The following is a 144,179-nucleotide window of genomic DNA, read 5'->3' on the forward strand; positions in this document are numbered from 1 at the left end:
AATACATCCAAATGCGAAATAGTCTCCCGCAACCCAGACATCACTGGCCAAATAAAAATGTTCTTCCATTCTCGTTGTCGAGCCACGTGACTGCACCCTCCTGGGTGCCCCCATTGGCCCGCAAGCAATCAAGGAGGTCCTGGATGCAAAAATCACTGATCTAAGGAGAATGCTGGACAGGATTGACAAGATCGATGCCTATGATGCTCTCTTCCTCCTCACAAGATGCCTATCTCTCCCTAAGTTGACCTACTTTCTGAGATGTTCTCCATCCTACAACAGCCCTAAATTAAATGTGTATGACACCCTTCTGAGGTCCATGCTGGTGAAAGTCCTGAACCTGCCTTTGGACCACTTTCAGTGGGAGCAAGCAATCCTCCCTGTAAGACTCGGCGGCCTTGGTGTCCACACAGCCTCCCAGATTGCTCAACCAGCCTTCATTTCTTCCCATGCATCGCACGACCTCGTAAGAGATATCCTACCTGAACCCTTGAGTGATTCAGCAGGAATACACATCCTGCTTTCACTGAATGTTAAAATCAGTGGGAAGCTCTTGCAGCCCCAGCACCCATCACAGAACCAACAAAAAAACATAAACAGTCCAGCTGGGACCACCCACTAATAGAAAAAAATAGCTGATGCCATGCTCAACGCCGCAACATCAGACAAAGTGAAAGCCCGCCTCAGAGTAATGAAGCCCCCCATGCAGGAGACTTCCTCCTGGCAGTACCCATGTCAGCAATGGGCACGCGCCTAGATCCAGAATCCCTTCGTGCAGCAGTGGCCCTCCGCCTTGGTGCCCCAGTTCACACTGAATACAAGTGTATTTGCAACAGGGTGGAAGCAGACCAATACGGACTGCATGGGTTGCATTGCGGAAGCACAAAGGGCTGGCATGCAAGACACAACGAGGTCAATGACATCATCAAGAGGAGCCTCGTCTCAGCTCAGTGCCCAGCGGAGAGAGACCCTTGCATCCTAGGGGTCCAAAACCCGGATTACTGCGCTTCACCCTGATGGCATCACCATATACTCCTGGAAAAGGGGCAAACAGTTAGTTTGGGACTACACATGTGTATCCACTTTGGCTGACACCTGTGTACACTTCGGTACTGATCAAGCAGGTTGATACCTGGTTGATACCTGGTTGATACCTGGTTGATGGGGTTCTGGGAGTTCCTCTACTCCCCAAGCCCGGCCCCAGGCCAGGCTTGACTTGTGAGAGTTTGGTCCACCAGGCTGTTGCTTGGAGCGGCCCGCAGGCCCACATACCCACCACAGCCCGGTTGGTCCGGCACTCCTTGGAGTAATAAATCTAGTTACCTCTTGAAGATGTCCACGGTTGTTCCGACAATATTTCTTATGCTTGCTGGGAGGACGTTGAACAACCGCTGACCTCTGATGTTTATACAGTGTTCTCTGATTGTGCCTATGGCACCTCTGCTCTTCACTGGTGGGGCGGCCAACCACAGAGAAACAGCAAATTCAGTCAAATACAGGCAATTGGAAGGTCAATACATTTTTGTTCCCATAGTGTCTGAGACACATGGCCCCTGGAGTAAGAATACCTTGGGATTTCTCAAGGAATTGGGCTCCAAGCTCATTGACGTCACCAGAGACCCAAGAGCTGCCAGTTTTTTGTTTCAGCGCCTCAGTGTGGCGGTCCAGAGGGGAAACGCCTGTTGCATCCTCGGTTCCTGTCAGGAAGCGGAGGAGCTTCAAGATATCCATAACCTTTAAGCACTCTTTGTAACAACAAATGTACATCTTGTAACCTTCAAATATATAATAAAGCAAAAAAAATACAAAAGGAAGAGGGGTGGTAGGAGAAAAGCACACAGAAACTGTATTGGAGGGGACCTAAACATTCCCTGTAATGCGTCATGTGTGGTTTCCTCCGAGGCTGTCTATAATCTAAGAGTAGTATATATAATCTAAGGGTAGTATATATTCATTTGTTAAAGAAATGTCAATCAACGATCATCAGGAAGACATGTCATAACGTTGATGCTGCATCTCAACAAGAGAAGTGATGCTGCATCTCAACAAGAGAAGTGATGCTGCATCTCAACAAGAGAAGTGATGCTGCGTCTGAACAAGAGAAGTGATGCTGCATCTCAACACAAGTGATGCTGCATCTCAAAAAGAGAAGTGATGCTGCGTCTGAACAAGAGAAGTGATGCTGCGTCTGAACAAGAGAAGTGATGCTGCATCTCAACAAGAGAAGTGATGCTGCATCTCAACAAGAGAAGTGATGCTGCATCTCAACAAGAGAAGTGATGCTGCGTCTGAACAAGAGAAGTGATGCTGCATCTCAACAAGAGAAGTAATGCTGCATCTCAACAAGAGAAGTGATGCTGCATCTCAACAAGAGAAGTGATGCTGCATCTCAACAAGAGAAGTGATGCTGCATCTCAACAAGAGAAGTGATGCTGCATCTCAACAAGAGAAGTGATGCTGCATCTCAACAAGAGAAGTGATGCTGCATCTCAACAAGAGAAGTGATGCTGCATCTCAACAAGAGAAGTGATGCTGCATCTCAACAAGAGAAGTGATGCTGCATCTCAACAAGAGAAGTGATGCTGCATCTCAACAAGAGAAGTGATGCTGCATCTCAACAAGAGAAGTGATGCTGCATCTCAACAAGAGAAGTGATGCTGCATCTCAACAAGAGAAGTGATGCTGCATCTCAACAAGAGAAGTGATGCTGCGTCTGAACAAGAGAAGTGATGCTGCATCTCAACAAGAGAAGTGATGCTGCATCTCAACAAGAGAAGTGATGCTGCATCTCAACAAGAGAAGTGATGCTGCATCTCAACAAGAGAAGTGATGCTGCATCTCAACAAGAGAAGTGATGCTGCGTCTGAACAAGAGAAGGTAGACACAGCTCAACTGGACGTTCCCTGTGTTAGAAATGGCCCAAGATTCTGCAGGTTAGTTTGTTAACAGCTGAGGCAGCTGACTGTTGCTGCTCGCAAATGATTGTCATTTTGTTCTTAAGTGCTATAAAATAGTGATGAATACTCAGGTATCGGGTGTATTAAAATAGGGGGCCTGACGGCTAGGTGGAAAGCGCTCGGGTTTCGTAGTTCCGGGTTCGATCCCTGTTGGAGACGGAAACAAATTGGGCAGTTTTATTCACCGTGATGCGCCTGTTCACCTAGCAGTAAATAGGTACCTGGGAGTTAGACAGCTACTACAGGCTGCTTCCTGTAGGTAAGAAAAAGGAGGCCTGGTCGAGGACCGGGCCGCGGGGACGCTAAGCCCCGAAATCATCTCAAGATAACCTGGGAGGCGAGAGTTTACGTGTACCATCACGGCTGCCACCTCCACACTGCTGACATCAGAAGTGACATATATAAATATATACATTTGAAGTAGGCTGCATATCTTTGTTATGAGACCAAGACGGCATCATTAATGTAATGTCTGGAGGTAACTAATGCAAAGTTTTCTTGCAAAATTCTGACTCAGATTCTGACCATTAATGACTTGGAGGGTGATTAAGCGAGCTTAGTGTGTTTAATCTTGCGTAAATGTTAATGTGTATCACCGGTTTGTTGCAAGTCTGGGTTTATTCAATAATGCATCATTGATTAGGTGAATAGCGAGGTTTGTGTTATTAACAGTCACTATATTGTGTATCTTACTTATGTTAATACCAGATGGGACCTCGGTGATGCCCAGGTCTCGCCTCTCTCTCTCTCTCTCTCTCTCTCTCTCTCTCTCTCTCTCTCTCTCTCTCTCTCTCTCTCTCTCTCTCTCTCTCTATCTCTCTCTCTCTCTCTCTCTCTCTCTCTCTCTCTCGCACACACACACACACACACACAATTTTCCCCTCTTCGCCACACTTACCCCACTCCCGTGTCTTCCACTATCTGTCCCTCTTCCCTCCTCTCCTCATGCCCTGCCTCTCACTCTCCCCCTCCCTCTCTGTCTCTTTTGCAGAAAATGTAATACTGTAACCCATGTAAATTATTTTTTTTATTAATACATGAGGTACATCTGCATTAGTGCAGCTACCCTAGACTATATGAAGTGGAGTACAGTGTGTCAAAAAAGCTAATTAGGTGATGCTAAAAAATTCCTATCACACAGGATGGTTAGTCATACAGAGGCATGTGATAGGCAGTCTACACTGGCAGACTCCGGATGCATTTTGAGGATATCAACAACACAAGATTGAATAAGGTAGCAGTGGTAATACAAGTCCCCATCTCGCAGGATGGTTAGTCATCTAAATTAAATTTTTTTTTATTAACATATTAGGTACATCTGCATTAGTGCAGCTACCCTAGATTATATGAAGTGGAGTACAGTGTGTCAAAAAAGCTAACTAGGTGATGCTAAAAAATCCCCATCACACAGGATGGTTAGTCATACAGAGGCATGTGATAAGCGGTCTGCACTGGCAGACTCCGGATGCATTTTGAGGATATCAACAACACAAGATTGAATAAGGTAGCAGTGGTAATACAAGTCCCCATCTCGCAGGATGGTTAGTCATACAGAGCCATGTGTTTAATAGCCTGCACTGGCAAATTTTGGGTATACTGTGAGGATATCTTCAAGAATACGAGAGTGAATAAAGTAATTGCAAAGCTCCAGGTACCTCATGCCAACTGGTCTGAAAGGTCTAATAACTGGGCATTCAGTGATGTAGTGCGGGAAATCATGCCGTAGTTCCTGCTCACAGAGTTTGCAACTGGAGTGCTCAGGATTGGGAGACCCGTCACCTGCAGCCACCTGCCACAGGTAACGGTAACCCAACCTGATCCTTGCAACCACTGTGTCGAACAGTCTAGTGGACGTTTTGTGCTGTCCATAGATGTAGGTTTCAGATCTGAACAAATCATAGCTTTTTATACTAGTACTTTCAGGTCGTTGGGAGTCAGTAAGTTCTTTCCTATCAGATCTGAATGTTTGGACCAATACAGTTTTGACAGCAGAGATGGGGATACCTAGATCTAATTCAACTTCAAACTTGTTACACGCTAATTTGGCTGCAATGTCTGTCTCATTATGATGGGTTATATTTATGTGTGAAGGTATCCATACAAAGGAGATTCGAGACCCTTTACTCTGTGCATCAATTAGGTCATTTATAATTGGGAGTATGAGGTTCTTGCTGTCGATCTTCCAAGAGAAGTTTTCGATTGCTTGAAGAGCAGACTTTGAATCGCAGAATATTATTCCTCCTCCAATATTTTTTAATGTGCTGGTTGCTAAATGTAATGCTGCTAGTTCTGCTTGTGTGGAGGTCAGCCAGTTGTTTAACCTGACACTGACAGTCTTTGTGCAAATATTATTTCTATAAAACCTACATGCCGCTGCAGCCCGTCCAGTAGAAGACTGGACTGAGCCGTCGGTGTAGACACAGTGCTCGTGAGATCTTAGACTCTCGATGGAGGAGGCAATTGTTTCAAGAGTGACAGCTTTGAGTAGAGCAAGATTCTCATTATAATTCTTGGTGACAGGTGTGTATGATACTTGTATGGTGGGGTACAGATAAAGAGGAATATCAGAGACAGGTAGATTGCACTTAAAAGGAATGTTAAGTTTAATGAGATTGTAAGCATTGTTTCTCAGCCAATTATCATAAAAAGAGTGAGTTGGTATGTCGGCACCAGTCAAAAGGGTGTTAACAGCACTAAATAATTTGTCTCTGAGCAATGCAGGAGATGTAGGATCTCTCATGACTTTAAGGCAAAAGGTAGTGTTAACTAGCATTATTCTCTCTAGTATAGATGGAAGCTTCAGTTCTTCCCTCATGTTGATGATTCTTGTGCATCTTGGGGCACCAAGAATTATCCTCATGGCCTCATTCTGTACTACTTCAAGTTTGTCCAACACAGAGGAGGGGAAATTAATTAAGTGCAGAGCATTATAATCAACGAGAGATCTAACAAACATCATATAGAATAGTCTAGCATATTTAATATTGATACCAATATTCTTACCAGTAAGTGTTCTCAATGGTTTTAGTCTTTCTTTTAACCTACGGTGTAGATCATTTACAATGTCACTGTTAATACCAACTCCAAGGTATTTGTGCTGCCCACACGTTTCAATGTTCTGGCTGTTGACCTTGAAAGCTATAGGGACATATAGGGAGTTTTCTCTTGGGGATGGAGAACTCTGGAGTTAGTTATAGAGATAACAAGACCACATTCAATGGTTTTAGCAGCGAATGAATCAAGTAGAGCTTGCAGTCTAGTTTGGGAATTTGCAACAATGCATATATCATCGGCATAACAAATGACGGCTTCGTCAGGTAGTGTAGGAATATCAATTGTTAATTTGTGCATCAGAACATTGAACAGTGTGGGACTTAGCACTCCACCCTGGGGTGTACCCAACTCAAAGGGTGCACAGAGTTTACTTTTGACCCCCTTGAAAAGGACTGAGGCGGTTCTGTTACTCAGGTACCCCCTGAGCCATGTCAACGGTCTTCCCTTAACTCCAAAAAGAGGCTAGCTGTTCTAGGATTATTTCTTTGTTTGCTGTATCAAAAGCAGTTTGGAGATCAATAAATGCCGCCTGAGAGTTTGGTCCCCCTCTGATAAAATACTCAGCAAAGCAAGTTTGTGTGCTTCTTCCAGGAAGGAAGCCATACAGGTTAGGGGCAAGGTGGGGCTTGATTTGAAACATTAGTCTGTCGAGAATAATTCTCTCAAGAACTTTGCACATGCACGACGTCAGAGAAATGGGTCTAAATTTTTGTGAATTAGGCTTGGGTATGGGTATTATGAGTCCCTGTGTCCAGCGGTCAGGTAAAACACCCTGCCTTAGACTTTGATTAAACAATTCTAGCAAAGGGCTATTTGGCAGCTCAGCAAGTACTCTCATGGTGTTGTATGTGATGCCATCCTCTCCAGGAGAGGTAGCCTTACCTTTCTTAAGTGCATTTTTAATTTCAAAGGGGGTTATGCCATAGTTATCATCAGGCCCTATTTCACTACAGACAATTTCAATATTGAAGTTACAATTTATTTTAGTACTAGCCAGATAGTTTTGCACATCTAGGGGCAGGCTGCTTATACTGGCAGTGCTTGCATATTGCTGAAGCAGCATGTCGGCATAGTCTACAGGTGAATGGTGATCAAGTTGACGACTGCTAGGACGAGAAATCTTTTTAATTTTATTCCACATTTGGGATGAGGATGTTGCATGATCGGTGGTAATTAGCATCAAAACTCTACGGAAGCTAAACTCCACGATTTTATTTCAGACTGAAAATCGCATGGAAAAGATGACAGTAATTCCTATATTTATTAAACGGTAGCACTTAAGCCGACCCCGGCTGGGCTACACACTCACACACCTCCGTATCTCATGTAGACAAGTTGAGTGAGGCTGCATGAGGGCCCAAGTGAGTGAGCAAGTGAATGAGAAGGTACAAGAACTTCCTTCCTTGAACAGACAGACGTTCATGTCTATTGCTGTACTCCAACACGATTCAACAGTGGAGATCCTTAAGAAGGACCTTTATGGTTATAGTCAAATGAATAAAACACCTCCAAAGGATATCTGAAGGTCAAGAAGCGAACAGCAGCGCCGTCTAACAGCCTGGTTGATCAGACCCAACACAAGGGGACAGGTGACACAGGGCCACGGGAAGAGAGAGAGAGAGAGAGAGAGAGAGAGAGAGAGAGAGAGAGAGAGAGAGAGAGAGAGAGAGAGAGAGAGAGAGAGAGAGAGAGAGAGAGAGAGAGAGAGAGACATTCCCGGAATCACCTCAGTGTAAAGTTGTGGTGACCACTATATATATATGAAGCGGCCAAACTATATATATATATATATATATATATATATATATATATATATATATATATATATATATATATATATATATATATATATATATATATATATAAAATATTTATGATCGATGTTCCCTTCGGGAATCTTAATTTTAAGATGAATAGGAAAACCAGGGATATACTGAACATCTTGTATCAGAATCTTTACTTTAAAAAACATAACGTTTCGAATACTTCTCGTATTCATCATCAGATCTAAAAGAAAAAACAGAAATCACAGTCAAATAGCTGGTAAACAAAGAACTCATACTGAATATAATTGCCTATCAAAGAAAGGAAAAAGCTTAAAAAACAAAACACTTAAGCGCACTTAAAGTGATCAATACAAATAAAACTTATTAACTGTCACATATATTAAAACTAATTTAAAATCCATTAAACTACAAGATGAAATTTATAACTACTAAAACAAACCATTCTATTAAACCTACGTGAAGCGATCAGAAGTGAAACTTGATACCTAGCACATAGATACTAAACACTATAACAAATATTTATATAATAACTACAAATCTACAAAAAATGTATATAAAATACAAACAGAATAAACGACAATTATATAGTACTAACCAAAATCTTATAAAAAGCTCAAATATTAAATTTGATGTTTTTTTTTTAGGTATGTTTTTTAAAGTAAAGATTCTGATACAAGATGTTCAGTATATCCCTGGTTTTCCTATTCATCTTAAATATATATATATATATATATATATATATATATATATATATATATATATATATATATTTATATATATATATATATATATATATATATATATATATATATATATATATATATATATATATATTCTGTCAGTTGAAATGTAACCAATCACAGGCAAGTAGGCCTCTGACGTCATGCCAGACAGAGGAGCATCAGCCATGCTCCCAGCAGCCGCAGTTATCCTCACAGACTCAGAGTAGAAGGACCTCGGCTAGGCAGATATATACCTTGCTATCTCAGTCAATAAATATATACAGAAGCGACTACTGTGTCTACCTTCTACCCGAACAAGGCAAACGAATATATATATATATATATATATATATATATATATATATATATATATATATATATATATATATATATATATATATATATATATATATATATACACACACACCAGCCGCTAAAGATGACCACAAATCACCTGTTTCAATTAGAATGTTTTATCCCCAGAATCCGGATTTAGAACCTGATCCAAATTGAGTGCTATTCTGAGAGCCTGGAACCCTATCTAAGACCAAACACACTGCAACATTCCTAAATGGGCTACCCGGTGGTGCCCAGGTCTCTCTCTCTCTCTCTCTCTCTCTCTCTCTCTCTCTCTCTCTCTCTCTCTCTGTGGGCAAAATATGTTCGAGTAACAGTCAATCAACGTTATTGACTTTGAGTCTAGTAACACAGGTTCGAATCCTGTTCATCACGTACCCAGCTGGGTAATGAGGTTGTAGAATGCAGGTACACACCCGCTGCTCTTACACACCTGCTGAGAAGACAGGTACACACCCGCTGCTCTTACACACCTGCTGAGAAGACAGGTACACACCCGCTGCTCTTACACACCTGCTGAGAAGGCTGGTACACACCCGCTGCTCTTACACACCTGCTGAGAAGGCTGGTACACACCCGCTGCTCTTACACACCTGCTGAGAAGGTAGGTACACACCCGCAGCTCTTACACACCTGCTGAGAAGGCAGGTACACACCCGCTGCTCTTACACACCTGCTGAGAAGGCTGGTACACACCCGCTGCTCTTACACACCTGCTGAGAAGGCAGGTACACACCCGCAGCTCTTACACACCTGCTGAGAAGGCAGGTACACACCCGCAGCTCTTACACACCTGCTGAGAAGGCAGGTACACACCCGCAGCTCTTACACACCTGCTGAGAAGGCAGGTACACACCCGCAGCTCTTACACACCTGCTGAGAAGGCAGGTACACACCCGCTGCTCTTACACACCTGCTGAGAAGCCTCACATTAACATTTATACATTTACATATAGATTATAGGCAGCGAGGCACAGGGGTATTAATTCGTGGCCTTACACGCAATAACACTCACACAGTAATACGAGAAGCCAGTCTTAAAGAAATTGAAATAATTATGTATTAGGTTAATTTGCATTTAATAACCAATAGACAATATGATTTATGTCAGAATATTGTGGCACGTAAATAATGCAATAATTAATTCTCCACTTAGTTTGGGGTCAAGACCCCACTATACAACTGGTGCTCTGGAAGAAACAGTTAGTGACACATAGAATATCATTAATATGGCGTCATATTAATAGCATATGAGTCACAAGTTTCCTTGTTATATAGAGACCGGTTGCTCGAGTCTACCTTCTTGAAGTAGACTCAATCCTTCCTCTGTAGAGCTGAACACAATATTTTATTTCATGAAGCTGAGAACATGTGGGGTCCTGGCCTGGGGGTCAGTGACTTCTGATACCGTGAGTTTATGTCTATATTAATGTTAAGACATCAGAGCTTCTTATGTAGGTTTAAATATTCCGTGAACAACACTTACTGATTGTTTGACCAAAAACATTGTACCTGGTTGATGGGGTTCTGGGAGTTCTTCTACTCCCCAAGCCCGGCCCGAGGACAGGCTTGACTAGTGAGAGCTTGGAGCGGCCCGCAGGCCCACAGTGGAGGTCAAATTACTGATACGAGTTGGCCACTGGCAGGAGCAGGAGTCATCTGTTGGGTCATCTCCCGCCGACACAACACCTGCACTTCCACCTGCACCGTCGAACTGATGCACGGAGTCATGAGTGTACACAATTTGGCAGAGGGATTGTATATTAACTATGAATATATATTTTCTTATAATAAAGTGAGAGAGATGTAACCTTGTGTAAATAAGGAAACTTGTCTTGTGACATTGACATATTGCAGAAAAAAATAACATACATGTTTTAGAGACATGACTTGTTAGTGACCTCCTCTAGTAAATCTTGAGATGATTTCGGGGCTTTGCGTCCCCGCGGCCCGGTCCTCGACCAGGCCTCCTTTTTGTACACATCCCCAAGAAGCAGCCCGTAGCAGCTGTCTAACTCCCAGGTACCTATTTACTGCTAGATGAACAAGGCCATCAGCGTGAAAGAAACTCTGCCCATTTGTTTCCGCCTCCACCAGGGATAGAACCCGGAACCTAAGGACTACGAATCCCGCGCGCTGTCCACTCAGCCGTCAGGCCCCGGGCATAGTAGAGATGTTAAAAAATAGCATTCTCCTAAAGAATTCTGGAATATTGAAGAGCCAATACTAATTGTGTGGTTTTGATTTGGACAGGCAAGCTGTGGGTAGTTAAGTTACACTGAACAAGGTAGTTACGGACGGTAGTTACCACGGAACCATAATAACTGTTGAAAAAGTTAACACTTTTGGTCAGAGTAGAATTATAATATTGGGTTTGGTACTAGTCATTAGCGTGTCAAAGTTGAAGTAGCTTGTTATATAACAGAGCTTTTCCTAGACTTATCTAGTAAATCCTCATGAATGTTATAAAGTATTGATGTCAGTGCTAGATATTCAGTGTAGTATAGTTATAAAGTATTGATGTCAGTGCTAGATATTCAGTGTAGTATAGTTATAAAGAATTGATGTCAGTGCTAGATATTCAGTGTAGTATAGTTATAAAGAATTGATGTCAGTGCTAGATATTCAGTGTAGTATAGTTATAAAGAATTGATGTCAGTGCTAGATATTCAGTGTAGTATTGCTATAAAGTATTGATGTCAGTGCTAGATATTCAGTGTAGTATAGTTATAAAGTATTGATGTCAGTGCTAGATATTCAGTGCAGTATAGTTATAAAGTATTGATGTCAGTGCTAGATATTCAGTGTAGTATTGTTATAAAGTATTGATGTCAGTGCTAGATATTCAGTGTAGTATTGCTATAAAGTATTGATGTCAGTGCTAGATATTCAGTGTAGTATTGCTATAAAGTATTGATGTCAGTGCTAGATATTCAGTGTAGTATTGTTATAAAGTATTGATGTCAGTGCTAGATATTCAGTGTAGTATTGCTATAAAGTATTGATGTCAGTGATGTCATATTCCCTCCGCATTCCAATTAATACTTTTCTCTGCCCAAAAGATAACTGTAAAAATATACATTTGGTATGAACGAACATTTATCATTGACTAAATAATGATCCGTGACGTAAAGTCTGTATACAGTGTACTTGTTTATGTCTAGTGTCACTGTTCTCCTCATCCGGCCACTGTTCTCCTCCTTATCCGGCCACTGTTCTTCTCCGGCCACTGTTCTTCTCATCCGGCCACTGTTCTTCTCCTCCGGCCACTGTTCTTCTCCTCCGGCCACTGTTCTTCTCCTCCGGCCACTGTTCTTCTCCTCCGGCCACTGTTCTTCTCATCCGGCCACTGTTCTTCTCCTCCGGCCACTGTTCTTCTCCTCCGGCCACTGTTCTTCTCATCCGGCCACTGTTCTTCTCCGGCCACTGTTCTTCTCCTCCGGCCACTGTTCTTCTCCTCCGGCCACTGTTCTTCTCCTCCGGCCACTGTTCTTCTCATCCGGCCACTGTTCTTCTCCGGCCACTGTTCTTCTCCTCCAGCCACTGTTCTTCTCCTCCGGCCACTGTTCTTCTCCTCCGGCCACTGTTCTTCTCATCCGGCCACTGTTCTTCTCCGGCCTCTGTTCTTCTCCTCCGGCCACTGTTCTTCTCATCCGGCCACTGTTCTTCTCCGGCCACTGTTCTTCTCCTCCGGCCACTGTTCTTCTCATCCGGCCACTGTTCTTCTCCTCCGGTCACTGTTCTTCTCCTTATCCGGCCACTGTTCTCATCCGGCCACTGTTCTTCTCCGGCCACTGTTCTTCTCCTCCGGCCACTGTTCTTCTCATCCGGCCACTGTTCTTCTCATCCGGCCACTGTTCTTCTCATCCGGCCACTGTTCTTCTCCTCCGGTCACTGTTCTTCTCATCCGGCCACTGTTCTTCTCATCCGGCCACTGTTCTTCTCCTCCGGCCACTGTTCTTCTCATCCGGCCACTGTTCTTCTCCTCCGGCCACTGTTCTTCTCATCCGGCCACTGTTCTTCTCATCCGGCCACTGTTCTTCTCATCCGGCCACTGTTCTACTCATCCGGCCACTGTTCTTCTCCTCCGGCCACTGTTCTTCTCCTCCGGCCACTGTTCTTCTCCTCCGGTCACTGTTCTTCTCCTCCGGCCACTGTTCTTCTCCTCCGGCCACTGTTCTTCTCATCCGGCCACTGTTCTTCTCATCCGGCCACTGTTCTTCTCCTCCGGCCACTGTTCTTCTCATCCGGTCACGGGACTCGCTTTGTGTTACAGCAGGTGTTCTTCCCAGCTCTGTGTTACAACAGGTGTTCTTCCCAGCTCTGTGTTACAGCGGTGTTCTTCCCAGCTCTGTGTTACAGCGGTGTTCTTCCCAGCTCTGTGTTACAGCGGGTGTTCTTCCCAGCTCTGTGTTACAACAGGTGTTCTTCCCAGCTCTGTGTTACAACGGGTGTTCTTCCCAGCTCTGTGTTACAACAGGTGTTCTTCCCAGCTCTGTGTTACAGCGGGTGTTCTTCACAGTTCTATGTTACAACAGGTGTTCTTCCCAGCTCTGTGTTACAGCGGGTGTTCTTCACAGCTCTGTGTTACAACAGCTGTTCTTCCCAGCTCTGTGTTACAGCGGGTGTTCTTCCCAGCTCTGTGTTACAACAGGTGTTCTTCACAGCTCTGTGTTACAACAGGTGTTCTTCCCAGCTCTGTGTTACAACAGGTGTTCTTCCCAGCTCTGTGTTACAGCGGGTGTTCTTCACAGCTCTGTGTTACAACAGGTGTTCTTCACAGCTCTGTGTTACAGCGGGTGTTCTTCACAGCTCTGTGTTACAACAGGTGTTCTTCCCAGCTCTGTGTTACAGCGGGTGTTCTTCCCAGCTCTGTGTTACAACAGGTGTTCTTCCCAGCTCTGTGTTACAGCGGGTGTTCTTCCCAGCTCTGTGTTACAACAGGTGTTCTTCCCAGCTCTGTGTTACAGCGGGTGTTCTTCCCAGCTCTGTGTTACAGCGGGTGTTCTTCCCAGCTCTGTGTTACAGCGGGTGTTCTTCCCAGCTCTGTGTTACAGCGGGTGTTCTTCCCAGCTCTGTGTTACAGCGGGTGTTCTTCCCAGCTCTGTGTTACAGCGGGTGTTCTTCACAGCTCTGTGTTACAACAGGTGTTCTTCCCAGCTCTGTGTTACAACAGGTGTTCTTCCCAGCTCTGTGTTACAGCGGGTGTTCTTCCCAGCTCTGTGTTACAGCGGGTGTTCTTCCCAGCTCTGTGTTACAACAGGTGTTCTTCACAGCTCTGTGTTACAACAGGTGTTCTTCCCAGCTCTGTGTTACAACAGGTGTTCTTCCCAGCTCTGTGTTACAGCGGGTGTTCTTCCCAGCTCTGTGTTACAGCAGGTGTTCTTCCCAGCTCTGTGTTACAACAGGTGTTCTTCCCAGCTCTGTGTTACAGCGGGTGTTCTTCCCAGCTCTGTGTTACAACAGGTGTTCTTCCCAGCTCTGTGTTACAGCGGGTGTTCTTCCCAGCTCTGTGTTACAACAGGTGTTCTTCCCAGCTCTGTGTTACAGCGGGTGTTCTTCCCAGCTCTGTGTTACAGCGGGTGTTCTTCCCAGCTCTGTGTTACAACAGGTGTTCTTCCCAGCTCTGTGTTACAGCGGGTGTTCTTCCCAGCTCTGTGTTACAACAGGTGTTCTTCCCAGCTCTGTGTTACAGCGGGTGTTCTTCCCAGCTCTGTGTTACAGCGGGTGTTCTTCCCAGCTCTGTGTTACAGTGGGTGTTCTTCCCAGCTCTGTGTTACAACAGGTGTTCTTCCCAGCTCTGTGTTACAGCGGGTGTTCTTCCCAGCTCTGTGTTACAGCGGGTGTTCTTCCCAGCTCTGTGTTACATCAGGTGTTCTTCCCAGCTCTGTGTTACAGCAGGTGTTCTTCACAGCTCTGTGTTACAGCAGGTGTTCTTCCCAGCTCTGTGTTACAGCAGGTGTTCTTCCCAGCTCTGTGTTACAGCGGGTGTTCTTCCCAGCTCTGTGTTACAGCGGGTGTTCTTCCCAGCTCTGTGTTACAGCGGGTGTTCTTCCCAGCTCTGTGTTACAGCGGGTGTTCTTCCCAGCTCTGTGTTACAACAGGTGTTCTTCCCAGCTCTGTGTTACAGCAGGTGTTCTTACCAGCTCTGTGTTACAACAGGTGTTCTTCCCAGCTCTGTGTTACAGCGGGTGTTCTTCTCAGCTCTGTGTTACAGCGGTGTTCTTCCCAGCTCTGTGTTACAGCGGTGTTCTTCCCAGCTCTGTGTTACAGCGGGTGTTCTTCCCAGCTCTGTGTTACAGCGGTGTTCTTCCCAGCTCTGTGTTACAGCGGTGTTCTTCCCAGCTCTGTGTTACAGCGGGTGTTCTTCCCAGCTCTGTGTTACAGCGGGTGTTCTTCCCAGCTCTGTGTTACAGCGGGTGTTCTTCCCAGCTCTGTGTTACAGCGGGTGTTCTTCCCAGCTCTGTGTTACAGCGGGTGTTCTTCCCAGCTCTGTGTTACAGCGGGTGTTCTTCCCAGCTCTGTGTTACAGCGGGTGTTCTTCCCAGCTCTGTGTTACAACAGGTGTTCTTCCCAGCTCTGTGTTACAGCAGGTGTTCTTACCAGCTCTGTGTTACAACAGGTGTTCTTCCCAGCTCTGTGTTACAGCGGGTGTTCTTCCCAGCTCTGTGTTACAGCGGTGTTCTTCCCAGCTCTGTGTTACAGCGGTGTTCTTCCCAGCTCTGTGTTACAGAGGGTGTTCTTCCCAGCTCTGTGTTACAGCGGTGTTCTTCCCAGCTCTGTGTTACAGCGGTGTTCTTCCCAGCTCTGTGTTACAGCGGGTGTTCTTCCCAGCTCTGTGTTACAGCGGGTGTTCTTCCCAGCTCTGTGTTACAGCGGGTGTTCTTCCCAGCTCTGTGTTACAGCGGGTGTTCTTCCCAGCTCTGTGTTACAGCGGGTGTTCTTCCCAGCTCTGTGTTACAGCGGTGTTCTTCCCAGCTCTGTGTTACAGCGGTGTTCTTCCCAGCTCTGTGTTACAGAGGGTGTTCTTCCCAGCTCTGTGTTACAGCGGTGTTCTTCCCAGCTCTGTGTTACAGCGGTGTTCTTCCCAGCTCTGTGTTACAGCGGGTGTTCTTCCCAGCTCTGTGTTACAGCGGGTGTTCTTCCCAGCTCTGTGTTACAGCGGGTGTTCTTCCCAGCTCTGTGTTACAGCGGGTGTTCTTCCCAGCTTATTTGTGATTTTGTTATTTAAGGTTGTGATTTACTGGTTACCTGTTAACTCGGCTTTTATCATTCACTTTACATAATTCTCCCTCATAAAGGAATGAGGCGGACTGTGCATGTTGACTGTGCATGTTGACTGTGCATGTTGACTGTGCATGTTGACTGTACATGTTGACTGTGCATGTTGACTGTGCATGTTGACTGTGCATGTTGACTGTGCATGTTGACTGTGCATGTTGACTGTGCATGTTGACTGTGCATGTTGACTGTACATGTTGACTGTGCATGTTGACTGTGCATGTTGACTGTGCATGTTGACTGTGCATGTTGACTGTGCATGTTGACTGTGCATGTTGACTGTGCATGTTGACTGTGCATGTTGACTGTGCATGTTGACTGTACATGTTGACTGTGCATGTTGACTGTGCATGTTGACTGTGCATGTTGACTGTGCATGTTGACTGTGCATGTTGACTGTGCATGTTGACTGTGCATGTTGACTGTGCATGTTGACTGTGCATGTTGACTGTGCATGTTGACTGTGCATGTTGACTGTGCATGTTGACTGTGCATGTTGACTGTGCATGTTAACTGTGCATGTTGACTGTGCATGTTGACTGTGCATATTGACTGTGCATGTTGACTGTGCATGTTGACTGTGCATGTTGACTGTGCATGTTGACTGTGCATGTTGACTGTGCATGTTGACTGTACATGTTGACTGTGCATGTTGACTGTGCATGTTGACTGTGCATGTTGACTGTACATGTTGACTGTGCATGTTGACTGTGCATGTTGACTGTGCATGTTGACTGTGCATGTTGACTGTGCATGTTAACTGTGCATGTTGACTGTGCATGTTGACTGTGCATGTTGACTGTGCATGTTGACTGTGCATGTTGACTGTGCATGACTGAAGCGTCAATTATCATGTGGTGTAAGTAAGATTAAGATCATTGTTTATTTGCCTCGTGTTTGATCATTGATTGAGAAAATAAGATCCATGTTTTCTAATCTGATTGGCTGTTCTGTTTATAGTGAGATCTGTCAGGGAGTGTTAGGAACTCATTCTAGTGTGATATATGACAAGAACTGCCAGCGTACTCTATCAGTTTTGACATGAGCTGAGCAAAGTATTTTATGACATGAGTTGCTTAATGGAGTCTATGACATGTGCTAGCCCAACCACTTTGCCACATCTTCACACACATATGCACACTAAGCATACACACACACACACACACACACACACACACACACACACACACACACACACACACACACACACACACACATATATATATATATATATATATATATATATATATATATATATATATATATATATATATATATTAGTAAATAAGCGACTGGTAGTCATGCTTCAAACCTCACACTCTAGTATTGGCATGGCTGCAAACTCCGAATGCACACATGATCCATCAGACTGTTGGCGTAAGCTTTTGTTCTGACAATTGTTTACTGCTGGTGGGAAAGATGGCGAGGAGATAGACATCAGCACACAAACTCACACAGGCTGTGTTTGTCAGTTAATTACCAAGCTCCCTGCCGTCTTGACCAGGGTAGGTGAGACTTAGTGTCACTTGTCAAGTCACCTGTCAGTTACCTGTCAGCCACTTGTCAGTCTAGTGTCAGTCGAACAACGGATTAATCTCTGGTGTTTCAGGATGACTTGAAAATTAAGTATCAACAAACGTTATTTACAAAATGCATATATGCTTTCATATATGTATTAGGAACGTTGACGTGTGTCTTCAGAGGAGGTAAATGTGAAGTGGTATCTACAACAGCAATAACAGCGGAAATAGCAGCAGCAGCAGCCACGCTAACAGTCACAGACGCAGCTGCAGCAACAGAAGCGGCAGGAACAATAACATCAACAGGACAAACAGAGGCATCGAGAGCAGCAACAGGAGAAGCAGCAGCAGCAGTGTTCATAACCATTTCTTCAGCAGCAACAGTAAAGTAAGTCAGACGTGTTCATCCTCACCCCAGCAACACCTTCCTTACCCCAGCAACACCTTCCTTACCCCAGCAACACCTTCCTTACCCCAGCAACACCTGCCTCACCCCAGCAACACCTTCCTCACCCCAGCAACACCTGCCTCACCCCAGCAACACCTGCCTCACCCAAGCAACATCTGCCTCACCCCAGCAACACCTGCCTCACCCAAGCAACACCTGCCTCACCCCAGCAACACCTGCCTCACCCCAGCAACACCTGCCTCACCCCAGCAACACCTGCCTCACCCAAGCAACACCTGCCTCACCCCAGCAACACCTGCCTCACCCCAGCAACACCTTCCTCACCCCAACAACACCTTCCTCACCCCAGCAACACCTTCCTCACCCCAGCAACACCTGCCTCACCCCAGCAACACCTTCCTCACCCCAGCAACACCTTCCTCACCCCAGCAACACCTGCCTCACCCCAGCAACACCTGCCTCACCCCAGCAACACCTGCCTCACCCCAGCAACACCTTCCTCACCCCAGCAACACCTGCCTCACCCCAGCAACACCTGCCTCACCCCAGCAACACCTTCCTCACCCCAGCAACACCTTCCTCACCCCAGCAACACCTTCCTCACCCCAGCAACACCTGCCTCACCCCAGCAACACCTGCCTCACCCTAGCAACACCTTCCTCACCCCAGCAACACACCTTCCTCACCCCAGCAACACCTTCCTCACCCCAGCAACACCTTCCTCACCCCAGCAACACCTTCCTCACCCCAGCAACACCTGCCTCACCCCAGCAACACCTTCCTCACCCCAGCAACACCTTCCTCACCCCAGCAACACCTGCCTCACCCCAGCAACACCTGCCTGACCCCAGCAACACCTTCCTCACCCCAGCAACACCTGCCTCACCCTAGCAACACCTTCCTCCCCCCAGCAACACCTTCCTCACCCCAGCAACACCTGCCTCACCCCAGCAACACCTGCCTCACCCCAGCAACACCTGCCTCACCCCCAGCAACACCTGCCTCACCCCAGCAACACCTTCCTCACCCCCAGCAACACCATCACCCCAGCAACACCTTCCTCACCCCAGCAACACTTTCTTTACCCCAGCAACACCTTCCTCACCCCAGCAACACCTGCTTCACCCCAGCAACACTTTCCTCACCCCAGCAACACCTTCCTCACCCCAGCAACACCTGCCTCACCCCAGCAACACCTTCATCACCCCAGCAACACCTGCCTCACCCCAGCAACACCTGCCTCACCCCAGCAACACCTTCCTCACCCCCAGCAACACCTTCATCACCCCAGCAACACCTGCCTCACCCCAGCAACACCTTCATCACCCCAGCAACACCTGCCTCACCCCAGCAACACCTTCAACACCCCAGCAACACCTGCCTCACCCCAGCAACACCTGCCTCACCCCAGCTTGGCTCAGGACCAAGACCTACAGTGATAAGTTCGTCACTCTAATCATAGCGCAAAGTAAGATTAAGCAAGACATGACCGTTCTTGCCAGATACACTCTTGACTCTTGCGTCACTCTGAGTGACTCTTGCGTCACTCTGAGTGACTCTTGCGTCACTGCTGATTCACATCTTTCCATGGCAGGTTTATTACGGAACAAAGTAAACTGGAAATAACAATGAGCCAAGAGAAACAAACGTAAATGAGCAACGCAGTAAAGACAACTAATTATAGACCGATTACATAAACAGACAGAAATAATTAGAAAATATCAACAGAGCTAAACACAGACACGTCCCGACGGGTTCCATACTGACCACGAGGACACCAACTGTAATATATATATATATATATATATATATATATATATATATATATATATATATATATATATATATATATATATATATATATATATATGCGGAAAATCAACAGAGAAATATGAAATGAGGTGAACGTTTCGGCTTGTTAAAGCCTTTGTCAACACCAGACTGACTTGTTCAGTCAGTCTGGTGTTGACATAGGCTTTAACAAGCCGAAACGTTCACCTCATTTCATATTTCTCTGAGGATTTTCCGCATAAAATGATCAGTGTTTTGTGATCGTCACAATTGCATATATATATATATATATATATATATATATATATATATATATATATATATATATATATATGTCGTACCTAATAGCCAGAACGCACTTCTCAGCCTACTATTCAATGCCCGATTTGCCTAATAAGCCAAGTTTTCATGAATTAATGTTTTTTCGTCTACCTAATCTAACCTAACCTAGCTTTTTTTGGCTACCTAACCTAACCTTACCTATAAATATAGGTTAGGTTAGGTTAGGTAGGGTTGGTTAGGTTCGGTCATATATCTACGTTAATTTTAACTCCAATAAAACAAATTGACCTCATACATAGAGAAAAGGGTTGCTTTATCATTTCATAAGAAAAAAATTATAGTAAATATAATAATTCAGGAAAACTTGGCTTATTAGGCAAATCGGGCCTTGAATAGTAGGCTGAGAAGTGAGTTCTGGCTACTAGGTACGACATATATATATATATATATATATATATATATATATATATATATATATATATATATATATATATATATATATATATACATAAAATTCCGACAATAAAACGATACAAAACATTATATGAAAATTTATCATGATGTCATCATAATGTTTTAATAAATTAAAACATTTATCATAAAATTTATTTATACTTTTCCATATAACTGTATGGAAAAATTTATCATGGTGTATTGTAGGGAAGAAAATTTCCCATTACACAACAAGTCAAACAGGAAAATTTAAAAAAACGGGAACGCGAAAAGGTATTAAGTATAAATTATAAATCATGTGTGTGTCATGTCCAGAAAGTGTGCATACCTAGAGCATACCTGAAGAGGGTTTCGCGAGTTGTTCTACTTCCCGAGCTCGGCCCGAGGCCAGGCTCGAATTGTGATAGCTTGGTCCAACAGGCTGTTGCTTGGAGCGGCCCGCAATCCAATACAGCTTGGTTGGTCCGGCACTTCTTGCAAATCTAAACCTTTCCAACTAGATGTGGTTATCTTGAGATGATTTCGGGGCTTAGCGTCCCCGCGGCCCGGTCCATGACCAGGCCTCCTTTTTTTTTCCCATCCCCAGGAAGCAGCCCGTAGCAGCTGTCTAACACCCAGGTACCTATTTACTGCTAGGTGACAGGGGCAGCAGGGCGAAAGAAACATTTTGCCCATTTGTCTCCGCCTCCACCGGGGATCGAACCCGGAACCTCAGGACTACGAATCCGAAACGCTGTCCACTCAGTTATCAGGCACATGCGTGATAGATCACTCGATCAGAAACAAAGTTTCTGATCGAGTGATCTAATATATATATATATATATATATATATATATATATATATATATATATATATATATATATATATATATATATATATATATATGTCGTACCTAGTAGCCAGAACGCACTTCTCAGCCTACTATGCAAGGCCCGATTTGCCTAATAAGCAAAGTTTTCATGAATTAATATATTTTCTCTAATTTTTTTCTTATGAAATGATAACGCTACCCATTTCATTATGTATGATGTCAATTTTTTTTTATTGGAGTTAAAATTAACGTAGATATATGACCGAACCTAACCAACCCTACCTAACCTAACCTAACCTATCTCTATAGGTTAGGTTCGGTTAGGTAGCCGAAAAAGTTAGGTTAGGTTAGGTAGGTTAGGTAGTCGAAAAAACATTAATTCATGAAAACTTTGCTTATTAGGCAAATCGGGCCTTGCATAGTAGGCTGAGAAGTGCGTTCTGGCTACTAGGTACGACATATATATATATATATATATATATATATATATATATATATATATATATATATATATATATATATATATATATATATATATATGCAGAATAACCACATGTGAAAAATAGAGAATGCTTAACGCGTTTTCGGCTAATTCGCCTTCATCAGAGCAAAGTAGAATGAAGATCCATTTGTGGTTATTCTGCACACTTGGATCAGTGTTTTTGTGATCATTACTATTTTGTGATATATATATATGTGTATTTTGTGATATATATATATATATATATATGTATATATATATATATATGTATATATATATATATATATATATATATATATATATATATATATATATATATATATATATATCACAAAATACACATATAAATATATCACAAAATACACATATATATATATCACAAAATACACATATATATATATAACAAAATACACATATATATATATCACAAAATACACATATATATATATCACAAAATACATATATATATATATATATATATATATATATATATATATATATATATATATATATATATATATATATATATATATATATATATATATATATCACAAAATAGTAATGATCACAAAAACACTGATCCAAGTGTGCAGAATAACCACAAATGGATCTTCATTCTACTTTGCTCTGATGAAGGCGAATTAGCCGAAAACGCGTTAAGCATTCTCTATTTTTCACATGTGGTTATTCTGCATGTATATATATATATATATATATATATATATATATATATATATATATATATATATATATATATATATATATATATTGGTGTATACTGGCAGCAGGTTTTCTTTCAAACATGTTTCATTGAATATGACCGCATATTCTGTATTTATTATTTTCTGGTTTAGGGCTTCTATCCCTCTAACTATTTTCTTAGCATCAGGGCTTAATTGGAATAGGAGTTCTCCAAAACTCATTTTCGTACTTTTAAGGTGAAGAAAAGAAGTGATTTACTATAGAGTGTATTACACTTATTTGTATAATTTGCACGACGTTTCGAACCTCCATGGTTCATTCTCAAGTGAACAGATCTTACAATACTAGTTGATTTTATACCCGCATTAGGTCAGGTGATAATACAATGAAGGTGAAAAACATGGGGGGATACATAAGGGATAAACATAGGGGCTGCAGAAGGCTTATTGGCCCATACGAGGCATCTCCTATCTAAACACAAAGATTAATCCAGTGTAATTGGCCTGTTATGTTGGACATTGTCTTCTGTGTTGGCATCGATATGTTCTTGTCTTGTCCTTACTCTCATGGTGGGTAGAGTAAATAGTTCCGTGATTTGGGTGTTCATTTTAGGTCGCTCTATTCTTATGTGAATTGCCTCAAGAATTTGTAATCTTCTTGAATCTTGGGTTTTGTCTATTATGCAAGTATTCTTGTTCAACATTTCTCTTGTTAGAGTAATGTCATGGGCTTGTCTCATGTGATTCCTAGGGGCACCAGATTGAAGATGGCATGTCAAACGCCTCGTCAGCTTGGTCGACGTCATACCTATGTACTTACATTGAAGGTTACATCCTTCGTGGGGGCAAGTGTACATGTATACAACGCTTGACTGCTGTAGAGGGTTCTCCGTCGGCTTCGGGCTGTTTTTGATAAGGAGTTCGGAAGTCTTCTTGGTTTTGTAGAATATTATCAGGTTTATGTTTTGGTTAGGAGTAGTGCTTTTTACTCCTTTACGGATTATTTCTTTCATTATTCTTTCCTCTTTTATATGTTCACTGTGCATGGTTGATTTGTAATATAATTTTATTGGGGGTGTTGTGGTTTCTGTTCTAGGTTCTGAATTATACCAACGGTCCAAGTGTCTTCTTATAGCAGCGTTTATATATATATATATATATATATATATATATATATATATATATATATATATATATATATATATATATATATATATATATAACTGAATAGAACTTACGCATCTCCGTTTTTATATCTTCATTTGAGAGAGGTGGATGGGGTGAGGTGGCATTAATAGGGTATTAATTTCATCAACACAAGACAGAACAAGAGGTGGTATTAATAGGGTATTAATTTCATCAACACAAGACAAAACACGAAACAATGGGTATTGAATAGAAGTGATTGTAGAAAGCCTATTGGTCCATATTTCTTGATGCTTCTATATTGGAGCGGAGTCTTGAGGTGGGTAGAATATAGTTGTGCATTAATTGGCTGTTAATTGCTGGTGTTGACTTCTTGATGTGTAGTGCCTCGCAAACGTCAAGCCGCCTGCTATCGCTGTATCTATCGATGATTTCTGTGTTGTTTACTAGGATTTCTCTGGCGATGGTTTGGTTGTGGGAAGAGATTATATGTTCCTTAATGGAGCCCTGTTGTTGGAGCCCATCGCCAGAGAAATCCTAGTAAACAACACAGAAATCATCGATAGATACAGCGATAGCAGGCGGCTTGACGTTTGCGAGGCACTACACATCAAGAAGTCAACACCAGCAATTAACAGCCAATTAATGCACAACTATATTCTACCCACCTCAAGACTCCACTCCAATATAGAAGCATCAAGAAATATGGACCAATAGGCTTTCTACAATCACTTCTATTCAATACCCATTGTTTCGTGTTCTGTCTTGTGTTGATGAAATTAATACCCTATTAATACCACCTCTTGTTCTGTCTTGTGTTGATGAAATTAATACCCTATTAATGCCACCTCACCCCATCCACCTCTCTCAAATGTAGATATATATATATATATATATATATATATATATATATATATATATATATATATATATATATATATTTATATATATAAAGTATATTTACATGAGGAGTTTGGCATTGGGCTTAATGCCTTGCCTGTCAACCTCTGGAGGGTTATTAAGGAACCACAAATCCTTACCGACCAGCTAACAAGTGTACTTATCCCGGACTATCCTAAACGTAGTCCGGGACCAAAGTAAACTCTCAATACGTATACACCATGGTATACCTCTCTGTGAATATCCTTGTATAGAAGCTGCATCGTATGGGATAAGTAAACATTGAAATTAGATTTTGATATTAGCCAGCTATACATTCTGCCACATCTGATATTATTTCGAGCTCGTGTCCATATTTAACTGTTAAACGAGTCCTTTGTGTGAATTTTAGTGATGGCTTCAGATGCTACACATGTCTCATTGAGGTGACCAATTTAAGAGAGAACGTGGCTTACTCTGCTGGTTTTGAAACCATATATGTTTGAAAATAAAAAGTTACCATATTTGTAATAGTTTCTTTCCCCCTTGGTGTTAATATCTTTGGCACTGGTGGAGTGCCTCTGGTGGAGTGCCTCTGGTGGAGTGCCTCTGGCGGAGGGCCTCTGTGTTGGTGATCTGTCAAGCATTTGACCAAGTTGGGGATAGGACCTTCAAACTCCAATCCACACATTTCTTCCTCTTTCTAAACAAAAAATGGTTTGACAGGATGTTGCTGTTTACATAATGGTTTTGATGGCATTCATTTTGTTCAAATTCGGCTTATTCCTCTGAATTGAAATGCTGTGCAGCTTTCCCATGACCACAGCTTAATGTTTGTTAATCGTTGTTGTTGTTGTTTTAGACTCAGCTACTGGAACAACATTTCCAGGTAGCCCGGGCTATGTTGAGCCCGGGCTATGTTGAGCCCGGGCTATGTTGAGCCCGTAAATATATTTGTTAATCTTTCCCAATAATCAAAATTTACATCCCCTCCCCCTTATATAATCTGGGTAAGTTCTGGATGTGTTGTTTGTTTGTTCTTCTTTCCCATTCTCTGCTGCACTAACCACTTGGGCAGGACGGTAGAGCCACGTCTCGCTTCATGCAGGTCGGCGTTGAATCCTCGACCGTCCAAGTGGTTGGGCACCATTCCCTTCCCCCGTCTCATCACAAATCCTTATCCTGACCCCTTCCAAGTGCTGTATAGTTGTAGTTCCTCTTCACTTTCCTTTGCCATTCTCTGTTTTGGCTCTGCACGGGTAACCTGGCTGGAAGTTTCAAATGATTTCTTTGGCTATTAAGATTTCTTGTTTTTGTTGTAATTGTGTCTGGACTTGTGTTAATACATTGTTCATCTTGACCCACTACTAGTACACGTGTCCTTGACTGTTCACGTGCGTGCTGGAGCATCTAGTGGCCAGTTACGTCTGGTCTGCAGCTGTCTGAAACTTATGAGCCAGCACTACTAGTACACGTGTCCCTGACTGTTCAAGTGCGTGCTGGAGCATCTAGTGGCCAGTTACGTCTGGTCTGCAGCTGTCTGAAACTTATGAGCCAGCAATCACGAGAGCTTTTCCACCATCAGCAAGCAAATATCTTTTACGGAAATTCTATTGTCTTCGGGAAGGTGAATTTGCCTTTGTTGCAAATCCAGTGAAGAAAGTGCTCGAATATTGCATGTTTTACTGCATTATCAAGAACACTGAGACAACGAGGGTGCATTGTTACAGATCATAACTGCAAGTTAGTGATGATCGGGTTTTCAACATTGCAGAATCTTACTACAATACCATAGTGCTTGAATGAAGATAAAGGAACGACCAGGCCATAATGTGTACACAATGGCCTGCCGTATGTGTACACAACGCCCTGCCATATGTGTACACAACGCCCAGCCATATGTGTACACAACGCCCTGCCATATGTGTACACAACGCCCTGCCATATGTGTACACAACGCCCAGCCATATGTGTACACAACGCCCAGCCATATGTGTACACAACGCCCTGGCATATGTGTACACAACGCCCTGCCATATGTGTACACAACGCCCTGCCATATGTGTACACAACGCCCAGCCATATGTGTACACAACGCCCAGCCATATGTGTACACAACGCCCTGGCATATGTGTACACAACGGCCTGGCATATGTGTACACAACGCCCTGCCATATGTGTAAACAACGCCCTGGCATATGTGTACACAACGCCCTGCCATATGTGTACACAACGCCCTACCATATGTGTAATTGTATTAAAAAACAAAATTTTCAGAAGTACATTTTCTTTACCCAGCCTTTCTAAGAGAGCTGAATGCTCTGAACAAGATTCAAGATTTGTGTTTATAAATCTGGCAGAGCGTCTCATTTGGCGTCCATCATCAGATGATGATATTATTATGCTCGTCAGGGACGTTAAAGTTTCAGAAAAATGCTCAATTATCATGATTTCTGGGAACTGTGTGGCAGGGTTCAGTGGAATCATTAACCCTACTCTGGACATTATAAAGGTTGTGCTTTTGTGAACAACTCCAAGAACCCCATTCAGGTACATCCAGGTACAAACATAATGTCCTGCCATAACCACAATGGCCTGCCATAACCATAAGACCTGCCATAACCATAAAGACCTGCCATAACCACAATGGCCTGCCATAACCATAAGACCTGCCATAACCATAAAGAACTGCCATAACCACAATGGCCTGCCATAACCACAATGGCCTGCCATAATCACAAAGGCCTGCCATAACCACAATGGCCTGCCATAATCACAATGGCCTGCCATAATCACAATGGCCTGCCATAATCACAATGGCCTGCCATAACCACAATGGCCTGCCATAACCACAATGGCCTGCCATAACCACAATGGCCTGCCATAACCACAATGGCCTGCCATAACCATAAAGAACTGCCACTACCACAATGGCCTGCCATAACCACAATGGCCTGCCATAACCACAATGGCCTGCCATAATCACAATGGCCTGCCATAATCACAATGGCCTGCCATAACCACAATGGCCTGCCATAACCACAATGGCCTGCCATAACCACAATGGCCTGCCATAACCATAAAGAACTGCCACTACCACAATGGCCTGCCATAACCACAATGGCCTGCCATAACCACAATGGCCTGCCATAATTACAATGGCCTGCCATAACCACAATGGCCTGCCATAATCACAATGGCCTGCCATAACCACAATGGCCTGCCATAACCACAATGGCCTGCCATAACCACAATGACCTGCCATAATCACAATGGCCTGCCATAATCACAATGGCCTGCCATAACCACAATGGCCTGCCATAATCACAATGGCCTGCCATAACCACAATGGCCGCCATAATCACAATGGCCTGCCATAACCACAATGGCCTGCCATAACCACACTGGCCAGCCATAATCACAATGGCCTGCCATAATCACAATGGCCTGCCATAACCACAATGGCCTGCCATAACCACAATGGCCTGCCATAACCATAAAGATCTACCATAATCACAATGGCCTGCCATAACCACAATGGCCTGCCATAATCACAATGGCCTGCCATAACCACAATGGCCTGCCATAACCACAATGACCTACCATAACCACAATGGCCTGCCATAACCACAATGGCCTGCCATAACCACAATGGCCTGCCATAACCATAAAGATCTACCATAATCACAATGGCCTGTCATAACCACAATGGCCAGCCATAATCACAATGGCCTGCCATAATCACAATGGCCTGCCATAATCACAATGGCCTGCCATAAGCACAATGGTTAGCCATAACCATAAAGAACTGCCACAACCACAATGGCCTGCCATAACCATAAAGACCTGCCATAACCACAATGGCCTGCCATAATCACAATGGCCTGCCATAACCACAATGGCCTGCCATAATCACAATGGCCTGCCATAACCACAATGGCCTGCCATAACCATAAAGAACTGCCACAACCACAATGGCCTGCCATAACCATAAAGCCCTGCCATAACCACAATGGCCTGCCATAATCACAATGGCCTGCCATAACCACAATGGCCTGCCCTAATCACAATGGCCTGCCATAACCACAATGGCCTGCCATAACCATAAAGACCTGCCATAACCACAATGGCCTGCCATAATCACAATGGCCAGCCATAACCACAATGGCCTGCCATAACCACAATGGCCTGCCATAACCACAATGGCCTGTCATAACCACACTGGCCTGCCATAATCACAATGGCCTGCCATAACCACAATGGCCTGCCATAACCACACTGGCCTGCCATAACCACAATGGCCTGCCACAAAATCCACTAGGAATCACAATGAAGTTTGCCACACAACAGCGGCTGCCTGTTGCCAAACATCGTCCTCGGGTCCATTGTCCAGCGCGGAAATGAAAGGCTTAACTGATATGTATAGAAATCCAATGACAAAAAAATACCAGTACCTAATTGCTATATATATATATATTAATACTGAAAATAGTTCATAAAATCACAAAATCAATAGTCAATTATCAACGTCAAACTCCCTGCTGGGACATAATAATGCATTCCCTATTTCATATAATGTATTTCAATATCAGGATAACAAAATATTATATATTTGTATTTTTCGAAGCCACAGAGGCAGCATGTTGGAAGGGTATACTCTCTGTTATAAAATACAGGGAGGAGTGTTCCAATATTGTGTGGGGATGTGTTTGTGGCGCGGCTTGTGCATGCTGACTGAGATAGAGGCATCACTAGGTGTGTTGAGGTGCTGTTATTTGTCCTGGGTTTACCTGTTGTGCTCGAGGTACCTGGAGGGGTTGGTGGGTGTTCCACTCCCCAACCCCGGCCCGAGAGCTTGGTCCAACAGACTGTTGCCTGGAGCGCCCGCGATTCGTAGTCCTAAGGTTCAGGGTTCGATCCTCGGTGGAGGGGGAAACAAATAAGCAGTTTCTTTCACCGTGGTGCGCCTGTTTACCTAGCATTAACTACTTACCTGGAAGTTAGACAGCTGCTACGGGCTGCTTCCTGGGGGTATATGCCAGCAGAAGTGCAGGTATATGCCAGCAGAATTGCAGGTGTATGCCAGCAGAAGTGCAGGTATATGACAGCAGAAGTGCAGGTATATGACAGCAGAAGTGCAGGTATATGCCAGCAGAAGTGCTGGTATATGACAGCAGAAGTGCTGGTATATGACAGCAGAAGTGCTGGTATATGACAGCAGAAGTGCTGGTATATACCAGCAGAAGTGCTGGTATATGCCAGCAGAAGTGCTGGTATATGACAGCAGAAGTGCTGGTATATGACAGCAGAGGTGCAGGTATATGCCAGCAGAAGTGCAGGTATGTGACAGCAGAAGTGCTGGTATATGACAGCAGAAGTGCTGGTATATGCCTGCAGAAGTGCAGGTATATGACAGCAGAAGTGCTGGTATATGCCAGCAGAAGTGCTGGTATATGCCAGCAGAAGTGCAGGTATATGACAGCAGAAGTGCAGGTATATGACAGCAGAAGTGCTGGTATATGACAGCAGAAGTGCTGGTATATGACAGCAGAAGTGCAGGTATATGACAGCAGAAGTGCTGGTATATGCCAGCAGAAGTGCAGGTATATGACAGCAGAAGTGCAGGTATATGACAGCAGAAGTGCTGGTATATGACAGCAGAAGTGCAGGTATATGACAGCAGAAGTGCAGGTATATGACAGCAGAAGTGCTGGTATATGACAGCAGAAGTGCTGGTATATGACAGCAGAAGTGCTGGTATATGACAGCAGAAGTGCAGGTATATGACAGCAGAAGTGCTGGTATATGACAGCAGAAGTGCAGGTATATGACAGCAGAATTGCAGGTATATGCCAGCAGAAGTGCAGGTATATGACAGCAGAATTGCTGGTATATGACAGCAGAAGTGCTGGTATATGACAGCAGAAGTGCTGGTATATGCCAGCAGAAGTGCAGGTATATGACAGCAGAAGTGCTGGTATATGACAGCAGAAGTGCTGGTATATGACAGCAGAAGTGCTGGTATATGCCAGCAGAAGTGCAGGTATATGACAGCAGAAGTGCAGGTATATGCCAGCAGAAGTGCAGGTATATGACAGAAGAAGTGCAGGTATATGACAGCAGAAGTGCTGGTATATGCCAGCAGAAGTGCTGGTATATGCCAGCAGAAGTGCAGGTATATGACAGCAGAAGTGCAGGTATATGACAGCAGAAGTGCTGGTATATGCCAGCAGAAGTGCTGGTATATGCCAGCAGAAGTGCAGGTATATGACAGAAGAAGTGCAGGTATATGACAGCAGAAGTGCAGGTATATGCCAGCAGAAGTGCTGGTATATGACAGCAGAAGTGCAGGTATATGCCAGCAGAAGTGCAGGTATATGACAGAAGAAGTGCAGGTATATGACAGCAGAAGTGCTGGTATATGCCAGCAGAAGTGCAGGTATATGACAGCAGAAGTGCAGGTATATGACAGCAGAAGTGCTGGTATATGCCAGCAGAAGTGCAGGTATATGACAGCAGAAGTGCAGGTATATGACAGCAGAAGTGCTGGGATATGACAGCAGAAGTGCTGGTATATGCCAGCAGAAGTGCTGGTATATGACAGGAGAAGTGCTGGTATATGACAGGAGAAGTGCTGGTATATAAATGCAGAAGTGCTGGTATATGACAGGAGAAGTGCAGGTATATGACAGCAGAAGTGCTGGTATATGACAGCAGAAGTGCAGGTATATGACAGCAGAAGTGCAGGTATATGACAGCAGAATTGCAGGTATATGCCAGCAGAAGTGCAGGTATATGACAGCAGAAGTGCAGGTATATGACAGCAGAATTGCTGGTATATGCCAGCAGAAATGCAGGTATATGACAGCAGAAGTGCTGGTATATGACAGCAGAAGTGCTGGTATATGACAGCAGAAGTGCAGGTATATGACAGCAGAAGTGCTCGTATATGCCAGCAGAAGTGCTGGTATATGACAGCAGAAGTGCTGGTATATGACAGCAGAAGTGCTGGTATATGACAGCAGAAGTGCAGGTATATGACAGCAGAAGTGCAGGTATATGACAGCAGAAGTGCTGGTATATGACAGCAGAAGTGCTGGTATATGACAGCAGAATTGCTGGTATATGCCAGCAGAAGTGCAGGTATATGACAGCAGAAGTGCTGGTATATGACAGCAGAAGTGCAGGTATATGACAGCAGAAGTGCTGGCATATGACAGCAGAAGTGCAGGTATATGACAGCAGAAGTGCAGGTATATGACAGCAGAAGTGCAGGTATATGACAGCAGAAGTGCTGGTATATACCAGCAGAAGTGCTGGTATATGACAGGAGAAGTGCTGGTATATGACAGGAGAAGTGCTGGTATATGACAGCAGAAGTGCAGGTATATGACAGCAGAATTGCAGGTATATGCCAGCAGACGTGCAGGTATATGACAGCAGAAGTGCAGGTATATGCCAGCAGAATTGCAGGTATATGCCAGCAGAAGTGCAGGTATATGACAGCAGAAGTGCAGGTATATGACAGCAGAAGTGCTGGTATATGACAGCAGAAGTGCTCGTATATGCCAGCAGAAGTGCAGGTATATGACAGCAGAAGTGCAGGTATATGACAGCAGAAGTGCTGGTATATGACAGCAGAAGTGCAGGTATATGACAGCAGAAGTGCTGGTATATGACAGCAGAAGTGCTGGTATATGACAGCAGAAGTGCTGGTATATGACAGCAGAAGTGCTGGTATATGCCAGCAGAAGTGCAGGTATATGACAGCAGAAGTGCAGGTATATGCCAGCAGAAGTGCTGGTATATGACAGCAGAAGTGCTGGTATATGACAGCAGAAGTGCTGGTATATGACAGCAGAAGTGCAGGTATATGCCAGCAGAAGTGCAGGTATATGACAGCAGAAGTGCAGGTATATGACAGCAGAAGTGCAGGTATATGACAGCAGAAGTGCTGGTATATGACAGCAGAAGTGCTGGTATATGACAGCAGAAGTGCAGGTATATGACAGCAGAAGTGCAGGTATATGACAGCAGAAGTGCTGGTATATGACAGCAGAAGAGCTGGTATATGACAGCAGAAGTGCTGGTATATGCCAGCAGAAGTGCTGGTATATGACAGCAGAAGTGCTGGTATATGACAGCAGAAGTGCTGGTATATGACCTACCTTGAGGTTACCTTGAGGTGCTTTCGGGGCTTAGTGTCCCTGCGGCCCGGTCGTCGACCAGGCCTCCTGGTTGCTGGACTGATCAACCAGGCTGTTAGACGCGGCTGCTCGCAGCCTGACGTATGAGTCACAGCCTGGTTGATCATTTATCCTTTGGAGGTGCTTATCCAGTTCTCTCTTGAACACTGTGAGGGGTCGGCCAGTTATGCCCCTTATGTGTAGCGGAAGCGTGTAGAACAGTCTCGGACCTCTGATGTTGATAGAGTTCTCTCTCAGAGTACCTGTTGCACCTCTGCTTTTCAACGGGGGTATTCTGCACATCCTGCCATGCCTCCTGGTCTCATATGATGTTATTTCTGTGTGCAGGTTTGGGACCAGCCCCTCAATTATTTTCCACGTGTAAATTATTATGTATCTCTCCCGCCTGCGCTCAAGGGAGTACAGGTTTAGGCTCTTTAGTCGGTCCCAGTAATTTAGATGTTTTACTGAGTGGATTCTAGCAGTAAAGGATCTCTGCACGCTCTCCAGGTCAGCAATTTCTCCAGCTTTGAAAGGGGCTGTCATTGTGCAGCAGTACTCCACTCTAGATAGCACAAGCGTTTTGAAAAGTATCATCATCGGTATAGCATTTCTAGTGTGAAAAGTTCTTGTTATCCAACCTGTCATTTTTCTTGCAGTTGTGACGGCTACTTTATTGTGTTCTTTAAAGGTAAGGTCTTCCGACATGAGTACACCCAGATCCTTTACATTGCCTTTTCGTTCTATGTTATGATTTGCCTGAGTTTTGTACGTGGTTTCTGTTTTTATATTTTCAATTTTTCCGTAGCGCATGAGCTGGAACTTATCCTCGTTAAACACCATATTATTTTCTGTAGCCCATAGAAAGGCCTGATCTACATCTGATTGGAGGTTTGCCGTGTCCTCTATGTTGCCAACTCTCATGAAAATCCTAGTGTCATCTGCAAAGGATGATACAGTGCTATAGGTTGTGTTCTGGTCTATGTCCGATATGAGGATGAGAAAAATTACTGGAGTAAGCACAGTGCCCTGGGGGACTGAGCTCATCACGGTTGATGGGCTGGATTTTATTTTGTTGACTATAACACATTGGGTTCTGTTAGTCAGGAAATTGTAGATCCATCTGCCTATTTTCCCGGTAATTCCTTTTGAACGCATTTTATGTGCAATAACACCATGGTCACATTTATCAAAGGCTTTTGCGAAATCTGTGTAAATTACATCAGCATTTTGTTTGTCTTCCATAGCATCTAATGCCATATCATAGTGGTCCAGCAACTGCGACAGGCAAGAGCGCCCTGTTCTGAAACCATGTTGTCCGGGGTTATGGAGATGCTGTGATTCCATGTATTTTGTGATCTTACTTCTTAGCACTCTCTCAAAAAATTTTATGATGTGCGATGTTAGTGCTATCGGTCTGTAATTTTTTGCCTCTGCCTTATTTCCTCCTTTATGGAGTGGTGCTATCTCTGCTGTTTTTAGTATGTCAGGGAGAACGCCAGTATCTAGGCTTTGTCTCCACAGAATGTGCAGAGCCTGCGATAGTGGTTTTTTACAGTTCTTGATGAATATGGAGTTCCAAGAATCCGGGCCTGGTGCAGAGTGCATAGGCATACTGTTTATGGCTTCTTCAAAATCTAGTGGGGATAGGGCGACGTCTGATATATGATTTGATGTTGGTATCATATCCATGAAAAATTCATTTGGGTTATCAATCTTTAGTGCATTTAATGGCTCGCTGAAAACAGAGTCGTACTGCTTCCTCAGTAACTCGCTCATTTCTTTGTTGTCATCGGTGAAAGTTCCATCTCCCTTTCGCAGGGGCTCGATACTAGATGTGGTTTTTGATCTTGATTTTGCATAGGAGAAAAAATATTTCGGATTTCTCTCTATTTCACTGATGGCCTTTTGCTCTCTTTGCCTCTCCTGGGTTTTGTATGATTCTTGTAGCTTGAGTTCAATTGTTTCTATTTCTCTACCTAACCTTCTTCGCCGTTCTTGAGATAGGGTGCGACTCTCAAGTTGTTCCGCGATTCGTTTTCTTCGCAGCAGAAGTGCTGGTATATGACAGCAGAAGTGCTGGTATATGCCAGCAAAAGCTTCCAGACTATTCAAAAGCCAATGGCGAAACTATATTAGCATGGTGTCTGCTAAGTGGTCTGGTTTCTGACAAGATTGCCTTACCAGGTGGGTACTAGCTGCCTCTCCTCTTCCGTTCCAACTCCCTCTTGGAGATCCGGGACTGTTGGTAACTCCGCGAGCAAGTGTAGGTAAGGTGTTGGAACATATGCCAGACACACAGAGATTATCACACGCTTTAGTTATTAGTTTACTGTGAGTGACAGTGGTTGTAAATCTCTTGCTGTGAGTAACAGTGGTTGTATATCTCTTGCTGTGAGTAACAGTGCTTGTAAATCACTTGCAGTGAGTGACAGTGGTTGTAAATCTCTTGCTGTGAGTGACTGTGGTTGTTAGTCTCTTGCTGTGAGTGACAGTGGTTGTAAATCTCTTGCTGTGAGTGACAGTGGTTGTTAGTCTCTTGCTGTGAGTGACAGTGGTTGTATATCTCTTGCTGTGAGTAACAATGCTTGTAAATCACTTGCTGTGAGTGACAGTGGTTGTAAATCTCTTGCTGTGAGTGACTGTGGTTGTTAGTCTCTTGCTGTGAGTGACAGTGGTTGTAAATCTCTTGCTGTGAGTGACAGTGGTTGTTAGTCTCTTGCTGTGAGTGACAGTGGTTGTAAATCTCTTGCTGTGAGTGACAGTGGTTGTAAATCTCTTGCTGTGAGTGACAGTGGTTGTTAGTCTCTTGCTGTGAGTGACAGTGGTTGTATATCTCTTGCTGTGAGTAACAGTGCTTGTAAATCTCTTGCTGTGAGTGACAGTGGTTGTATATCTCTGGCTGTGAGTGACAGTGGTTGTATATCTCTTGCTGTGAGTGACAGTGGTTGTATATCTCTTGCTGTGAGTGACAGTGGTTGTAAGCCTCTTGCTGTGAGTGACAGTGGTTGTATATCTCTTGCTGTGAGTGACAGTGGTTGTAAGCCTCTTGCTGTGAGTGACTGGTTGTATATCTCTTGCTGTGAGTAACAGTGGTTGTATATCTCTTGCTGTGAGTGACAATGGTTGTTAGTCTCTTGCTGTGAGTGACAGTGGTTGTATATCTCTTGCTGTGAGTGACAGTGGTTGTATATCTCTTGCTGTGAGTGACAGTGGTTGTATATCTCTTGCTGTGAGTGACAGTGGTTGTATATCTCTTGCTGTGAGTGACAGTGGTTGTATATCTCTTGCTGTGAGTGACAGTGGTTGTATATCTCTTGCTGTGAGTGACAGTGGTTGTATATCTCTTGCTGTGAGTGACAGTGGTTGTATATCTCTTGCTGTGAGTGACAGTGGTTGTATATCTCTTGCAGTGAGTGACAGTGGTTGTATATCTCTTGCTGTGAGTGACAGTGGTTGTTTGTCTCTTGCTGTGAGTGACAGTGGTTGTAAGCCTCTTGCTGTGAGTGACAGTGGTTGTAAGCCTCTTGCTGTGAGTGACAGTGGTTGTAGGTCTCTTGCTGTGAGTGACAGTGGTTGTATATCTCTTGCTGTGAGTGACTGGTTGTATATCTCTTGCTGTGAGTGACAGTGGTTGTATATCTCTTGCTGTGAGTGACAGTGGTTGTTAGTCTCTTGCTGTGAGTGACAGTGGTTGTAAATCTCTTGCTGTGAGTGACAGTGGTTGTAAATCTCTTGCTGTGAGTGACAGTGGTTGTAAATCTCTTGCTGTGAGTGACAGTGAATGTGAGTGTCGCGGAAGTAGCTAAATCTATATAAGAAATCATTGATATACATAATTTCTAAATTCAGATGTCGAGAATTCTTAATTTTATTGATGTAAATTAGACACATCTCCATTGTCATTGGAAGTGTGAGTCTGCTGTCCTTGTCTCCTACAGCTGCTGAAGCTGGAACACTGCAAGTCTGCTGTCCTTGTCTCCTACAGCTGCTGAAGCTGGAACACTGCAAGTCTGCTGGCCTTGTCTCCTACAGCTGCTGAAGCTGGAACACTGCAAGTCAGCTGTCCTTGTCTCCTACAGCTGCTGAAGCTGGAACACTGCAAGTCTGCTGGCCTTGTCTCCTACAGCTGCTGAAGCTGGAACACTGCAAGTCTGCTGGCCTTGTCTCCTACAGCTGCTGAAGCTGGAACACTGCAAGTCTGCTGTCCTTGACTCCTACAACTGCTGAAGCTGGAACACTGCAAGTCTGCTGTCCTTGTCTCCTACAGCTGCTGAAGCTGGAACACTGCAAGTCTGCTGTCCTTGTCTCCTACAGCTGCTGAAGCTGGAACACTGCAAGTCTGCTGTCCTTGTTTCCTACAGCTGCTGAAGCTGGAACACTGCAAGTCTGCTGTCCTTGTCTCTTACAGCTGCTGAAGCTGGAACACTGCAAGTCTGCTGTCCTTGTTTCCTACAGCTGCTGAAGCTGGAACACTGCAAGTCTGCTGTCCTTGTTTCCTACAGCTGCTGAAGCTGGAACACTGCAAGTCTGCTGTCCTTGTCTCCTACAGCTGCTGAAGCTGGAACACTGCAAGTCTGCTGGCCTTGTCTCCTACAGCTGCTGAAGCTGGAACACTGCAAGTCAGCTGTCCTTGTCTCCTACAGCTGCTGAAGCTGGAACACTGCAAGTCTGCTGTCCTTGTTTCCTACAGCTGCTGAAGCTGGAACACTGCAAGTCTGCTGTCCTTGTCTCCTACAGCTGCTGAAGCTGGAACACTGCAAGTCTGCTGGCCTTGTCTCCTACAGCTGCTGAAGCTGGAACACTGCAAGTCAGCTGTCCTTGTCTCCTACAGCTGCTGAAGCTGGAACACTGCAAGTCTGCTGTCCTTGTTTCCTACAGCTGCTGAAGCTGGAACACTGCAAGTCTGCTGTCCTTGTCTCCTACAGCTGCTGAAGCTGGAACACTGCAAGTCTGCTGGCCTTGTCTCCTACAGCTGCTGAAGCTGGAACACTGCAAGTCTGCTGTCCTTGTTTCCTACAGCTGCTGAAGCTGGAACACTGCAAGTCTGCTGTCCTTGTCTCCTACAGCTGCTGAAGCTGGAACACTGCAAGTCTGCTGGCCTTGTCTCCTACAGCTGCTGAAGCTGGAACACTGCAAGTCAGCTGTCCTTGTCTCCTACAGCTGCTGAAGCTGGAACACTGCAAGTCTGCTGGCCTTGTCTCCTACAGCTGCTGAAGCTGGAACACTGCAAGTCTGCTGGCCTTGTCTCCTACAGCTGCTGAAGCTGGAACACTGCAAGTCTGCTGTCCTTGACTCCTACAACTGCTGAAGCTGGAACACTGCAAGTCTGCTGTCCTTGTCTCCTACAGCTGCTGAAGCTGGAACACTGCAAGTCTGCTGGCCTTGTCTCCTACAGCTGCTGAAGCTGGAACACTGCAAGTCTGCTGTCCTTGTCTCCTACAGCTGCTGAAGCTGGAACACTGCAAGTCTGCTGTCCTTGTCTCCTACAGCTGCTGAAGCTGGAACACTGCAAGTCTGCTGTCCTTGTCTCGTACAGCCGCTGAAGCTGGAACACTGAAAGTCAGCTGTCCTTGTCTCCTACAGCCGCTGAAGCTGGAACACTGCAAGTCTGCTGTCCTTGTCTCCTACAGCTGCTGAAGCTGGAACACTGCAAGTCTGCTGTCCTTGTCTCGTACAGCCGCTGAAGCTGGAACACTGAAAGTCAGCTGTCCTTGTCTCCTACAGCCGCTGAAGCTGGAACACTGCAAGTCTGCTGTACTTGTTTCTTACAGCTGCTGAAGCTGGAACACTGCAAGTCTGCTGGCCTTGTCTCCTACAGCTGCTGAAGCTGGAACACTGCAAGTCTGCTGGCCTTGTCTCCTACAGCTGCTGAAGCTGGAACACTGAAAGTCTGCTGGCCTTGCCTCCTGCAGCTGCTGAAGCTGGAACACTGAAAGTCTGACGTAGAATTCCCCAAGAGATCCCAAGCTGCCAGCCGTCAGTAATGTGAAAGTATTGAGTGTACCGATTCCCTGCTGAGAGCGACGCGGTTCAATATATGAATGGAAGCTCAAACTGATCGCTGATAACTCTATCGCTCCCTGGAATGCGGCCAATGTGTCTGTCAGTCTAATGACGACAACGTAACTCCCAGGAACACTTTATTATTTCTAAAGCATTAATATCACGTTTTAGCGGATTTTGTGACTTTTCATAGGAATGGTTGAAGTCTCTTTGATCTGTAAAGAAAACGGGAGAACTCACATCACAAAGGGATCCCAACCGACTTCCTGATTCTTGTGAGACGATGGAAAATATTTCTTGGAAGGTAAAATGGATTTTTTTTTAAACTTTCAAGAATGAAATATTTGTTAATTTTTATTAATTTAAATTTCGAATACATATGCTTCGGCAACTGTTTTAATTGAGACTATATGGAGTAGCTGAAGGTGCACGGGGTCTATCTCCCTTCCTCTCTCTCTCTCTCTCTCTCTCTCTGTCCCGATCTCTTTGTAACACCATAAAGGTGTTTTGTATTTAATATATTAATATATACATAGTACATGAGTCTGTCAGACAGGATTGAGAGGCGTGAGGGTGCCTGAGCCATACTCACACCTCTAGAGTGTTAATGACGACAAACTGACCAGTGGTCAGGTCGTGTGACTTCACCTTCCTTCTGCTAAGCTAATAATTGCAGCCAGGTAGCCAAGTGTGTATTTCAGACAAGCCGCTGGTTAAGGTGTGGTTGGTAGAGAGCCTAAGGCTATGTTACTTGTGGGCGGGGTTTAGCTCCCAGATTCGCAATAAATACCTAAGGAACTGTACATTCGAGTGGACAGCATCAGCAGAGAACAGAACAGAGAGGCTGGACGATTGAACAGCAGCCGGTCCAGGCTGTCAGACTGGGTGGGGATTCTGCCTATGAACCACTTTCACTCTCTCTCTATTCAACTTAAGCTCGGTCCTTGGTGAGTGAACGTTAAGGTGACTTATGTCGTGTTTCCCAAACTTGAGGTGTTGTGTGATTATCAGGGGCAGACAGCAGTAGTGTCTTCAAGGTCTTGTGTAATGGCTTATATTGTATAGTAATCCTGACATAGTGAATATTAAGTTAAAATGCTTGAATTATGATACTTATCATGTTAAATATACTTGATTAACTTACTGTTTAATCTGACTTTAATTGTGTTCCCTAGATCTTGGATTTTCTGATATATTGCAAACTAGAGTGAGTAGCACTCCTGAGTTCACCGACTTGAAGAATATGAGTACATGCTTACAACAGATAATAAATGATACATGTTAACATTTGATAACAGTTTAGAGTACAGACAAGTTCCATTTCTTGTATTGTATGTAATGAACTAGAATGGATGGTGGCAGCATACCTCTACCTTCTACTTCTACCCTCTACTTCTACTTCCTACTCTCTGTCCTCTCCCTCCGCCTCTTTTCAAACGTTCCCTTTCACCTGACTACACTTCTCGTCGCTACTCCCAGACTCCACACCTGACCCCTCCCACCTCCCTTCTACCTCTCTCACTCCAAACCCTCACCCATTACTTCATTTTCTCTCCATTTCGTCCCTTTTCTCACTTTCCCACTTTTTGGGGAGCCGGTCGGCCGAGCGGACAGCATGCTGGACTTGTGATCCTGTGGTCCTGGATTCGATCCCAGGCGCCGGCGAGAAACAATGGGCAGAGTTTCTTTCACCCTATGCCCCTGTTACCTAGCAGTAAAATAGGTACCTGGGTGTTAGTCATCTGTCACGGGCTGCTTCCTGGTGGTGGAGGCCTGGTCGAGGACCGGGCCGCGGGGACACTAAAGCCCCGAAATAATCCCAAAATAACCTCAAGATAACTTCCCTTACGTTACATCTCTCTCCTCCCTCTCTCCCTCCCTCCCTTCCATTATCCTTCCCTCCCACCCTTTTATTCTCTCTTCCTCCCCCTCGTCCCTCTTGTTCTTTTCCTCCCGTTCTCTTTCCCTTCTCTTTCTCGCTCCCTCCCTCCCTCCTTCCCTCTCTTTGTCTTTCTCTCCCGTTCTCTCTACCATTATCTCTCTTTCTCAACATGCAATATACGTACCAACAAATATACAACCTAACCACAACATTATCTTTCACAAATCACCATGGAAAGTTAGGTGAGACCAACAGGAGTCCGGCTGGCCTCCAACCTCGGACACACACACACATTCTCCCTCATAGAGATCCTTGTCTTTCTTTATATTTAGCACAACGACACAAACACTGTTTACCACTACCTCATGCTCGGGCCTCAGTGCTGCTTCCTCTTGGTCAAGACATTTATTATGTATATATATTACCTTTCGGTATGTACTCACCTAATTGTGCTTGCGGGGGTTGAGCTTTGGCTCTTTGGTCCCGCCTCTCAACTGTCATTCAACTGGTTTACAGATTCCTGAGCCTACTGGGCTCTATCATATCTACATTTGAAACTGTGTATGGAGTCAGCCTCCACATCACTGCCTAGTGCATTCCATTTATTAACTACTCTGACACTGAAAAAATTCTTTCTAACGTCTCTGTGACTCATCTGGGTACTAAGTTTCCACCTGTGTCCCCTTGTTTGTGTTCCACCCGTGCTGAAGAGTTTGTCTTTGTCCACCCTGTCAATTTCCCTGAAAATTTTGTAGGTGTTATCATGTCTCCCCTTACTCTTCTGTTTTCCAGGGACGTGAGGCTCCTTTAGCCTTTCCTCGTAGCTCATTCCTTTCAGTTCCGGGACGAGCCTGGTGGCATACCGCTGAATCTTCTATTTGTCTTGTGTTTAACTAGGTATGGACTCCAGGCTGGAGCTGCATACTCCAGGAGTGGTCTTACATAAGTGGTATACAGGGTCCTGAACGATTCCTTACATAAGTTTCTAAAGGCAGTTCTTATGTTGGCCAGTCTAGCATATGCCGCTGATGATATTCTTTTGATGTGGGCCTCTGGGGACAGGTTCGGTGTGATATCAACCCCCAGATCTTTCTCTCTATTTAACTCTTGCAGGATTTCACCTCCCAGATGATACCTGGTGTTCAGCCTCCTGCTCCCTTCACCTAATTTCATTACCTTACACTTTCCTGAGTTGAACTTGAGCAGCCATTTTCTAGACCATTCCTCCAGTTTGTCCAGGTCATCCTGTAGTCTCTGTATCTTCGTCCGTCTTGATTCTTCTCATAATTTTTGCATCATCAGCAAACATTGTCTATACCCTCCGAAAGATTGTTTACATATATTAGAAACAGGATGGGTCCAAGTACTGAGCCCTGTGGGACTCCGCTGGTGACATCTCGCCACTCTGATGCCCCCCCCCCTCACCGTTACTCGGCTGTTTCCTGTTGCTTAAGTACTCCCTTATCCACTGGAGCACCTTCCCTTTTACGCCTGCCTGTTGCTCCAACTTTTTTAACAGCTTTTTATGGGGTACTGTGTCAAAGGCTTTCTGGCAGTCCAGGAAAATGCAGTCGGCCCACCCTTCTCTTTCCTGCCTAATTTTTGTTGCCTGGTCATAGAATTCTATTAAACCTGTGAGCCACGATTTACCATCCCTGAACCCATGTTGGTGGTGCGTTACAAAGTTATTTCCCTCAAAAGCTCTACGAGCCTTTTCCTCACGATCTTCTCCATCACCTTGCATAGTATACAAGTTAGGGAAACTGGCTTGTAGTTCAGTGCCTCTTGCCTGTCACCCTTCTTGTATATTGGGACTACGTTAGCTGTCTTCCAACTTTCTGGTAAGTCTCCTGTTTCCAGTGACCTGTTATACACCATAGAGAGTGGCACACTTAGTGCTTCTGCACCTTCCTTTAGTATCCATGGTGAGATTCTGTCAGGCCCAACAGCCTTTGTCACATCCAGCTCCAGCAGACACCTTTTGACCTCATCACTGTTGAGGTCAAATTCCCCCAAGGTTGCTTGGTTTGCCGCCTCCTCATTTAGTGCAGGGGCTACTCCTTGGTCTATTGTGAAGACCTGGAATCTCTTGTTGAGTTCTTCACACACCTCATAGTCATTCTCTGTGTATCTGATCTCCCCTTTTCGCAGTTTCATCACTTGTTCCTTTGCTGCTGTTTTCCTCCTGATGTGGCTGTAGAGCAGCTTTGGTTGGGTCTTGGCTTTACTCCCTTAGTCATTTTCAAACTGTCTCTCTGCTTCCCTCCACACTCTGAGGTACTCATTTCTGGCCCTCTGGTATCTCTACCAGCTCTCCGGTGTTCTGTTATTTCTGTAGTTTCTCCATGTTATTTTACTCAGTTGCTTCGCTACCTTGCATTTCTGGTTGAACCATGGGTTTTTCTGTTGTTTTTCGTTTTTCTCCTTTTGGACAGGGATAAACCTGTCTGCAGCTTCCTGGCACTTCTGGGTGACAAAATCCATCATGTCCTGCACATTCATGTCTCTAAGTTCTGTTTCCCATGGTATTCCCCTGAGGAAGTTCCTCATCTCTTCATATTTTCCTCTTCGGTAATTTAGTCTTTTTCCCTCCAATCCCATCCTTGGATTGGTTATCCCTACCTCCACCAAGTACTCAAAAGTCAGTACACTGTGGTCACTTATTCCTATGGGGGCTTCAACTTTGACTTCCCTTATTTCTGACTCATTTGGGGTGAATATCAAGTCGAGTCTAGCTGGTTCATCATTGCCTCTCACTCTTGTGGGTTCCTTGACATGCTGGCTCAGAAAGTTCCTTGTTGCCACTTCCAAGAGTTTACCTCTCCACGTATCTGCACCTCCATGTGGGTCCCCATTCTCCCCGTCTATTTTTCCATGGTTGAAATCGCCCATAATTAAGAGTCTTGAACCATTCCTGCAGGCAACGGAAGCTGCTCTCTCTTTTTTTTTTTTTGAGATATATACAAGAGTTGTTACATTCTTGTACAGCCACTAGTACGTGTAGCGTTTCGGGCAGGTCCCTGGAATACGATCCCCGCCGCGAAGAATCGTTGTTACAACCAAGTACACATTTTACTGTTGCGTTAAACAGAGGCTACCGTTAAGGATTTGCGCCCAGTAAATCCTCCACGGCCAGGATACGAACCCATGACAAAGCGCTCGCGGAACGCCAGGCGAGTGTCTAACCACTACACCACGGAGACTGTGACTCTATTATATTAATGGTTGCCATGTTATTCCTATCAAACTCCTGTCTAGGTCTTCTGTCATTTAGGGGAGGGTTGTAAATGACTGCCACTATTATCTTAGGTCCACCCATTGTTATAGTTCCTGTTATGTAATCTCTGAACCCTTCACAGTACAGAATTTCCTTCTCATCAAAACTCCAGTCCTTCCTTATCAGCAGGGCCACTCTTCCACTTCCTCTCCCTTCCCTCTCTTTCCTTACTACATAGTAGTCCTTTGGAAACACAGCATCTGTTATGACTCCTGACAATTTTGTTTCCGTGAGTCCTATTACATCAGGGTTTTCTTCTTGCTCCCTTTCTGCCAGTTCACTTGCTTTATTGGTAATCCCATCAATGTTTGAGTACATTACCTTGAAGCTCACTTTCTTATATCCAATTTCACCCTCACTCCCCACAAGTGTAGGAAGTTGTTCGATGGTCATTACTAATTGGGTAGGCTCATCCTCCTGTGAGGTAGTTGCCAGGGGTTCAGGGGGAGGTGGAGTGGGGGGATGGAGGGCTTAGGTCTTGCTCAGACCTGCCTGGGGCAGGAAGAAGCCCTGGGGGTGAGGGGGCAGGGATTGCTTGGGGAGAGGGCACGCCCTCCTGCGGTGTAGTTGACAGGAGTCTGGGGGGAGGTGGAGTGGGGTATGGAGGGCTTAGGTCTCGCCTGGGCCTGCTTGGGGCAGGAAGAAGACCAGGGGCTGGGAAAGCAGGGAATACTTGGGGTAAGGGGAGAGGGAGGATTTGGGTTTTATGATGTGCATTGTGCAGGGGCAAGGAAGGGTTTGTGCTGGGGCATAGGGAGGGGGGGCCGTATTGAGTGGTGGGCTGGGGTGTTGCTTTCCCCCCTGGGGTTCCTGGGTTGCTGGATTGAGGTTCCCCAATCCCCTCTGGGATTGCTGGGATGGAGGCTGAGGTTCCCTGGCTCCCTTCCCTCTCCTTGCGCCTTTTCCCTTGCATCTGCTGCCCTTACTATCTCGTCTCTGGTCATGGTCATCTGAACATATATCTTTTTGTAATTCCTTGCATACCTCAGTTTGCTCTTCTTTCGGCTGTGGGTATCAGCCGAATTGAAAGCAAAGGTTAACAGAGTGATCGAAACTGTGAACGCCAAGAAATTCAGACTCCACCTGCCAAAGATTATTGGAGAATACAAACCTGGGTATGCGTATGGAAATGTCAAGACACACAAGCCTGGAAACCCACTGCAGCCAATCACCAGCCAGATACCCACACCCACGTACAGACTGGTGAAGCGACTCAACGGCTTGCTGACTCCTTATTCCCTTGCGCCTTCAGCCTGAAGTCTCCAAAGGAATTTGTTGACTTACTGCGGGGAACACGGGCCACAGGGATAAGAGCCTCGTTGGACGTAGAACCACTGTTTACCAACGTACCTGTGGATGAAACAATCGGAATGATAGCCGACAGAGTGTATTGTGATCCGGCCTGTACTCCTCTTGACATACCAGAAAGCATTCTAAGGAAACTACTCCAAGCTTGTACTAAAGATGCACCCTTCTTGAGCCCGAATGGGCACATGTATAAGCAAGTAGATGGGGTCGCCATGGCTTCTCCCCTAGGTGTCCTGTTTGCGAACTTTTACACGGGTACCATTGAACAGAAGGTCTTAGTCGACATGAACTTGAAACCGGCCATATACTGCAGGTATGTTGACGACATTTTTATACAGGTACCTGATGTCAGACATCTGCAGGAGCTGAAGGAGGCATTTGAGCGGAATTCTGTGTTGCGTTTCACTTACGAGATGGAGAAGGATGGGAAGCTGCCCTTTCTAGATGTAACAGTCATGGAAAGGAGCGGAGGTTTCCACACTGCAGTCTACACTAAGGAAACATAGGAATGTGCCTCAATGCCAACAGTGACTGCCCAGACAGGTACAAGAGGAGTGTTGTTAACGCTTATGTCGACCGTGCTCTCAGTCACAGCTCAGGATGGAAGCAAGTCGATGAAGAACTCTGTAGGGTAAGGCAGGTCCTAGTCAACAACGGCTTCTCTAATGGTTTCGTTGAAGACATCATAAGAAGGAAGGTGAAACGCCATGCAACCTCTGAAGAGACAACTAACACAACACCTGTACCCCCTATTTGACTATTTTACTGGAACTTCTTTTCCACAGCTCATAAAACGGAGGAAAGGATCCCGAAAGATATTGTTAATAGAAACGTTATCCCTACAGACAAAAATCAGATGATACAATTGACGATTTACTATAAAACCCAAAAAACGGCCAACCTACTCATGAGAAACTCTCCAGACACAAAGCAGAATGCTTTAAAAGAGACCAACGTCGTCTATGCCTTCAAATGCCCACTTGGGGACTGTAAGCCCCAAAGAACTCAGAATATAGGCAAGAAAGCAACATCTCTTTCCAGGCGATTAACAATGCATAAGCAACAGGGCTCCATTAAGGAACATATAATCTCTTCCCACAACCAGACCATCACCAGAGAAGTCTTAACAAACAACACAGAAATCATCGATAGATACAGTGATAGCAGGCGGCTTGACATCTGTGAGGCACTACACATCAAGAAGTCAACACCAGCAATCAACAGCCAATTAATGCACAACTATATTCTACCCATTTCAAGACTCCGCTCCAATATAGAAGCATTAAGAAATATGGGCCAATAGGCCCTTTGCAGTTGCTTCCATTCTTCCCTTTAATTTACCCAATTTATACCCATTGCACCGTGTTCTGTCTTGTGTTGAAAGTTTTGTTCACCTCATCCAAAACTGTTGTAACATATCACCTCACCCAAATGAGGGTATATAAGATGAAAGCTGTTTAAATGATAGCATAGTAGAACTCTGTTTAGTGTTTGCAGGTTATAGTTGTGCGAGTGTAAACTAAAGTCTTTGAATATGTAATAAGTTATTACGAAATGATTTCAAGTGTCGAGTCAGACTAGAAATAAAAATTAATTTTAGAGAATTGATTTTTCAATTACCATCGACAGTGAAAAGAAACATAAGAAATATTGAGAAAATTCGTGTTAGAATTATTAATCTTACTTTTTGGTCATATTTAATAACATATGTTTATAAGAAAGACTGCTACCAAAATATACTAATTATATATATATATATATATATATATATATATATATATATATATATATATATATATATATATATATATATATATATATATGACCGAAAATGAATATGACCGAAAGGGTAAGATTAATAATTCTAACACGAATCTTCTCAATATTTCTTACGTTCTTCTTCACTGTCGAGGGTAATTGATACAGTAACTCTCCACAATTCATTCTTTTTATTCCTGGTCTGACGCCTGAACGCGTTTCGTAATTCCTATTTACATTTTTAAAGACTTAGTGTACACACAAAATTTATTCATACTTATACTCGTTTTGGATATGGCACAAAAGTTTTTGAATGAAAGACTGAATGACTCCTTCTGCAGCAGCATCGATTCTCTTGCCCCAGGGGTCATGCGTCTCAGACGCTATGGGAACAAAGGTGTATTGACCTTCCAATCGCCTGTATATAATTGATTTTGCTATTTCCCTGTGGTTGGCCGCCCCACCTGCTTGATCAGCACCGAAGTGTACATAGGTGTCAGCCAGGGTGGATACACACATGTAGTCCCACACCAACTGTTTGCCCCCTTTCCAGGAGTGTATGGTGATGCCATCCGGGCGAAGTGCGGGGAAATCTGGGTTTTGGTCTCCTAAGATGCGTGGTTCTCTCACCGCTGGGCACTGAGCTGAGGCGAGACTTCTCTTGATGATGTCATTGACCTCGTTATGGCTTGCATGCCAGCCCTTTGTGCTTCCACAATGCAACCCATGCAGTCCGTATTGGTCTGCTTCCACCCTGTTGCAAATACACTTGTATTCAGTGTGAATTGGGGCACCAAGGTGGAGGGCCACTGCTACATGAAGGGATTCTGGATCTAGATGCGTGCCCATTGCTGACATTAGTACTGCCAAGAGGAAGTCTCCGGCATGGGGGCACACACTGCTCTGAGGCTGGATTTCTCCTTGTCCGATGTTGCGGCGCTGAGCATGGCATCAGCTCTTTTTTCTACTAGTGAGTGGTCCCAGCCGGACTGTTTATTTTTTTGATGGTTCTATGATGGGTGCTGGGGCCGCAAGAGCTTCCCACTGATTTGAACATTCAGTGAAAGCAGGTTCGTGTATACCTGCTGAATTACTCAGGAGTTCAGGTAGGATATCTCTTACGAAATCGAGTGATGTATGGGAGGAGGAAAGGAAGGCTGGTAGAGCAATCTGGGAGGCTGTGCGGACACCAAGGCCACTGAGTTTTACAGGAAGGGTTGCTTGCTCCCACTGAGAGTAGTCCAATAGCAGGTTCAGGACTTTTACCAGCATGGACCTCAGAAGGGTGTCATACACATTTAATTTAGGGCTGTTGTAGGATGGGGAACTCCTCAGAAAGTAAGTCAACTTAAGGAGAGATAGGCATCTTGTGAGGAGGAAGAGAGCATTATGGGCATCGATCTTGTCAATCCTGTCCAGCATTCTCCTTAGATCAGTGATTTTTGCATCCAGAACCTCCTCAATGGGGGCACCCAGAAGGGTGCAGTCAGGTGACTCAACAACGAGAATATCTGGAAGAACATTTTTTATTTGGCCAGTGATGTCTGGGTTGCGGGAGACTATTTAGCATTTGGATGCATTGAGAATGAGGTCCAAGGCTCCAAGGTCTTGTTCCTGGATTTTCTTTATATCCTCCATAATGGTATCTGGGGGGCTTCAGCAGGAATACACGATCCTGCTTTCACTGAATGTTCAAATCAGTGGGATGCTCTTGCAGCCCCAGCACCCATCACAGAACCAACAAAAAAACACAAGCAGTCCAGCTGGGACCACCCACCAGTAAAAAAAAAATATCTGATACCATGTTCAGAGCCGCAACATCAGACAAGGAGAAAGCCCGCCTCAGAGCAATGAAGCCCCCCATGCAGAAGACATCCTCCTGGCAGTATCCATGTCGGCAATAGGCACGCGCCTAGATCCAGAATCCCTTCGTGTAGCAGTGGCCCTCCGCCTTGGTGCCCCAATTCACACTGAAAACAAGTGTATTTGCAACAGGGTGGAAGCAAACCAATATGGACTGCATGGGTTGCATTGCGGAAGCACAAAGGGCTGGCATGCAAGACACAACGAGATCAATGACATCATCAAGAGAAGCCTCGTCTCAGCTCAGTGTCCAGCGGAGAGAGAACCTCACCGAGGTCACAAGCACAACTCGTGACCTCGTATCCTAGGGGACCACAACCCGGATTTCCCCGCACTTCGCCCTGACGGCATCACCATATACTCCTGGAAGGAGGGTAGACAGTTTGTGTGGGACTACACATGTGTATCCACCCTGGTTGACGCCTATGTACACCTCTGAGCTGATCAAGCAGGTGGGGCGGCCAACCACAGGGAAATAGCAAAATCAGTCAAATACAGGCAATTGGAAGGTCGATACACCTTTGTTCCCATAGCATCTGAGACGCATGGTCCCTATGGCAAGAGTGCTTTGGGATTTCTCAAGGAATTGGGCTCCAAGCTCATTGACATCACCAGAGACCCAAGAGCTGCCAGTTTTTTGTTTCAGCGCCTCAGTGTGGCGGTCCAGAGGGGAAACGCCTGCTGCATCCTCGGTTCCTGTCAGGAAGCGGAGGAGCTTCAAGAGATCCATAACCTTTAAGCACTCTTTGTAACAACCAATGTACATCTTGTAACCTTCAAATATATATAATAAAGCAAAAAAAATACAAAAGGAAGGGGGTGGTAGGAGAAAAGTACACAGAAACTGTATTGGAGGGGACCTAAACATTCCCTCTAATGCGTTATGTGTGGTTTCCTCCGAGGCTAAGGGTCTCCCTTCTTCCAGGCAGAGGTGGTACTCCCTTCATATATATATATATATATATATATATATATATATATATATATATATATATATATATATATATATATATATATATATATATATATATATATGTCGTACCTAGTAGCCAGAACGCACTTTTCTGCCTACTATGCAAGGCCCGATTTGCATAATAAGCCAAGTTTTCATGAATTAATTGTTTTTCGACTACCTAACCTACCTAACCTAACCTAACCTACCTTTTTCGGCTATATAACCTAACCTAACCTATAAAGATAGGTTAGGTTAGGTTAGGTAGGGTTAGTTAGGTTCGGTCATATATCTACGTTAATTTTAACTCCAATAAAACAAAATTGACCTCATACATAATGAAATGGGTAGCTTTATCATTTCATAAGAAAAAAAATTGAGAAAATATATTAATTCAGGAGAACTTGGCTTATTAGGCAAATCGGGCCTTGCATAGTAGGCTGAGAAGTGTGTTCTGGCTACTAGGTACGACATATATATATATATATATATATATATATATATATATATATATATATATATATATATATATATATATATATATAATTACTTTCAATGCCTTTCATAGCCACTAGCGTGAGTGTCAGTATGTTATTACCAGAATTAGGCTGGGATATCGATACTTATGGCAGGGGGGGGGGGTGGGCTGCAGGTAGTGAATCCCCCCCAACGGTGAGCATTCGAGCAGCAAACTATGTGACCAGGAGCTGGTGCACACTCTCCAACACTTGCTCTACTATCAACGAACTCAGCCCGAGTGGGCTGAGACACTTCGAGCTCTGTGACTACCTCATACATTTACGAATATTGGGAGATATTCTTGTGCTCCTATCCTGAGTTTCCTAGTGAAGATTCAGTGGACCAGACTCGCGTTGTCCTCCTGATTCCATATATGACTAACCGTTCTGGGAGATGGAATGAGCTTACAGATAGCTCTTGATCTATAGTATGCAATCCTTCATATAGAATGGACGCAGCACATTACTGTGTGTACTTATGGTTAATAAAATATATGTAAGTGTTTGCGAGGGGAGTCCAATGTCCGTTTGTTTGAATATTTACAACTCACTCAATCTAGGTTTATATCTTTCAACAGTTTCTGTCAGTTTATAGGTCTATCACCCAGGCTCTCAGTGATACTAACAACACCTTTCATTTATTATTGTAAGTTGTGCGTATGTTCTTTGGCATAATTTGTTCCACACATATAATCTTTTTTTGTATGGTTCTGTCTTCATTGTTTTTTGTTTTTTCTCATCAGGGATTTCTTCTTAATTATCAACGCCACATCACCTGCGGCTCGTCGCTCTACTACTCTCCCGGGCTCGTTAAGCCTCCTAAAAATAACAAATTTCATGATCTGCCGAACCGCGTTGCAATCAGGGCACGTGCGTGTGTGCGCGTGTGCGCATGCGTATGCGTGTAATTACCTATGTGTAGTTACTGGATGAGAGCTACGCTACAGGTGTGTGTGTGTATACTCACCTAGTTGTGCTTGCGGGGGTTGAGCTCTGACTCTTTGGTCCCGCCTCTCAACTGATAATCAACTAGTGTACAGGTTCCTGAGCCTACTGGGCTCCATCATATCTACATTTGAAACTGTGTATGGAGTCAGCCTCCACCACATCACTGCCTAATGCATTCCACCTGTTAACTACTCTGACAGTGCAAACAAATTGTAATGTCTCTGTGACTCATTTGGGTGCTACGTTTCCACCTGTGTCCCCTTGTTCCTGTTTCGGCCGAGCCTAATAGTTTGTCTTTGTTCACCCTGTCAATTCTCCCTTTGCCTAATTTTATTACTTTACACTTACCTGAGTTAAACTTTAGTAGTCATTTTCTAGACCATTTCTCGAGTTTGTCCGGGTCGTTCTGTAGTCTGTCAATCTTCATCTGTTTTGATTATTCTTTTAATTTTTGCATCAGCAGCAAATACTGAGTGGAATGAGTCTATACCCCTATGGAAGATCGTCTACATATGTTAGTATATTGCTACTTAATCGCTATTGTTTATCGAATGATATAACGGGTAAAGAAAATAGTAAATGTGAAGAGAGAAGGACGAAGTAGGTGAGATGTGACAGAGTGACGGAGTGACGGAGCTTCCGGAGGTCCCGGCTCCAGGTGTTACGAGGATAAACACCTCTGAGACGAGTTTTAAACACGTGGTGAAAGACCCGTACGAGGAATATGATGATAGCAAAGTTAGAGAGGAAAGATGGAAGATTGGAGTAGGCGTCGCCGAGCAGGAGTTAGGGACCGGAAGACACACGGAAGATCATGTTGGAGATCTTGGCAATATTGGGTGCCTTGAGGCGGATATTTGTAGGAATATAAACGCGTGTAAACTGAAAAATAGGACGGATATTATTATTTGGGCGGAGAAAAGAAAAAATTCTTGAACATGTTATTGGAGGTTTTCCCAGATTAATAAGTGTGTAAAGATAAGTTGATGAACACAGTCAGGTGTACAGAGACAGTCAGGTGTACAGAGAATGTCAGGTGTACAGAGAATGTCAGGTGTACAGAGACAGTCAGGTGTACAGAGACAGTCAGATGTACAGAGACAGTCAGGTGTACAGAGACAGTCAGGTGTACAGAGACAGTCAGGTGTACAGAGAATGTCAGGTGTACAGAGAATGTCAGGTGTAGAGAGACAGTCAGGTGTACAGAGACAGTCAGGTGTACAGAGACAGTCAGGTGTACAGAGACAGTCAGGTGTACAGAGAATGTCAGGTGTACAGAGAATGTCAGGTGTACAGAGACAGTCAGGTGTACAGAGACAGTGAGGTGTACAGAGAGAGTCAGGTGTACAGAGAATGTCAGGTGTACAGAGAATGTCAGGTGTACAGAGACAGTCAGGTGTACAGAGACTCGCGGCTCAGCAACAAGCCTGCAGACTGACTCTCCAACATCCCGAGTGTGTTGATGTTGACTCATCACTAAAACACTCGCCATATACCTAAAAGCGCTTCAGTTAAATATTCAACAAACCCCATTCAACGTTGCAGTTCACACAAAGGTGATTAGCCTTTGAACATATGCTTTAAAACAACACACGAACTGCTTATATTTAAAGCTAATTTATGTTCCATTAACATACAAATAACTGAATACAACGCGTGGCACAGTTCCTCCTACCTGGTCTATTATAATTAGCTCCATGACATACCTGAAAAAAAAGAAAAAATATACAATTTGTAAAGAGTTTAAAATATTGTTGACGTCAGATAGACAATATTGTGATGATATTAATAACGTGTTTATTAGTCTATAATGCATCTCTTCGAGGCGGTCTCAGAATAACTATTAATAATGCATATCAAAATAGTCAGACGTAAGCCTAAATTAGCCTTTTGGGAAGGTCAAGTAAGCTGTTTGTGCTGGGAGGTGGGGCGTCTGGTGATGACTAACGCACGGCAAACACTGAGTATGATGTACAATCATTCATTAATTTGCTGAACACTCTCTCTCTCTCTCTCTCTCTCTGCCCAACCACTTGCGCTGGACGGTAGAGCGATGGTCTGGCTTCATGCAGGTCGGCGTTCAATCTCCGACCGTCCAAGTGATTGGGCACCATTCCTTCCCCCCCCCCGTCCCATCTCAAATCCTTATACATTCCAAGTGCTACATAGTCGTAAAGACTTGGTACTTTCATCTCATAGTTTCTCTCTCTCTCTCTCTCTCTCTCTCTCTCTCTCTCTCTCTCTCTCTCTCTCTCTCTCTCTCTCTCTCCCTAATGCCCTCTGTGACTGAATATTTCATATGTACTTCCCTACTTGAAGGAACGAAGGTTGAGCTTAAGCTTTGGGGCCCCGCTTCTTGCAACTGAAGCACCAGCTACCTAACCGTTGATTTCCTGCCATAAAAGGTTTTAATGTTTTCTGAACAATATTTATTAGTTCTTTACTTACCTTTACTCTCGTGACAGTGAGGAACTTTATAAAGTTAGTTTGCTTCACGCAAGTGTTTAGTTCCGCGTCACACATTCTCCTTGATGTATCATGTGTCTCCATGACTCATACTGCTTAATACATTGTTTGTCTCCATGACACATTCCCTTTGACACACTGTCACCTCCATGACATATTTAGTGACATTATTTGTTCCCTCCTGACACATTCCCCTTGACATATTATTGCGTACCTGGACCTTCTTGATGGGCTTCTGGGAGTTCTTGTACTCCCCCAAGCCCGGCCCGAGGCCAGTTTGGTTCACCAGGCTGTTGCTTGAAGCAGCACTCAGGCCCACATATCCACCACAGCCCGGTTGGTCCGGTATTTCTTGAAGAAAACTTGATTTTGTTATGTCATGCTGGACATAAAATGCTGTTGTATGTCAACCATTTGGACGGTCGGGGATTGAACGCCGACCTGCATGAAACGAGACCGTCGCTCTGCCGTCCAGCACTGCCTGTTAAACCAGGGATCAACCTAGTGTCCTGGGTGGGCTTAGACACCCGCCTCACATTCTCTCATGGATATATTTCAGTATTATTTCAGTGTGCATATCACCCCCTGTTTCTGCCTTCGTCCAGTTGCCTTGGATTCCTTTAGTCTGTTCTAGTATCTGTGCTTGCTTCTCAGCTCGTCTGGTCTAGTAGCTGTGCTTGCTTCTCAGCTCGTCTGGTCTAGTAGCTGTGCTTGCTTCTCAGCTCGTCTGGTCTAGTAGCTGTGCTTGCCTCTCAGCTCGTCTGGTCTAGTAGCTGTGCTTGCCTCTCAGCTCGTCTGGTCTAGTAGCTGTGCTTGCTTCTCAGCTCGTCTGGTCTAGTAGCTGTGCTTGCCTCTCAGCTCGTCTGGTCTAGTAGCTGTGCTTGCCTCTCAGCTCGTCTGGTCTAGTAGCTGTGCTTGCCTCTCAGCTCGTCTGGTCTAGTAGCTGTGCTTGCTTCTCAGCTCGCCTGGTCTAGTAGCTGTGCTTGCTTCTCAGCTCGTCTGGTCTAGTAGCTGTGCTTGCTTCTCAGCTCGTCTGGTCTAGTAGCTGTGCTTGCCTTTCAGCTCCACAATTAAACTGGGAGTGTACTACCACAGGACTTTCTTATAATTTTAAAACCTACACGCTGCTGCAGTCTGTCCAGTACACTATTGGACTGAGCCGTTGGTGTAGACACGGTGCTCTTGAGATCTTACATTTTCACGGCTCGGTCCAGTCGTCTACTGGACGGACTGCAACAGCATGTAGGTTTTAAAATTATATCGGAGAAAGTTCAGCGTTTTATGGAAATAATATTTGTACACAGACTGTCAGTGTTAGGTTCAACAACTGGCTGACCTCCACACAAACAGAACTAGCGGCACTACACCTTGCTACCTCTGCATTAAAAAGCACAGTAGGAAGAATAATATTTTGTGATTCAAAGTCTGCTCTTCAAGCAATTGAAAACGTCTCCTACAAGAACCTCTTACTAGAAATTATAAATGACCTTGAAGTTATCTTGAGATGATATCGGGGCTTAGCGTCCCCGCGGCCCGATCCTCGACCAGGCCTCCTTTTTGTTACACATCCCCAGGAAGCAGCCCGTAGCAGCTGTCTAACTCCCAGGTACCTATTTACTGCTAGGTGAACAGTGTTCAGGGTGGTTACCTTGAGGTTACCTTGAGGTGCTTCCGGGGCTTAGTGTCCCCGCGGCCCGGTCGTCGACCAGGCCTCCTGGTTGCTGGACTGATCAACCAGGCTGTTAGATGCGGCTGCTCGCAGCCTGACGTATGAGTCACAGCCTGATTGATCAGGTATCAGGTGAAAGAAACTCTGCCCATTTGTTTCCGCCTCCGCCGGGAATCGAACCCGGAACCTTATGACTACGAATCCCGGTCGCTTTCCACTCAGTCGTCAGGCCCCATTGACGGCTGGAGGGGCTAGCCATCAGAGGTGGAGAGTGGACCTAATCGCTGCACAGATTAAGGGGTTTCGAATCTTCTTTGTACAGATACCATCGCACATAAGTGTAACCCATCATAATGACACAGACATTGCAGCCAAATTAGCGTGTAACAACGATAAAGATGTATCCCCCATGTATCTTGTATCCCCATGTATCATTAGACCCATGTATCCCCCATCTCTGTTGACTAGACTACGTTACTACAACAACTGTGGCTCCTTCCCCACAATTCAGGGGCGTCTTCCCTACCACAGCTTAGTGGCCAGCCCTCCAACACAGCTTAGAGCTCCTACTCCCCCACAGCTCAGTGGCTCTTTCTCCCCAAAAGCTCAGTGTCTCCTTACCAACACCTCCGTGGCTCTACCCCCACCCCACCCTCCCCCCAACAACGGGGTGGTTTAATCTTACCTACAGTCCCGTGGCTCTTCCCCAAAGATCCGTGGCTTTTTCTCCCCCATATTTCCGAGATTCTTCCCCATCTAACATGAGGGGAGAGGAGGGGCTACACTCACCAGAGTGAGAGAGGGGCTACACTCACCAGAGTGAGAGAGGGGCTACACTCACCAGAGTGAGAGGGGCTACACTCACCAGAGTGAGAGGGGCTACACTCACCAGAGTGAGAGGGGCTACACTCACCAGAGTGAGAGGGGCTACACTCACCAGAGTGAGAGAGGGGCTACACTCACCAGAGTGAGAGGGGCTACACTCACCAGAGTGAGAGGGGCTACACTCACCAGAGTGAGAGAGGGGCTACACTCACCAGAGTGAGAGAGGGGCTACACTCACCAGAGTGAGAGGGGCTACACTCACCAGAGTGAGAGGGGCTACACTCACCAGAGTGAGAGGGGCTACACTCACCAGAGTGAGAGGGGCTACACTCACCAGAGTGAGAGGGGCTACACTCACCAGAGTGAGAGAGGGGCTACACTCACCAGAGTGAGAGAGGGGCTACACTCACCAGAGTGAGAGGGGCTACACTCACCAGGGAGGGGCTACACTCACCAGAGTGAGAGGGGCTACACTCACCAGAGTGAGAGGGGCTACACTCACCAGAGTGAGAGGGGCTACACTCACCAGGGAGGGGCAACACTCACCAGAGTGAGAGGGGCTACACTCACCAGAGTGAGAGGGGCTACACTCACCAGAGTGAGAGGGGCTACACTCACCAGGGAGGGGCAACACTCACCAGAGTGAGAGGGGCTACACTCACCAGAGTGAGAGAGGGGCTACACTCACCAGAGTGAGAGGGGCTACACTCACCAGAGTGAGAGAGGGGCTACACTCACCAGAGTGAGAGAGGGGGTACACTCACCAGAGTGAGAGGGGCTACACTCACCAGAGTGAGAGAGGGGCTACACTCACCAGAGTGAGAGGGGCTTCACTCACCAGAGTGAGAGGGGCTACACTCACCAGAGTGAGAGGGGGCTTCACTCACCAGAGTGAGAGGGGCTACACTTACCAGAGTGAGAGGGGCTACACTCACCAGAGTGAGAGGGGCTACACTCACCAGAGTGAGAGGGGCTACACTCACCAGAGTGAGAGGGGCTACACTCACCAGAGTGAGAGGGGCTACACTCACCAGAGTGAGAGAGGGGCTACACTCACCAGAGTGAGAGGGGCTACACTCACCAGAGTGAGAGGGGCTACACTCACCAGAGTGAGAGAGGGGCTACACTCACCAGAGTGAGAGAGGGGCTACACTCACCAGAGTGAGAGGGGCTACACTCACCAGAGTGAGAGGGGCTACACTCACCAGAGTGAGAGGGGCTACACTCACCAGAGTGAGAGGGGCTACACTCACCAGAGTGAGAGGGGCTACACTCACCAGAGTGAGAGAGGGGCTACACTCACCAGAGTGAGAGAGGGGCTACACTCACCAGAGTGAGAGGGGCTACACTCACCAGGGAGGGGCTACACTCACCAGAGTGAGAGGGGCTACACTCACCAGAGTGAGAGGGGCTACACTCACCAGAGTGAGAGGGGCTACACTCACCAGGGAGGGGCAACACTCACCAGAGTGAGAGGGGCTACACTCACCAGAGTGAGAGGGGCTACACTCACCAGAGTGAGAGGGGCTACACTCACCAGGGAGGGGCAACACTCACCAGAGTGAGAGGGGCTACACTCACCAGAGTGAGAGAGGGGCTACACTCACCAGAGTGAGAGGGGCTACACTCACCAGAGTGAGAGAGGGGCTACACTCACCAGAGTGAGAGAGGGGGTACACTCACCAGAGTGAGAGGGGCTACACTCACCAGAGTGAGAGAGGGGCTACACTCACCAGAGTGAGAGGGGCTTCACTCACCAGAGTGAGAGGGGCTACACTCACCAGAGTGAGAGGGGGCTTCACTCACCAGAGTGAGAGGGGCTACACTTACCAGAGTGAGAGGGGCTACACTCACCAGAGTGAGAGAGGGGCTACACTCACCAGAGTGAGAGAGGGGCTACACTCACCAGAGTGAGAGGGGCTTCACTCACCAGAGTGAGAGGGGCTACACTCACCAGAGTGAGAGGGGCTACACTCACCAGAGTGAGAGGGGCTACACTCACCAGAGTGAGAGAGGGGCTACACTCACCAGAGTGAGAGGGGCTACACTCACCAGAGTGAGAGAGGGGCTACACTCACCAGAGTGAGAGAGGGGCTACACTCACCAGAGTGAGAGGGGCTACACTCACCAGAGTGAGAGGGGCTACACTCACCAGAGTGAGAGGGGCTTCACTCACCAGAGTGAGAGGGGGCTTCACTCACCAGTGAGAGGGGGCTACACTCACCAGAGTGAGAGAGGGGCTACACTCACCAGAGTGAGAGGGGCTACACTCACCAGAGTGAGAGAGGGGCTACACTCACCAGAGTGAGAGGGGCTACACTCACCAGAGTGAGAGAGGGGCTACACTCACCAGAGTGAGAGGGGCTACACTCACCAGGGAGGGGCTACACTCACCAGAGTGAGAGGGGCTACACTCACCAGAGTGAGAGAGGGGCTACACTCACCAGAGTGAGAGGGGCTACACTCACCAGAGTGAGAGAGGGGCTACACTCACCAGAGTGAGAGGGGCTACACTCACCAGAGTGAGAGAGGGGCTATACTCACCAGAGTGAGAGAGGGGCTACACTCACCAGAGTGAGAGGGGCTACACTCACCAGGGAGGGGCTACACTCACCAGAGTGAGAGGGGCTACACTCACCAGAGTGAGAGAGGGGTTACACTCACCAGAGTGAGAGAGGGGGCTACACTCACCAGAGTGAGAGGGGCTACACTCACCAGGGAGGGGCTACACTCACCAGAGTGAGAGGGGCTACACTCACCAGAGTGAGAGAGGGGCTACACTCACCAGAGTGAGAGAGGGGCTACACTCACCAGAGTGAGAGGGGCTACACTCACCAGAGTGAGAGAGGGGCTACACTCACCAGAGTGAGAGGGGCTACACTCACCAGAGTGAGAGGGGCTACACTCACCAGAGTGAGAGGGGCTACACTCACCAGAGTGAGAGAGGGGCTACACTCACCAGAGTGAGAGGGGCTACACTCACCAGAGTGAGAGGGGCTACACTCACCAGAGTGAGAGGGGCTACACTCACCAGAGTGAGAGGGGCTACACTCACCAGAGTGAGAGGGGCTACACTCACCAGAGTGAGAGAGGGGCTACACTCACCAGAGTGAGAGAGGGGCTACACTCACCAGAGTGAGAGAGGGGCTACACTCACCAGAGTGAGAGGGGCTACACTCACCAGAGTGAGAGAGGGGCTACACTCACCAGAGTGAGAGGGGCTACACTCACCAGAGTGAGAGAGGGGCTACACTCACCAGAGTGAGAGGGGCTACACTCACCAGAGTGAGAGGGGGCTACACTCACCAGAGTGAGAGAGGGGCTACACTCACCAGAGTGAGAGGGGGCTACACTCACCAGAGTGAGAGGGGCTACACTCACCAGAGTGAGAGGGGGCTACACTCACCAGAGTGAGAGGGGCTACACTCACCAGAGTGAGAGGGGCTACACTCACCAGAGTGAGAGGGGCTACACTCACCAGAGTGAGAGGGGCTACACTCACCAGAGTGAGAGGGGGCTACACTCACCAGAGTGAGAGAGGGGCTACACTCACCAGAGTGAGAGAGGGGCTACACTCACCAGAGTGAGAGGGGCTACACTCACCAGAGTGAGAGGGGGCTACACTCACCAGAGTGAGAGGGGCTACACTCACCAGAGTGAGAGGGGCTACACTCACCAGAGTGAGAGGGGCTACACTCACCAGAGTGAGAGGGGGCTACACTCACCAGAGTGAGAGGGGCTACACTCACCAGAGTGAGAGAGGGCTACACTCACCAGAGTGAGAGGGGCTACACTCACCAGAGTGAGAGAGGGGCTACACTCACCAGAGTGAGAGGGGCTACACTCACCAGAGTGAGAGGGGCTACACTCACCAGAGTGAGAGAGGGGCTACACTCACCAGAGTGAGAGGGCTACACTCACCAGAGTGAGAGGGGCTACACTCACCAGAGTGAGAGGGGCTACACTCACCAGAGTGAGAGAGGGGCTACACTCACCAGAGTGAGAGAGGGGCTTACACTCACCAGAGTGAGAGGGGGCTACACTCACCAGAGTGAGAGGGGGCTACACTCACCAGAGTGAGAGGGGCTACACTCACCAGAGTGAGAGAGGGCTACACTCACCAGAGTGAGAGGGGCTACACTCACCAGAGTGAGAGGGGGCTACACTCACCAGAGTGAAGAGGGGCTACAACTCACCAGAGTGAGAGGGGCTACACTCACCAGAGTGAGAGAGGGGCTACACTCACCAGAGTGAGAGGGGCTACACTCACCAGAGTGAGAGTAGGGGCTACACTCACCAGAGTGAGAGAGGGGCTACACTCACCAGAGTGAGAGGGGCTACACTCACCAGAGTGAGAGGGGCTACACTCACCAGAGTGAGAGAGGGGCTACACTCACCAGAGTGAGAGAGGGGCTACACTCACCAGAGTGAGAGGGGCTACACTCACCAGAGTGAGAGGGGGCTACACTCACCAGAGTGAGAGGGGCTACACTCACCAGAGTGAGAGGGGGCTACACTCACCAGAGTGAGAGGGGCTACACTCACCAGAGTGAGAGGGGCTACACTCACCAGAGTGAGAGGGCTACACTCACCAGAGTGAGAGGGGGCTACACTCACCAGAGTGAGAGAGGGCTACACTCACCAGAGTGAGAGAGGGGCTACACTCACCAGAGTGAGAGGGGCTACACTCACCAGAGTGAGAGGGGGCTACACTCACCAGAGTGAGAGGGGCTACACTCACCAGAGTGAGAGGGGCTACACTCACCAGAGTGAGAGAGGGGCTACACTCACCAGAGTGAGAGGGGGGCTACACTCACCAGAGTGAGAGAGGGGCTACACTCACCAGAGTGAGAGAGGGGCTACACTCACCAGAGTGAGAGAGGGGCTACACTCACCAGAGTGAGAGAGGGGCTACACTCACCAGAGTGAGAGGGGCTACACTCACCAGAGTGAGAGGGGCTACACTCACCAGAGTGAGAGAGGGGCTACACTCACCAGAGTGAGAGGGGCTACACTCACCAGAGTGAGAGGGGCTACACTCACCAGAGTGAGAGGGGCTACACTCACCAGAGTGAGAGAGGCTACACTCACCAGAGTGAGAGGGGCTACACTCACCAGAGTGAGAGGGGCTACACTCACCAGAGTGAGAGGGGGGCTACACTCACCAGAGTGAGAGGGGCTACACTCACCAGAGTGAGAGGGGCTACACTCACCAGAGTGAGAGAGGGGCTACACTCACCAGGGAGGGGCTACACTCACCAGAGTGAGAGGGGCTACACTCACCAGAGTGAGAGGGGCTACACTCACCAGAGTGAGAGAGGGGCTACACTCACCAGAGTGAGAGGGGCTACACTCACCAGAGTGGAGAGAGGGGCTACACTCACCAGAGTGAGAGGGGCTACACTCACCAGAGTGAGAGGGGCTACACTCACCAGAGTGAGAGTGGCTTACACTCACCAGAGTGAGAGGGGCTACACTCACCAGAGTGAGAGGGGCTACACTCACCAGAGTGAGAGGGGCTACACTCACCAGAGTGAGAGAGGGCTACACTCACCAGAGTGAGAGGGGCTAACACTCACCAGAGTAGGAGAGGGGCTACACTCACCAGAGTGAGAGAGGGGCTACACTCACCAGAGTGAGAGGGGCTACACTCACCAGAGTGAGAGGGGCTACACTCACCAGAGTGAGAGAGGGGCTACACTCACCAGAGTGAGAGAGGGGCTACACTCACCAGAGTGAGAGGGGCTACACTCACCAGAGTGAGAGAGGGGCTACACTCACCAGAGTGAGAGGGGCTACACTCACCAGAGTGAGAGGGGGCTACACTCGCCAGAGTGAGAGGGGCTACACTCACCAGAGTGAGAGGGGCTACACTCACCAGAGTGAGAGGAGCTACACTCACCAGAGTGAGAGGGGGGCTACACTCACCAGAGTGAGAGAGGGGCTACACTCACCAGAGTGAGAGAGGGGCTACACTCACCAGAGTGAGAGGGGCTACACTCACCAGAGTGAGAGGGGCTACACTCACCAGAGTGAGAGGGGCTACACTCACCAGAGTGAGAGGGGCTACACTCACCAGAGTGAGAGAGGGGCTACACTCACCAGAGTGAGAGGGGCTACACTCACCAGAGTGAGAGGGGCTACACTCACCAGAGTGAGAGGGGCTACACTCACCAGAGTGAGAGGGGCTACACTCACCAGAGTGAGAGGGGCTACACTCACCAGAGTGAGAGGGGGCTACACTCACCAGAGTGAGAGGGGCTACACTCACCAGAGTGAGAGGGGCTACACTCACCAGAGTGAGAGAGGCTACACTCACCAGAGTGAGAGGGGCTACACTCACCAGAGTGAGAGAGGGGCACACTCACCAGAGTGAGAGAGGGGCACACTCACCAGAGTGAGAGGGGCTACACTCACCAGAGTGAGAGGGGCTACACTCACCAGAGTGAGAGGGGCTACACTCACCAGAGTGAGAGGGGCTACACTCACCAGAGTGAGAGAGGGGCTACACTCACCAGAGTGAGAGGGGCTACACTCACCAGAGTGAGAGGGGCTACACTCACCAGAGTGAGAGGGGCTACACTCACCAGAGTGAGAGGGGCTACACTCACCAGAGTGAGAGGGGCTACACTCACCAGAGTGAGAGGGGCTACACTCACCAGAGTGAGAGGGGCTACACTCACCAGAGTGAGAGAGGGCTACACTCACCAGAGTGAGAGGGGCTACACTCACCAGAGTGAGAGAGGGCTACACTCACCAGAGTGAGAGGGGCTACACTCACCAGAGTGAGAGGGGCTACACTCACCAGAGTGAGAGGGGCTACACTCACCAGAGTGAGAGGGGGGCTACACTCACCAGAGTGAGAGGGGCTACACTCACCAGAGTGAGAGGGGCTACACTCACCAGAGTGAGAGAGGCTACACTCACCAGAGTGAGAGGGGCTACACTCACCAGAGTGAGAGAGGGGCAACACTCACCAGAGTGAGAGAGGGGCAACACTCACCAGAGTGAGAGGGGCTACACTCACCAGAGTGAGAGAGGGCTACACTCACCAGAGTGAGAGGGGCTACACTCACCAGAGTGAGAGGGGCTACACTCACCAGAGTGAGAGAGGGGCTACACTCACCAGAGTGAGAGGGGCTACACTCACCAGAGTGAGAGGGGCTACACTCACCAGAGTGAGAGGGGCTACACTCACCAGAGTGAGAGGGGCTACACTCACCAGAGTGAGAGGGGCTACACTCACCAGAGTGAGAGGGGCTACACTCACCAGAGTGAGAGAGGGGCTACACTCACCAGAGTGAGAGGGGCTACACTCACCAGAGTGAGAGAGGGGCTACACTCACCAGAGTGAGAGGGGCTACACTCACCAGAGTGAGAGGGGCTACACTCACCAGAGTGAGAGGGGCTTCACTCACCAGAGTGAGAGGGGCTTCACTCACAAGTGAGAGGGGGGCTACACTCACCAGAGTGAGAGAGGGGCTACACTCACCAGAGTGAGAGGGGCTACACTCACCAGAGTGAGAGAGGGGCTACACTCACCAGAGTGAGAGGGGCTACACTCACCAGAGTGAGAGAGGGGCTACACTCACCAGAGTGAGAGGGGCTACACTCACCAGGGAGGGGCTACACTCACCAGAGTGAGAGGGGCTACACTCACCAGAGTGAGAGAGGGGCTACACTCACCAGAGTGAGAGGGGCTACACTCACCAGAGTGAGAGAGGGGCTACACTCACCAGAGTGAGAGGGGCTACACTCACCAGAGTGAGAGAGGGGCTACACTCACCAGAGTGAGAGAGGGGCTACACTCACCAGAGTGAGAGGGGCTACACTCACCAGGGAGGGGCTACACTCACCAGAGTGAGAGGGGCTACACTCACCAGAGTGAGAGAGGGGTTACACTCACCAGAGTGAGAGAGGGGGCTATACTCACCAGAGTGAGAGGGGCTACACTCACCAGGGAGGGGCTACACTCACCAGAGTGAGAGGGGCTACACTCACCAGAGTGAGAGAGGGGCTACACTCACCAGAGTGAGAGAGGGGCTACACTCACCAGAGTGAGAGGGGCTACACTCACCAGAGTGAGAGGGGCTACACTCACCAGAGTGAGAGGGGCTACACTCACCAGAGTGAGAGAGGGGCTACACTCACCAGAGTGAGAGGGGCTACACTCACCAGAGTGAGAGAGGGGCTACACTCACCAGAGTGAGAGGGGCTACACTCACCAGAGTGAGAGGGGCTACACTCACCAGGGAGGGGCTACACTCACCAGAGTGAGAGGGGCTACACTCACCAGAGTGAGAGGGGCTACACTCACCAGAGTGAGAGGGGCTACACTCACCAGAGTGAGAGAGGGGCTACACTCACCAGAGTGAGAGAGGGGCTACACTCACCAGAGTGAGAGGGGCTACACTCACCAGAGTGAGAGAGGGGCTACACTCACCAGAGTGAGAGGGGCTACACTCACCAGAGTGAGAGAGGGGCTACACTCACCAGAGTGAGAGGGGCTACACTCACCAGAGTGAGAGAGGGGCTACACTCACCAGAGTGAGAGGGGCTACACTCACCAGAGTGAGAGGGGCTACACTCACCAGGGAGGGGCTACACTCACCAGAGTGAGAGGGGCTACACTCACCAGAGTGAGAGGGGCTACACTCACCAGAGTGAGAGGGGCTACACTCACCAGAGTGAGAGAGGGGCTACACTCACCACAGTGAGAGGGGCTACACTCACCAGAGTGAGAGGGGCTACACTCACCAGAGTGAGAGGGGCTACACTCACCAGAGTGAGAGAGGGGCTACACTCACCAGAGTGAGAGGGGCTACACTCACCAGAGTGAGGAGGGGCTACACTCACCAGAGTGAGAGGGGCTACACTCACCAGAGTGAGAGGGGCTACACTCACCAGAGTGAGAGGGGCTACACTCACCAGAGTGAGAGGGGCTACACTCACCAGAGTGAGAGGGGCTACACTCACCAGAGTGAGAGAGGGGCTACACTCACCAGAGTGAGAGGGGCTACACTCACCAGAGTGAGAGAGGGGCTACACTCACCAGAGTGAGAGGGGCTACACTCACCAGAGTGAGAGGGGCTACAATCACCAGAGTGAGAGAGGGGCTACACTCACCAGGGAGGGGCTACACTCACCAGAGTGAGAGGGGCTACACTCACCAGAGGAGGAGAGGGCTACACTCACCAGAGTGAGAGAGGGGCTACGCTCACCAGAGTGAGAGGGGCTACACTCACCAGAGGGAGAGAGGGGCTACACTCACCAGAGTGAGAGGGGCTACACTCACCAGAGTGAGAGGGGCTACACTCACCAGAGTGAGAGAGGGGCTACACTCACCAGAGTGAGAGAGGGGCTACACTCACCAGAGTGAGAGGGGCTACACTCACCAGAGTGAGAGGGGCTACACTCACCAGAGTGAGGGGGGCTACACTCACCAGAGTGAGAGGGGCTACACTCACCAGAGTGAGAGGGGCTACACTCACCAGAGTGAGAGGGGCTACACTCACCAGAGTGAGAGGGGCTACACTCACCAGAGTGAGAGGGGCTACACTCACCAGAGTGAGAGAGGGGCTACACTCACCAGAGTGAGAGGGGCTACACTCACCAGAGTGAGAGGGGCTACACTCACCAGAGTGAGAGGGGCTACACTCACCAGAGTGAGAGGGGCTACACTCACCAGAGTGAGAGAGGGGCTACACTCACCAGAGTGAGAGGGGCTACACTCACCAGAGTGAGGGGGGCTACACTCACCAGAGTGAGAGGGGCTACACTCACCAGAGTGAGAGGGGCTACACTCACCAGAGTGAGAGGGGCTACACTCACCAGAGTGAGAGGGGCTACACTCACCAGAGTGAGAGGGGCTACACTCACCAGAGTGAGAGAGGGGCTACACTCACCAGAGTGAGAGGGGCTACACTCACCAGAGTGAGAGAGGGGCTACACTCACCAGAGTGAGAGGGGCTACACTCACCAGAGTGAGAGGGGCTACACTCACCAGAGTGAGAGGGGCTTCACTCACCAGAGTGAGAGGGGGCTTCACTCACCAGTGAGAGGGGGGCTACACTCACCAGAGTGAGAGAGGGGCTACACTCACCAGAGTGAGAGGGGCTACACTCACCAGAGTGAGAGAGGGGCTACACTCACCAGAGTGAGAGGGGCTACACTCACCAGAGTGAGAGAGGGGCTACACTCACCAGAGTGAGAGGGGCTACACTCACCAGAGTGAGGGGCTACACTCACCAGAGTGAGAGGGGCTACACTCACCAGAGTGAGAGAGGGGCTACACTCACCAGAGTGAGAGGGGCTACACTCACCAGAGTGAGAGAGGGGCTACACTCACCAGAGTGAGAGGGGCTACACTCACCAGAGTGAGAGAGGGGCTACACTCACCAGAGTGAGAGAGGGGCTACACTCACCAGAGTGAGAGGGGCTACACTCACCAGGGAGGGGCTACACTCACCAGAGTGAGAGGGGCTACACTCACCAGAGTGAGAGGGGTACACTCACCAGAGTGAGAGAGGGGCTACACTCACCAGAGTGAGAGGGGCTACACTCACCAGGGAGGGGCTACACTCACCAGAGTGAGAGGGGCTACACTCACCAGAGTGAGAGAGGGCTACACTCACCAGAGTGAGAGAGGGCTACACTCACCAGAGTGAGAGGGGCTACACTCACCAGAGTGAGAGAGGGGCTACACTCACCAGAGTGAGAGGGGCTACACTCACCAGAGTGAGAGAGGGCTACACTCACCAGAGTGAGAGGGGCTACACTCACCAGAGTGAGAGAGGGGCTACACTCACCAGAGTGAGAGGGGCTACACTCACCAGAGTGAGAGGGGCTACACTCACCAGGGAGGGGCTACACTCACCAGAGTGAGAGGGGCTACACTCACCAGAGTGAGAGGGGCTACACTCACCAGAGTGAGAGGGGCTACACTCACCAGAGTGAGAGAGGGGCTACACTCACCAGAGTGAGAGAGGGGCTACACTCACCAGAGTGAGAGGGGCTACACTCACCAGAGTGAGAGGGGCTACACTCACCAGAGTGAGAGGGGCTACACTCACCAGAGTGAGAGAGGGGCTACACTCACCAGAGTGAGAGGGGCTACACTCACCAGAGTGAAGAGGGGCTACACTCACCAGAGTGAGAGGGGCTACACTCACCAGAGTGAGAGGGGCTACACTCACCAGGGAGGGGCTACACTCACCAGAGTGAGAGGGGCTACACTCACCAGAGTGAGAGGGGCTACACTCACCAGAGTGAGAGGGGCTACACTCACCAGAGTGAGAGAGGGGCTACACTCACCAGAGTGAGAGGGGCTACACTCACCAGAGTGAGAGGGGCTACACTCACCAGAGTGAGAGGGGCTACACTCACCAGAGTGAGAGAGGGGCTACACTCACCAGAGTGAGAGGGGCTACACTCACCAGAGTGAGAGAGGGGCTACACTCACCAGAGTGAGAGGGGCTACACTCACCAGAGTGAGAGGGGCTACACTCACCAGAGTGAGAGGGGCTACACTCACCAGAGTGAGAGGGGCTACACTCACCAGAGTGAGAGAGGGGCTACACTCACCAGAGTGAGAGGGGCTACACTCACTAGAGTGAGAGAGGGGCTACACTCACCAGAGTGAGAGGGGCTACACTCACCAGAGTGAGAGGGGCTACAATCACCAGAGTGAGAGAGGGGCTACACTCACCAGGGAGGGGCTACACTCACCAGAGTGAGAGGGGCTACACTCACCAGAGTGAGAGGGGCTACACTCACCAGAGTGAGAGAGGGGCTACACTCACCAGAGTGAGAGGGGCTACACTCACCAGAGGGAGAGAGGGGCTACACTCACCAGAGTGAGAGGGGCTACACTCACCAGAGTGAGAGGGGCTACACTCACCAGAGTGAGAGGGGCTACACTCACCAGAGTGAGAGGGGCTACACTCACCAGAGTGAGAGAGGGGCTACACTCACCAGAGTGAGAGAGGGGCTACACTCACCAGAGTGAGAGGGGCTACACTCACCAGAGTGAGAGGGGCTACACTCACCAGAGTGAGAGAGGGGCTACACTCACCAGAGTGAGAGGGGCTACACTCACCAGAGTGAGAGGGGCTACACTCGCCAGAGTGAGAGGGGCTACACTCACCAGAGTGAGAGGGCTACACTCACCAGAGTGAGAGGAGCTACACTCACCAGAGTGAGAGGGGCTACACTCACCAGAGTGAGAGGGGCTACACTCACCAGAGTGAGAGGGGGGCTACACTCACCAGAGTGAGAGAGGGGCTACACTCACCAGGGAGGGGCTACACTCACCAGAGTGAGAGGGGCTACACTCACCAGAGTGAGAGGGGCTACACTCACCAGAGTGAGAGAGGGGCTACACTCACCAGAGTGAGAGGGGCTACACTCACCAGAGGGAGAGAGGGCTACACTCACCAGAGTGAGAGGGGCTACACTCACCAGAGTGAGAGGGGCTACACTCACCAGAGTGAGAGGGGCTACACTCACCAGAGTGAGAGGGGCTACACTCACCAGAGTGAGAGGGGCTACACTCACCAGAGTGAGAGGGGCTACACTCACCAGAGTGAGAGAGGGCTACACTCACCAGAGTGAGAGAGGGGCTACACTCACCAGAGTGAGAGGGGCTACACTCACCAGAGTGAGAGAGGGGCTACACACTCACCAGAGTGAGAGGGGCTACACTCACCAGAGTGAGAGGGGGCTACACTCGCCAGAGTGAGAGGGGCTACACTCACCAGAGTGAGAGGGGCTACACTCACCAGAGTGAGAGGAGCTACACTCACCAGAGTGAGAGGGGCTACACTCACCAGAGTGAGAGAGGGGCTACACTCACCAGAGTGAGAGAGGGGCTACACTCACCAGAGTGAGAGGGGCTACACTCACCAGAGTGAGAGGGGGCTACACTCACCGAGTGAGAGGGGCTACACTCACCAGAGTGAGAGGGGCTACACTCACCAGAGTGAGAGAGGGGCTACACTCACCAGAGTGAGAGGGGCTACACTCACCAGAGTGAGAGGGGCTACACTCACCAGAGTGAGAGGGGCTACACTCACCAGAGTGAGAGGGGCTACACTCACCAGAGTGAGAGGGGCTACACTCACCAGAGTGAGAGGGGGGCTACACTCACCAGAGTGAGAGGGGCTACACTCACCAGAGTGAGAGGGGCTACACTCACCAGAGTGAGAGAGGCTACACTCACCAGAGTGAGAGGGGCTACACTCACCAGAGTGAGAGAGGGGCAACACTCACCAGAGTGAGAGAGGGGCAACACTCACCAGAGTGAGAGGGGCTACACTCACCAGAGTGAGAGAGGGGCTACACTCACCAGAGTGAGAGGGGCTACACTCACCAGAGTGAGAGGGGCTACACTCACCAGAGTGAGAGAGGGGCTACACTCACCAGAGTGAGAGGGGCTACACTCACCAGAGTGAGAGGGGCTACACTCACCAGAGTGAGGGGCTACACTCACCAGAGTGAGAGGGGCTACACTCACCAGAGTGAGAGGGGCTACACTCACCAGAGTGAGAGGGGCTACACTCACCAGAGTGAGAGGGGGCTACACTCACCAGAGTGAGAGGGCTACACTCACCAGAGTGAGAGGGGCTACACTCACCAGAGTGAGAGGGGCTACACTCACCAGAGTGAGAGGGGCTACACTCACCAGAGTGAGAGAGGGCTACACTCACCAGAGTGAGAGGGGCTACACTCACCAGAGTGAGAGGGGCTACACTCACCAGAGTGAGAGGGGCTACACTCACCAGAGTGAGAGGGCTACACTCACCAGAGTGAGAGGGGCTACACTCACCAGAGTGAGAGGGGCTACACTCACCAGAGTGAGAGAGGGGCTACACTCACCAGAGTGAGAGGGGCTACACTCACCAGAGTGAGAGGGGCTACACTCACCAGAGTGAGAGGGGCTACACTCACCAGAGTGAGAGGGGCTACACTCACCAGAGTGAGAGGGGCTACACTCACCAGAGTGAGAGGGGGCTACACTCACCAGAGTGAGAGGGGGCTACACTCACCAGAGTGAGAGGGGCTACACTCACCAGAGTGAGAGGGGCTACACTCACCAGAGTGAGAGGGGCTACACTCACCAGAGTGAGAGGGGCTACACTCACCAGAGTGAGAGAGGGGCTACACTCACCAGAGTGAGAGGGGCTACACTCACCAGAGTGAGAGGGGCTACACTCACCAGAGTGAGAGGGGCTACACTCACCAGAGTGAGAGGGGCTACACTCACCAGAGTGAGAGGGGCTACACTCACCAGAGTGAGAGGGGCTACACTCACCAAGTGAGGGGGGCTACACTCACCAGAGTGAGAGAGGGGCTACACTCACCAGAGTGAGAGGGGCTACACTCACCAGAGTGAGAGAGGGGCTACACTCACCAGAGTGAGAGGGGCTACACTCACCAGAGTGAGAGAGGGCTACACTCACCAGAGTGAGAGGGGCTACACTCACCAGGGAGGGGCTACACTCACCAGAGTGAGAGGGGCTACACTCACAGAGTGAGAGAGGGGCTACACTCACCAGAGTGAGAGGGGCTACACTCACCAGAGTGAGAGAGGGGCTACACTCACCAGAGTGAGAGGGGCTACACTCACCAGAGTGAGAGAGGGGCTACACTCACCAGAGTGAGAGAGGGCTACACTCACCAGAGTGAGAGGGCTACACTCACCAGGAGAGGGGCTACACTCACCAGAGTGAGAGGGGCTACACTCACCAGAGTGAGAGAGGGGTCTACACTCACCAGAGTGAGAGAGGGGCTATACACTCACCAGAGTGAGAGGGGCTACACTCACCAGAGGAGGGGCTACACTCACCAGAGTGAGAGGGGCTACACTCACCAGAGTGAGAGAGGGGCTACACTCACCAGAGTGAGAGAGGGGCTACACTCACCAGAGTGAGAGGGGCTACACTCACCAGAGTGAGAGAGGGGCTACACTCACCAGAGTGAGAGGGGCTACACTCACCAGAGTGGAGAGGGGCTACACTCACCAGAGTGAGAGGGGCTACACTCACCAGAGTGAGAGAGGGGCTACACTCACCAGAGTGTGAGAGGGGCTACACTCACCAGAGTGAGAGGGGCTACACTCACCAGGAGAGGGGCTACACTCACCAGAGTGAGAGGGGCTACACTCACCAGAGTGAGAGGGGCTACACTCACCAGAGTGAGAGGGGCTACACTCACCAGAGTGAGAGGGGCTACACTCACCAGAGTGAGAGAGGGGCTACACTCACCAGAGTGAGAGGGCTACACTCACCAGAGTGAGAGGGGGCTACACTCACCAGAGTGAGAGGGGCTACACTCACCAGAGTGAGAGAGGGGCTACACTCACCAGAGTGAGAGGGGCTACACTCACCAGAGTGAGAGAGGGGCTACACTCACCAGAGTGAGAGGGGCTACACTCACCAGAGTGAGAGGGGCTACATCACCAGGGAGGGGCTACACTCACCAGAGTGAGAGGGGCTACACTCACCAGAGTGAGAGGGGCTACACTCACCAGAGTGAGAGGGGCTACACTCACCAGAGTGAGAGGGGCTACACTCACCAGAGTGAGAGGGGCTACACTCACCAGAGTGAGAGGGGCTACACTCACCAGAGTGAGAGGGGCTACACTCACCAGAGTGAGAGAGGGGCTACACTCACCAGAGTGAGAGGGGCTACACTCACCAGAGTGAGAGGGGCTACACTCACCAGAGTGAGAGGGGCTACACTCACCAGAGTGAGAGGGGCTACACTCACCAGAGTGAGAGGGGCTACACTCACCAGAGTGAGAGGGGCTACACTCACCAGAGTGAGAGGGGCTACACTCACCAGAGTGAGAGAGGGGCTACACTCACCAGAGTGAGAGGGGCTACACTCACCAGAGTGAGAGAGGGGCTACACTCACCAGAGTGAGAGGGGCTACACTCACCAGAGTGAGAGGGCTACACTCACCAGAGTGAGAGAGGGCTACACTCACCAGGGAGGGGCTACACTCACCAGAGTGAGAGGGGCTACACTCACCAGAGTGAGAGGGGCTACACTCACCAGAGTGAGAGAGGGGCTACCTCACCAGAGTGAGAGGGGCTACACTCACCAGAGGAGAGGGGCTACACTCACCAGAGTGAGAGGGGCTACACTCACCAGAGTGAGAGGGGCTACACTCACCAGAGTGAGAGAGGGGCTACACTCACCAGAGAGAGAGGGGCTACACTCACCAGAGTGAGAGGGGCTACACTCACCAGAGTGAGAGGGGCTACACTCACCAGAGTGAGGGGGCTACACTCACCAGAGTGAGAGGGGCTACACTCACCAGAGTGAGAGGGGCTTACACTCACCAGAGTGAGAGGGGCTACACTCACCAGAGTGAGGAGGGGCTACACTCACCAGAGTGAGAGGGGCTACACTCACCAGAGTGAGAGAGGGGCTACACTCACCAGAGTGAGAGGGGCTACACTCACCAGAGTGAGAGAGGGCTACACTCACCAGAGTGAGATAGGGGCTACACTCACCAGAGTGAGAGGGGCTACACTCACCAGAGTGAGAGGGGCTACACTCACCAGAGTGAGAGGGGCTACACTCACCAGAGTGAGAGGGGCTACACTCACCAGAGTGAGAGGGGCTACACTCACCAGAGTGAGAGGGGCTACACTCACCAGAGTGAGAGAGGGCTACACTCACCAGAGTGAGAGGGGCTACACTCACCAGAGTGAGAGGGGCTACACTCACCAGAGTGAGAGAGGGGCTACACTCACCAGAGTGAGAGGGGCTACACTCACCAGAGTGAGAGAGGGGCTACACTCACCAGAGTGAGAGGGGGCTACACTCACCAGAGTGAGAGAGGGGCTACACTCACCAGAGTGAGAGAGGGGCTACACTCACCAGAGTGAGAGGGGCTACACTCACCAGAGTGAGAGGGGGCTACACTCACCAGAGTGAGAGGGGCTACACTCACCAGAGTGAGAGGGGCTACACTCACCAGAGTGAGAGAGGGGCTACACTCACCAGAGTGAGAGGGGCTACACTCACCAGAGTGAGAGGGGGCTACACTCACCATAGTGAGAGGGGCTACACTCACCAGAGTGAGAGGGGCTACACTCACCAGAGTGAGAGGGGCTACACTCACCAGAGTGAGAGAGGGGCTACACTCACCAGAGTGAGAGGGGCTACACTCACCAGAGTGAGAGAGGGGCTACACTCACCAGAGTGAGAGGGGCTACACTCACCAGAGTGAGAGAGGGGCTACACTCACCAGAGTGAGAGAGGGGCTACACTCACCAGAGTGAGAGGGGCTACACTCACCAGAGTGAGAGGGGCTACACTCACCAGAGTGAGAGGGGCTACACTCACCAGAGTGAGAGAGGGGCTTACACTCACCAGAGTGAGAGAGGGGGCTACACTCACCAGAGTGAGAGGGGCTACACTCACCAGTGAGAGGGGCTACACTCACCAGAGTGAGAGGGGCTACACTCACCAGAGTGAGAGAGGGGCTACACTCACCAGAGTGAGAGAGGGGCTACACTCACCAGAGTGAGAGGGGCTACACTCACCAGAGTGAGAGAGGGGCTACACTCACCAGAGTGAGAGGGGCTACACTCACCAGAGTGAGAGAGGGGCTACACTCACCAGAGTGAGAGGGGCTACACTCACCAGAGTGAGAGAGGGGCTACACTCACCAGAGTGAGAGGGGCTACACTCACCAGAGTGAGAGGGGCTACACTCACCAGAGTGAGAGGGGCTACACTCACCAGAGTGAGAGGGGGCTACACTCACCAGAGTGAGAGGGGCTACACTCACCAGAGTGAGAGGGGCTACACTCACCAGAGTGAGAGAGGGGCTACACTCACCAGAGTGAGAGAGGGGCTACACTCACCAGAGTGAGAGGGGCTACACTCACCAGAGTGAGAGAGGGCTACACTCACCAGAGTGAGAGGGGCTACACTCACCAGAGTGAGAGAGGGGCTACACTCACCAGAGTGAGAGGGGCTACACTCACCAGAGTGAGAGAGGGGCTACACTCACCAGAGTGAGAGGGGCTACACTCACCAGAGTGAGAGGGGCTACACTCACCAGAGTGAGAGGGGCTACACTCACCAGAGTGAGAGGGGCTACACTCACCAGAGTGAGAGGGGCTACACTCACCAGAGTGAGAGGGGCTACACTCACCAGAGTGAGAGAGGGGCTACACTCACCAGAGTGAGAGGGGCTACACTCACCAGAGTGAGAGGGGCTACACTCACCAGAGTGAGAGGGGCTACACTCACCAGAGTGAGAGAGGGGCTACACTCACCAGAGTGAGAGGGGCTACACTCACCAGAGTGAGAGAGGGGCTACACTCACCAGAGTGAGAGGGGCTACACTCACCAGAGTGAGAGGGGCTACACTCACCAGAGTGAGAGGGGCTACACTCACCAGAGTGAGAGGGGCTACACTCACCAGAGTGAGAGAGGGCTACACTCACCAGAGTGAGAGGGGCTACACTCACCAGAGTGAGAGGGGCTACACTCACCAGAGTGAGAGGGGCTACACTCACCAGAGTAGAGAGGGGCTACACTCACCAGAGTGAGAGGGGCTACACTCACCAGAGTGAGAGGGGCTACACTCACCAGAGGAGAGGGGCTACACTCACCAGAGTGAGAGGGGCTACACTCACCAGAGTGAGAGGGGGCTACACTCACCAGAGTGAGAAGAGGGGGCTACACTCACCAGAGTGAGAGGGGCTACACTCACCAGAGTGAGAGAGGGGCTACACTCACCAGAGTGAGAGGGGCTACACTCACCAGAGTGAGAGGGGCTACACTCACCAGAGTGAGAGAGGGGCTACACTCACCAGAGTGAGAGGGGCTACACTCACCAGAGTGAAGAGGGGCTACACTCACCAGAGTGAGAGGGGCTACACTCACCAGAGTGAGAGAGGGGCTACACTCACCAGAGTGAGGAGGGGCTACACTCACCAGAGTGAGAGGGGTACACTCACAGGAGGGGCTACACTCACCAGAGTGAGAGGGGCTACACTCACCAGAGTGAGAGGGGCTACACTCACCAGAGTGAGAGGGGCTACACTCACCAGAGTGAGAGAGGGGCTACACTCACCAGAGTGAGAGAGGGGCTACACTCACCAGAGTGAGAGGGGCTACACTCACCAGAGTGAGAGGGGCTACACTCACCAGAGTGAGAGAGGGGCTACACTCACCAGAGTGAGAGGGGCTACACTCACCAGAGTGAGAGGGGCTACACTCACCAGAGTGAGAGGGGCTACACTCACCAGAGTGAGAGGAGCTACACTCACCAGAGTGAGAGGGGGGCTACACTCACCAGAGTGAGAGAGGGGCTACACTCACCAGAGTGAGAGAGGGGCTACACTCACCAGAGTGAGAGGGGCTACACTCACCAGAGTGAGAGGGGGCTACACTCACCAGAGTGAGAGGGGCTACACTCACCAGAGTGAGAGGGGCTACACTCACCAGAGTGAGAGAGGGGCTACACTCACCAGAGTGAGAGGGGCTACACTCACCAGAGTGAGAGGGGCTACACTCACCAGAGTGAGAGGGGCTACACTCACCAGAGTGAGAGAGGCTACACTCACCAGAGTGAGAGGGGCTACATTCACCAGAGTGAGAGGGGCTACACTCACCAGAGTGAGAGGGGGGCTACACTCACCAGAGTGAGAGGGGCTACACTCACCAGAGTGAGAGGGGCTACACTCACCAGAGTGAGAGAGGCTACACTCACCAGAGTGAGAGAGGGGCAACACTCACCAGAGTGAGAGGGGGGCTACACTCACCAGAGTGAGAGAGGGGCTACACTCACCAGAGTGAGAGGGGGGCTACACTCACCAGAGTGAGAGAGGGGCTACACTCACCAGAGAGGGGCTACACTCACCAGAGTGAGAGGGGCTACACTCACCAGAGAGGGGCTACACTCACCAGAGTGAGAGGGGCTACACTCACCAGAGTGAGAGGGGCTACACTCACCAGAGTGAGAGAGGGGCTACACTCACCAGAGTGAGAGAGGGGCTACACTCACCAGAGTGAGAGGGGCTACACTCACCAGAGAATATACATGTATATTTATCGTTCCCAGTGTAACTATTTTATAAACTATCAATCGCAAACCCCCCCCACCCTATATGAACCTCCCCACCCTTCCCTCTCACTCAATTCCCCCTCCTCCCTCTTCTATTTTTGCTTCTTATCTCTTTTTGTGTTTCTCCTTCCTGCCTTAGTCTACTCTCTGACAAGCGTGACGATACGAAGCCCCAGCTGTGATGGGGGGAGGGGGGGGTCGTGGGGTCGTGGGGAAGAGAAGAGGTGCCAGCTAGGAAGGGGTCGTGAGATGAGGGACGACCAGCCTCCCTCGGGCGGCTGGTCGCCACTGGAGGAATGCTCCCAGAGACAACATGTGTTCCCTATTACTGCCGCTGCTCCTGTCTCCCACCCAGAGTCCCAACCCCCAGGCCCACCCCTAGGACTCACCCCTCCCAAACCCCCACCGTAATTACAGCAACATTACAAGGGCAGAACCCACTCCCGTTGTAATTTCCGTCATTTCAGTTGTCACGAAACCAGGAAAAAAGGGGAGGGGTAAACAATACTTTAATTCCCTTTTTGTAGAGTCCAAATTGAATGCACTTGGCAAGAGCTTTTTCCGGAGTACGATATTATATGTTGAATACAAAACAGCGTAGCTATTATCTAGATAAGAGACATACATAAAAGACACTAAGACAAATTGCAAAGTCTAAAAAGTCTTAAAAAAAAAAAAAAACCGAGACGTGGTTGAGCTTCAGCCCCAAAATTACTTTAATGCAACCACTTGCATGAATGCTTAAGAAGACTCAACTAAATGCAATATAAATCCTGGAGAAGTTGCAACACATTCCCAGTAATACAATGTAATTCAGACGGCCAAATTACTGCAACCCGAACCGCTTAAATAAACGCCGCACACGCTTCTAAAGTAATGAAATACAAACCCCCAAACTAAATGTAATTTACACCTAATGAGCACAAGGCTAACCTCTTGGTGAGTATTTGTTTACATCCAAATGATACCAATACAACTCACCAAAAATACACACACGCACACACACATACACACATACATACACACACTTGTGTCCTAGTCTTTGACCACATGATGGAATTCAAACTTATGACCATGGGACAAGAGATCTGGGAAAGGAGAGCTGACTACAGGAAAGGGGACTATATGAGGATAAGGGACTATCTGGGTGAAGTGCAGTGGGAGGAAGAAATTAGGGGAAAAACAGTCCAAGATATGATGGACCTAGTCATACAGAAATGCCAGGAGGCCGAAGAGAGATTTATACCAACGGTAAAGGGAAAAAATAAGAAGGAATATAATAACCCATGGTTTAATAGACAGTGTCAGGAAGCAAAAATGGCCAGCAGGCGGGAGTGGAGGAAGTACAGAAGACAAAGAACAGAGGACAACAGAAGCAGATACAACAGAGCTAGGAACGATTACATTAACATAAGACGAACATCGGAAAGGGACTATGAGAACGATATTGCAATCAAAGCGAAAAAACAACCTAAGTTACTATACAGTCATATAAGAAGAAAAATGTCGGTGAATGACCAAGTGACAAGACTAAGGAAGACAGAGGGGGCATATACTGAAAGTGACAAGGAAATCTGCGAGGCACTGAATGCCAGTTTCCATGGAGTGTTCACTACCGAGCCTGAGCAGCTCCCATTGTTGGAAGGGGTTACCCTAGATGAAAGACTATCAGATATAGAGGTGACAGCAGAGGAGGTAATGAAACAGTTGACAACTCTAGATGCAACTAAAGCAGTTGGACCAGACAAAGTATCACCGTGGATACTAAAAGAAGCAGCACAGGCCCTCAGCGTGCCTCTGGCAATGATCTTTAATGAGTCACTTATGTCAGGAGAATTGCCCAGTTGCTGGAAGAAGGCAAATGTCGTGCCGATCTTCAAGAAAGGAGATAGGGAGGAGGCACTTAACTACAGACCTGTATCACTGACAAGCATCCCCTGTAAAATACTGGAAAGAATAATTAGGCTACGACTGGTTGCACACCTGGAGAACATTAGGTTTGTGAACAAACATCAACATGGGTTCTGGACAGGGAAATCGTGCCTAACAAACCTTCTGGAATTCTATGATAAAACAACGAGGATAAGACAGGACAGAGATGGTTGGGCAGACTGCATATTTCTGGACTGCCAAAAAGCCTTTGATACAGTACCGCACATGAGACTGCTGTTCAAGCTCGAGAGGCAGGCAGGGGTGGGGGGAAAGGTCCTAGAATGGATAAGGAACTACCTAACAGGAAGGAGCCAAAGAGTTACGGTAAGGGGCGAGAAGTCGGACTGGCGAACAGTAACAAGTGGAGTACCACAAGGATCGGTGCTGGGACCAATTCTATTTCTTGTATATCTTAACGGCATGTTTACAGGCGTAGAGTCCTACATGTCGATGTTTGCGGATGATGCAAAGTTGATGAGAAGAGTTGTGACAGATGAGGATTGCAAGATCCTCCAAGAGGACCTGAACAGATTGCAGAGATGGTCAGAGAAATGGCTACTAGAATTCAACACGAGCAAATGTAAAGTTATGGAAATGGGACTAGGAGATAGGAGACCAAAGGGACAGTACACAATGAAGGGGAACAGCCTACCTGTAACGACGCGTGAAAGAGACCTGGGGGTGGACGTAACACCTAATCTATCTCCTGAGGCACATATTAATAGGATAACGACAGCAGCGTACTCTACACTGGCAAAAGTTAGAACATCATTCAGAAACCTAAGTAAGGAGGCATTTAGGGCGCTTTACACTGCCTACTTGAGGCCAGTCTTAGAGTATGCCGCCTCATCATGGAGTCCCCATCTGAAGAAGCATATAATGAAACTGGAAAAGGTTCAGAGGTTTGCAACGAGACTCGTCCCAGAGCTACGAGGGATGGGGTATGAAGAGCGCCTGAGGGAACTGTGCCTTACGACACTAGAAAGAAGAAGGGAGAGGGGGGACATGATAGGAACGTATAAGATACTCAGAGGAATTGACAGAGTGGACATAGACGAAATGTTCACACGGAATAGTAACAGAACGAGAGGACATGGATGGAAGCTTGAAACTCAGATGAGTCACAGAGATGTTAGGAAGTTTTCTTTTAGCGTGAGAGTAGTGGGGAAATGGAATGCACTTCAGGAACAGGTTGTGGAAGCAAATACTATTCATAATTTTAAAACCAGGTATGATAGGGAAATGGGACAGGAGTCATTGCTGTAAACAACCGATGCTCGAAAGGCGGGATCCAAGAGTCAATGCTCGATCCTGCAGACACAACTAGGTGAGTACAACTAGGTGAGTACACTCAGAAGTTCTCACTCACACTCAGCCGGTGGCTGAGCAGACAGCACACTGGACGCGTGAACCCGGGTTCGATTCCGGGCGCCGGCGAGAAACAATGGGCAGAGTTTCTTTCACCCTAATGCACCTGTTACCTAGCAGTAAATAGGTACCTGGGAGTTAGTCAGCTGTCACGGGCTGCTTCCTGTGTGTGTGTGTGTTTGTGTGTGTGTGGTGTGGAAAAAAAAAGTAGTTAGTAACAGTTGATTGACAGTTGAGAGGCGGGCCGAAAGAGCAGAGCTTAACCCCCGCAAGCACAACTAGGTGAATTCAACTAGGTGAATACACAGTGTGTGTGTAAAGTTCTCAACTGTCAACCTGACAGTTGAGAGGCGGGACCAAAGAGCCAGAGCTCAACCCCTGCAAGCACAATTAGGTAAGTACACACACTCACACACACATGGAGCCCGTACCTTGTCAAGCACAAGACGAAGCTAGAAAAAGTTTAGAGGTATGCCACTAGGCTAGTCCCAGAACTAAGAGGCATGAGTTACGAGGACAGGCTGCAGGAAATACACCTTACGACACTGGAAGACAGAAGAGTAAGGAAAGACATGATCACTACCTACAAAATTCTCAGAGGAATTGACAGAGTAGACAAGGATAAACTGACTAACACGGGTGGTACGCGAACAAGGGGACACAGGTGGAAACTGAGTACTCAAATGAGCCACAGACACGTTAGAAAAACCTTTTTCAGTGTCAGAGTAGTTAACAAGTGGAGACATTAGGTAGTGATGTGGTGGAGGCTGACTCCATACACTGTTTTAAATGTAGAAATGACAGAGCCCAGTAGGCTCAGGAACCTGTACACCAGTTGATTGATTGTTGAGAGGCGGGACCAAAGAACTAGAGCTCAACCTCCGCTAGCACAACTAGGTGATTACACACACACACACACCCACACCCACACACACACACACACACCCACACACACACACACACACACACACAAAGAACTAGGAATCAAAAGGCTGGCATACCGAAAGGGGAATTATGAACAGATGAGAAGTTTCCTAAGTGAAATACCTTGGGACACAGACCTCAGAGACAAGTCTGTACAGGGTATGATGGACTATGTTACCCAAAAGTGTCAGGAGGCAGTAAACAGGTTCATCCCGGCCCAAAGGGATAAATCCGAGAAGCAACAGAAGAATCCATGGTATAATAGGGCATGTATGGAAGCGAAGAAACTGAACAAAAAGGCGTGGAGGAACTTCCGGAATAACAGAACACCAGAAAGCAGGGAGAGATACCAGAGAACCAGGAATGAGTACGTCAGGGTGAGAAGAGAAGCAGAGAAAAATTTTGAAAATGATATAGCAAACAAAGCCAAGACCGAACCAAAGCTACTCCACAGTCACATCAGAAGGAAAACAACAGTGAAAGAACAGGTATTAAAACTTAGAACAGGCGAGGACAGGTATACAGAGAATGACAGAGAGGTGTGTGAGGAACTCAACAAGAGGTTCCAGGAGGTCTTCACAATAGAACAGGGTGAGGTCACTGTGCTAGGAGAAAGGGAGGTAAACCAGGCGGCCTTGGAGGAGTTCGAAATTACGAGAGAGGAGGTCAAGAGACACCTGCTGGATCTGGATGTTAGAAAGGCGGTTGGTCCAGATGGGATCTCACCATGGGTACTGAAAGAGTGTGCAGAGGCACTTTGCTTGCCACTCTCCATAGTGTATAGTAAGTCACTAGAGACGGGAGACCTACCAGAAATATGGAAGACGGCGAATGTGGTCCCAATATACAAAAAGGGCGACAGACAAGAGGCACTGAACTACAGGCCAGTGTCCTTGACTTGTATACCATGCAAGGTGATGGAGAAGATCGTGAGAAAAAACATGGTAACACATCTGGAGAGAAGGGACTTCGTGACAAATCGCCAACATGGATTCAGGGAGGGTAAATCTTGCCTTACAGGCTTGATAGAATTCTACGATCAGGTGACACAGATTAAGCAAGAAAGAGAGGGCTGGGCGGACTGCATTTTCTTGGATTGTCGGAAAGCCTTTGACACAGTACCGCATAAGAGGCTGGTACATAAGCTGGAGAGACAGGCAGGTGTAGCTGGTAAGGTGCTCCAGTGGATAAGGGAGTATCTAAGCAATAGGAAGCAGAGAGTTACGGTGAGGGGTGAGACCTCCGATTGGCGTGAAGTCACCAGTGGAGTCCCACAGGGCTCTGTACTCGGTCCTATCTTGTTTCTGATATATGTAAATGATCTCCCGGAGTGTATCGATTCATTTCTCTCAATGTTTGCGGACGATGCTAAAATTATGAGAAGGATTAAAACAGAAGAGGACTGTTTGAGGCTTCAAGAAGACCTAGACAAGCTGAAGGAATGGTCGAACAAATGGTTGTTAGAGTTTAACCCAACCAAATGTAATGTAATGAAGATAGGTGTAGGGAGCAGGAGGCCAGATACAAGGTATCATCTGGGAGAGGAAATTCTTCAGGAGTCAGAGAAGGAAAAAGACTTGGGGGTTGATATCACGCCAGACCTGTCTCCTGCAGCACATATCAAGCGGATAACATCAGCGGCATATGCCAGGCTGGCCAACATACGAACGGCATTCAGAAACTTGTGTAAAGAATCATTCAGAACTTTGTATACCACATATGTCAGGCCAATCCTGGAGTATGCAGCCCCAGCATGGAGTCCATATCTAGTCAAGGATAAGACTAAACTGGAAAAGGTTCAAAGGTTTGCCATCAGACTAGTACCCGAGCTGAGAGGTATGAGCTACGAGGAGAGACTACGGGAATTAAACCTCACTTCGCTGGAAGACAGAAGAGTTAGGGGGGACATGATCACCACATTCAAGATTCTGAAGGGGATTGATAGGGTAGATAAAGACAGTCTATTTAACACAAGGGGAACACGCACAAGGGGACACAGGTGGAAACTGAGTGCCCAAATGAGCCACAGAGATATTAGAAAGAACTTTTTTAGTGTCAGAGTGGTTGACAAATGGAATGCATTAGGGGGTGATGTGGTGGAGGCTCACTCCATACACAGTTTCAAGTGTAGATATGACAGAGCCCGATAGGCTCAGGAATCTGTACACCTGTTGATTGACGGTTGAGAGGCGGGACCAAAGAGCCAGAGCTCAACCCCCGCAAACACAACTAGGTGAGTACAACTAGGTGAGTACACACACACACACACACACACACAGGAGTCTCGTAGGGGCCTCGTAGCCTGGTGGATAGCGCGCAGGATTCGTAATTCTGTGGCGCAGGTTCGATTCCCGCACGAGGCAGAAACAAATGGGCAAAGTTTCTTTCACCCTGAATGTCCCTGTTACCTAGCAGTAAATAGGTACCTGGGAGTTAGTCAGCTGTCACGGGCTGCTTCCTGGGGTGTGTGTGTGTGTGGTGTGGAAAAAAAAAAAAAAAAAAAAAAAAAAAAAAAAAAAAAAAAAAAATAGTTAGTAAACAGTTGATTGACAGTTGAGAGGCGGGCTGAAAGAGCAAAGCTCAACCCCCGTAAAAACACAACTAGTAAACACACACACAAAGAAAGAGAAAGATGGGCAGGCTGCCTTTTCTTGGCCTCTCAAAAAGCCTTTGACACAGTACCCCATAAAATGTTGTTACAAAAGCGGGAGCAACAGGCAGGAGTAAAGGGTAAGGTGCTCCAGTGGAGAAAGGAGTGATCTATGCAACAGGAAACAGCGAGTAACTGTGAAGGGGAAGACATCAGAGTGACTCAAAAATTTGGGACGAGGCTAGTCCCGCAGTTGCATGGGATGGGATATGAAGATCGACAGAAGAAACTGAACCTAACAACGTTCGAAAAAAAGGAGGGAGCGTGGAGATATGATAGCAGCATACAAAATACTTAGGGGGATTGATAGAGTGGAAATAGACGAAATGTTCACACGGAGTACCAACAGAACAAGGGGACATGGGTGGAAGCTGGAAACTCAGATAAGTCATATAGATGTTAGAAAGTTAAATTTTAGCGTGAGAGTTGAGAAGAGGAATGAACTAAAGGAGCAGGTTGAGGAAGCAAACACTATTCATAGCTTTAAAACTAGGAGCCGGTCGGCCGAGTGGACAGCACGCTGTACTTGTGATCCTGTGGTCCCGGGTTGGATCCCGGGCGCCGGCGAGAAACAATGGGCAGAGTTTCTTTCACCCTATGCCCCTGTTACCTAGCAGTAAAATAGGTACCTGGGTGTTAGTCAGCTGTCACGGGCTGCTTCCTGGGGGTGGAGGCCTGGTCGAGGACCGGGCCGCGGGGACACTAAAACACACACACACATAAACACACACACACACACCCACACACACACACACACACACACACACACACACACACACACACACACACACACTTTTAAACTGGAAAAGGTTCAAAGGTTTGCCACCAGACTAGTACCCGAGCTGAGAGGTATGAGCTACGAGGAGAGACTACGGGAATTAAACCTCACTTCGCTGGAAGACAGAAGAGTTAGGGGGGACATGATCACCACATTCAAGATTCTGAAGGGGATTGATAGGGTAGATAAAGACAGTCTATTTAGCACAAGGGGAACACGCACAAGGGGACACAGGTGGAAACTGAGTGCCCAAATGAGCCACAGAGATATTAGAAAGAACTTTTTTAGTGTCAGAGTGGTTGACAAATGGAATGCATTAGGGGGTGATGTGGTGGAGGCTGACTCCATACACAGTTTCAAGTGTAGATATGACAGAGCCCGATAGGCTCAGGAATCTGTACACCTGTTGATTGACGGTTGAGAGGCGGGACCAAAGAGCCAGAGCTCAACCCCCGCAAACACAACTAGGTGAGTACACACTAAACAAATGCAAGTAAAATACATGCAATAAATTCCTTTCGCAATAATCCAAACACTGAATTTTCGTACAAGCAAACTGTTGATCCTCGAGGAGCAGGTGTTTTGTTAACACTTGCTCCTCAGGACCATACCTCGGCCTGCATGGGTTTTCCCGTCCACATAAATATTACACGAACACCTGTCAGGCTGTTGCATGTGTTCTCCCAATCTCAACCCATAAATGATTGAAAGCCTTTAAAACACATGTCTGAAAAGCTCCATATGTTGTTATTTACATATAGACATAATCTTTATTTACATGACCACATAATTGTTATTTACATAGACAGGTATTTATTAGATACATTGACATTATAGATGACATATAACTATTGTTAACATGGACATATAACTGTTTTTTTAACTATTGCTAAAATGGACATATAACTACTTTTTACAAAGACACAAAACTGTTGTTTTCATGGACATATAACTGTTTTTTTTTTTTACACAGACAAATACACATAACTGCTATCCAAATCCCAACACAAAAGCTGTTTCCACAAACACATAAAAGACCATAAATCCCCTAGCTAAACCCATTAACAAGAGTACATAAGCACTGCTCAACCCTCCTCATTAATGCCACAAAAGCCACTATGTTAAAACCTTATAATCCAACAAACACAGAGTTAAATTATCCTCAAATTTATGGCGCAATATTGTAGTTGAGTGCAACAAAATCTTTTGGACTAATAAAACAGAATTACCTCCCTTGAACAGAACATCATCGCGTAGATTAATGCAATATTGTAGTTAGTTTCAATACAATAATCATAATTAATGCAATTATCAACGTCACACGCTGTGTTTGTGACTGAGAGAATGTATTATTACCCAACTGATCATTTCATCTACATTAACTAGATTGTAGGTCGAAATTAAAATGATTGTATTGAATATATGCAAATTTTAATTTCTAAAATAATATTTGTGTGATTTTTTTCGAATATATGCAAATAATTACACTTATGCAACTTACAGTGATAAGTTGATACGATTCAATAAGTGGACACGATTCAATTCACTTATCAATTCACATCAATTAAATCGTATCAACTTCGAGAACTGGTTCAATGATACGACCGTCGACTAAGTTTAATCACCATAACTGAGCCATCATCATATCACCATCAGCATATAATGTAACCACCCACGTAAACACACGCACTAAAGACATGCACGACTACACCATTAATCACCATCACACGACACAATCACTCACTGCTTTTCAGTAAACTACAATCACCCCACATAAACACAACTCAAGAAGTCACATTACAATATGTTTTCCTTTCAATTTGTCACCTGCAGAAGCCAATGATGAACTTCCTCACTACAGACCTACAGAGGCAAGACCAACAAAACATTTCTGGCTAGTTAATGTTTTTTTTCTGGCTAGTTAATGGTCTTTTTTCTGGCTAGTTAATGGTCTTTTTTTCTGGCTAGTTAATGGTCTTTTTTCGGGCTAGTTAATGGTCTTTTTTTCTGGCTAGTTAATGGTCTTTTTTCTGGCTAGTTAATGGTCTTTTTTTCTGGCTAGTTAATGGTCTTTTTTTCTGGCTAGTTAATGGTCTTTTTTCTGGCTAGTTAATGGTCTTTTTTCTGGCTAGTTAATGGTCTTTTTTCTGGCTAGTTAATGGTCTTTTTTTCTGGCTAGTTAATGGTCTTTTTTTCTGGCTAGTTAATGGTCTTTTTTCTGGCTAGTTAATGGTCTTTTTTCTGGCTAGTTAATGGTCTTTTTTTCTGGCTAGTTAATGTTTTTTTGTGGCTAGTTAATGGTCTTTTTTCTGGCTAGTTAATGGTCTTTTTTCTGGCTAGTTAATGGTCTTTTTTCTGGCTAGTTAATGGTCTTTTTTTCTGGCTAGTTAATGGTCTTTTTTCTGGCTAGTTAATGGTCTTTTTTCTGGCTAGTTAATGGTCTTTTTTCTGGCTAGTTAATGGTCTTTTTTTCTGGCTAGTTAATGTTTTTTTGTGGCTAGTTAATGGTCTTTTTTCTGGCTAGTTAATGGTCTTTTTTCTGGCTAGTTAATGGTCTTTTTTCTGGCTAGTTAATGGGTTTTTTTTCTGGCTTGTTAATGTTTTTTTCTGGCTTGTTAATGCGGTCTTTGAAAACTTACTTAATTAACTGTTGAAATTTTCATGCTATTTAAAATATATCTACCACGCATAACTATCATAAAATATTATATAACAGTAACTACAGCACGGCGTCAAGCACCCGAGGACGTCAAGCACACGAGGACGTCAAGCACCCGAGGACGTCAAGCACCCGAGGACGACAAGCACCCGAGGACGTCTAACACCCGAGGACGTCAAGCACACGAAGACGTCAAGCACCCGAGGACGTCAAGCACACGAAGACGTCAAACACCCGAGGACGTCAAGCACACGAAGACGTCAAGCACCCGAGGACGTCAAGCACCCGAGGACGTCAAACACACGAGGACGTCAAGCACCCGAGGGCGTCAAGCACCCGAGGACGTCAAGCACCCGAGGACGTCAAGCACACGAAGACGTCAAGCACCCGAGGACGTCAAGCACACGAAGACGTCAAGCACCAGAGGACGTCAAGCACACGAGGACGTCAAGCACCCGAGGACGTCAAGCACCCGAGGACGTCAAACACACGAGGACGTCAAGCACCCGAGGGCGTCAAGCACCCGAGGACGTCAAGCACCCGAGGACGTCAAGCACCCGAGGACGTCAAGCACCCGAGAACGTCAAGCACCCGAGGACGTCAAATACACGAGGACGTCAAGCACACGAAGACGTCAAGCACCCGAGGACGTCAAACACACGAGGACGTCAAGCACACGAAGACGTCAAGCACACGAGGACGTCAAGCACACGAAGACGTCAAGCACCCGAGGACGTCAAGCACCCGAGGACGTCAAGTACCCGAGGACGTCAAACACCCGAGGACGTCAAACACCCGAGGACGTCAAGCACACGAAGACGTCAAGCACCCGAGGACGTCAAGCACCCGAGGACGTCAAACACACGAGGACGTCAAGCACCCGAGGGCGTCAAGCACCCGAGGACGTCAAGTACCCGAGGACGTCAAACACCCGAGGACGTCAAGCACACGAAGACGTCAAGCACCCGAGGACGTCAAGCACCCGAGGACGTCAAGCACACGAGGACGTCAAGCACCCGAGGACGTCAAGCACACGAGGACGTCAAGCACCCGAGGACGTCAAGCACACGAGGACGTACCGCACCCGAGGACGTCAAACACCCGAGGACGTCAAACACCCGAGGACGTCAAGCACACGAGGACGTCAAGCACCCGAGGACGTCAAGCACACGAGGACGTCAAGCACACGAGGACGTCAAGCACCCGAGAACGTCAAGCACCCGGGGACGTCAAGCACCCGAGGACGCCAAGCACACGAGGACGTACCGCACCCGAGGACGTCAAGCACCCGGGAACGTCAAGCACCCGAGGACGTCAAGCACACGAGGACGTCAAGCACACGGGGACGTCAAGAACCCGAGGACGTCAAGCACCCGGGGACGTCAAGCACCCGAGGACGTCAAGCACACGAGGACGTCAAGCACACGAGGACGACAAGCACACAAGGACGACAAGCACACGAGGACGTCAAGCACACGGGGACGTCAAGCACCCGAGGACGTCAAGCACACGAGGACGTCAAGCACACGAGGACGTCAAGCACCCGAGGACGTCAAGCACCCGGGGACGTCAAGCACCCGAGGACGTCAAGCACACGAGGACGACAAGCACACGAGGACGACAAGCACACGAGGACGACAAGCACACGAGGACGACAAGCACACGTGGACGACAAGCACACGAGGACGACAAGCACACGAGGACGACAAGCACACGTGGACGACAAGCACACGAGGACGACAAGCACACGAGGACGACAAGCACACGAGGACGACAAGCACACGAGGACGTCAAGCACACGAGGACGTCAAGCACCCGAGGACGTCAAGCACCCGGGGACATCAAGCACCCGGGGACGTCAAGCACCCGAGGACGTCAAGCACACGAGGACGTCAATCACACGAGGATGACAAGCACACGAGGACGACAAGCACACGAGGACGACAAGCACACGAGGACGACAAGCACACGAGGACGACTAGCACACGTGGACGACAAGCACACGAGGACGACAAGCACACGAGGACGACAAGCACACGAGGACGACAAGCACATGAGGACGACAAGCACACGAGGACGACAAGCACACGAGGACGACAAGCACACGAGGACGACAAGCACACGAGGACGACAAGCACACGAGGACGACAAGCACACGTGGACGACAAGCACACGAGGACGACAAGCACACGAGGACGACAAGCACACGAGGACGACAAGCACACGAGGACGACAAGCACTCGAGGACGACAAGCACACGAGGACGACAAGCACACGAGTACGTCAAGCACACGAGGACGACAAGCACACGAGGACGACAAGCACACGAGGACGTCAAGCACACGAGGACGACAAGCACACGTGGACGACAAGCACACGAGGACGACAAGCACACGAGGACGTCAAGCACACGAGGACGTCAAGCACCCGAGGACGTCAAGCACCCGAGGACGTCAAGCACCCGGGGACGTCAAGCACCCGAGGACGTCAAGCACACGAGGACGTCAAGCACACGAGGACGACAAGCACACGAGGACGACAAGCACACGAGGACGACAAGCACACGTGGACGACAAGCACACGAGGACGACAAGCACACGAGGACGACAAGCACACGAGGACGACAAGCACACGAGGACGACAAGCACACGTGGACGACAAGCACACGAGGACGACAAGCACACGTGGACGACAAGCACACGAGGACGACAAGCACACGAGGACGACAAGCACACGAGGACGACAAGCACACGAGGACGACAAGCACACGAGGACGACAAGCACACGAGGACGACAAGCACACGTGGACGACAAGCACACGAGGACGACAAGCACACGAGGACGACAAGCACACGAGGACGACAAGCACACGAGGACAAGCACTCGAGGACGACAAGCACACGAGGACGACAAGCACACGAGGACGTCAAGCACACGAGGACGACAAGCACACGAGGACGACAAGCACACGAGGACGACAAGCACACGAGGACGTCAAGCACACGAGGACGACAAGCACACGTGGACGACAAGCACACGAGAACGACAAGCACACGAGGACGACAAGCACACGTGGACGACAAGCACACGAGGACGACAAGCACACGAGGACGACAAGCACACGTGGACGACAAGCACACGAGGACGACAAGCACACGAGGACGACAAGCACACGAGGACGTCAAGCACCCGAGGACGTCAAGCACCCGAGGACGTCAAGCACCCGGGGACGTCAAGCACCCGAAGACGTCAAGCACACGAGGACGTCAAGCACACGAGGACGACAAGCACGCGTGGACGACAAGCACACGTGGACGACAAGCACACGTGGACGACAAGCACACGTGGACGACAAGCACGCGAGGACGACAAGCACACGATGACGACAAGCACACGAGGACGACAAGCACACGAGCACGACAAGCACACGAGGACGACAAGCACACGTGGACGACAAGCACACGAGGACGACAAGCACACGTGGACGACAAGCACACGAGGACGACAAGCACACGAGGACGACAAGCACACGAGGACGACAAGCACACGAGGACGACAAGCACACGAGGACGACAAGCACACGAGGACGACAAGCACACGAGGACGTACGCAGGAGTGTACAATAAAGTGTTCGACAGGAGGATCAGAATATTTTTTATGCCCCCTCCCCAGAAATATAATTGGACTTTCTACAAAGCCATGTTCTACGGGTGATGGGGAACTCTGGGGAACTCTAGGGAACTCTGGGGAACTCTAGGGAACTCTGGGGGAACTCTAGGGAACTCTGGGGAACTCTAGGGAACTCTGGGGAACTCTGGGGAACTCTAGGGAACTCTGGGGAACTCTGGGGAACTCTGGGGAACTCTGGGGAACTCTAGGGAACTCTGGGGAACTCTAGGGAACTCTGGGGAACTCTAGGGAACTCTGGGGAACTCTAGGGAACTCTGGGGAACTCTGGGGAACTCTAGGGAACTCTGAGGAACACTAGGGAACTCTGAGGAACTCTAGGGAACTCTGGGGAACTCTGGGGAACTCTAGGGAACTCTGGGGAACTCTGGGGAACTCTGGGGAACTCTGGGGAACTCTGGGGAACTCTAGGGAACTCTGGGGAACTCTGGGGAACTCTGGGGAACTCTGGGGAACTCTAGGGAACTCTGAGGAACACTACGGAACTCTGAGGAACTCTAGGGAACTCTGGGGAACTCTGGGGAACTCTAGGGAACTCTGGGGAACTCTGGGGAACTCTGGGGAACTCTGGGGAACTTGCCTAGTTGTGCTTGCGGGAGTAAAGTTTCGGCACTTTGGTCACAATGTTGAGGATAAATTATCCAGGGACCATTCCATATAAGTCGATAATCGGTCTCACTTATGTGCTTGTATAGTGTTAAACATTGTTGAACATTTACAGGTTAGGTTCAGTAATACGGGGTTTAAGCTGCCAAACCACCGGTCTCACTTATGTGCTCGTATAGTGTTAAACATTGTTGAACATTTACAGGTTAGGTTCAGTAATACGGGGTTTAAGCTGCCAAACCACCGGTCTCACTTATGTGCTTGTATAGTGTTAAACATTGATGAACATTTACAGGTTAGGTTCAGTAATACGGGGTTTAAGCTGCCAAACCACCGGTCTCACTTATGTGCTTGTATAGTGTTAAACATTGTTGAACATTTACAGGTTAGGTTCAGTAATACGGGGTTTAAGCTGCCAAACCACCGGTCTCACTTATGTGCTTGTATAGTGTTAAACATTGTTGAACATTTACAGGTTATGTTCAGTAATACGGGGTTTAAGCTGCCAAACCACACACTAGAAAGTGAAGAGACGACGACGTTTCGGTCCGTTATGAACCATTCTCAAGTCGATTGTGAGAATGGTATCACAATCAACTTGAGGACTTCAAGCACACTTGAGGACTTCAAGCACACTTGAGGACTTCAAGCACACTTGAGGACTTCAAGCACACTTGAGGACTTCAAGCACACTTGAGGACTTCAAGCACACTTGAGGACTTCAAGCACAACGACGTTTCGGTCCAGATGGACCGAAACGTCGTCGTCCCTTCACTTTCTAGTTTGTAGTTTGGTCGACATATTTCAGCCACGTTATTGTGACTCCTCGTCTGCACGGAGTTTAAGGTCTCAGCCGTGCTCTGAGTGGTATAATAAAGGTAGTAAAGCTTATTGCTATCTTTACCAGGAAGCTTGGGAGACACCGTCACCCTCAGCCTTATCTTTCTTTCTTTCTGATGAACTTTGACGAATTCATTACCAACTTTATTCGCACTACTGAAAATTAATTTTGTGTTCTCAATTTTATATTCTTAGCAGTATACTGTTTGAACTGGAAGGAAGACTAGGCTGTTCTTGGAATAAAACTCCTGCTGCCTAGTAGTGATAGTCTGCTAGAAATTTACTTTGCATGTTCTTAAAGCTTCACTAAGACATCAGTTAACATAACCCACTTTGTTGAGTTGATTGTGTATCATATTAATTTCGGGGTCTAACCACTGAGGGCTACACATACACAATGCATTTATGAAAAATAGAGAGGTAGCTATACTTGTATAGCTGTGCTGCAGACAATGCAACTGAGTGAGGTTCTTTATTACTTCTAAGAATGGCAATTTATCACGTGACTTCCATTCAACTTTGATAGCTAGGAACTAGAACATTCAACCTCTCAAAGAATTAACGGAAAGGCCTCAACTATGTTTCCACGAAGTAAATATTTCATCTACGTATCTGTCCCAGTTCATGTCACAGGTTTTGATCTGGGATGTTATCTTGAGGTTATCTTGAGATGATTTCGGGGCTTTAGTGTCCCCGCGGCCCGGTCCTCGACCAGGCCTCCACCCCCAGGAAGCAGCCCGTGACAGCTGACTAACTCCCAGGTACCTATTTACTGCTAGGTAACAGGGGCATAGGGTAAAAGAAACTCTGCCCATTGTTTCTCGCCGGCGCCCGGGATCGAACCCGGGACCACAGGATCACAAGTCCAGTGTGCTGTCCGTTCGGCCGACCGGCTCTGGGAGTGGACATGTGTCTCTAAGTTCTCTATATAAAGGTTTGATAACAATCGTAATAGTGTTATCTCTCCCTTTCTCCCCCCCCCTCTCTCTCTCTCTCTCTTCTTTGTTACAGGTGACATGCATCATGTGGAGAGACGTTAGGGTTAGTCACGTGCTGGGTGGAGGCAGGTCAGGGTTAGTCACGTGCTGGGTGGAGGCAGGTTAGGGTTAGTCACGTGCTGGGTGGAGGCAGGTTAGGGTTAGCCACGTGCTGGGTGGAGGCAGGTCAGGGTTAGTCACGTGCTGGGTGGAGGCAGGTCAGGGTTAGCCACGTGCTGGGTGGAGGCAGGTTAGGGTTAGTCACGTGCTGGGTGGAGGCAGGTTAGGGTTAGCCACGTGCTGGGTGGAGGCAGGTTAGGGTTAGTCACGTGCTGGGTGGAGGCAGGTCAGGGTTAGTCACGTGCTGGGTGGAGGCAGGTCAGGGTTAGCCACATGTTGGGTGGAGGCAGGTTAGGGTTAGTCACATGCTGGGTGGAGGCAGGTTAGGGTTAGCCACATGCTGGGTGGAGGCAGGTTAGGGTTAGCCACATGCTGGGTGGAGGCAGGTCAGGGTTAGTCACGTGCTGGGTGGAGGCAGGTCAGGGTTAGCCACATGTTGGGTGGAGGCAGGTTAGGGTTAGCCACGTGCTGGGTGGAGGCAGGTTAGGGTTAGTCACGTGCAGGGAGGAGGCAGGTCAGGGTTAGTCACGTGCTGGGTGGAGGCAGGTCAGGGTTAGCCACGTGCTGGGTGGAGGCAGGTTAGGGTTAGTCACATGCTGGGTGGAGGCAGGTTAGGGTTAGTCACGTGCTGGGTGGAGGCAGGTTAGGGTTAGTCACGTGCTGGGTGGAGGCAGGTTAGGGTTAGTCAAGTGCTGGGTGGAGGCAGGTTAGGGTTAGCCACATGCTGGGTGGAGGCAGGTTAGGGTTAGTCACGTGCTGGGTGGAGGCAGGTTAGGGTTAGCCACATGCTGGGTGGAGGCAGGTTAGGGTTAGTCACGTGCTGGGTGGAGGCAGGTTAGGGTTAGCCACATGCTGGGTGGAGGCAGGTCAGGGTTAGTCACGTGCTGGGTGGAGGCAGGTTAGGGTTAGTCACGTGCTGGGTGGAGGCAGGTTAGGGTTAGTCACGTGCTGGGTGGAGGCAGGTTAGGGTTAGTCACGTGCTGGGTGGAGCCAGGTTAGGGTTAGTCACGTGCTGGGTGGAGGCAAGTCAGGGTTAGTCACGTGCTGGGTGGAGGCAGGTTAGGGTTAGTCACGTGCTGGGTGGAGGCAGGTCAGGGTTAGCCACATGCTGGGTGGAGGCAGGTTAGGGTTAGTCACGTGCTGGGTGGAGGCAGGTCAGGGTTAGTCACGTGCTGGGTGGAGGCAGGTTAGGGTTAGTCACGTGCTGGGTGGAGGCAGGTTAGGGTTAGTCATGCACTACAGTTGGAGGTGGATATAAGGTCTACACTGGCTGGTTATCCCCCCACGCCAACTTTGCTACCAAGACAGCGAACATATTTTAGTAAATTACAGGAAAAGTATATTTTTTTTCTAATATAGGAGTGTATAATATTTTAGATTATACTAAGAAAAAAACATAAAACAAAAATAATAATCCACTAGTACTAATTTTCTCAGTGCTTATGAGAAAATTCACCAAAAACGAAGTTTTTTGATAATATTTTTCTGGGATCGAGAATACCGCCAAGGTCTTGAAACTTGTTGAAATACATTTGTCTAATTATGAATATACAGTTAGAAACAGCCCTCGTAGTGATAACGGAGTAATTAAAAAAAAACTAGTAGGGATTAATTAATTCTATATAGGTCAAACATAAAAGGGTTTAAAATTTCGAGTTTTGCAGCATATTCTGTAAAAAAAAAATCCCAATGAAATGCTCAATTAATTCATTTGTCAGATAATTTAAGCTAAAATGATTGGGAGAAGTTTTCTTTAGTAACAAACTGAAAAAGCATTTTCATAAAACATTATTGAATCTGCTTTAATAATACTTACAAAGCCATACCATATGAACATTAGTAAAGGTCTATACAATTTGGATCCATTTTTAATTGATCAATTAAAAATGATTTAATATCATTAATACACAGTTACCATGTTAGGAATGTCGCTTACTGGAACTCACATGTATTGGTCATTAAGCCTTTGGCATACCTGGAGAGATGGTACTTTGTAATTTGCCTGTATCCTAGCCCCCTGTAATGTCTGTATCCTAGCCCCAGTAATGTCTGTATCCTAGCCCCCTGTAATGTCTGTATCCTAGCCCCCTGTAATGTCTGTATCCTAGCCCCTGTAATGTCTGTATCCTAGCCCCAGTAATGTCTGTATCCTAGCCCCCTGTAATGTCTGTATCCTAGCCCCCTGTAATGTCTGTATCCTAGCCCCTGTAATGTCTGTATCCTAGCCCCCTGTAATGTCTGTATCCTAGCCCCTGTAATGTCTGTATCCTAGCCCCTGTAATGTCTGTATCCTAGCCCCTGTAATGTCTGTATCCTAGCCCCTGTAATGTCTGTATCCTAGCCCCTGTAATGTCTGTATCCTAGCCCCTGTAATGGCTGTATCCTAGCCCTGTAATGTCTGTATCCTAGCCCCTGTAATGTTTGTATCCTAACCCCTTTTCAAGGAAATATATATATATATATATATAGAGAGAGAGAGAGAGAGAGAGAGAGAGAGAGAGAGAGAGAGAGAGAGAGAGAGAGAGAGAGAGAGAGAGAGAGAGAGAGAGAGAGAGAGATGCGAACAAGCCTGAATGGTCTCCAGGCATATAATGCAACTGAAAACTCACACCCTGATTACCTAAGGGCCATAACTGGCCGACCTCTCACAGTGTTCAAGAGAGAACTATCTTCATCAGAGGCCCGAGACTGTTCGCCTGTACGCCAGATGCAGAGTGCTCCTGGCAGTATGGGTTCGAGTCACTTCTGGGGTGTGAGTGTTCAGTTTTATATATATATATATATATATATATATATATATATATATATATATATATATATATATATATATATATATATATATATATATATATATATATATAAAATAAATATGACCGAAAAAATAAGATTAATAATTCTAACACGAATTTTCTTGATCTTTCTTATGTTTCTTTTCACTGTTGATGGTACTTCCATTCTTACCTTCAATACCCATTATTTCGGGTTCTGTCTTGTGTTGAAAGTGTTTTCACCTCATCCAAAACTGTTGTAACATATCACCTCACCCAAATGCAGGTATAAAAAATCGAAGATGTTTAAGCTCTATTCAGTTATAGTTCAGTTGTGTGTGTGTAAACTAAAGTCTTTGAAAATGTAATAAGTTTTACGAAACGCGCTCAAGTGTCGCGTCAGACTAGAAATAAAAATGAATTTTGGAGAATTGATTTTTCAATTACCATCAACAGTGAAAAGAAACATAAGAAAGATCGAGAAAATTCGTGTTAGAATTATTAATCTTACTTTTTTGGTCATATTTAATAATATATGTCTACAGGAAAGACTGCTACCAATATATATATATGTATATATATATATATATATATATATATATATATATATATATATATATATATATATATATATATTGTGACGATAATCTCCTTCAAGAGATTGAGCCTGCTCTTCCCTCCACAAATAAGTCGCAACAAATATATATAACTACTATGGAAGAAATGTCCAACAACGACAACAACACCAGCAAGGTTTGCCAGCGAGCAAAACGTATGCAGCCAGAGACACCTGCTCAGACTCAAACCGCCAAACTACCTGTCTTACTACCGGCTCCGCTGATTGGTCGCCAGTCTGGCTGCAACTGCACTCGCCCCCCCCATACTACTTGATGTCTGGGGTCGCCACGACCTCAGACCTCAGAATATTCAGTGCTTCCACGGTTAACACTTCTCCCGGCTAGACGTAAGCGTGTACTGAGAGAGGTGGTAGCTTAAAGCCAATATTCCAGCACCTTACCTTTATTTTTGTATTGCACTTCTTGTTATTTTGTCTTAACGTAACTTTTCATTGTGTCATTTAATTATTCTTATTATTTTGATTGATTGATTTTATTATAAGAATTTGTTTGTCCATTTTATTCATGTTTTGATTTATTTAACGTAATTAAAATTTCATTGTTAAAATTTACTTGTGTTTTGTGTGTCTTCTCCTTACCTTACCACAGACGAAGTTCCAGTTTTTCTATTTTTTTTTAATAACTATGTGACGAGGCCATACCCCTAGCCTTAAACAGCCGAACACCAACGCGTTACCGTCACAAGTTATATGGGGGCCTGTCCTAGGAGCTTCACTCAGGTACTGGTGCCAAGTGGTAATTTATGGAAAGCGTATTTAACTGTTAACGTAGTTTTACTATTTTTCATTCAATTTCATTTTTTATAAGGTGCGGTGTATTGTGCATTACGAGAGTAACATATGGTGAAGGTGAGACAACTTTGGATTACGTGGTGACTGTAGGCCGCAGTCATACTCTTAATTGGTCATCTCTCCCTCCGTGTTATTACTCGTGTTTACCATCTATGTCCCTTGAATATTTCTCATTTTGACAGATCATCATATTGGTACCCTGGTACTGTGGTCTGCCCCGGGTCAAGAGTACCCAATCTTCTGCAATCTGACTGTAGGAGGACAAAGAGGGCCATAGTTCCTCTAGCTCGAACTTTAGTTGCTGAATTGGGACCTCAGCAGCAGTTCTCGTCACCAGTTGACACCTCGCACCCCTACACGTCAGTCAGAGATGATGATACATACAACGGTAGGGAATTAGCTTACTTTTCAGAGCACAAAAGTTCGCCAATTCTGTAAGTATCATATTAAATTCAGTAGGAAAAACTTGCTTTATGTCCTATAGAGACTTGGCAAGGTATGCCTACATCCTTGGACTACCAATTTTACTTTTGAAGCATTTAACTGTTTCATTTGTTTTCGAAACTCTGTTTCATTTGTTAGTAGGATTTTCTTGCCCTTATCCTCTTACATGAGTACCGGGTACAAGATTTCCTGCGCCCTTGATTTAATTTAATCATTTAACATCTTTTACTTAACTTTAATTGTTAAAGATCTCACAGGATAGGTACCAGTTGCCACGTTGTCCTGTTTCTGACATTCACTATTGAATATTCGTGTACCTTTATTTGCTAATTTCACCATGTTTCGTCTCCAAGCTTTCCGTGCAAATCCAGCAGGTGAAATAGGGACTTTAAGTCGTGCCAAGAAGACTGAATTACAAACTCTTGCACATGAGTATCAACTAGAAGTTCCCTACCAAGCCAACAAAAATGACCTACACAACCTGTTGCTGGATTACTATTTAGAGCAAGGTAAGATAGACTCTGAAACTCATGAAACTTACTATATTGCAGAGAAAACTGACTTGGCAACGATGAAACTTAAACTAGAGCTGGCCAAGATTGAACGTGAGCAGCAAAGAGAAGCAGCTGCCATACGAAGAGACGAACAAGAACGCGAAGCTGCTTTGAGGAGAGAAGAACACGAACGTGAGGTCGCATTACTCCGTGAACGTGAACGAGTACAGCTTGAAACACTCCAGGAGCGGGAACGCGTACAGCTTGAAACCAAACAACGCGAGTTGGAGATGCAACGCGAACATGACAAGCAACAAGCGACTCTGGCTCTAGAGTGTCGTCAACGCGAAATCGCCTTGGAAACTTCACACTTCACTCAACGCCAGCAAGCTACTGCCAATCTTCCCGTCAGTTTTAATATATCACATGCAAGTAAGTTAATGCCATCCTTTGTAGAAGCAGAAGTTGATGTGTTTTTCACCACCTTTGAAACTCTTGCTAATCAACTCAGTTGGCCTGTCGACCAATGGGCCACACTTCTCAGAGTCCATCTTACAGGTAGAGCTGCAGTCACACTCAGTACTCTGGCGTCTGAGAATGACTACCACACTCTGAAACAAGCAGTGTTGGACGCCTACCTACTTTCCACCGAAAGTTATAGAAGGAAATTCCGTGACCACCTGAAGGCAAGTACCACTACCTTCCTTGAGTTTGCTAACACGAAACGGAGGTATTTCATGAAATGGCTGGAAGCAGCACATGTCTCTACTTTTGCAGAACTCGTCAACCTGATGCTTGTTGAAGAATTCTTGAGACGTGTGCCGCCTCCTGTCCGCCTCTACTTAGCAGATAAAGAAGAAACCGACTACCTGAAGTGTGCTAAGTCGGCTGACACTTACAGCCTCATCCACCGGCTGACACCCGAACCATCCTCCAGTAAGAAGTCGTGGTACAGTTACGAGAAGGTGAGCCCTGATCAAGCTGGTTCACAACTGTACTGCAAGTATTGTAGACTCTATGGACATACCATAGACAAGTGTGGTAAGTCTCAATACAAGGGAATCACTGACCAACAAAAACCCAAACCAACTCCTCCTAAGTCCGGTAAGCCTGTGATGAATGTTGGTGTTAATGTTAATGATCTTTCTCTTTTCAGTAACCACCTGTATACTGGAACTGTCTCTGCCAACGGTTCAAATCCGGAGGGACGTTTCAAATTGAAGATCTTGAGGGACACAGCGGCTCTACAATCGATCATCTTGAAGTCGGCTGTGCCCAACATCACCTACATCGGAGAAACTGTCTTCATCACTGACCTCACTGCTACCACTCCATACCCTCTCGCCAGAGTCCACCTGGATTGTCCCTACGTGAACGGGGAAGTCCAAGTCGCCGTCAGGGAAAAGCCTTTTCCCATGCCTGGAGTGCAACTTCTCCTAGGGAACGACTTGGCAGAAGACCTGCAACCAACCAACCTCATCGTCATGGACAAACCCTAGGTGTGTAACTCTGTGCCAAGTAACCCTATTCTAGAGTATGTTCCAGCAGAGGTTCAAGAGAGTGATGAAGTTTCTCCTCCGGTTCTCGTGACCACCCGTGCACAAGCCGCACGTCCACAGCCAGCTGACTCTACTGCTACCGCTGTCCCTCAAGACCCTCAGAAACTCCCCCCGCATCTGACCAAGTTGGAGTTCCGTAAGTTGCAGAGGGAAGATCTTACTTTAACACCATTGTTTTTCCAGGCTGAGACTCAACCCGACAGTATTCCTGGGTTCTTCCTAGAGAACGACTTGCTCTACCGCAGATATAGACCCAGTAAACTGAAGGAGGAGGACGATTGGGCCAACATCGAACAACTTGTGATTCCTACCAGCCTGCGGCCCACTATTCTACACCTGGCCCACGGAGCATTCTCCCACTACGGCTTCAACAAGACTTACCATGGGATTCGTCAAGACTACTACTGGCCAGGTATGGTAAATAACGTCAAACAGTACGTAAAACAGTGTCATACATGTCAGATGGCAGGCAAACCGAACATCTCCATTCCCAGAGCACCACTGATTCCCATACAGGTGCCTGCGGAACCTTTCCACAGACTCATAATAGACTGTGTTGGTCCTTTACCTCGGACCAGTTCAGGTAACGCCTACATCCTAACCATCCTGTGTCCTACCACCAGATTTCCCATAGTAGTTCCAGTGAAGAACATCACGGCTGCTACGGTTATAAAACATCTATTGAAGATCTTCACTCAATACGGATTTCCCAGGGAGATTCAAAGTGACTGTGGTACCAACTTCACCAGTGATCTCTTCAAAAGGACACTGGAGGAGTTCAACATCAAACAGGTATTGTCCAGCCCCTATCATCCTGCTTCACAGGGTTCTCTTGAACGTAGTCATCAGACCATCAAAGCACTCTTGAAAAAGTTTTGTAGTGAAACCTCGAAGGATTGGGATAAGCAGATTGACCTTATAATGTGTATTTTCAGAAGTCTCCCCAATGAGTCCCTAGGAGTATCTCCTTATGAGATGCTCTACGGCCGTAAGTGCCGTACTCCCCTTAAGGCTTTCAAAGACTCTCTCCGAGATGCCACCTTCAGTGAGCATCAGAATGTGCCCCAGTTTCTTCAAAACCTTCAACACATTCTCGAGAGAGTCCACCGTTTTGCCCATGATAATCTATTGAAAGCCCAGGAGAGAATGAAGACTCATTATGACCAGACCAGCAAAGTAAGAAAATTCAAGCCGGGAGACTTCATCCTTGCATATTTCCCTATCCCAGGTTCACCTTTACAAAACAGGTTTTCAGGACCCTACTGCTCAAAGAGTGCAGGAATAATAACAACTACGTAATAGAGACTCCAGATAGGCGGCGGAAGACCCAGCTGTGCCACGTCAACCTCCTGAAGCAATATAATGGTACTCCTCCCACTGTCCTGACTAACTATTCCACCTTCACAGAACTCTACATCCACAGTGAGACCATCCCAGCTTCTCCTCCCGAAAGCACTGACAAGGAGTCAGCGCTTTCTAATTCCGAAATCCTTAATGATCTTCCCAAATGCTTTCAGGATAATAATCGTGCTCCTTTGCCCTATTCTAATTCCACTCTCACCTCGTCAGATAAGCCCTTCATCCTCCATGTCGACGCCAATGGTACCGACGTTGGTGGTGTCGTGATGCAGCAACGAGGCGAGAAGAATACACCTGTCAGCGACTACTGCTACAAGGAACGACGGAACAATTGGCAAGGAGCTACTCTTCCTCATCCTGAAGCTTCAGCACTTCACTCCACACCTGAAAAGTGCTCGGTCCACCATCAATACGGACCACACCACCCTACACCTCCTGCAGCACGCCCACTTCTCATCTCAACGTCTTCTACTATGGGCTTGCTAACTGCAGAAATTCAACCTGGAGACACGCTATACCAAGAGTCTGACAACATCTTAGCCCATGATCTCTCCAGAGTTTATGAAGTAGAAGCGACTCCATCCATTACTCCACCACATAACGACGTACTTCTTCCAGAACCGCAGGCTTCGGGGGAGAGTTGTGACAATAATCTCCTTCAAGAGATTGAGCCTGCTCTTCCCTCCACAAATACGTCGCAACAAATATATATAACTACTATGGAAGAAATGTCCAACAACGACAACAACACCAGCAAAGTTTGCCAGCGAGCAAAACGTATGCAGCCAGAGACACCTGCTCAGACTCAAACCGCCAAACTACCTGTCTTACTACCGGCTCCGCTGATTGGTCGCCGGTCTGGCTGCAACTGCACTCGCCCCCCCCCCCCCCATACTACTTGATGTCTGGGGTCGCCACGACCTCAGACCTCAGAATATTCAGTGCTTCCACGGTTAACACTTCTCCCGGCTAGACGTAAGCGTGTACTGAGAGAGGTGGTAGCTTAAAGCCAATATTCCAGCACCTTACCTTTATTTTTGTATTGCACTTCTTGTTATTTTGTCTTAACGTAACTTTTCATTGTGTCATTTAATTATTCTTATTATTTTGATTGATTGATTTTATTATAAGAATTTGTTTGTCCATTTTATTCATGTTTTGATTTATTTAACGTAATTAAAATTTCATTGTTAAAATTTACTTGTGTTTTGTGTGTCTTCTCCTTACCTTACCACAGACGAAGTTCCAGTTTTTCTATTTTTTTTTAATAACTATGTGACGAGGCCATACCCCTAGCCTTAAACAGCCGAACACCAACGCGTTACCGTCACAATATATATATATATATATATATATATCACAATGGCATGATACATCAATAAAAATCATTTTGAGGCAATGGAGAGACTCGAACCCGCGTTCTGGTGAATCCCAAGCACCTTCCCTAAAAGACTCGGCCATAACAAGAACTTTTCACACTAGAGAAGTTATGCCAATGATAATACTCTTCAAGACGCTAATGCTCTCTAGAGTGGAGTACTGCTGCACAATGACAGCCCCTTTCAAAGCTGGAGAAATTGCTGACCTGGAGAGCGTGCAGAGATCCTTTACTGCTAGAATCCACTCAGTAAAACATCTAAACTATTGGGATCGACTAAAGAGCCTAAATCTGTATTCTCTTGAGCGCAGGTGGGAGAGATACATAATAATTTACACGTGGAAAATAGTAGAGGGGCTGGTCCCAAACCTGCACACAGAAATAACACCACATGAGACCAGAAGGCATGGCAGGATGTGCAAAATACCCCCGTTGAAGAGCAGAGGTACAACAGTATTCTGAGAGAGAACTCTATCAACATTAAAGAGCCGAGATTGTTCAACACGCTTCCACTAAACATAAGGGACATAACTGGCCGACCCCTCACAGTGTTCAACAGAGAACTATCAACATCAGAGGCCCGAGACTGTTCAACACGCTTCCACTACACATAAGGGACATAACTGGCCGACCCCTCACAGTGTTCAAGAGAGAACTTGATAAACACCTCCAAAGGATACCTGATCAACCAGGCTGTGATTCATACGTCAGGCTGCGAGCAGCCACGTCCAACAGCCTGGTTGATCAGTCCAACAACCAGGAGGTCTGGTCGAGGACCGGACCGCGGGGACGTTGAGCCCGAAATCATCGCAAGGTATGATTGTGCAAAAGTCGACCAACCTGGAACTCTACTGAATTCACTGGTAGATTCTGGAGGCCCCAAACTGAAGTCCAACCAGCGTTCAACAGTCGACCCACACTCTGGCCTAGGGTCTGGTCGAGAACCGGGCTGCGGGGACGCTAAGCCCCGAAATCATCTCAAGATAACGCTAATGGCGACCACACTCTCACGCCTCACTCAGATCACAAATTGATAATACACAAATATCACAATGGCGTGATATTGATGTATCACGCCATTGTGGTTTCTTCAGATGCGAGGCATCTTAGGCGAGAAGAATAACACGCCAGAGGGACGAGATGGAGGTACAGGGGATAGGCCATTGTTGGCCACGTGGGGTCTTTAGATATTCTTTAAAGATTACAACATCGAGAGATGTCAAGAGGAAGGACAGTGATTAATCTGACTCAACATAGAGCGCAGTGTGCGTAGAGCGAATTATAGTAAGTATCTATTAGTCAAAATTACCACGGTAATCTGCGCGGTTAAGCATTGGCCGATGCGGGCCATGTGGTGTGGGCCGTGTGGTACGGCACATGTGTGGTACGGCACATGTGTGCGGCACATGTACTCACCTAATTGTACTCACCTAATTGTGCTTGCGGGGGTTGAGCTCTGGCTCTTTGGTCCCGCCTCTCAACCGTCAATCAACTGGTGTACAGATTCCTGAGCCTATTGGGCTCTATCATATCTACATTTGAAACTGTGAATGGAGTCAGCCTCCACCACATCACTTCCTAATGCATTCCATTTGCTAACTACTCTGACACTGAAAAAGTTCTTTCTAACGTCTCTGTGGCTCATTTGGGTACTCAGCTTCCACCTGTGTCCCCTTGTTCGCGTCCCACCAGTGTTGAAAAGTTCGTCCTTGTTTACCCGGTCGATTCCCCTGAGGATTTTGTAGGTTGTGATCATGTCTCCCCTTACTCTTCTGTCTTCCAGTGTCGTGAGGTGCATTTCCCGCAGCCTTTCCTCATAACTCATGCCTCTTAGTTCTGGGACTAGTCTAGTAGCATACCTTTGGACTTTTTCCAGCTTCGTCTTGTGCTTGACAAGGTACGGGCTCCATGCTGGGGCCGCATACTCCAGGATTGGTCTTACATATGTGGTGTACAAGATTCTGAATGATTCCTTACACAGGTTCCTGAACGCCGTTCTGATGTTAGCCAGCCTCGCATATGCCGCAGACGTTATTCTCTTTATGTGGGCTTCAGGAGACAGGTTTGGTGTGATATCAACTCCTAGATCTTTCTCTCTGTCTGTTTCATTAAGTACTTCATCTCCTATTCTGTATCCTGTGCCTGGCCTCCTGTTTCCACTGCCTAGTTTCATTACTTTGCATTTACTCGGGTTGAACTTCAACAGCCATTTGTTGGACCATTCACTCAGTCTATCCAGGTCATCTTGTAGCCTCCTACTATCATCCTCTGTTTCAATCCTCCTCATAATTTTTGCATCGTCGGCAAACATTGAGAGGAACGAATCTATACCCTCTGGGAGATCATTTACATATACCAGAAACAGTATAGGTCCGAGGACTGACCCCTGCGGGACTCCACTTGTGACGTCTCGCCAATCTGAGACTTCACCCCTCACACAGACTCGTTGTCTCCTGTTGCTTAGGTATTCCTCTATCCACCGGAGTACCTTCCCTCTCACTCCAGCCTGCATCTCCAACTTTCGCACTAGCCTCTTGTGTGGCACTGTATCAAAGGCTTTCTGACAATCCAAAAATATGCAGTCTGCCCACCCTTCTCTTTCTTGCCTTATTTTTGTTGCCTGGTCGTAGAATTCAAGTAACCCTGTGAGGCAGGACCTGCCATCCCTGAACCCATGTTGATGCTGTGTTACAAAGTTCCTTCGCTCCAGATGCTCCACTAGTTTTTTTCGCACAATCTTCTCCATCAGCTTGCATGGTATGCAGGTTAGGGACACTGGCCTGTAGTTCAGTGCCTCCTGTCTATCCCCTTTCTTGTATATCGGGACTACGTTAGCTGCTTTCCAAATATCTGGCAGTTCCCCTGTTGCCAGTGATTTGTTATACACTATGGAGAGTGGTAGGCTCAGTTCTCTTGCTCCTTCCTTTAGAACCCAAGGGGAGATTCCATCTGGGCCTATAGCCTTCGTCACGTCCAACTCTAGTAAACACTTCCTTACTTCCCCACTGGTAATCTCAAACTCTTCCAGTGGTTCCTGGTTAGCTATTCCCTCACTTACCTCTGGAGTTTCTCCTTGTTCTAAGGTGAAGACCTCCTGGAATTTCTTATTCAATTCCTCACACACTTCCTTGTCATTTGTAGTGAATCCTTCCGCCCCTATCCTTAATCTCATAACCTGTTCCTTTACTGTTGTTTTTCTCCTAATGTGGCTATGCAACAATTTAGGCTGAGTCTTTGCCTTGCTTGCGATGTCATTTTCGTATTGTCTTTCTGCCTCTCTTCTCATCCTGACATATTCATTCCTGGCATTCTGGTATCTTTCTCTGCTCTCCAGTGTCCTGTTATTCCTATAGTTTCTCCATGCCCTTTTACTTTGCTGCTTAGCTAGCCTACATCTTTGATTAAACCATGGGTTTCTCATCTTCATTTCTCTGTTTTCCTTTTGGACTGGGACAAACTTGTTTGCTGCGTCCTTGCACTTCTGCGTGATGTAATCCATCATATCTTGGGCCGTCTTTCCCCTGAGCTCTGTTTCCCATGCTATATCTGTTAGGAATTTTCTTATCCCCTCATAGTTTCCCTTTCGGTATGCTAACCTTTTGGTTTCGGTATCCCTCCTCGAGTTCAATAACCCTTCTTCAATCAAGTACTCAAACACCAGTACACTGTGGTCGCTCATTCCTACTGGGTCCTCAAAACCGATTTCTCTTATGTCGGAGTCGTTCAGAGTGAAGACTAGGTCGAGTCTCGCTGGTTCGTCATTGCCTCTCATCCTTGTGGGTTCTCCGACATGCTGCGTTAAAAAGTTGCTTGTCACCACCTCCAATAGTTTGGCTCTCCACGTATCCTCGCCTCCATGCGGTTCCTTGTTCTCCCAGTCAATCTTTCCGTGATTGAAGTCGCCCATGATGAGCAGGTGGGATCTATTTCTACAGGCAGCAGAGGCTGCCCTCTCAATTATAGTGTTAACTGCCTTGTTGTTGTTTTCATACTCTTGACTGGGTCTCCTGTCGTTTGGTGGAGGAGCACACGGCACATGTGTGGTACGGCACATGTGTGGTACGGCACATGTGTGGTACGGCACATGTGTGCGGCACATGTGGTACGGCACGTGTTAACCTGCCAAGTGATTGGCAGGTTAAGAGGTATGCTCACAGGGTGTCGTGTATATCATTCGAGTGGTGGCAATATTGACCAACTATTGCTAAAGTAAGAGCGTGAAAAACTACGTAATTTAAAGTAAATTAAAAACTTTAAGCATTAATCTTTTAAAGAAAATGAATTACAACATTTGGACGAGTTACGGTGTGGTCAGATGTGGGGACAAATAGAAAACGGAACAGGATCCATTTTAGGTAATAGGTAATGCTAATTTTTTATGTTTTAATTAATTTGTAGCATTTTCTTCGTAAATTAAATATAATGTTGAGGAATGCTCAGTATAAAGCTTTTAATGCTTCTTATGCTAGTGAAAACTTAATTAACTCAGTAACTGTACGTGAAAAGGGTCATAAGATTAACGCGTTGTTTGTGATAAAGAGTTTAAGCGCCGTTGAGTTTGTCAAGAGCAATGCCTTAGAGGCGCATAAGAACGGTGTTGTAATGGTGTAATTGGTAGTGACGTATTCATTAGGGTTTGGTGCTTTTAGGCACAAGGCGCTAGCGACGCCGGGCGTTAAGCACGGCAAGATATGGTGTAGGTCAAGTGGGACTTGACCAGGTAGTAGTAATAAGGATATAGTCCTATAGGTCTGGAGGTGGTGAATGATGTCACTTGGTGTGGCTCAGAGAGCGTAAAGCAGCGTCTTGAAGAATCATGAAGTTTTCTCTTACATATTTCCAGTTGATTGACGGTTGAGAGGCGGGACCAAAGAGCCAAAGCTCAACCCCCGCAAGCACAACTAGGTGAGTACATATCTTTGCAGAAGGATATTTAATGGTGAAATATAATTTATGTATAGGATAATGTGATTTATCTCTGTATATATTTATATACCTGTTTAATAATTGCTGAAATGGCTTCACATTAGGTTAGCAGAACTTATTTAAAGTTAAGTGGTCAGTTAAAGATTTGGAGGAATAGTCTGTTGCAGCAATTGTAGACGATTAAATCGAAGTCTGCGATCAATGTAGGGACGAGGGCTGGTTGCAAGCCAAGCCTTGGTTATGCCAGGGACGAGGGCTGGTTGCAATCCAAGCCTTGGTTATGCCAGAGACGAGGGCTGGTTGCAATCCAAGCCTTGGTTATGCCAGAGACGAGGGCTGGTTGCAAGTCAAGCCTTGGTTCGGTTGCAAGCCAAGCCTTAGTTATGCCAGGGACGAGGCCTGGTTACAAGCCAAGCCTTGGTTATGCCAGGGAACGCGCACGGTGGCAGGTAGCATTGTTATATTTCACGCAGGAAAAGCCGTGGGCGGGGGAGGAACCATTGTCGTGCGTAGTTAGACGACCATCGTCCAGGGAACTGCTGGAACTGGTGTGAAATCCTAAAGAAATCTGTAATTTTACATCTGCCTTGAGTAGCGGCATGGGCTCTGCCTGTCTTCAGTTACAGTATACCTCTTTTCAAGGATAGGAATAACTTACCCCTGGGGGAATAACTTACCCTGGGTGAATAACTTACCCTGTGGGGAATAACTTACCCTGGGGGAAATAACTTACCCTGGAGGGAATAACTTACCCTGGGGGGAATAACTTACCCTGGAGGGAATAACTTACCCTGGGGGAATAACTTACCCTGGGGGGAATAACTTACCCTGGAGGGAATAACTTACCCTGGAGAGAATAACTGACCCTGGACGGAATAACTTACCCTGGTGAGAATAACTGACCCTGGGGAAATAACTTACCCTGGGGGGAATAACTTACTCTGGGGGAATAACTTACCCTGGAGAGAATAACTTACTCTGGGGGGAATAACTTACCCTGGGGGGAATAACTTACCCTGGGGGGAATAACTTACCCTGGGGGGAATAACTTACCCTGGAGGGAATAACTTACCCTGGAGAGAATAACTGACCCTGGAGGGAATAACTTATCCAGGGGGGGAATAACTTACCCTGGGGGGAATAACTTACCCTGGAGAAAATAACTGACCCTGCAGGGAATAACTTACCCTGGTGAGAATAACTGACCCTGGGGAAATAACTTACCCTGGGGGGAATAACTTACTCTGGGGGAATAACTTACCCTGGAGAGAATAACTTACTCTGGGGGGAATAACTTACCCTGGGGGGAATAACTTACCCTGGGGGAATAACTTACCCTGGGGGGAATAACTTACTCTGGGGGGAATAACTTACCCTGGGGGGAATAACTTACTCTGAGGGGAATAACTGACCCTGGGGGGAATAACTTACCCTGGGGGGAATAACTTACTCTGGGGGGAATAACTTACTCTGGGGGGAATAACTTACTCTGGGGGGAATAACTTACTCTGGGGGGAATAACTTACTCTGGGGGGAATAACTTACTCTGGGGGGAATAACTTACCCTGGGGGAATAACTTACCCTGGGGGAATAACTTACCCTGGGGGAATAACTTACCCTGGGGGAATAACTTACCCTGGGGGAATAACTTACCCTGGGGGAATAACTGACCCTGGGGGAGGAAGAATACCTTACACTGGAACAACCTTATGCGATATTAACTGGCCGGAACGCTATGCGTGTTAGTGGCTTCGGAAGAATGTAAGACGACCGACATTATATACTCTCTCACAACCCAATGTACATTCTTGAACATAAAATAAACATAAATAAAATAAATAACATATTTATTGACGTTCAGCGACCATTAGAAAAATTCAAGGCAGGATACAACCAATTATGAATATTGTGTTACTTTTCTGATTATTGTAAAGCTTATATAAGATAGTTAAGTGAGCATGATGCAACTAGGGATAAATATCCTTAGTCCTACATTTTAGTTTATAATTGAACAAATGTGTCGTGTAATTCCACCAGAATACAATTTTCACCGAGGATGAAGAATCTCAGATTTAATTATGTTATACTACATGGGGAACCGCAATATTTCCAACAATATTTCTTATAGTCAGTGGGAGTATGTAGAACAATGTGTTGCACAACCATGGACGTCTGATGGACGTCCACACAGTGTTCTCTGTGCCTGTGGCACCTCTGCTCATCACTGGTTCTATTCTGCATTTTCTTCCATATCGTTCACTCCAGTATGTTGTTATTTTACTGTGTCGATTTGGGACCTGGCCCTACGTGTATATTATTTTATATCTCTCTCGTCTCCTTTGTTGGGAATACATTTGGAGAGATTTGAGACGATCCCAATAATTTAGGTGCTTTATTGAGTGTATGTATGTCGCTGTATTTGTCTAGACTGTCAAAAGACATCTGTTCCCCGTGAAAGACTGCTGTACAAGATGGGGAACCAGGCTGGGATAACTGGGAAAACACTGGACTGGGTAAGGGAGTATCTGAAGGACAGAAAGTCGAGTCACAGTCAGAGAGAAGGTTTCAAGCAGGAGGAATGTAACAAGTGGGGTCCCACAATGCTTTGTTCTGGGACCGCTGCTGTTCCTAATTTACGTGAACGATCTACCCGAGGGAATGAGCTTAGACATGTCAATGTTTGCAGATGATGCAAAGCTGACGAGGAACGTGAAAACAGATGAGGACTGCAGAAAGTTACAGCTACACCTTGACAAACTCTAGAAGTGGTCAGACAAATGGTTGCCGGAAATCAGTTCCAACGAGTGTAAGGTAATGAGAATGGGAAAGGGAGAAATGAGACCAGAAGGCATCTACACCATACGGGGAAGGCAGCTACAGGAATCAGGAGAGAAGGATCTGGGAGTGGATATAATTCCCACACACCGGAAGCACAAATAAACAGAATAACATCAGTAGCATATGTGACGCTGCCAAATATAAAAACATATTTTATGAACTTGAATCAGAACTCTTTCAATGTAATTTACACAACATTTGTTTGACCAATACCGGAATATGCATCACTAGTATGGGATCCACACCTTGTGAAGCATAAAGCCAAAAATTGAAAAAGTACAGAGGTTTGTAATAAGGTAAGTGCCAGAGCTTAGAGGTCTAAGCTGCTCGCAGCCTGGTTCACCAAACCACCAACCCGGGAAGCCTGGTATGAAACAGGGCCACTAGGTACCTGCCTGATACCTGGTTGATGGGGTTCTGGGAGTTCTTCTACTCCCCAAGCCCGGCCCGAGGCCAGGCTTGACTTGTGAGAGTTTGGTCCACCAGGCTGTTGCTTGGAGCGGCCCGCAGGCCCACATACCCACCACAGCCTGGTTACGGCGGGTCTTTGATTCCTGGAACCTCCACAATGTAGGAACATTCTCATGATCCATCCTGTCATTTTCTTGACCGCCGGATTATTTGCTCGATTATGTTCATTAAATGTTAAGTCGTCAGACATCATAATTCCCAGATCTTTCACAGAGTATTTTCCTTCTAAAAGTCCGATTGTGTCCTGTACTTTGAATTTCGTTTACATTCCTTGTTTCCATCATACCTCAGTACCTGGAACTTGTCACTGTTAAACATCATGATATTTTCCGTTGCTCAGTCGAAGACTTTACTGATATTTGCCTGTATTTGCCTGTAGGGAGCCGGTCGGCCGAGCGGACAGCACGCTGGACTTGTGATCCTGTGGTCCGGGGTTCGATCCCAGGCGCCGGCGAGAAACAATGGGCAGAGTTTCTTTCACCCTATGCCCCTGTTACCTAGCAGTAAAATAGGTACCTGGGTGTTAGTCGGCTGTCACGGGCTGCTTCCTGGGGGTGGAGGCCTGGTCGAGGACCGGGCCGCGGGGACACTAAAAAGTCCCGAAATCATCTCAAGATAACCTCAAGAAGATAGTTTTTCAGTGTCTTTTACAGTAAATTTTCATACTGAATTTTGTATCTTTGCAAAGAATAACGTGAAGCTGTGACTAATATTTTTGTCTATATCCGAGATAAGAATGAGAAATAGCAACGGTACAACGACTGTGGCACAGCATTTCACTGCACTAGGACTTGAACTTTTTTTAATGTTACAATTTGCATTCTTATTGACAGAAAATTTAAAATCTAACGCCCTACTTTACTCATTATTCCTATTGATCTCGTTTTATGGCATATCACTCCATGGTTACACTTACCAAAAACCTTTGAAAAGTCTGTGTATACATCGTCATTTTGTTTTTCTATTAATTCCTCCGTGATTTTGTCATAGTTGTTGAGTAATTGCAAAAGACAGGATCTTCCCGCTCTAAATATATGTTGACCTGGGTTGTGAAGTTCATTGATCTGCATAAAACTGGAGATTTCGATTCCTAATCACGCGTTCAAAAACCTTTGTTATGTATGATGTTATTGTTACTGATTTATGCCAAAGCTTTACTACCTCCCTTATGTAGTGGTGATATATTTGCAGATTTAAGTGCTTTTAGAATCTCCTCTGTATCCATGCTCTTTCTCCATATTACGCTAAGCGCTCGCACTACTCGTACTTTCCATTTCTTAATGAATATTGAATCCCAGGTGTTAGGACATGGGGCTGAGTGCATGGGCAAGTAGTAAATTTCTCTTTCAAAATCTGCAATGTTGATATCAGTTATATTTTCACGTGTTTGGGTTGATACCTGGTTGATGGGGTTCTGGGAGTTCTTCTACTCCCCAAGCCCGGCCCGAGGCCAGGCTCGACTTGTGAGAGTTTGGTCCACCAGGCTGTTGCTTGGAGCGTCCCGCAGGCCCACATACCCACCACAGCCCGGTTGGTCCGGCACTCCTTGGAGGAATAAATCTAGTTTCCTCTTGAAAATGTATCATTCATAAACTGTTCTGATCCTCCACTTTTGAGATGCTTTTGAACATAGAAGTTGTCTTGAAGATTTTTTATTCTTCACTTGTAAGTAAAGGTCCACTGCTGGTGGAGGCTCTCGATTTTGATTTCACATATGTAAAGAAATATTTTGGATTTTTATTTATCTTTTTTGTGACATTCTGCTCCAACTCCATTTCTTCAGCGTGGTATGATTGCTTCAGCTTCTGCTCTACTTCTTTAACCTCTCTGATTAAATAATTTTGTCTTTGTTGGAATAGTCGTGTACAAAGCTGCTGCCTGTTACTAGTCTGCTTAAACGTACTAGTAACAGGCAGCAGACTAGTAAGTAACGGGCACTAATAAATAAACTCAGCCAACATAGAGGCTAAAGCAAAGACCGCTTCTCAATGAGTCCCCGCCATCAATTGCTCTATGATTATTCTTTCGACAGACGTATTCCCAGTCGTCAATTGTTGACACTGTATTGACTTATATTTGTCTACAATATTTATACAATATACAATATTTGTCTAGTCAGCAAATGACACCAATAACTATGTGAAGAATGTAGGGCAGGAGTGTCAACCACGTGACCTTGAAGTGGTATCAAGCGGTGTGACGCTATTAATGGGATTTCTGGAGCGTGTGACAATAGATTTTTATTCATTGTACTGATTACTGTTTTGTGTCGATATAAGAAAAATTGTATTTATATCCATTTCAAAACTTCAGTCATGTCACCCTTTACTCATTATACTTCTAGAGAAATTATGTTAAGCTATTTTAATCTCCCTTCATAAGGAAGAGTTCTAATTCCTGTGATTAACGAAGGATTGTCATCCTTCTCTGCACGCATCTCTGTTATTAAGTTCAGAACCTTACATTTTTTTCAGCAGTAAATTGTATCTGCCAATGTTTCGTCCATCTTGAAATCTTATCTAGACCGTCCTATACCGAATTTGTGTCTTCTGAATTTATATACGATCCAAACCTATCATCCGCAGATTTGAAAATGTTGCTTTTTCATTCCTGTGTCGTTCATATGTATAGTAAAGACTAGAGAACCCAAGAGAGAGTCCTGGCCACACCACTGATGATGGTCTCCCACTCACAATTACCACCAATTATGTTCTGCTTTCTTTAAAATAATGAAGCTCTAAACCAGCTTAGGAAAACCTCCACAATACCGCCGGCCGCCATGATTTTTAATGAGTCTCGTGAGGCATAGTATCAAAGTCCTTTCTAAACTTTAGATATAAAATGTTGTAATGCTTAATCAATATAATTATATACTGGAAAAGAATTAAAGTATATTTGTTAAACATGAGCTGCGTTCAAATGCCTGGCTGAGCAGACCATCAACCAGGCCTGGTCAGAGACCGGGCCGCAAGGACGTTGATCCCCGGAAACCACAATAGGTAGTCAACAACAGGCAGATGGTAAAACCATGCTGTGACATGCTTATTCATCTTTGTGCAGACGAGGAGTCACAATAACGTGGCTGAAATATGTTCACCAAACCACACACTAGAAAGTGAAGGGACGACGACGTATCGGTCCGTCCTGGACCATTCTCAAGTCGATTTTTTTACTTGAGAATCGACTTGAGAATGGTCCAGGACGGACCGAAACGTCGTCGTCCCTTCACTTTCTAGTGTGTGTGGTTTGGTCAACATTATTTATCTTTACTTTTCAAGATGTAAACAAATGGCTTTTGCTATTGTAGGAGAAAATACGAGAGTAGACATGCCAGGGATGGTTGTCGAGACGGGCCTCGTTAGTAGGTCCCCAGGGATGGTTGTCGAGACGGGCCTCGTTAGTAGGTCCCCAGGGATGGTTGTCGAGACGGGCCTCGTTAGTAGGTCCCCAGGGATGGTTGTCGAGACGGGCCTCGTTAGTAGGTCCCCAGGGATGGTTGTCGAGACGGGCCTCGTTAGTAGGTCCCCAGGGATGGTTGTCGAGACGGGCCTCGTTAGTAGGTCCCCAGGGATGGTTGTCGAGACGGGCCTCGTTAGTAGGTCCCCAGGGATGGTTGTCGAGACGGGCCTCGTTAGTAGGTCCTCATCACATTATTATTTGCGACTAATACTAATGGTATTTCTGGATCAACCCAAAGTCAATAGCAATTTGTTAAGGATGAAGGCTTCACCAAAACGTTAATAATAACAATTAACAGGTATTTATAAACTATGTTAATTATTATTACACTTTGGAGGGGGATCTAATTATTTTTGTTTGGTGTTATATAAAAGTTAATCCCATCAGAGAGATCTGTGGCTGTCTTAACCTACTGATTGTGGTTTTCTATGGAAAACGAAACTCACTTAACATTGTCAATGATCAACCAATCACTTAACTCAGCTTCCTATCACTGCCGGTATTTCAAAAGGAAAAAATGTGGAGCTCAGTTTGATATGCGGAATCACATTAGCATGTTCAATGAGCCAGTATCAAATATATCAATGGGTCATAAAGATAACATACACAATTATATACTTTACTAAAATGTGTGCTGTACGTCACTTAGACGCTCATCGCTTCCGAGCGATACTTAAAGTTTTGTGAGAATTCCACATAGATAATTCTACACAGGTAATTCCACACAGATTTCCACTCAGGTAATTCAAGTGTTCACTGACAGTGGATCGTGTCTTCAACCCACACTTGTTACAGGTATTAGCTGGGCAAGACGACTGCTAAATCACAAGCATCTACATGCAGGCAACAAAATAAAACCCTTGAGGTTCAAATGAAAGTTGAGTATTTACAATACGCGGCCTCATGACTCATTCACTACTTTACTCATTCATTCAGGCGGTTCATCAAGTTGTCACATTTGCTGATGACCTATCACGCTGCACACGTCTCAAGCACGCTGTACAGATCACATGCTCTTCTCTTTCGCCGATGCACATGTCTGGGATCAAAAAAATTCACAGGAAATTTACTGGTAAGAGAGTTAGGATGATGATTGGTGATGTCAGAAAAGGCGACTGAAATTCCAGCAGTCAGGAACACATTACAAAATGCCTAAAAATACACTTCACAGGCGCTGTTTTCTTCCCCTGAATACAAAACATGGCTCCTCCGTTTCTAGATGACCGTTGGCAATGTCTGTTCCCCAAAATTGAAGAACGATGACTTAAATATCATGTGATTCATCGGTCACACGCGATGACGGACATGCTTGCCTGTCTCTAGGAATTTACTATATAGCAATCTCATTAAATAATGTCAGAAACGTGATTCCAGACGATTTGTTGATTAAATGGGTAATTATAAGTTAACTTGATGTGTTGGGTGAGTGCAATAATTTAGTCTCATGGCCAGCAGACAAAATGACGTACATCTAGTCATTTGAGCATGGGGGGAAAAGAGAAATCTCAAGGGGAAAAGCTTTTAGAAATATTGGCATTAATACAACGTCCTATTTTCATAAAGTTAGAGAGGAGACTAAGGGGGGACTCTAAAGGTAGAACCAAGAATGGAATACTAAGGGGCCTCTAAAGGTAGAACCAAGAAAGAACACAAAGGCTCTTGTAAAGGGGGCCCCAAAGTGGTCCATTTACAAGAGCCCCTGTTTGATACCTGGTTGATGGGGTTCTGGGAGTACTTGTACTCCCCAAGCCCGGCCCGACGCCAGGCTTGACTTGTGAGAGCTTGGTCCACTGGTCCACGGCTCGAACAATCATAAACAAATGATCTACTACAGATGTACGACAGATTTGTCATAACCAGCAAATAGTAGAGCCTTCAGATTATTTTGCTGAAAAAAACTAGGAATCCTTAATTTAAATAAATTTGTTATAAACAAATGAAATCAGGTGAACATTTTTATCTAAATATTGAGCGTCAGGTGCATTATCACGGTATGGTTTCCACGGCGAGAGTTTGAGGCCGTTGGTGTTCACCGAGATAATCTAGTGTGAGTGTGGACGCCATGACAGGTGGACGCCATGACAGGTGGACGCCATGACAGGTGGACGCCATGACAGGTGGACGCTGTATACCACACCTCCAGAAGGTGGCTCTTGGTGCTCTCATAACCATCACTATAGAACCCGCATTGTTCTTACAGTATACTGCACTTTATGTACAATTGGTAATTAAAGACAACCTGAAGCTTGAGCGGTTCTGTAATGTGACACTGAAGCATCCCGCCGAGGAATGTGCTCACTTGAACGACGGTCAACACGCAGACCTGCAAGTGAAAGCTCAGCAGCTCGACAGTGTCCTCACTTTTTATGAGAAGTTAGCGAGCACAATCATCCCAATCTTGCTGCTATCCTTCGTCGCCTCCTGGAGCGACAAGCGAGGGCGTCGTGTCCCCATACTTCTACCATTAATTGGAGAAGTATTCTATAGCATCATCTATCTCCTGGAGGCGTTCTTCACGTCCTGGCCGCCTTACGTCCTCCTGTTGGCGTCAGTCCTTGAGAGCATGGGTGGAGGTGCCATGATGCTCACTATGGCTTCCTACAGTTACGTGGCAGACAACACTAGCCAACAGTGCAAAACTGTTCGTATGACCTTAATGAAAGTATTTTGGTTTCTCAGAGGACCAGTTGGTACAGTCATAGGAGTCTGGATCTTTGACATCGGAGGATATGTTTCAGTCTTCAGTACGTCTCTCCTTCTTTATAGTATGGCACTTGTTTTGGCTTTTTTTATGAAGACAAAAGAGTTCAGTTGATTTTTTTTTTTTTTTTTTTTTTTATTAAGTTATGAGGTACATCTGCATTAGTGCAGCTACCCTAGACTATATGAAGTGGAGTACAGTGTGTCAAAAAAAAAAGCTAACTAGGTGATGCTATAAAATCCCCATCACACAGGATGGTTAGTCATACAGAGACATGTGATAGGCGGTCTGCACTGGCAGACTCCGGATGCATTTTGAGGATATCAACAACACAAGATTGAATAAGGTAGCAGTGGTAATACAAGTCCCCATCTCGCAGGATGGTTAGTCATACAGGGCCATGTGTTTAATAGCCTGCACTGGCAAATTTTGGGTATACTGTGAGGATATCTTCAAGAATACGAGAGTGAATAAAGTAATTGCAAAGCTCCAGGTACCTCATGCCAACTGGTCTGAAAGGTCTAATAATTGGGCATTCAGTGATGTAGTGCGGGAGATCATGCCGTAGTTCCTGCTCACAGAGTTTGCAACTGGAGTGCTCAGGATTGGGAGACCCGTCACCTGCAGCCACCTGCCACAGGTAACGGTAACCCAACCTGATCCTTGCAACCACTGTGTCGCACAGTCTAGTGGACGTTTTGTGCTGTCCATAGATGTAGGTTTCAGATCTGAACAAATCATAGCTTTTTATACTAGTACTTTCAGGTCGTTGGGAGTCAGTAAGTTCTTTCCTATCAGATCTGAATGTTTGGACCAATACAGTTTTGACAGCAGAAATGGGGATACCTAGATCTAATTCAACTTCAAACTTGTTACACGCTAATTTGGCTGCAATGTCTGTCTCATTATGATGAGTTATATTTATGTGTGAAGGTATCCATACAAAGGAAATTCGAGACCCTTTACTCTGTGCATCAATTAGGTCATTTATAATTGGGAGTATGAGGTTCTTGCTGTCGATCTTCCAAGAGAAGTTTTCGATTGCTTGAAGAGCAGACTTTGAATCGCAGAATATTATTCCTCCTCCAATATTTTTTAATGTGCTGGTTGCTAAATGTAATGCTGCTAGTTCTGCTTGTGTGGAGGTCAGCCAGTTGTTTAGCCTGACACTGACAGACTTTGTGCAAATATTATTTCTATAGAACCTACATGCCGCTGCAGTCCGTCCAGTAGAAGACTGGACTGAGCCGTCGGTGTAGACACAGTGCTCGTGAGATCTTAGACTCTCGATGGAGGAGGCAATTGTTTCAAGAGTGACAGCTTTGAGTAGAGCAAGATTCTCATTATCTTTCTTGGTGACAGGTGTGTATGATACTTGAATGGTGGGGTACAGATAAAGAGGAATATCAGAGACTGGTAGATTGCACTTAAAAGGAATGTTAAGTTTAATGAGATTGTAAGCATTGTTTCTCAGCCAATTATCATAAAAGGAGTGAGTTGGTATGTCGGCATACCAACTCACTCCTTTTATGATAATTGGCTGAGAAACAATGCTTACAGTTCAGTTGAATGGGACAGAGAATGAGACAAGTCTATGGAACCAAATGAATATCATCAGTTTATTTCGAGTTGTCAGAAGGAGGCGGCCTGGCAGGACACGACTTCATCTTCTACTTCTGATGTTGCTCATGCTTGGCTACATCAGTTGTATACCACATAACATGTACCTATGGACTCGTAGAGTGTTCGAATGGGATGAGGACCGGTTCAGCCCGTACGCAACCGTGAGCATGGTTACTGAAGTGTTGGTACTGCTGATAGCTACGCCAATTTTTCACAGACTCATTATTCATGATTGTGTAATTGGTGCAGGATCAGTTCTTCTGATTTTCTTCAGACTTAAGCTTTGGACTGGTTACTGCCACTAGCCAGTGGTGGGTTCCGTTAGTGTTTATTCTTGTGCCAACCACACTTCCCTTAATATCTATCAGGATTCAGATAACTAAGGTGAGAACATAATTAAATGAAACTTAACTTAAGGCCTAGTAGAACTTGTTCATGAAGAACACTCGTGACACCAAGCTTAATGCCTTTAAAGTGTGTCTTAAGTTATACATTCACATGCCCACTTAACGAATGTCAACCCCAGCGATCTAGATGCAAAGGCAAGACAACATATTTTTCAAGTCGCCTGACAATGTGCAGACAACGAAGTTCAATAAAAGATCACCTCGTTTGTACACATAACTAGACCATCTTCAGACACATCCTGACCAACAACACCAATATATAAGACAGACATAACGACAATAGAAGATTAGACAAAACTGAACCACTACATCTCACTCCCTCTCAAACAATCCTCAAGAGCCATCTTACACTTAAGTACACCTTACTATCCTCAAGACCAATACAGAACTGCAACTTCCCGTCATACCTGCCACAGGTCGACACTGATTAACATCTCACTTCATCTCATCCTATATGGTACAAATAATGAAAAATATGCTACTGTGTTTATTTTAATTCTGCTTCTACAAATGTAGACAAGAGCTTCCACAAAACATGTCCTATAGTCACACATCAAACCCAGTAAGATTATCAAATGAACTTATGTGAGGTAATTTTTTCTACTTTCTTCTCAACTGAAGAACTTATAAAATACAGAAAAGTTTCTTGATAGAATCACTGATCAATCCTCAATAACACATAACAAAGACTGCTTCTAAAATATTATAATAAATCTCTTTTGCTATATATATATAATATATATTAAAAGGATATTTCTTATAATTCAGAGGAATGTGCTGTTTTTCCTAGCTATGTGATGGAGAAGAGGTGGGAAGATACTTATCACTACTGGCCATCCTGGAGGTGTTGTGGATCTTGGTGGACAGCGCCATCTTCACCGCTGTCTACGCTTCCACTCTCGCGTTCTACCCTTCCTGCGAGCACTTCGTCTCCGCCGCCTTCGCTGATGTCTGATGAGCGGTCTCTTGTATCTGAGGTTATACATGGACAATGATGCAGGTCCTGGCTTGCCTGAGAGCCAGCCGGACCTCAAGGTTCCACCCGGAGAAAATCATTCGTCCTGGCCATCCCAGCTGAGGTCCAAGTCCTTCATCCAGATCATCCCAGCTGAAGTCACAGACCAGGATCACGACCCTCCCAACTAGAGTGCTGGTCCTTCATCCTGGCCATCCTAGCTGGAGCCCCCAGTTCAAGATCTTATCAGAATGGGGAACAGGGAAACCGAAGAGTCCTTGAGATGAATGAGAGGAAAGATGCTTAGGAAACCCTTAAAGAGATCGAGGGTTATTACTGATCTCATGCGAATCATTAAAATATTTTTATTGCTGAACGTTTTCTGATACAGCACTAATAAGATGTCTTGATCAATCATTGCTCATGTTTCAAATAAGATATCAAACAAAATGACCAAGTTCATCAGGTAACCATGTCGACCAAGTGTTTGGCTCGACCTGGTGCCTATACTAACCTGGTGCCCATGTCGACCCAGTGGTTGCATCGACCTGGCACAGGGCTGACAGTAACTTCTATAACTGTCCTTGTTAAAGAAATCTAGAGACTCTGCCACCCACATTTCACCTATTTCATATGGGAGGGGAAGAATTGCAAAAAGACCAATCCCCCTTTGATTGCATTTGTGGGACCAGTCCCAACCCAGTCATGTTGGGCACATACCTCAGAGCAATCACCATGAGGATAGCCCAATGTGTCTGGCCTTCAACCTCCGACATACTATTTAATATATATACTGTACGAAAGGATTCCTGTCTATTCAAGGATGGATGCCAGATGCCTTACTGAACTTTGCAGGGGGGAATGGCCTAGGGTACAGGACAAACATAGGCTGGTCGGGGTCAGCCTAAGGTAAATGCTTTAAGATATATTAGTAATTATAGACCCCAAGTGACTTCATGTAGTCAAGTGTGAAATATTTGTTGCAATTCCCAAAGAGTTTTTAGTGATCATAACAATATATTGAAACAATTGCCTCCTCCATCGAGAATTTAAGATCTCACGAGCACTGTGTCTACACCGACGGCTCAGTCCAATCCTCTACTGGACGGACTGCAGCAGCATGTAGGTTTTATAGAAATAATATTTGCACACAGACAGTCAGTGTCAGGTTAAACAACTGGCTGACCTCCACACAAAGCCAGCGGCACTACAACTAGCTACCAGAATATTTAAAAACACAAGAGGGATAATATCTTGTCATTCAAAGTTTTCCTATCCGCTGCTATATTTGCACGGTTATGTTCACTAATTGTCAGGTCGTTAAATATCATAATTCCCATATCTTTTACTTGTTGCTTTCCATCTATGAGTAGGTCTGATTGTATCCTGTACCCTGTGTTTCGTTTAAGTTCCTCATTTCCACCATACCTAAGTACCTGGAATTTATCATCGTTAAACCTCATGTTATTTTCAGTTGCCCAATCGAGGACTTTATATATATCAGCTTGTAGTTTTTCAATGTCTTTTGCAAAGTAAATTTTCATGCTAATTTTGTAATCTTCAATAGATGACACGAAGCTGTGACAAGTATTTTTCTCTACATTCGAGATTTGAATGAGAGTGGTGCAAGGATTATGCCCCGGGGTACATAGCTTTTCACTGTATTTGGACTTGATCTTATTTGATTAACTTTTACTTTTTGCATTCTTTTTTGACAGAAAGTTGAAAATCCAATGTCGCACTTTACCCGTTATTTCTATTGGTCTCATTTTATGGGCTATCACTTCTTGGTTACATTTCTTGAATGTCTTTGTACCGTCTGTGTAGACAACATCTGCATTTTATTTTTCTTCTAAACCTTCTGTGATTTTTGTCATCTTGGTTTATTAACTGTGACAGACACGACCTTCCTGCTCTAAATCCATGTTGACCTGAGTTGTGAAGTTCATTGTTTTCCATAAAATTGGAGATTTGATTCCTAATCACTCTTTCAAAAACTGTTATTATAGGGGTAATGTTAGAGCAACTGGTCTATAATTTTTTGCCAAAGCTTTACTACCGGTCATATGTACAGGAGCTATATCTGTAACGATTATCATCTCTCATACCCATTGTAATACTGGTAGTATAGTCTCACTAGTCCGTCAGATGTATAGCTGATCCAAATAATGACTCAAGCTGAATTGAGCTCTGTGTAAGCAATAGGAGAAAGAGAATAGAGTGGTGGACAGAGAGAAAGAGGGAGAGTGAGCGAGAGAGAGAGTGCGAGCTGGAGAAATAGGACGAGAGAGAGCGAGAGATAGTAGTAGCTTTTATGGTCCACGTATGACTATCCAATGCGCCACCACCACCACCCTGAATTACCAGACAAGACGTGAAGAAGAGATGCACTTGAAGATAAGATGTGAAAACTTGAAGAGGTTAATATCATACCAGAACAAGTGTACGCAACAAAGGAATGGTAAAAGGATCCTGGCCTGGCACTTGAATAATCTTGAAACCACTTAGGTGTACTATATAGAATAACGGGAGCAATGCTGGACATTCTATTACTGACACACCTTAACAGGGATATGAAGCAGACAATTAAGGACACTAGGTCACTAGGAGGCAAAGGGAACGGTAAGCCCAGTATCACATCAGCAGGTACCATTTATACACAAGGGAATGATACTTTGAAAACCTTACTTTATCAATTTAAAATAGAACAATTTGTAACTATGTTTCCTAATAGAGGCAAAGATAATTGAATGATAAGGTGCTGGGTACAAGAGAGCCGTACTTACTACCACAGTGAGTACCATGTGACCTTGAGGTACTTGATGTTCGTCATTATATAGATGTTTGATGTGGAAGAGGTAAGCCTTGTGGAGTAATATGGCAGCATTGTGTCTGACAACCTCGTCACCACCTCACTCTTGACCCCAGTTGACCTGTCCCTGGGTTAGCGCCGGACTGAGGTGTGAATTTTCCGTTTTGTTCTTCCAACAGGCAGACGACGCGCCAACTGTTACTGTTCTGTTGTTCTGCTGTGTACTGCCCTCTTGATACATGCTGATTTAAGTGCTGCTGGTATCTCCCCAGTATCTATGCTCTTTCTCCATATTACACTGAGCGCTCACGCTACTGCTACTTTACATTTATTTATGAATACTGAATTTCACGACGCAATTGCATTCGGAACAACCTGAGTCCAACGGAGTTAGTGCTGGTCGACGCCCTGCCAGTTGTGTGGGAACCTAGTGGAGTGGGGACTCCAGGAACTGCACCCTGCAACGCGCGGTGCAGCAAACCGGTAAATCAGTAAACCAGTGCAATGGGACCTTCTGTCGACCCAACCACTGCAATTCAACAAGGACAATTGGAGATGACGAAACAGGATCAAGAGGATGCCCTGATGATCATTCTGCCAACCACAACAGTCAACTCAGACAGGAGTGTTGAGTCTACAGTCCACCTTAGGTAGAACAATACCCCTTGTGCTAGGCTATTTATTGTCTTACTCCCGGGATTAGAGATTACTTTATTGATCATTTGTGAGGGCGTAGAGTCACTTATATATATATATATATATATATATATATATATATATATATATATATATATATATATATATATGTATATATATATATATATATATATATATATATATATATATATATATATATATATATATGTATATATATACGAACAAGCCTGAATGGTCCCCAGGACAATATGCAACTGAAAACTCACACCCCAGAAGTGACTCGAACCCATACTCCCAGAAGCAACGCAACTGGTATGTACAAGACGCCTTAATCCACTTGACCATCACGACCGGACATAATGAGGTGATAGCCGAGGCTATTTGAACCACCCCACCGCCGGCACTCGGATAGTTATCTTGGGCATAGCATTTTACCAAATCACCTCATTCTTTGGGGCACACGTGAGGAACACAAATGCGAACAAGCCTGAATGGTCCCCAGGACAATATGCATATGCTATACATAGCAATATGCTATGCCCAAGATAACTATCCGAGTGCCGGCGGTGGGGTGGTTCAAATAGCCTCGGCTATCACCTCATTATGTCCGGTCGTGATGGTCAAGTGGATTAAGGCGTCTTGTACATACCAGTTGCGTTGCTTCTGGGAGTATGGGTTCGAGTCACTTCTGGGGTGTGAGTTTTCAGTTGCATATTGTCCTGGGGACCATTCAGGCTTGTTCGCATTTGTGTTCCTCACGTGTGCCCCAAAGAATGAGGTGATTTGGTAAAATGCTATGCCCAAGATAACTATCCGAGTGCCGGCGGTGGGGTGGTTCAAATAGCCTCGGCTATCACCTCATTATGTCCGGTCGTGATGGTCAAGTGGATTAAGGCGTCTTGTACATACCAGTTGCGTTGCTTCTGGGAGTATGGGTTCGAGTCACTTCTGGGGTGTGAGTTTTCAGTTAGTTATATATATATATATATATATATATATATATATATATATATATATATATATATATATATATATATATATGTCGTACCTAGTAGCAAGAACTCACTTTTCAGCCTACAATGCAAGGCCCGATTTGCCTAATAAGCCAAGTTTTCATGAATTAATATATTTTCTCTAATTTTTTTCTTATGAAATGATAAAGCTACCCATATCATTATGTAAGAGGTCAATTTTTTTTTATTGGAGTTAAAATTAACGTAGATATATGACCGAACCTAACCAACCCTACCTAACCTAACCTAACCTATCTTTATAGGTTAGGTTTGGTTAGGTAGCCGAAAAAGTTAGGTTAGGTTAGGTTAGGTAGGTTAGGTAGTCGAAAAGCAATTAATTCATGAAAACTTGGCTTATTAGGCAAATCGGGCCTTGCATAGTAGGCTCAGAAGTGAGTTCTGGCTACTAGGTACGACATATATATATATACATATATATATATATATATATATATATATATATATATATATATATATATATATATATATATATATATATACTCACAGCTTATTCAAGTGTTTATACTTTAAGTATAGTTGATTTGATAGAGAACGTCGAGGCAACCAGTTATTATTATAGGCAGCAATGTAACATTAAGTTCATTAAGAATTTGTTTGTGCTAAAGTTTGCCTATTAGTATCCAATGATGTGAGTTAGTTTACCATCATAGTATTAAATGTGAAGCATTACATGTGGTGCTAGAAGAACTTATTAATTTGAAGTGGAGAGTAACTTGGTCAATAAAATGTTCAACTTTAATTGTTGAAAATTTTGAAGTCTTGCCGTAACGTAACTCTCATCAGAATTTTGTGGCCAGAAGTAGTTTTAAATATTGTTCAGTAAACATGTGTCACTCTTAACGCTGTGTTTGGTGTTAAGCCCCCATTTTGCACTTTGTAAACTGTTTACCTAAGTTTGTGGTCCAAGTATGAGTCGAGCCACTATCTGAATTTGAGGTGTGACCAAGCAAGTACAACTACGGTAAAGTTTACCAGGCGGCGGCTGTGGTAGTTGGCGACCTGGAGTTTTTATTTTTGTGGTGGCTAGGTCAAAGGTCTAGAGGAGACCCTGCTCGCTAGTGGACTATTTGGCCTTACTACTCCACTCTTGACATGGATACCGGGAGTGTGTGTGTGTGCACGGCCTTCCCCCCACTCCATGTGTGACTGGAGTACCCCACGGTGATAGTGGCACCGCTTGGAAGGAAGAACACTGAGCCACAAATGTCTCCTCTCTCCCTACTCACACATGCCCCTTCCCTGTCTCCTCTTTCCCTACTCACACATGCCCCTTCCCTGTCTCCTCTTTCCCTACTCACATATGCCCCTTCCCCGTCACTTCTTTCCCTGCTCTCACATGCTCTTCCCCGTTACCCCTTTCATTGCTCTCACACACCCTTTTCCCGTCATTTCTCTCCCTGCTCACACACGCCTTTTTCAGTCATTGTAACCAAAACGTTGGGCTCAGAATTCAAATCTGTCATCTGAGCACACGTTTTGAGTCTGTGTCTGGAACAGGTTGCACTCTCATAAGAGGTGCACATGTGACACATCTTATGAGTTCTTTGGCTGTGTTTTGTTACTGATTTGAAACGATTGCAAAGAGCTCACACACAAGTGACAACTCTCCTCTCCTTACACATCATTCTCCTCACCCAAAACCTTCCCCAACACCCATTCCACCCCGTTAGGTCCATCCTCTTTCCAACCCTTTCCTGCGATCTTCACTTCTCTTCCATTCAGCTTACCTTCATATACTCCACTTACCCTTCCCGTGCAGCGTGGAGTCTGCACATTTACAGTTTATGTTGCCACGTTCAATGTCTCCTCCTCCCCCCCTTTCCTCTCGGTGGGCCGTCCCATACAGCTGACCTGTAGTGAAGGAGTGGAAGGGAAATGGGAGGTAAAAAAGGTCGGTTGGTACGGGGTGGACTAGAGTAAGTGGTGGAAATTGAGAAGGTGATAGATGAGGGAATAAAAAGTTTCATGGGATGGAGGGAGAGAGCAAGACATGTATAGTGAAAGGAGAGATACAGGCATACATATAGGACCTGGAAGGTGTTCTGGGAGTTGTTCTACTCCCCAAGCCCGGCCCGAGGCCAGGCTTGACTTGTGGGAGTTTGGTCCACCAGGCTGTTGCTTGGAGCGGCCCGCAAGCCCACATACCCACCACAGCCCGGTTGGTTCGGCACTTTTTGAGGAAAACTATCTAGTTTCCTCTTGAAGATGTCCACGGTTGTTCCAGCAATATTTCTTATGCTCGCTGGGAGGACGTTGAACAGCCGTGGACCTCTGATGTTATACAGTGTTCTCTGACTGTGCCTATGGCACCTCTGCTCTTCACTGGTTCTGTTCTGCATTTTCTTCCATATCGTTCACTCCAGTACGTTGTTATTTTACTGTGTAGATTTATGAATGGCATTTTACTTAAATTTATGACTGTTAAACATCATGTTATTTCCTGCCCAACCACTTGGGGTAGACGGTAGAGCGACAATCTTGCTTCATGCAGGTTGGCGTTCAATCCCCGACCGTCCAAGTGGTTGGGCACCATTCCTTCCCCCCGTCCCATTCCAAATCCTTATCCTGACCCCTTCCCAGTCCTATACAGTCGTAATGGCTTGGCGCTTTCCCGACAATTCCCTTCCCTTCCCTTCCTGCTGTCCAATCGAGCAATGTATTAATATCAGCTGGTAGAGCTTCAAAGTCTCTACAGAAGTAATTGTCACGCTGATTTTTGTGACATCTCCAAAAGATGACACGAAACTGTGACTTATATTGTTGACTATATCTGGTATGAGAGAGGAGGGAGAGAGAGAGAGACACGCGTACATACAGTAGGTGACGGTGGAGGGAGAGAGAGAGAGGGAGACAAGCGTACATACAGTAGGTGACGGTGGAGGGAGAGAGAGAGAGAGACAAGCGTACATACAGTAGGTGACGGTGGAGGGAGAGAGAGAGAGACACGCGTACATACAGTAGGTGACGGTGGAGGGAGAGAGAGAGAGGGAGACAAGCGTACATACAGTAGGTGACGGTGGAGGGAGAGAGAGAGAGAGACAAGCGTACATACAGTAGGTGACGGTGGAGGGAGAGAGAGAGAGACAAGCGTACATACAGTAGGTGACGGTGGAGGGAGAGAGAGAGAGAGACAAGCGTACATACAGTAGGTGACGGTGGAGGGAGAGAGAGAGAGACAAGCGTACATACAGTAGGTGACGGTGGAGGGAGAGAGAGAGAGACAAGCGTACATACAGTAGGTGACGGTGGAGGGAGAGAGAGAGAGGGAGACAAGCGTACATACAGTAGGTGACGGTGGAGGGAGAGAGAGAGAGACAAGCGTACATACAGTAGGTGACGGTGGAGGGAGAGAGAGAGAGACAAGCGTACATACAGTAGGTGACGGTGGAGGGAGAGAGAGAGAGGGAGACAAGCGTACATACAGTAGGTGACGGTGGAGGGAGAGAGAGAGAGACAAGCGTACATACAGTAGGTGACGGTGGAGGGAGAGAGAGAGAGACAAGCGTACATACAGTAGGTGACGGTGGAGGGAGAGAGAGAGAGGGAGACAAGCGTACATACAGTAGGTGACGGTGGAGGGAGAGAGAGAGAGACAAGCGTACATACAGTAGGTGACGGTGGAGGGAGAGAGAGGGAGACAAGCGTACATACAGCAGGTGACGGTGGAGGGAGAGAGAGGGAGACACGCGTACATACAGTAGGTGACGGTGGAGGGAGAGAGGAGGAGGGGAAGTGAAGAACGATGAATTAAATCATAGCCGGAGACAATAATAATAATAACAGGTGACAAAGAGTGAGGGGAACGACCAAGCAGTGTGAGGGTTGGAGAGACGTGGACGAACAAGCAGTGTGAGGGTTGGAGAGACGTGGACGAACAAGCAGTGTGAGGGTTGGAGAGACGTGGACGAAAGGGAGAGACGAGGAATGATGCAAGAGACAATGAATGAGAGGAGAGAGAGGAGGAGGATATAACATAAGGGAGAAGGAAGGGAAAATTGGATATGAAACGAGCGAAGAGACAATTATTACAATTATGAATATCAGCTGGTAGTGTTTCAAAGTCTCTACAGACGTAATTTTCTGTAACTCCCTGTAGAATTCCCTCTCTAGAAGACGTAATTTCTGATAGGGGGGATTAGGGACTATAAGATGGTAAAAGAAGAGGTTAAGGACCATAACAGAGGCAAGAACTGGGAGAGGGAAGGGGACTGGGTGAGGGAAGGGGACTGGGTGAGGGAAGGGGACTGGGTGAGGGAAGGGGACTGGGTGAGGGAAGGGGACTGGGTGAGGGAAGGGAACTGAGTGAGGGAAGGGGACTGGGTGAGGGAAGGGGACTGGGAGAGGGAAGGGGACTGGGAGAGGGAAGGGGACTGGGAAGGGGAAGGGGACTGGGTGAGGGAAGGGGACTGGGAGAGGGAAGGGGACTGGGAGAGGGAAGGGGACTGGGAGAGGGAAGGGGACTGGGTGAGGGAAGGGGACTGGGAGAGGAAAGGGGACTGGGTGAGGGAAGGGGACTGGGTGAGGGAAGGGGACTGGGAGAGGGAAGGGGACTGGGAAGGGGAAGGGGACTGGGAGAGGGAAGGGGACTGGGAGAGGGAAGGGGACTGGGAGAGGGAAGGGGACTGGGAGAGGGAAGGGAACTGGGAGAGAGAAGAGGACTGGGAGAGGGAAGGGGACTGGGAGAGAGAGAAGGAGACTGGGAGAGGGAAGGGGACTGGGAGAGGGAAGGGGACTGGGAAGGGGAAAGGGACTGGGTGAGGGAAGGGGACTGGGAGAGGGAAGGGGACTGGGAGGGAAGGGGACTGGGTGAGGGAAGGGGACTGGGAGAGGGAAGGGGACTGGGAGAGGGAAGGGGACTGGGAGAGGGAAGGGGACTGGGTGAGGGAAGGGGACTGGGAGAGGAAAGGGGACTGGGTGAGGGAAGGGGACTGGGAGAGGGAAGGGGACTGGGAAGGGGAAGGGGACTGGGAGAGGGAAGGGGACTGGGAGAGGGAAGGGGACTGGGTGAGGGAAGGGGACTGGGAGAGGGAAGGGGACTGAGTGAGGGAAGGGGACTGGGAGAGAGAAGGGGACTGGGAGAGGAAAGGGGACTGGGAGAGGGAAGGGGACTGGGTGAGGGAAGGGGACTGGGAGAGGGAAGGGGACTGGGTGAGGGAAGGGGACTGGGAGAGAGAAGGGGACTGGGAGAGAGAAGGGGACTGGGAGAGGGAAGGGGACAGAGAGAGGGAAGGGGACAGAGAGAGGAAAGGGGACTGGGAGAGGGAAGGGGGCTGAGAGAGGGAAGGGGACTGGGAGAGGGAATAGGGTGGGTTAGCTCTTGTTTGCACTTCACTTACCTATTCATATTTACCTATCACTGCCCATCACTGGGGAGTGAGGTACCTGTTGTGTAATAATTTAGCTAGTATGACTTCCTAATATGTCGAATCTGGCCATAAAGTTGTGGATGAGGGGGGGGGGGTTGACTTCCACTGTGCTTTCACATCCTATACATAGAGTATACTTGGACTATACCTGAAGTATAACTGTAGTATACCTAGTGTGGTATACTACATATCAACTACAACCCAGCTGGACTGGTACTTCAGCCGAAGAAAATTTCAAATTTTCTCTTCAAAACACATCTAGTTTTGTACGGGGAATATTTCCTGATCTTCCTGGGAGGATGTTGAACAGCTGGTGACTTATGATGGGCCGTGCACTGAGAAGGAGAGTGAAAAGGAGAAGAGAGAGACAGAGAAGTAGCCGTTAAGACGCGCAGGAAGAGCTATGGAGAGAGGAACAAACATTGGGACGAAGAATATATGGAGAGGCGAAATTAAAACGTGGCAATATGAGAGAGGGAGTAATTAACAGTCAAGGAAAGGGAAGGGGAGAAGGGCCATATCTGGAGAGCATAAATGAGAGAAAACCAATAAGTGAATAAGAGAAATCATGTGAATAAATGGGGAGAACAAAGGTTATTGGATGAGGAAATAAACGGTAAGTCCCCCGTGAAAATTATAAAACCCTTTCAAGGAAGGTGATGTTAATATAGACAAATATGAAGGCTCTCTTCCCACTCTCCATCTCTCTTGACAACACAGTAGGCAAGATTAATTAATATGAAGGAACTCAAAACTTACTATAAACCTTCTACACATCTTTACCTAGTAAAGAAGGAATATTACTCCTATTATTAGTATTATTATAAATTTATGAAAAAAATAGTTCCCCCCTAATAGGTGTTACATTATTTTCTGAAGTTTCACTCGTTTTTCCTGGTGGCTGGGTTCACTTTATCTCAAATAAGAGTTATGCTTCACTCCCTCAAACTTATGTAGTGTCTCGAAATTTCCAATTAGACTTGGCAGGAAATAATTTCCGAAGGATAGTTGTCAAAGCTCTTTTGAGTATATATGAACTAATGCGTGTTGTATAGGTTCTCTGTATTACCTCTATTCAGAAATCTCTCCTGCTCTGAAATGGGAAGTGAGTACTGAGCAATACTCAAGACGAGACAGCAGCAGTGATATAAATACTCACCTAGTTGTGCTTGCGGGGGTTAACCTCTGGCTCTTTGATCCCGCCTCTCAACTGTCAATCAACTGGTCTACAGATTCCTGAGCCCACTCTGCTCTATCATATCTACATTTGAAACTGTGTATGGAGTCAGCCTCCACCACATCACTGCCTAATGTATTCCACCTGTTAACTACTCTGACACTGAAAACGTTATTTTTAACGTGTCTCTGGCTCATTTGGGTACTAAGTTTCCACCTGTGTCCCCTTGTTAGCGTACCACCCGTGTTAAACTATTTATCCTTATCTAGTATTAGGGTTGCTGTAGGATTCCTGGGTTTGAATGTTTTTATAATGTTAAGTTGGCCAGGTCGTCGGAAATCAGAATTCCCAGATCTTTTACATGTTGCTTACCTTCTATGGTAAGTCTGAGGCCTGTACCCAGTGATTCGTTTTAGTTCCACGTTTCCACCATTCCTCAACACCTGGAATTTGTCTTCTACACAAGTAATTTTCATGCTGATTGTTGTGTCTTCTACAAAGGATGACATAATGCTGTGACTTGTATTTTTGTCTAATTATATGGAATGAGAATAAGAAAAAGCAGTGGTGCAAAGACTGTGCCCTGAGGTACAGGGCTTTTCACTGTGCTTGGGTTTGATTTGATTTCATTGACAGTTACTCTTTGTATTTTGTTTGACATAAAATAACTCCCCCCCCACTTTACCCCCTATTGTTGCTAGTGATCTCGTTTTATGGGCTATTATTCTAGGGTCACACTTATCAGACGCGTTTGCAATGTCCGTATATACAACATTAGCATCTTGCTCTTCTTTTAATACTTCTGTGACTTTGTCATCGTGGTTGAGTAATTGCGAAAAGATGATATTATCGCTCTCAGTCCATACTGGTCTGGGTTGTCAAGTTGTTCTCCATGAAACTTGAAATTTGGTTCCCAATCACTCTCACAAAAACTGTTATGTATGACGTGAGTGCGATCTATAATTTTTAGCCTGTGCTTTATTACCTCCCTTGTTTAGTGGAGGTATATATATGCTGCTTTACGTGCTGCTGGTTGGTATCTCTCCAGTGATCAAGCTTTGTATCCACACTACACTGAGTGCTTGTACTGGAATTCCAAGATCCACCCGGATCTGGGGCTGAGTGCATGGGTATGTTGTCGATTTCTCTTGCAAATTCTACAATGTTGGTGTTGATATCAGTTACATTGATATCGTTCATAAGGAAGTTATCCGGATCTTCCATTTTCATGTTGTTTATTAAGGTGCTAAACATGTCCTCATACCGCTCTTTTAGGATTTCACTAATTTTCCTGCCCTGAGTATGAACCTTCGCTTGTAAGTTTAGGTCAAATAATGGAGGAGGTTTTTTATTTTTATTTTACAGATGTGAAGAAATATTCTGGATTGTTTTTGATCTCTTGTATGACTTTCTGTTCCAGTTTCATTTCCTTAGTTTGGAATGATCGCTTCTACTTCGCTTTTATTTCTTCAATTTCCATGTTTAAATTAGTTTTTCCATGTTGTGAAAGCCGTTTCTGCTTAAGCATTTCCGTTATTTTTCTCTTGTAGAATCGCCTTCCTTCTCTTTCCTTGTCTAAGTGTATAGGCTTCATATTATACGAAACCAGGTTGACGCTTGTTAAGTCAAGAGAGAGACTTATCAACTGTCTTCCTTCTGTTTACTAAGACAGTTTGCCAGGCATTGACGAACAGCTCTCGAGTCAGTTCAGTTCCTTGCTCCCTCACTCTCCCTTGTGTATGTCTCCTCCCCTCCCTCACCTTCCTGTGTATATCTGCTCCTCTCCCACATTCTTTCCTGTGTATGTCAGTGCCCCATCACTCTTCTCCCTGTGTATGTCACTGCCCCATCACTCTCCTCCCTGTGTATGTCACTGCCCCATCACTCTCCTCCCTGTGTATGTCACTGCCCCATCACTCTCATCTCTGTGTATGTCACTGCCCCATCACTCTCCCCCCTGTGTATGTCACTGCCCCATCACTCTCCTCCCTGTGTATGTCACTGCCCCATCACTCTTCTCCCTGTGTATGTCACTGCCCCATCACTCTCCTCCCTGTGTATGTCACTGCCCCATCACTCTCCTCCCTGTGTATGTCACTGCCCCATCACTCTCATCTCTGTGTATGTCACTGCCCCATCACTCTCCCCCCTGTGTATGTCACTGCCCCATCACTCTCCTCCCTGTGTATGTCACTGCCCCATCACTCTCCCCCCTGAGTATGTCACTGCCCCATCACTCTCCTCCCTGTGTATGTCACTGCCCCCATCACTCTCCTCCCTGTGTATGTCACTGCCCCATCACTCTCCTCCCTGTGTATGTCACTGCCCCATCACTCTCCTCCCTGTGTATGTCACTGCCCCCATCACTCTCCTCCCTGTGTATGTCACTGCCCCCATCACTCTCCTCCCTGTGTATGTCACTGCCCCATCACTCTCCTCCCTGTGTATGTCATTGCCTCCATCACTCTCCTCCCTGTGTATGTCACTGCCCCATCACTCTCCCCTCTGTGTATGTTACTGCCCCATCACTCTCCTCCCTGTGTATGTCACTGCCCCATCACTCTCCCCCCTGAGTATGTCACTGCCCCATCACTCTCCTCCCTGTGTATGTCACTGCCCCCATCACTCTCCTCCCTGTGTATGTCACTGCCCCATCACTCTCCCCCCTGTGTATGTCACTGCCCCATCACTCTCCTCCCTGTGTATATCACTGCCCCATCACTCTCCCGCCTGTGTATGTCACTGCCCCATCACTCTCCTCCCTGTGTATGTCACTGCCCCCATCACTCTCCTCCCTGTGTATGTCACTGCCCCATCACTCTCCCCTGCTGTGTATGTCACTGCCCCATCACTCTCCCCCCCTGTGTATGTCACTGCCCCATCACTCTCCCCCCTGTGTATGTCACTGCCCCATCACTCTCCTCCCTGTGTATGTCACTGACCCATCACTCCCCCGCTGTGTATGTCACTGCCCCATCCCTCTCCTCCCTGTGTATGTCACTGCCCCCATCACTCTCCTCCCTGTGTATGTCACTGCCCCATCACTCTCCCCCGCTGTGTATGTCACTGCCCCATCACTCTCCCCCCTGTGTATGTCACTGCCCCATCACTCTCCTCCCTGTGTATGTCACTGCCCCCATCACTCTCCTCCCTGTGTATGTCACTGCCTCATCACTCTCCCCCCTGTGTATGTCACTGCCCCATCACTCTCCTCCCTGAGTATGTCACTGCCCCCATCACTCTCCTCCCTGTGTATGTCACTGCCCCATCACTCTCCCCCCTGTGTATGTCACTGCCCCATCACTTTCCCCCCTGTGTATGTCACTGCCCCATCACTCTCCTCCCTGTTTATGTCACTGCCCCATCACTCTCCCCCGCTGTGTATGTCACTGCCCCATCACTCTCCTCCCTGTGCATGTCACTGCCCCCATCACTCTCCTCCCTGTGTATGTCACTGCCCCATCACTCTCCCCCCTGAGTATGTCACTGCCCCATCACTCTCCTCCCTGTGTATGTCACTGTCCAATCACTCTCCTCCCTGTGTATATCACTGCCCCATCACTCTCCTCCCTGTGTATGTCACTGCCCCATCACTCTCCCCCCCTGAGTATGTCACTGCCCCATCACTCTCCTCCCTGTGTATGTCACTGTCCCATCACTCTCCTCCCTGTGTATGTCACTGCCCCATCACTCCCCCCCTGTGTATGTCACTGCCCCCATCACTCTCCTCCCTGTGTATGTCACTGCCCCATCACTCTCCCCCCCTGTGTATGTCACTGCCCCATCACTTTCCCCCCTGTGTATGTCACTGCCCCATCACTCTCCTCCCTGTTTATGTCACTGCCCCATCACTCTCCCCCGCTGTGTATGTCACTGCCCCATCACTCTCCTCCCTGTGCATGTCACTGCCCCCATCACTCTCCTCCCTGTGTATGTCACTGCCCCATCACTCTCCCCCCCTGAGTATGTCACTGCCCCATCACTCTCCTCCCTGTGTATGTCACTGTCCCATCACTCTCCTCCCTGTGTATGTCACTGCCCCATCACTCTCCCCCCTGTGTATGTCACTGCCCCATCACTCTCCCCCCTGAGTATGTCACTGTCCCATCACTCTCCCCCTGTGTATATCAGTGCCCCATCACTCTCCTCCCTGTGTATGTCACTGTCCCATCACTCTCCTCCCTGTGTTTATCACTGCCCCATCCCTCTCCTCCCTGTGTATGTCACTGCCCCATCACTCTCCCCCCCTGAGTATGTCACTGCCCCATCACTCTCCTCCCTGTGTATGTCACTGCCCCATCACTCTCATCCCTGAGTATGTCACTGCCCCATCACTCTCCTCCCTGTGTATGTCACTGCCCCATCACTCTCCCCCCCTGAGTATGTCACTGCCCCATCACTTTCCTCCCTGTGTATGTCACTGTCCCATCACTCTCCTCCCTGTGTATATCACTGCCCCATCACTCTCCTCCCTGTGTATGTCACTGCCCCATCACTCTCCCCCCCTGAGAATGTCACTGCCCCATCACTCTCCTCCCTGTGTATGTCACTGTCCCATCACTCTCCTCCCTGTGTATATCACTGCCCCATCACTCTCCTCCCTGTGTATGTCACTGCCCCATCACTCTCCACCCCTGAGTATGTCATTGCCCCATCACTCTCCTCCCTGTGTATGTCACTGCCCCATCACTCTCCTCCCTGTGTATGTCACTGCCCCATCACTCTCCCCCCCTGAGTATGTCACTGTCCCATCACTCTCCTCCCTGTGTATGTCACTGCCCCATCACTCTCCTCCCTGTGTATGTCACTGTCCCATCACTCTCCTCCCTGTGTATGTCACTGTCCCATCACTCTCCTCCCTGTGTATGTCACTGTCCCATCACTCTCCTCCCTGTGTATGTCACTGCCCCATCACTCTCCTCCCTGTGTATGTCACTGCCCCATCACTCTCCTCCCTGTGTATGTCACTGCCCCATCACTCTCCTCCCTGTGTATGTCACTGCCCCCATCACTCTCCTCCCTGTGTATGTCACTGTCCCATCACTCTCCTCCCTGTGTATGTCACTGTCCTATCACTCTCCTCCCTGTGTATGTCACTGTCCCATCACTCTCCTCCCTGTGTATGTCACTGTCCCATCACTCTCCTCCCTGTGTATGTCACTGCCCCATCACTCTCCTCCCTGTGTATATCACTGTCCCATCACTCTCCTCCCTGTGTATGTCACTGTCCCATCACTCTCCTCCCTGAGTATGTCATTGCCCCATCACTCTCCTCCCTGTGTATGTCACTGCCCCATCACTCTCCTCCCTGTGTATGTCACTGCCCCATCACTCCCCCCCTGAGTATGTCACTGTCCCATCACTCTCCTCCCTGTGTATGTCACTGCCCCATCACTCTCCTCCCTGTGTATGTCACTGCCCCATCACTCTCCTCCCTGTGTATGTCACTGCCCCATCACTCTCCTCCCTGTGTATGTCACTGCCCCATCACTCTCCTCCCTGTGTATGTCACTGTCCCATCACTCTCCTCCCTGTGTATGTCACTGCCCCATCACTCTCCCCCCCTGAGTATGTCACTGCCCCATCACTCTCCTCCCTGTGTATGTCACTGCCCCATCACTCACCCCCCCCCTGAGTATGTCACTGCCCCATCACTCTCCTCCCTGTGTATGTCACTGCCCCATCACTCTCCCCCCTGAGTATGTCACTGCCCCATCACTCTCCTCCCTGTGTATGTCACTGCCCCCATCACTCTCCTCCCTGTGTATGTCACTGCCCCATCACTCTCCCCCCTGTGTATGTCACTGCCCCATCACTCTCCTCCCTGTGTATGTCACTGCCCCATCACTCACCCCCCCTGAGTATGTCACTGTCCCATCACTCTCCTCCCTGCGTATGTCACTGCCCCATCACTCTCCCCCCCTGAGTATGTCACTGTCCCATCACTCTCCTCCCTGTGTATGTCACTGCCCCATCACTCTCCTCCCTGTGTATGACACTGCCCCATCACTCTCCCCCCCTGAGTATGTCACTGTCCCATCACTCTCCTCCCTGTGTATGTCACTGTCCCATCACTCTCCTCCCTGTGTATGTCACTGCCCCATCACTCTCCCCCCCTGAGTATGTCACTGCCCCATCACTCTCCTCCCTGTGTATGTCACTGCCCCATCACTCACCCCCCCTGAGTATGTCACTGCCCCATCACTCTCCTCCCTGTGTATGTCACTGTCCCATCACTCTCCCCCCTGAGTATGTCACTGTCCCATCACTCTCCTCCCTGTGTATGTCACTGCCCCATCACTCTCCCCCCCTGAGTATGTCACTGCCCCATCACTCTCCTCCCTGTGTATGTCACTGCCCCATCACTCACCCCCCCCCTGAGTATGTCACTGTCCCATCACTCTCCTCCCTGTGTATGTCACTGCCCCATCACTCTCCCCCCCTGAGTATGTCACTGTCCCAACACTCTCCTCCCTGTGTATGTCACTGTCCCATCACTCTCCCCCCCTGAGTATGTCACTGCCCCATCACTCTCCTCCCTGTGTATGTCACTGCCCCATCACTCACCCCCCCTGAGTATGTCACTGCCCCATCACTCTCCTCCCTCTGTATGTCACTGTCCCATCACTCTCCTCCCTGTGTATGTCACTGCCCCATCACTCTCCTCCCTGTGTATGTCACTGTCCCATCACTCTCCTCCCTGTGTATGTCACTGTCCCATCACTCTCCTCCCTGTGTATGTCACTGTCCCATCACTCTCCTCCCTGTGTATGTCACTGCCCCATCACTCTCCTCCCTGTGTATGTCACTGCCCCATCACTCTCCTCCCTGTGTATGTCACTGCCCCATCACTCTCCTCCCTGTGTATGTCACTGCCCCCATCACTCTCCTCCCTGTGTATGTCACTGTCCCATCACTCTCCTCCCTGTGTATGTCACTGTCCCATCACTCTCCTCCCTGTGTATGTCACTGTCCCATCACTCTCCTCCCTGTGTATGTCACTGTCCCATCACTCTCCTCCCTGTGTATGTCACTGCCCCATCACTCTCCTCCCTGTGTATATCACTGCCCCATCACTCTCCTCTCTGTGTATGTCACTGCCCCATCACTCTCCTCCCTGTGTATGTCACTGCCCCATCACTCTCCTCCCTGTGTATATCACTGCCCCATCACTCTCCTCCCTGTGTATGTCACTGCCCCATCACTCTCCTCCCTGTGTATATCACTGCCCCATCACTCTCCTCTCTGTGTATGTCACTGCCCCATCACTCTCCTCCCTGTGTATATGACTGCCCCATCACTCTCCTCCCTGTGTATGTCACTGTCCCATCACTCTCCCCCCTGAGTATGTCACTGTCCCATCACTCTCCTCCCTGTGTATGTCACTGCCCCATCACTCTCCGCCCCCTGAGTATGTCACTGTTCCATCACTCTCCTCCCTGTGTATGTCACTGCCCCATCACTCTCCCCCCCTGAGTATGTCACTGTCCCATCACTCTCCTCCCTGTGTATGTCACTGTCCCATCACTCTCCCCCCTGAGTATGTCACTGCCCCATCACTCTCCTCCCTGTGTATGTCACTGCCCCATCACTCACCCCCCCTGAGTATGTCACTGCCCCATCACTCTCCTCCCTGTGTATGTCACTGTCCCATCACTCTCCTCCCTGTGTATGTCACTGCCCCATCACTCTCCTCCCTGTGTATGTCACTGTCCCATCACTCTACTCAGTGTGTATGTCACTGTCCCATCACTCTCCTCCCTGTGTATGTCACTGTCCCATCACTCTCCTCCCTGTGTATGTCACTGCCCCATCACTCTCCTCCCTGTGTATGTCACTGCCCCATCACTCTCCTCCCTGTGTATGTCACTGCCCCATCACTCTCCTCCCTGTGTATGTCACTGCCCCCATCACTCTCCTCCCTGTGTATGTCACTGTCCCATCACTCTCCTCCCTGTGTATGTCACTGTCCCATCACTCTCCTCCCTGTGTATGTCACTGTCCCATCACTCTCCTCCCTGTGTATGTCACTGTCCCATCACTCTCCTCCCTGTGTATGTCACTGCCCCATCACTCTCCTCTCTGTGTATGTCACTGCCCCATCACTCTCCTCCCTGTGTATGTCACTGCCCCATCACTCTCCTCCCTGTGTATATCACTGCCCCATCACTCTCCTCCCTGTGTATGTCACTGCCCCATCACTCTCCTCCCTGTGTATATCACTGCCCCATCACTCTCCTCTCTGTGTATGTCACTGTCCCATCACTCTCCTCCCTGTGTATGTCACTGTCCCATCACTCTCCTCCCTGTGTATGTCACTGTCCCATCACTCTCCTCCCTGTGTATGTCACTGTCCCATCACTCTCCTCCCTGTGTATGTCACTGCCCCATCACTCTCCTCTCTGTGTATGTCACTGCCCCATCACTCTCCTCCCTGTGTATGTCACTGCCCCATCACTCTCCTCCCTGTGTATGTCACTGTCCCATCACTCTCCTCCCTGTGTATGTCACTGCCCCATCACTCTCCTCTCTGTGTATGTCACTGCCCCATCACTCTCCTCCCTGTGTATGTCACTGCCCCATCACTCTCCTCCCTGTGTATATCACTGCCCCATCACTCTCCTCCCTGTGTATGTCACTGTCCCATCACTCTCCTCCCTGTGTATGTCACTGCCCCATCACTCTCCTCCCTGTGTATGTCACTGCCCCATCACTCTCCTCCCTGTGTATGTCACTGCCCCATCACTCTCCTCCCTGTGTATATCACTGCCCCATCACTCTCCTCCCTGTGTATGTCACTGCCCCATCACTCTCCTCCCTGTGTATGTCACTGCCCCCATCACTCTCCTCCCTGTGTATGTCACTGTCCCATCACTCTCCTCCCTGTGTATGTCACTGTCCCATCACTCTCCTCCCTGTGTATGTCACTGTCCCATCACTCTCCTCCCTGTGTATGTCACTGTCCCATCACTCTCCTCCCTGTGTATGTCACTGCCCCATCACTCTCCTCTCTGTGTATGTCACTGCCCCATCACTCTCCTCCCTGTGTATGTCACTGCCCCATCACTCTCCTCCCTGTGTATATCACTGCCCCATCACTCTCCTCCCTGTGTATGTCACTGCCCCATCACTCTCCTCCCTGTGTATATCACTGCCCCATCACTCTCCTCTCTGTGTATGTCACTGCCCCATCACTCTCCTCCCTGTGTATGTCACTGCCCCATCACTCTCCTCCCTGTGTATATCACTGCCCCATCACTCTCCTCTCTGTGTATGTCACTGCCCCATCACTCTCCTCCCTGTGTATGTCACTGCCCCATCACTCTCCTCCCTGTGTATATCACTGCCAAACTACTGGTGCTTGGCTCATCTTCCTATTTACATAAATAACGTAATACTGACACTAGGCTCAGCTTAGAGTGAAGAGAAAGGCTCCTCAGTTAATGTTTTATCTTCGTGTTCTCTCTGAAAGATATTATTAGTCGCTAGAGTGGATGGAGCTCCGGCCCTCACAGTATAACTCAAATGTTCACTCATTGGTAGTCGCTAGAGTGGATGGAGCTCCGGCCCTCACAGTATAACTCAAATGTTCACTCATTGGTAGTCGCTAGAGTGGATGGAGCTCAGGCCCTCACAGTATAACTCAAATGTTCACTCATTGGTAGTCGCTAGAGTGGATGGAGCTCAGGCCCTCACAGTATAACTCAAATGTTCACTCATTGGTAGTCGCTAGAGTGGATGGAGCTCCGGCCCTCACAGTATAACTCAAATGTTCACTCATTGGTAGTCGCTAGAGTGGATGGAGCTCCGGCCCTCACAGTATAACTCAAATGTTCACTCATTGGTAGTCGCTAGAGTGGATGGAGCTCCGGCCCTCACAGTATAACTCAAATGTTCACTCATTGGTAGTCGCTAGAGTGGATGGAGCTCCGGCCCTCACAGTATAACTCAAATGTTCACTCATTGGTAGTCGCTAGAGTGGATGGAGCTCCGGCCCTCACAGTATAACTCAAATGTTCACTCATTGGTAGTCGCTAGAGTGGATGGAGCTCCGGCCCTCACAGTATAACTCAAATGTTCACTCATTGGTAGTCGCTAGAGTGGATGGAGCTCCGGCCCTCACAGTATAACTCAAATGTTCACTCATTGGTAGTCGCTAGAGTGGATGGAGCTCCGGCCCTCACAGTATAACTCAAATGTTCACTCATTGGTAGTCGCTAGAGTGGATGGAGCTCCGGCCCTCACAGTATAACTCAAATGTTCACTCATTGGTATGAGTGAACATTTAATACAACTCACTGCCTCAGTATTATGCCTTCAATTACCGTCCTTCTCATTTCTTGTGCCAGTTTGTTGGTTTCCTTAATTTCATGCTTCATTATTCTCCTCCTTTCTTGAATTTTTCTGCCCAAGGAGTCAACTTCTTCAAGGTTACTTTCTGCTCAGTTTTACTCCGATGTAATACTAATGTTTCCTCTCAGGATTAATACATAAATACGTCTTACACAATTATATTATAATGGTCCCCGACCGTCCAAGTGGTTGGGCACCATTCCTTCCCCCGTCCCATTCCAAATCCTTATCCTGACCCCTTCCCAGTGCTATATAGTCGTAATGGCTTGGCGCTTCCCAAGCACCAACTTCTTGGTGTTCTTGGTGATAGTTCCTTTCCCTTCAGTTTCCTTAAGCAGTTTTCAGAGCCAAGGAGACCAAGCTCTCGTCGCATCTTCTAGGTTTTGGCCGCTCTCCGAACACTGAGTATATGGGTTCAAACAATAATTATATGGATTCAATTATTACATGGTTTCAGTTATTATATAATTTTAATTATTATATAGTTTCCATTACTATATATAGTTTAAAGCAATTATTCTAGATTTTCAAACAATTATTATGTGGTTTTAATCAATAATTTTATGGCTTCAATTATTAAATGATATTAAACATTTATTATATGACTGGGAACATTTATCACACAGTTCTAAACAATGTATTATATATTTTCATGAAATTATTAAAGGGTTTCAAAGAATTATTATGCAGTTTCAAACTTCTTCATATTACTTGAGGTGCAGGTTCCAGGCCCAGGAGGAGGAATATGACACAAACAGATCTCACATTTCAAGTGTAAATCATTGTAATGCCCCAGACGTCGCGTGAGAGTTCCAAGACATCATTTTCAGGGTTGTAACATGACAAATGTGACGCAGTGTTGTCACTTTCAGCCAGGGCATCAAAACTCCGCTACTTTACTGAGATTAATACTTCCCTGCTATTGACATTTCATAGAACTTGCGAGCATAGTTCACGTCGTGGATACCTGTTGGTGGGGTTCTGGGAGTTCTTCTACTCCCCAAGCCCGGCCCGAGGCCAGGCTTGACTTGTGAGTTTGGTCCACCAGGCTTGAGCGGCCCGCAGGCCCACATATCCACCACAGCCCGGTTGGTCCGGCACTTCTTGAAGAAAACATCTTAGTTTTCTCTTGAAGATGTCCACGGTCTTCAAGATAAAAACTGGATTTCTTTATGTCATGTTTGTTAGGTTGGTTGCTTTGGTGTACACGCCACTGATAAAAAGCACTTTCATGGGTGTATAAACGATAGACAACACATCAAACTTTTAAATCTATATAACCCAGATCTTTCAATGGGACACAGAAAAAAAATCAAAGAAGACAATTTACAGTTCAGTGAATATTGTAAAAAAACGAAGATATTAAAAATCTGGGTCAGGTATTAAAAGGAGTCAAACCACACTATAGAAGTGAAAAAAAACAATGTTTAGGACCTGGGACTAATAATGAGGAATACCTTTCATCTAGTGATCAATACCTTTCATCTAGTGATCAATACCTTTCTTCTGGTGATCAATGACTTTCCTTTAATGATGAATACCTTTCTTTAAATTATCACAATGAAGTATTAATCACATTTGTAAGAAAAATGCAGCTGCTGGATAATAAGAATCTTACAAACATGAAATAACAAACTAATGGCGTACCTGTCTGTCACTCAAGCCAGCATGACAACCCCGACGTGACTGTCACTCAAGCCAGCATGACAACCCCGACGTGACTGTCACTCAAGCCAGCATGACAACCCCGACGGACTGTCACTCAAGCCAGCATGACAACCCCGACGGACTGTCACTCAAGCCAGCATAACAACCAGACGTGACTGTCACTCAAGCCACCATGACAACCCCGACGTGACTGTCACTCAAGCCAGCATGACAACCCCGACGTGTCTGTCACTCAAACCAGCATGACAACCAGACGTGTCTGTCACTCAAGCCAGCATGACAACCAGACGTGACTGTCACTCAAGCCAGCATAACAACCAGACGTGACTGTCACTCAAGCCAGCATGACAACCAGACGTGTCTGTCACTCAAGCCAGCATGACAAACCTGACGTGTCTGTCACTCAAGCCAGCATGACAACCCCGACGTGTCTGTCACTCAAGCCAGCATGACAACCAGACGTGACTGTCACTCAAGGCAGCATGACAACCAGACGTGACTGTCACTCAAGCCAGCATAACAACCAGACGTGACTGTCACTCAAGCCAGCATGACAACCAGACGTGTCTGTCACTCAAGCCAGCATGACAACCCTGACGTATTTGTCACTCAAGCCAGCATAACCAGACGTAACTGTCACTCAAGCCAGCATGATAACCCCGACGTGACTGTCACTCAAGCTAGCATGACAACCCCGACGTGTCTGTCACTCAAGCCAGCATGACAACCCCGACGTGTCTGTCACTCAAGCCAGCATAACAACCAGACGTGACTGTCACTCAAGGCAGCATAACAACCAGACGTGACTGTCACTCAAGCCAGCATAACAAACCAGACGTGTCTGTCACTCAAGCCAGCATGACAATAAGACGTGACTGTCACTCAAGCCAGCATAACAACCAGACGTGACTGTCACTCAAGCCAGAATAACAAACCAGACGTGTCTGTCACTCAAGCCAGCATGACAACCAGACGTGACTGTCACTCAAGCCAGCATGACAACCTTGACGTATTTGTCACTCAAGCCAGCATAACCAGACGTAACTGTCACTCAAGCCAGCATAACCAGACGTAACTGTCACTCAAGCCAGCATGACAACCTGACGTAACTGTCACTCAAGCCAGCATGACAACCCGACGTGACTGTCACTCAAGCCGGCATGACAACCAGACGTGACTGTCACTCAAGCCAGCATGACAACCCCGACGTGACTGTCACTCAAGCCAGCATGACAACCAGACGTGACTGTCACTCAAGCCAACATGACAACCCCGACGTGACTGTCACTCAAGGCAGCATGACAACCCCGACGTGTCTGTCACTCAAGCCAGCATGACAACCAGACGTGTCTGTCACTCAAGCCAGCATGACAA

The 144,179-nt window shown here is 47.3% G+C and overlaps 3 protein-coding genes and 1 pseudogene across 3 annotated transcripts; all 4 read left to right on the plus strand.

The window, feature by feature from the left end:
- Nucleotides 1-47,935: 47,935 nt before the first annotated feature.
- LOC123756931 (micronuclear linker histone polyprotein-like) lies at nucleotides 47,936-88,606 on the plus strand. The gene is made up of 2 exons (XM_045740341.2): nucleotides 47,936-48,020; nucleotides 86,754-88,606. The coding sequence occupies exons 1-2, from the start codon at nucleotides 47,936-47,938 to the stop codon at nucleotides 88,604-88,606; spliced, it is 1,938 nt and encodes a 645-aa protein (XP_045596297.2).
- Nucleotides 88,603-90,453, plus strand: LOC123756930 (micronuclear linker histone polyprotein-like). The gene has a single exon (XM_045740340.2). The coding sequence runs from the start codon at nucleotides 88,603-88,605 to the stop codon at nucleotides 90,451-90,453; it is 1,851 nt and encodes a 616-aa protein (XP_045596296.2).
- Nucleotides 90,454-116,162: 25,709 nt separating this feature from the next.
- Nucleotides 116,163-116,867, plus strand: LOC123756929 (proton-coupled folate transporter-like). The gene has a single exon (XM_045740339.2). It carries the CDS (start codon nucleotides 116,163-116,165, stop codon nucleotides 116,865-116,867), a length of 705 nt encoding a protein of 234 aa, XP_045596295.2.
- Nucleotides 116,868-118,441: 1,574 nt separating this feature from the next.
- Nucleotides 118,442-119,738, plus strand: LOC123756927 (uncharacterized; annotated as a pseudogene).
- The last annotated feature ends 24,441 nt before the right edge of the window (nucleotides 119,739-144,179 follow it).

The sequence above is a fragment of the Procambarus clarkii genome, chromosome 26, assembly GCF_040958095.1.
Source record: "Procambarus clarkii isolate CNS0578487 chromosome 26, FALCON_Pclarkii_2.0, whole genome shotgun sequence".
Classification (NCBI taxonomy): Eukaryota; Metazoa; Arthropoda; class Malacostraca; order Decapoda; family Cambaridae; genus Procambarus; species Procambarus clarkii.

Coding starts and splice junctions, on each gene's coding strand:
- LOC123756930 (XM_045740340.2), top strand. CDS start 88,603: ATGACAAGCACACGAGGACGACAAGCACACGAGGACGACAAGCACACG.
- LOC123756929 (XM_045740339.2), top strand. CDS start 116,163: ATGACAGGTGGACGCTGTATACCACACCTCCAGAAGGTGGCTCTTGGT.
- LOC123756931 (XM_045740341.2), top strand. CDS start 47,936: ATGGGGGCACACACTGCTCTGAGGCTGGATTTCTCCTTGTCCGATGTT. Junction 48,021..86,753: donor ATCAGCTCTTTTTTCTACTA/GTGAGTGGTCCC, acceptor ATTATATAACAG/TAACTACAGCACGGCGTCAA.